General features: G+C 43.6%; 4 protein-coding genes across 9 annotated transcripts in view; 2 read left to right on the forward strand and 2 right to left on the reverse strand.

Annotated features, from left to right (window-relative positions):
* nfrkb (nuclear factor related to kappaB binding protein) overlaps positions 1–14,130 on the reverse strand; it is a 24,537-nt gene extending 10,407 nt beyond the window's left edge. The window contains exons 1-16 of the mRNA XM_080014142.1: positions 13,876–14,130; positions 13,517–13,662; positions 10,221–10,422; positions 8,884–9,011; positions 7,294–7,465; positions 6,496–6,600; positions 6,323–6,396; positions 5,651–5,735; positions 5,110–5,302; positions 3,976–4,090; positions 3,746–3,872; positions 3,557–3,634; positions 2,704–2,780; positions 2,053–2,099; positions 1,893–1,956; positions 1–92 (exon numbers count right to left, since the gene is read on the reverse strand). The exon at positions 1–92 is cut by the window's left edge and continues 83 nt beyond it. Of these exons, the coding sequence (XP_079870268.1) occupies positions 1–92; positions 1,893–1,956; positions 2,053–2,099; positions 2,704–2,780; positions 3,557–3,634; positions 3,746–3,872; positions 3,976–4,090; positions 5,110–5,302; positions 5,651–5,735; positions 6,323–6,396; positions 6,496–6,600; positions 7,294–7,465; positions 8,884–9,011; positions 10,221–10,422; positions 13,517–13,639 (1,682 nt within the window). The 5' untranslated portion in view covers positions 13,640–13,662; positions 13,876–14,130. The remainder of the gene's footprint in view (positions 93–1,892; positions 1,957–2,052; positions 2,100–2,703; positions 2,781–3,556; positions 3,635–3,745; positions 3,873–3,975; positions 4,091–5,109; positions 5,303–5,650; positions 5,736–6,322; positions 6,397–6,495; positions 6,601–7,293; positions 7,466–8,883; positions 9,012–10,220; positions 10,423–13,516; positions 13,663–13,875) is intronic.
* A 2,267-nt stretch (positions 14,131–16,397) lies between these two features.
* On the forward strand, positions 16,398–101,103 carry LOC307240158 (ryanodine receptor 1-like). Of its 6 annotated transcripts, none has more exons than XM_080013824.1 (108): positions 16,398–16,522; positions 22,847–22,966; positions 23,060–23,158; positions 23,389–23,409; positions 24,505–24,579; positions 24,692–24,770; positions 24,862–24,974; positions 25,073–25,172; positions 25,268–25,364; positions 25,459–25,533; positions 25,637–25,793; positions 25,946–26,110; positions 26,223–26,344; positions 26,574–26,760; positions 26,945–27,080; positions 27,211–27,306; positions 27,774–27,892; positions 28,005–28,138; positions 28,652–28,893; positions 30,448–30,640; positions 30,735–30,951; positions 31,038–31,142; positions 31,235–31,338; positions 31,451–31,534; positions 31,642–31,801; positions 32,026–32,173; positions 32,270–32,475; positions 32,586–32,760; positions 33,360–33,568; positions 36,779–37,137; positions 37,238–37,367; positions 37,913–38,073; positions 38,191–38,353; positions 38,443–38,529; positions 38,631–38,857; positions 38,942–39,386; positions 39,466–40,032; positions 40,291–40,491; positions 41,168–41,279; positions 41,376–41,519; positions 41,638–41,911; positions 42,016–42,130; positions 42,220–42,352; positions 43,000–43,094; positions 43,183–43,318; positions 43,431–43,617; positions 43,716–43,827; positions 44,238–44,358; positions 44,532–44,701; positions 45,019–45,239; positions 45,342–45,432; positions 45,534–45,674; positions 45,760–45,923; positions 46,013–46,091; positions 46,334–46,423; positions 46,513–46,653; positions 46,841–46,918; positions 47,008–47,083; positions 47,609–47,732; positions 48,827–48,942; positions 49,034–49,101; positions 49,211–49,332; positions 49,636–49,685; positions 49,797–49,857; positions 49,951–50,077; positions 50,174–50,285; positions 50,906–50,987; positions 52,219–52,349; positions 52,487–52,807; positions 53,249–53,489; positions 54,284–54,371; positions 54,511–54,603; positions 56,546–56,560; positions 58,926–58,940; positions 59,239–59,409; positions 59,564–59,623; positions 62,480–62,614; positions 63,046–63,158; positions 65,455–65,551; positions 65,637–65,746; positions 65,835–65,886; positions 66,437–66,526; positions 69,201–69,300; positions 79,558–79,637; positions 80,923–80,999; positions 81,093–81,166; positions 84,357–84,437; positions 84,528–84,616; positions 86,109–86,237; positions 86,317–86,421; positions 88,771–88,809; positions 90,847–90,928; positions 91,019–92,340; positions 92,463–92,545; positions 92,652–92,808; positions 92,916–93,002; positions 93,180–93,452; positions 93,890–94,020; positions 94,128–94,170; positions 94,316–94,449; positions 94,549–94,609; positions 96,043–96,189; positions 96,831–96,965; positions 98,626–98,782; positions 99,375–99,439; positions 99,546–99,646; positions 99,729–99,780; positions 99,895–101,103. In XM_080013824.1, exons 1-108 carry the CDS (start codon positions 16,475–16,477, stop codon positions 99,988–99,990), a joined length of 15,300 nt encoding a protein of 5,099 aa, XP_079869950.1. In that variant the 5' UTR covers positions 16,398–16,474; the 3' UTR covers positions 99,991–101,103. The 6 variants fall into 6 exon arrangements, with proteins under 6 accessions (XP_079869950.1, XP_079869952.1, XP_079869951.1 ...); XM_080013826.1 differs by having other exon boundaries at positions 66,437–66,508; XM_080013825.1 differs by lacking the exon at positions 56,546–56,560 and having other exon boundaries at positions 54,511–54,621; positions 58,929–58,940.
* A 1,564-nt stretch (positions 101,104–102,667) lies between these two features.
* Positions 102,668–114,678, forward strand: sms (spermine synthase). Its single transcript, XM_080013325.1, has 11 exons — positions 102,668–102,795; positions 109,478–109,598; positions 109,847–109,934; positions 110,032–110,096; positions 110,188–110,363; positions 110,817–110,971; positions 111,669–111,758; positions 111,924–112,038; positions 112,195–112,274; positions 113,779–113,894; positions 114,525–114,678. The coding sequence occupies exons 1-11, from the start codon at positions 102,750–102,752 to the stop codon at positions 114,553–114,555; spliced, it is 1,083 nt and encodes a 360-aa protein (XP_079869451.1). The 5' UTR covers positions 102,668–102,749; the 3' UTR covers positions 114,556–114,678.
* Positions 114,679–142,193: 27,515 nt separating this feature from the next.
* Positions 142,194–144,179, reverse strand: part of gabrr3a (gamma-aminobutyric acid type A receptor subunit rho3a) — a gene marked incomplete at both ends in the record, with an annotated part of 7,024 nt that continues 5,038 nt past the window's right edge. The window contains 3 exons of the mRNA XM_080013123.1: positions 142,194–142,499; positions 143,452–143,645; positions 143,742–143,894. Of these exons, the coding sequence (XP_079869249.1) occupies positions 142,194–142,499; positions 143,452–143,645; positions 143,742–143,894 (653 nt within the window). The remainder of the gene's footprint in view (positions 142,500–143,451; positions 143,646–143,741; positions 143,895–144,179) is intronic.

The following is a 144,179-nucleotide window of genomic DNA, read 5'->3' on the forward strand; positions in this document are numbered from 1 at the left end:
TCGAACACGCCCTTGACGGGCCCCACCACCGACTTGAAGCCGTGCATCCGGAACGCAAAGGCTTTGTGGGGCTGGTCGTACCGCTGCTGCTCCTAAAACAATTTAAAAACAATTTAAAAAAAAGCAGTGCTCCGATGGAAAGAAGCATGAATATATTAATGCAGAGGTGTGTGTTTACTGTTCATTTTGGGGTTTTATGTGGAGTGCCAAAAAAAAAATTCAGTTTGACCGCTTCAAACTTTCAGGTTTATTTTCCATTATCCTTCCATATCTTATTGTGTATCGATACTGTGATTTGTAGATGTATATTTCTTATTTTTCTTCATATTTCTATTCTATTGTTTGTTATTATTACAGCTCATGGTTTTGATGTGGGCTGCTGGGACGTTCACTATCCATCTATCTTCCACTTAAAACGTCGCACGTCATCAAGTCGGCCCCCGCGGGAAATTTTGCCATCGCGATAATTAATGCAAATTCGACCGACCTCCGCGTTAAAACGGAAAAAAAAACAACGGACCACTTTGACTCGATTCCCTTTATATACACTTATACACTTATTCTAGTCTATCAGTATGTTGTTGTAATAGCCAATGTTATTTTTATTGTTTATCTTCGGTTTACAGCTTATTTTTATTGTGCATTGTACACTCTCTATTTGTCAATCTTCAAGTTAATGCCTCGCTTTATTGCTCAAACGGTGCCAATTTGACAGGCGATCATTTTATTTGGTGCTTACTGGATGTTGTGTGAAAGTTTATTTTGGGAGTTATTACTGGAACACAGGCAAAAGCACCGGGGTTTCCATTCCATAACTAATAATTCGATAACTTTGAGCCCATGGTTGTGTATGCCTCGAAGAAGAGTGATAATGTATTCCCAGCTGTGTGTGTGACATTGCATGTGAAACCGTTTTGATAGAATTCAACCTTTAAATCGTTTTACTTTTACACACAGAGCCATTGTTGTGAAACGGCAAAGAAGAAAAACCCTTTGCGTCACACACCACGCACCATATTTCGGACATTAATCTGACCAGCGCGATAGAGCCAAGTCAGGGTGAGCGGCGCGTACTGGACTCCATTTTCCGCCATGATAGTCAGCTCTCCCGACAGCGACGCTGAATCTGATATTACGCCGGACTTGGAGAACATGTCAAACAGCGGGTTTCAAACTTAATGTGACGGTGAAACTGAATATTTTCCAGAACCACCGGAGAGGACCCACGACACGCCCCGTTGAGGTTGGCGACAGATTTTCAGATTTCAGATTTTCTGAGACTCCTAATATTGAAAGAGTCTACATTTTGGTGTGTTGTCCGTATTTTTAAACTCCAAAATAATTCAACTTTAATAAAACATGTATATTCTTACTGTTAAATAAAAGCTTTTTTAAAAACAAAATAAGTTGTGTGTTGTTGAGCTGTTTGTGATTGGCCCATTCAGCATTATGTTAAGTAGGCATGAGGCTTTGTTTGCCCGCCAACCCAATTTGCATTCTGGGAGCTGGCTGAACGAACCAAGTGTGGGGGGAAAACTTTGAAGGTGATTATCTCAGAAACACGTTTTGCCACAGCCTTGTCATTAAAAAGTCATAGCTTTAAAAATATTTGCTTGATTTGCAAATATTGAAGTGACACCTTGTTTGGAAGCTCTGATTCTCCAATTTCAAATGATGTGAAAAAAATAAAATAAAATCTCAAAAGCCACCAAATTACGCGGTGGGTCACATATTATTAGGAAGTGATTACATGACTTTCCCCATTGGCTGTAGCAAGCAAGAAAAAAAAATAAAAATAAAAACAATAATAATCATAATAATGATCATAATAATAATAATCATAAAAACCCAAAACGTGCAAGGGCAAATTTGCAGTAGGATAGTACACCAACCTGGATTTGAAACAAGTGTCTCTCATCCCCGGTGCTCGGTCGCACCACATAGTCGGTCCAGCTGCTGGATTTCGGAAGGGTCGAGGGGCAGGGAGTGAAACCACTGACACTTTTGACAAATGTGATATTGAATTAATGCATGATGCGCGGTGACACTTACACTCTGGGCGTGGGAGAAGTGATGTCAGAGAGATCTTCATTTTCCATCTGTGATAGAAATTCCAATTTAATTCAGTAATTGTGAATAAACCCTTAATTACAGCGTTCATTTTGGCATCCCAACATGAAATTTAAAGACTTCCAAGTACCCTTTAAGCACCACTTTTTTCATATTCAAGGACTTCACGCAAAACAAAAATGGTATTTTTAATCAATTTTCAATATCATCTTTATTCATTAAAATATAATCTTACTCTTATTGTCTATTATTTATATTTGTGTATGCAGTATATATATATTATTAATGTCATTGTCATATACTATTTTAGGTGTCTATTTCCAACCATGCTGGATAAATTTTACATTACCTTGGTCATCTATGTCGTAAAAGCAATTCTGGAAAATGTTTTATTACGTCTGGATTTGAACAACAGAACCAGGGGGAATATCACAGGTCATCAGTGTTCGTGCTTTTTTCAAGGACGTCTCAAGCACTTCAACACAAAAAGGGGCTATTTCCAAGGTATTGCAGAGCTTTAATTTCTGAGGACCAAGTTCCAAGCACTTCAAGCACCTGGAGGACCTTTTAAGAAAGAACCCTGTCATTGGATCTGAAAATGAGCGAGTGGCCACACGATTCAGCGCTAAATACCTTGACGACCAGATCTTTGGAGTCCATCCAGAGCTGACAGAGTGCACTGAGATCCTTCTCCGCATCCAGACTGAGACCTGCAACACCACAGGCGGCCTCATCACGCACGGCTGCTGTGTATGTTCCATGTGCGGTGCAGCACGTCAAGAGAAAATTCCGATATATTTTATAACCAGACAGCGGTAATCGAGCTGTGGGCTGCGGCTTATTTCATTTCAAAAACATTGGGGGAAGGTGGACTGGGAATATTGTTAGATTGGACGGGGATTGGACGATTTGTTCATATTTTAATTTATTTTCATTATTTATTTTTTATCATTATTATTATTTTTTGCCATTATCTGTGCACCTGTCTGCCCCCGTTAGCCTGCGTCAATAAGAGCCACAAATCAATGTGACCATTCAACCTCGCTTACTGTAAACTACGTTAGTTTCCATGGGACACAGTTTTTAAATAAAAACAGTTTTTAATTGTGTTTGTGATTTTTTGGGGGTGGTTTTTAGATCAATTTCACAGATGCTGATGCCAACCACTGGGGAGGTTCTCCTTTAAATGGACGAAACTGTGTATTTAGGGCATCAGAGGAGTGAAATAGTACCGCTCCAGGATTATCTGACTTGATGTTTGTACTGTGTGTGTGTGTATGCAAATAAATAAATAATACATTTTTTTATTGTACTTAATTATTTTGTTATTGAGTTTTCTCTTGATGTATATAGAATTTTCCTTTACTCGTCTCCGTTTTGCTTCGTTTATGTCTCATTATTTTAAGTGCTATAAGCGTGTATAATCCGCATCCCTTATAGATAAATGGGATTTTTTGGAAAATCCTAATGGACGGAACCCTCTTACCGATCCACTTCCAGTGCTGAGCCTGGTCGCAGAACTCCACATACGGAGAGAGTCCGGTGGGGAGGGTCATCATACCGTCTGATTTGGGGGCAAAAAACACGTTAGAGATAACAGGCAGAAGGCAAGCATGGGGAATTGAGAAAGCGGAAGAGGAGGGGGAGGAGGGGGGGTGACCATCTTGTCGCCAACCTTTAGCTTCTCCGGCCAGGAACTGCAGCGCCGGGAGCACCAGCTCGGACCAGCAGGACGCCGAGGAGAACCAGGGGTTGAGGGAGCTCGCCGGAGACGACTGCCACACCTGCACCTTCTCCTCGATCTGTGAGAGGACGGAGAGTTCACGCTGAACCAGACGCAGAACCAGAAGCAGAACCGGAACCGGGCGCGGCCGGGATCTCGGCGTAGGGGTACGGCGTTAATACCGTCGTGGTGCTGGAGAGGCTTTCCGTCCTGAAGATGCTCTCCAACAGGTTGAAGAAGCTGACGGCGATCTCCTCCACCACCACCACCGGGCTGCTCTCCGCCTCCTCGATAACCCTGCAACGACGGCGTTCCAACTCTTTACAATAGTCTGGGTGCGTTAGAGCCCCGGCCACAGGCATATGGATATTTTTTGGAAACAAAGTATTTTCTCTGAGTTTTGGCCTCCCAAACCGTGTTTTAGGTCACTGGAAACGAGGCTTTTGGAAAACACCTTCCACCACCTCTTGTTTTTCCATATTTACGCGTGGACAAAATAAAAAACGGGAGCTTTTTGAAAAAGGCCGACATCAGGACCTCTTCTCACTTGGGGAGATGGAGTTGTTCACCGTGTCTCCATTCAAAGTTGAAAAGTCTCTCCAACTTAGGAAGCACGCCCATAGACAGGGTTCAAGCTGGCGTAACAAAAGGAAATCCAAGGACTTTCATGTACTCTTTTGAAGCACTATCATTTCATTTTCGAGGACCTCACACAAAAGAAATATAATACATTTTCAATGTGATCTCTGTTATAAATCTCATTGCCATTCACTATTATAAGTGTCTATTTCCAACCATAATGGATTAAATGTACATTTCCCTGTAATAATCTATGTCGTAAAAACCGGAAAATGTTTTTATTACGTTAAGATTTCAATAACAACACCAGGGGGAATATCTAGGTTTTCATTTAACCACATTTCTTTTTCTCCAAGGACTTTTCAAGCAATAGCACAAAATGCACTATTTTGAAGGTATTCCGGTACTTAAATATGAGGACGAAATTCAAGCACCTCCAGCACCTCAAGGACCTCGTAAGATCCCTGCATACAGTATCATCTATGAATGATACGATCACGCCCCTCAAGAAGAAGCTAAATAGGAGTCCTCCTAATGTTCTTCTGTGGTGTTTGACATCAGGTTGGTTTTTTTTGGACATTATCGCCCCCTACTGGCCTGGTGTGCTTATGTGAGCGTTTTAAATTGTTTTTGCCAAAGGGAAAAAATACATTTTCAGAAACACCCGTAGCCGCGTGGACAAATGTCGCACTACGTATTTATGTAGCCGTTTTTAACGAGACCAGATGCAGACTCACTCCTCTTTGACACTGACGAGCGGCGTCGTCAGCGTTTCGGGCGGTGGAGGGGCGTGGTTCGCCACTATCGCCGGAGGGTCCAAGGGTAGGAGGAGTTCACCCGAATCCTCGGACTCCAGCTTCACCGTCCGCATTTTCTTTTTCCTCCTCTCCTCTTTCAGTTTCTTCTTGGGCATAGGCAAGTCAAAGAGAGCTGGAGGGAAGTGGAGGGCAGAGCCGTTGTCTCAGAATCAGTTTTTCGCGCCAGGTACGTTTACATGTACCCGGAATTTGTTGTGTGGGTTTTGACCATTAGCATAAAAAAAAAAAAAAACTCGGAAACTGAAATAATTTTAAATATTTTTGGGGAAATTATGAAATAAAATGTCTTAATTTAAAAAAAAAAGTTCTAATTAAAATTGGTCAAATATATACAAATATCAAAAAAATTAAATAAAATAAAAAAGCAGAAATATGTAAAATTATACAGAATATACAAAATGTGCTCCTATGCACAGGATAAATGATTGTTGTTGTCTTATACCACCTTTTGTTCACTTACTCATAGCGGAGCCCTTCCGGCCGATGTTCACCCTCGACACCATGTCTCCGAGGTGGATGTCAGAGGTGATCAGGTCTGGATGGTCCTGGGGGAGTAAAAACATGGAACACGTGAATTAAATGATCTCATATGCGAGAACCAAACCCTTCACTGTTTGCTAAATAAGTTATCGTATAGGTATTATTTTTGGACATGAGCTAGGTCTTTTAAATGTTGATCCTTTATTGTTTTTCTGTTCCATCCGTTGTTCCTCATTAGGTTTCGAGTAGATTGCCAGCTTTTTTATGTGTACATTTAACTGTTACAGGTGAACTGTATACTTTCCAATTTTTCCCCCATATAATGCCCTTTTCTTTTTCATTGTATTGCTTTATTATTATTTTGCTTACTGTTTTGATATGAGCTGTTGAGATACTCATCTCCCTCCAGGGATGTATAAAGCATTTATCCATCCATCCATCTATCATCCATCTATCCATCCAACCATCCATTTATCTATCGAATAGGTTGAATAATACACCGGCCTATTTGAGGTGACAACCGCTGCTTTTAATTTGAAGTTCTGGCCAAGTATCAAAATAAAAGCGTTGAGCTTTCTTCCAGAGGGCCTGAATCTGAATGCTAAACTATTATGTATCATCCATCCATCCCACTTCACGTGGAGCCACTTACCGGATGCCGCTTCCTCTTCTCCCTGTGGTTCTGCAGCATGGTTTTCAAGTCTTGCTCTCCAAATTCCACTTTTTCTTCAACAACAAAATCAAATACAAAAACTCTCAGCACACATGATGGAGTGTAACTTGAGTTTCAGTATGACTGAATCCCTTTTTTTTTTTTTAACCGACCGGTGGTTTTCATGTCTGGTGTGGAGAGGCTGGGGAGAACCCTAAGGGAGACGGTCGGTGTGGGGGAGGAGGGCGACCCCGGCGTCGGCGGCCAGCAGGTAGAGTCTAAAAAGAAACGGAAATGTTCCCAAAAAAATCATCAATTAAACTACACACTGTACTATGGTCCCAAATATTGTATCTTGTATGTTTTATTTGCTGTGATATTATTTTATGTTGTATTTGTGTATTCTTATCCAGTTGCTACTTGCTACTTTGTCTTTATATGATAGAAACTATCTGTGTAATTTGTTTGAGTGCTGAGGGCGTGTTTCAAAATGTTACATGCACCACTACGTTGGTGACTGTGGGTAAGTCTATGGGTGAGAATTAGAGAATTACTTGAGAATGAAGTGAATTCAAGACCAATAATTCAAAAGATCGCGAACATTTCTCGGCGAATCATGCCGAGAAATGTTCGCGATCTAAATTGATGACCCGAAATCTGAAAATGATTAGCATATTTATCTTTTTTTTTTATTATTTTTAAGCATTTTGCTTGAGATATTTTTTAATTTAATGCAATTTTGTATTGTATTTGTATTTTCAATTATTAGCTTATCCTTACCGTTTTTAATTTATTTCATTATTTTAATTATTTTATTATTCTACTTTGTAAATGTACTTTGCTTTGATTTTATTGTTACTATTTAATACATTTTTATGTAAAGTACTTTGAGTTGCATGTGATGTACAATAAAGGTCATTATTATTATTATTATTATTATTATGAGGGCCAATAGTAAAACATGGACTCACCGTCATCATCTGATGAGACGCTACTGTCCTCGCATTCGGTTTTGACTTCCCTGAGGATCCGTCCCACTCTGCTCTGGACCCTCGGTTCCTGTTTTTCGACCCGAGACTTTGCGCTCGACCTTCGTTTCTGCGGAACGTCCACGCCGTTGTGCACAGCAACCTCTAGGAGCTCCTACAACATAAAAGACACAGAGTTGGTTCAACCTGCAAACCTTATAAGAACTGGTTTGCTTTTCCACAGGAAAAACGGGCCATGAGAGCCATGTTATTCCGTTCAATTCAGACAGTTATTATCATTATTATTATCATCATCATCATCATCGCTAATGCAGACCTGCCAACCTTGGGATAATATTTGGAGTGGCACAACAGTGTAACAGAGTCTCTGTGGCGTTTGAGTTGCTGCAGCTAAATGACTCCATCAGTTATTTACACCGTAGTCGTCTCATTACGAGGCTCATCACATCGTATACTAGCTACTACAGCTATATACAGTATACAAGTATATACAGTATACTAATTCATATCATTAGGATATATCCGTTGAAATGCATCGTACCGATTGCAATTTTCTTGGCTGATTCAGATTCGTAAAAGTCTGACATTCACGATAAAACATTTGACTATTGAATATCTTTCACATTGTCTTTGGATCATTTTGAGTTTATATTTGTGATCGGAGAAATCTAATTTTCTTATTATTTGGTAAATCTGCTGAACGTCAATGACAAATACATCATGTGATCTGGTCACACTCACATGACAGGACAGCTGCACATACAGACTACGGCTGCAATTTTCACTTACCACCTTCGTGAGATTGCTGATTTTTGTGTTTATTATTGTTCATTATTCACTATGGAACAATAATAGAACATGAAACTGTCCCTGAATTCCAATAAAATAAATACAACGTGAAAACTGTCATTGAGTTCCAATAAGTTTCAGTATAATTCAACCTGTAACTCTCACTGAGTTTTAGTAGGACACAACATAACTAACATGGAAATGTCCAGTTCAAATTTCAAATCAAAGTCTCAAATATACATTTATATTATATTTATATGGTACTTGCCATTCCAAAATAAATAGCAATCGTTGCAAAAAAGATGAATAATAATAAATGACCAAGTCTTCTCACTCTGGTTCATTGGAAGTCCTCCTTCGCTCACCGTGCATTAATCAAACTGAGTCAAATCCAACAACTCGTTTTACTGAGTGACTCTTCAAGAACGGAAATTCAAAAAGACAGTCAAACCTTTCATCTGAGATGCACTAAGAGCAACCAGAGTAGACGCCTCGTTGTAGTGACAACGACAGTTATGGGTAAGTATATTAGATTATAGTCTTACGCTGGCATTTCGTACCTGCATATTTTTACCAAGAATTGCGTAGTTGGTACACAAAACGCGTGCAGGTTGGCAGGTCTGCTTATGTTTTGCGGCACCTTTTTTTTTTTTTTTTTTTTTTACTCCAGCAGTCCACTGAGCCCGGAGCTTCCTCGTGTCTAATTGTGTCGATTTCTAACAATGCTGCATTAAATGTACATTATCTAGGTTTCATTTTGTTACGATTTGAATAACAGCGTACCTTCCTGGAGACGAGGATCTGCTTCAGTAGCCTCTGGTAGTAATGCTGCAGTGAGCAGAGCCGACGCTTCCTCTGGGACTTAGCGCACAGTTGTCTGTACTTGACGACCTCGGGATTGAAATGGCCGTCTGGATTTTTTAAAAACAGCAAGAAATCCCATTGGAAACACAAAAACAACAACAACAACAACAAGAAAAAAAACTAACAAACAGTTGCACAACCACCAGAAGGTGTCTGACGATTCCTTTTATGTCTGAAACACCACAAATGCTTTTATTAGTTATCGTGTGGAAAACCAAAATACATTTCTGCTCATTACAACATGTCCTATGGTCTCCAACTCTGCAGACACTTTAAGTAAAACAAGGTCTTGCAGTTATTCAGGTAAAAAGAGATTAAAAGATGTTTCACAGCAGTCTGCCATAAATAGCTTTTAATACAATTGAAATGTGAGCTACAACTGTAGTTGTTGAAATTGGTCAGTGGGTTGGATGTGTTTGTACTGTGTTTCATTACTTCTACGTCTTACATGTATGTAAGTTCTTTGTATTTAAAAAAGTGTCTTGATCAATAACAAAATCCAACAGCAGCTCTTGGTCTCTGGTACAATGTCGGCTTACGTAAACATTTCAATTGATTGCATTCTTTACAAAAACTTTTTTTACAAAAAAAATTCTACGTAGTTTTATCTTGTGTTTCTATGGAAAAGGCTCACGTAGACATACACAGTTTGGGGTAGGAGACCCTCTCATTCAAAAACAGAGAAATGCTGCACGACTACGCACGGCTGACGTGGCCAGTGGCGCTGCAACAGTTAACGTGGATTCAACAGGAAGCGTGCACTTAGGGAACGCCGTGCCCGTACGCTGCACCAACACGCCTGGTGTTCTTCTGCCGTTATTGCCAACATTTTGATTACTGTTAAGGCTTATATTTAATGTCAGGTTAACTGCTCATCACCATTTCAATCTTAAGTTCATTTTTGGGATTCACTGTTTATTTTAGTTATTCTATATATTTGTATTTTTTTTTTTAACATGAACTTTTATTTTATTGTTTGTCTGCTTTTTTATAGGTTATATTTGTTGTTTATCATTAGGTTTAGTGTATATTGCCATATTTTTTTATTGTGATTAGGGTTAGTATCCTATATTTCCATTTTTTCCCCAAATATTGCCATTTTCATTTTTATAATTTTATGTATTATTCTGCCTACTGCGTTGTTGTGAGCTGCTGAGACAAATGCTATTTCCCTTCGGGGATGAATAAAGTATCCATCCATCTATACAGATTTGTGCATAAGGGCGGGTGTAATAGTACGCGGCGAGTAACTGTACCTCTGAACATTTTTTGCGCAAGGTGAAGGGGATTTCCGAAGCTGAAGTTCTTATTGCTGAACAGCTCGCTGACAGCAGAGTTCTGCTCGGCGACGTTGCCGACTGGAAACTGGGGCAAAAACTGGCGTAGGTGATGCCGCTGCGAATCCGACAGCACCTCAGTCCAGGTGCTTTCGCTCACCACGGAGAAGAATATTTCAGGCTGTTGGAAAAACAGATAATGTAAAACATCATTTTTTTTCCATTTATCTTCTATATATATATATATATATATATATATATATATATATATATATATATATATATATATATATATATATATATATATATATATATATATATATTTGTACGGTAAGTTGGATACAATCACATGACACACATTCTACAGTTCAGTAACAACAACGCATACACATCACATGTTATGACCCAGGCACACAGACACTAAGGGGATACGAACAGAGTTTCCGTGAGAAAAAACTGGTGCCGGTCAACGTGTCCTGGAAGATTTCCATTTCCCGGACTAATAGGGAGATAGCATCCTCAACGGAGGATGCTATCTCCACAGTGCTCCATCTAGCACTCACCCACCTGGATAGCCCCAAAACATATGTTAGAATGCTGATTATTGATTTTAGTTCTGCATTCAACACTGTGATTGCCTCCAAGCTGATCTCCAAGTCAGCCAGCTTGGCATCAGCAACTCACTCTGCAACTGGATTATGGACTTCCTTACTAACAGACCCCAGGCTGTTAAATTGGAGAGTCCCTCCTCCTCCACTATCACCCTGAACACTGGCCTGCCGCAGGGTTGTGTGTTGAGCCCTCTGCTCTACTCTCTCTTCACTCACGACTGCGCCCCTTTTTATGGCTCCATTGCCATAATAAAGTTTGCAGATGACACCACTGTGGTGGGCCTGATCAGAGATGAGGATGAAGCAGCATGTAGGGATGAGGTTCAACATCTAACTTCTGGTGTAAAAACAATAACCTGGAACTAAACACCAAGAAGACCAAGGAGATCATTGTGGACTTCAGGAGAACCAGGAGCAGGGCACACACCCCCCCTCCATATCAGCGGTGCTGAGGTGGAGCGTGTGTCTAGCTTTAAGTTCCTTGGGGTCCACATCACAGAAAATCTCTCTTGGTCCCTCAACTCCTCCAGTCTGGTGAAAAAGGCGCATCACTGCCACTCCCTACGGACCCTTAAGAAAGCACAGCTTTGTCCTAGGATTCTATCAGACTTCTACCGCTGTACCACTGAGAGCATACTTACAAACTGCATCTCTGTCTGGTACGGTAACTGCAACGTTGCCGGCCGCAAGGCACTACAAAGAGTAGTGAACTCTGCCCAGAGGACTATTGGCTGTATACTCCCACATACCATGACCGCTGCTTAAACAAAGCCAAATCCATTGTCAAGGATGACACCCACCCTAACCATGGACTTTTCACCCTTCTCCCGCACCAGCAGGCTCAAGTACAGCTTCTTTCCAGAGGCTGTAACACTGTTGAATAAACCCCCACCCCCCCTCTAGCACTGACCTTTAAATGGTTACCTGCTTACCTGTTGCATCTCACTTTCTGTAAGGTTCACCTGTTTACATTTACTGCCTTGCACTGTATAACTGTTTACACTCACTACTGCACTGTTTCATCAATTGCCCTTGCACTGCTATCACCTAAAAAACTGCACAATACTTTTTTTAACTTAACTTTTTTTTTTATATTCCATAACCTGCCCAAAACCTGCACAATATACTTAGATATACTACATGTATACTGTGTATATATAGTATTTATATAATATGTCTATTTATACTCTCTGTACATAATCCCCCTATACTCCTGACAAACCTGTATTTATAACCTTACACTGTTGTACATAATACATCTCTTTTGCCTACATAACTGCACAGAAACACTGTACTCAAATAGCACTTTGGTATTTAAATGCTTCTTTTGCACTTCTGGTTAGACGTCAACTGCATTTCATTGGTTCTGTACCTGTACTCTGCTAGTGACAATAAAGTTTAATCTTTAAAAAAAAAAAAAAAAAAATGGGAGAGATTCCGGTCAAATATTATCGGTGTTTATTGAGCTTAAAAAAATTGATAAGCAGGCTATATAGAAAATGACATCATAAAGGCATGTAGATGCCAAATTTTTTTTTATTTAATATTCAAAATAAAATAGGTCCCGTCAGTAAACACTATTTTAAAAATAAATAAATATTACGAATATTACTACTAGAAATGAAATCATTTCCGTTTGTGAACAAACAAGTACAGCCGCTTTGATTAACATTTAACTAAAATAAAATTTGGATCAAATCAAAAAGAAAATCAATATGACAAGTAGGTCTAAATAAGTAAATAAATAAGTCTGAGGTGTTCTTGTGCATCTTCATTGGGATGTTCCGTCGACATATTTTACACAATGGATATTTACCGTCTGCTTTGGGTCGGAACTTAAATATCAAAGCTATGGATGTACGTGTCCCTGTTGTCAACGACACATCATCTTTCTGTTTCTCCTCAGAGTTCTGGACGCTGCGGCTCTGTCTCCGCTCCGTGCGCGTTTACTGCGTTTACAAGCGCAGCCTGTCCACGAGGGAGGGGGCGGGGCTTAGTTCTATATCGACAAACGTGATTGGTTAGAGGTGAATGATCAGCTTTAGATCGTCCAAACTGATTGGCTTCCTGTTGCAACTTGCCGTGCACGGAAATGAACAGATCTGCACACTTTTTTGATCAAAATGATCCACCTAGAACAAATTCAAATTGTGCTTGGGGGTAATTATTTTCACCGGACATTATGACCAGAGAGATTTAAATATGTCTGACTTCAGCAGATTTTCCCAGTCAACGACTGGCAATTACTGGATAATGGAAGCGCTGGATACAAATAGTGCTGCCATGATCATGAAACTTCAGTTGCCTACGTCGATTAACGCGGAAATGGTCTTTTTTGTTGATTATCTGCTACTAACTATCACAGCACAAGCCTGGAATAGTGTAATACACATCCACCATATTAGGATGAGACTATTGAACGCTGGAACTAGAAATTTAGTGGACAGTCTGTTGAAATGAGCCAAGCCATGATTGTAGAATCTGCCGATTTTACAAAACAATCGCCGTAATAACCGTGACAGCTTTAGAGTACAAATTGGCGTGGTGCGTCGACATGACACCTTGGCACATCAGATACAACATGTGTTGTCTATATGTCTGGACTACATGCATGTCTTGCAATTCGCATCATACAAACATGGTCCAATGTTCAACACCACTCACATCCTCCAGCAGGTCCTCTGGGAGGCTCACTCTGCAGCCCCCCAGCATGCAGTCCTCAGTGATCGGCCCGCTCCCTTCCTTGGCACCCAGGGGGTTTGTGAGCATCTGGGCGACGGAATCCATCCTCCTCGGCTCTTCACCAAACTCTAGGGTGCGGAACACTGAAAAATCAGCAGAGCCTCGCCCGACGTGCTCTCATCAGTATACTATGGCGGACGCCGCCTCAACAACACCATTAATAGTTCCGGGCTGGTTGTAAAAAACAAGAAAAAGTAAAGTAAAATAAAACAAGACAAGACACAGAACAAAATGAGAAAATTACATGAGCGTTAAGTTAGCCTTTCCGTTTGGGAGCTCACCTTAGCCGAGCGCGCAGACGTTTTCCCCCTGCCAGCTAACGTTAGCGTAGCTAGCGCGACAGTCAACTTCCAGTTCCAGCGACTTTTTCTTCCCACTTCGGCGGCAAAGGTAACGGTGGAGTCGGGCACCTGGTGGGATGCATTTAATACGGTCCAGCAAAACGATCCCCGCCCCCGGGAGGGGAAAAAAAAAAACAACGATCAGGCAGCGACGTGCGCCTACATCTGTACAAGTGTAAATATTAATCCAGGCTGAACAACAACAGAGCCGGACGTCAGAGATTCGGGGGAAGGGTTTGAGGGACGGACCGCGTTTCCTCTTTCTCTCTGTTGATGTTCCCAAGCGACACGTCCTGCTGCCCCCTACAGGACGACGAAGGGTAACACAACGCATTGCTGTTTTTTTTTTTGTTTTTGTTAATTATTATTATTATTTTATTTTTAAATACTTCACTCCTGGGATTTTCGTTTACCAAACGAAGACAGAAATGTTTAGGTTTTATATATATATATATATATATATATATATATATATATATATATATATATATATATATATAGTTAACTCTATTCCCTTCTATTTTTTACCCCCACTTTGTATTATATTTTTGAGTCTTATTTAATTTTTATTTTTTATTTACTAATATCATTCTATTCGTTAACTGCATTACGTTTTAGGAATCAGTTGGTTTCAGTTAGGTTGGCTGTTATGTTCGGTTTAGTAACTAACTGCATCATCTCCGGGTGCGTTACAGAGACATTTCACTGCATATGAAGGTATGTATATGTATGTGACGAATAAACCTCTTGAATCTCTTGAATATACAGAGTGTGTGTGTGTGTGTGTGTGTGTGTGTGTGTGTGTGTGTGTGTGTGTGTGTGTGTGTATGTATGTATGTATGTATGTATGTATGTATGTGTGTGTGTGTGTGTGTGTGTGTGTATATATACACACACACACACACACACACACACACGCATAATTAAAAATAAATAAATATCTATTTATTGATATATATAATATAAATATATATAAATAAATATATATTTACATTATATATATAATGTATATGTAACATATATGTAATGTAATGTAATGTGGGAATATTTTAAATCCATGCGTGGTCCACATTACTTTGCCGGATTAATGAAAAATACAATAAACACTTATCCACAGGATTCGTTGCGGCGTTCACTGGGAAGCAATGAAATGTGTGGCTGAGTGATGAGTTACAAATCCAACAAGGCATCGGAAAACTAGAAGCCATAAAATGTTAATTACTAATAGGAATACCACAATGTTTTTCGTATTTCACTGAATAACGTAACTTACTGAAAATATAATCGAAGTAAAGTAAACCCAGCAGTTATCGTTAATCTACGTGAATACATCATAATTGATGTATAACAGTCACAACGTCATCTCCCGTCACTGACACTGCGGATGCTTTAATGCATTCAAGGTAAGATAAGAATGATAAGATATAGATGAAAATAAGAAATATAACACTTTATTTGTAATACACATCATGTAGAAACATTTTTGTAAAGCTAAACTTAACATACTTTACTGAAAAGGCAGAAAGTGTTTCTCATATTAACTAATTATTCCATAATAATTACAATTCAAAATTATTGTTGAAGTAACATAAATGTTGTCTTCATTACAATATAGACAAATTCGATATTAAACAGAATTTTCGTATTGTACATTATTAACAAAGTACAATAAAGTAGTAATTATAAATAAATGTTTTTATATATTTTTAAAATTAAATATATTTATCGTTAATGTTATGAAAAGTAATTACTGAAGTTGTTTTTGTCATCGTCACAGATGCCGAAAAAAAGCAGAAAATATAAGACAATAAAGACTCAACTATTTAAAACAGCTCAGCTATTTAGAACAATTATTTAGAACTGACTAGATTAGAACTCTGAAGGTCAGTCACGATATTCTAAAATAAACTGGACGTAACTACCCGACCTAAGTCCACAATGTTTGATGTTTGTACGTTTAGTAAGTTGTGATGCATTTCACATAACACAAATAACAGTCATACGTACCTCACACGAATAAACTGGAACCCCTGTATTGCTGCCTGCAGCTATATTTGTTATTATTATTATTATTTTATATCAATGATTGAAGAGTGTTGATTGTGTGTTGATACTGCAAACTTGGGACAAGTTGCACAGTCTACAGGGACCATGCCAGTTACTTGTTTGAAAAAAAAAAATTAAGAAATAGAGCTTAAAAAAAAATGACTTGAAAGCCCTTGAATTGAATTTTGTAATGCTAGAGCAAACCCTGCGTCTGTGTCCAGAAGGAGCCCTGCAGGATTCACAACAGCATTTTATGATTAAGCTCCGCCCCCCACCTTTTTTTTTTTTTTTTTTTTTTTTTTGCTGCCACAATGAACAGGGCTGTCACTGTCACTGTCAATCTCTGTGTTTTACAGCAGCTCAGCCAGAGATCACAGCGCTGACCTTCACTGTCTCAAGACACACCGGCCCTGGCACCGGCACAGGGACTTTTTGGAAACAATCGGCCGTCTTCCCGTCTCCAAGCAGCATTAGCCTCTGATGTTTTGGGAGGATGGCAGAAGGTGCTGATGGAGAGGAAGAGATCCAGTTTCTGCGTACAGTAAGTGATGCAACATTTTTTTTAAACTCCTTTTTTTCCATCAAAATTTATTATTATTATTATTATTATTATTGTTATTATTATTATTATTATTATTATTATTATTATTATTATTATTATTATTATTATAGTTGTCATTTTTATTATCATTTGTATTATTATTGATTCTCATAATACTATAATACTAATAATAACCTATTAACTGTTGCTGTTACTGTGTAAGTGACTTGCTTGTGCTTGACTATGGAGGACAGAGATTGACAGCGACAAGTGGCCGGTGTGTTGGCATTGTTATCTATTTTTACAATTGTCACTTGATATATTCGCTGGTTTGTCACCCAGACAAAACTGTCGCACCAAGTTGTAAATATCAGCACAAAACAGTTACACAGAGGAAACCTTTTTAAAGCTTTCAGATAAATGTATATTATTATTATTATTATTATTATTATTATAGTAGTATTAAAACAAATGTACATATGGCGGAAATAAAAAGCAGTTGAAATTCTACAGGATTGACACTGAATTTAATTCAAGCTTTTATTATTATTATTGTTATTATTATTATTATTATTATTATTATTATTATTATTATTATTATTATTATTATTATTATTATTACTTATAGTGATTAATAAAACTCAAAGTGAGGATCAAGATTACAATGGTTTTGAAGGGAAAAGGGGGTAGAGCCAGTAATCAGAGGGTCCCTGGTTCGATTCCCAGCTCCTCCTGGCAGCATGTCGAAGTGTCCTTGAGCAAGACACTGAACCCCTAACCTCTCTCATTGAGCAGGTGTGCACCTTGCACAGCTGCGGCCGCCATCAATGTACGAATGTGTGTGTGAATGGGTGAATGTGAGGCATGTATTGTAAAGTGCTTTGAGTAGTCGCAAGACTAGAAATGCTCTTTCTAAAGGAAGTCCATGCAGCATTTACCATCATTTTACAAAACGTGTGATATTTCAGTCAGCATTTCCAAACCAAAGCGCATCATAATTTCGTACTTTTTGAGTTTTTGTTCCGCTAGAAAGCGAAAAGAGGAGAGAAAACAGAAGAAAATGAAGAAGAGAAATTATTCTGTAATGTCTGCACAGATTCAGTGTAAATGTTACCCATACAACATCCAAAGCGTGGAGCAGGGAACCAGCGTCCGAGGAAAATTGATGCATAAATGTTACGAATGAAAATGAATTGGAATTGTAGTTTATTTTCTTGGGGTGTCAGTCCGGTATTACATATACACTGATTAGAAAACCCCTATTTGAAGCCTTAAATATGTGGTTACAAACTAATTTCCAGGCGTTTAAAACAGTCAAATTTCACCGAACTCACTTCTATATGTAAAGATGGATCAAGGATCTAAAATCTGAAGTGTATTTTTTTTCCGCCGCATCATTCACTATAAAGTTACAACCGCTGTTTTTGGATAAGCACCGACTCCACTGTGTGGAATGTTGTGACTCTTCACAACCGCCTATCACTGCGTCAGTAAAGGACATGGGGCTTTTAATGGACATTAGAAAAATCTCACCACTGAATTTGGATACTATATATAAAGTACATATGTGTGTGGGTGTTGTGTCATGAAAACTGACCATTCATTTTTTATTATTAGTCTGATACAGTTCACCCTTCACTTATCTTAGAGTTCTATATTTACAGTGTGCGGATTAACAGCTTCAAAGCTTGGCCCATTTCGGCACCTGCTTTCTCTGGTCCGTGTGGGAACTGCACTATAGGAGCTGACGAGAGTTGCACTGATCAGCCACAACATTAAAACCACTGACAGGTGAAGTGAATAACATTGTTCATCTCATTCCAGTGGCACCTGTCAAGGGGTGGGATATATTAGGCAGCAAGTGAACAGTCAGTTCTTGAAGTTGATGTGTTGGAGGCAAGAAAAATGGTCAAGCGTAAGGATCTGAGCCACTTTGACAAGGGCCAAATTGTGATGGCTAGATGACTGGGTCAGAGCATCTCCAAAACACCAGGTCTTTTGGGGTGTTCCAGGTATGCAGTGATTAGTACCTACCAAAAGTGCTCCAAGGAAGGACAACCGGTGAACAACAAGGACAACAAGGCTCATTGATGCACGTGGGGAGTGAAGTCCAGCCCGTCTGGTTCGATCCCACAGAAGAGCTACTGTAGCACAAATTGGTGAAAAAGTTAATGCTGCTATGATAGAAAGGTGTCAGAATACACAGTGCATCACAGCTTGCTGCGTATGGGACCAGTCAGAGTGTCCATGCTGACCCCTGTCCACCACCAAAAGCACCTACAACGGGCACGTGAGCATCAGAATTGGACCATGGAGCAAAGGTGAAGGTGTCCTGGTCTGATGAATCACGTTTTCTTCTACATCATGTGGATGGTCGGGGTTAGGGTTCGATCCGATGGAGCATTTATGGGATGAGCTGGAACAATAAGCCCGATCCATAAAGGCCCCACCTCGCAACTTCCAGGACTTAAAGGATCTGCTGCTAACGTCTTGGTGCCAGATACCACAGGACACCTTCAGAGGTCTTGTGGAGTCCATGCCTCCACGGGTCAGAGCAGTTTTGATTAAATTTTTTTAGAAGCACATATTCTTACAATTCTTAAATGTTGAGGCCGTATACAACAATAAGAATAAGATTAGTTCTGACTGGCAACTCTTTGATTTACTTTAAAGTTTAATTGTTGTTTATTTATTTAGCATCATTTGAATTTGGCATCTGGGCTCTACTGCGTTCCCACTGAAGTGTACAGCAAACATAGTGTAGACATACTTAGTGATCTAGAATTAAAGGTGTGATGAGCTCAAATACCCCCATTGGATAGAAGAGTGGAGCCCAGCAGGTGGATGCAGGGGAGGTGGAGGTAGTGCAGCATTCTGGCAAGCAAACAGGCAGAAAAGCAGGCAGCAAAGCATGTAAGGCAGGAGGGATTGGCTACTTAAATAGGCCAGAAGCGTGTGGTCGAATATTCGCATTAATCTGATTCGACTGACTATATTCTGAGTCGGGTACAGCCCTAGAATCATCATTGTTATTTTCTTTTCAATTTTCCATATAACAAAGCTTACTAATTATTATGGGAAATAGGAAACAAAGGGAATCATTTTGGTGTAACATACATTGATGAAAAATCGGCTTGTTTTATTTTTAATAGTCAGAGGTGTTTATGTTGATGTTTTTTAGTTTTTTGGGGGCTTTTAAAAGTTGTTGTGTTTACCCCACAATGTAAAATAATTTATGGTTTATATTTCTTCTACTATTTCATTTATTCAGAGACACATGCAATAGTACATACAATTCATTATGGCCTAACTAAAAATATAGGAGGCAATATTTGAACTTTAAATGAACTATGAATTTTACATATTGAATATCCCAAAAAAAAGTATATTTAAGTGTATTTATTATACATCTTATGTATATATTTATTCACAATATACTAAAGTTGTCTTCAATTGAAACGACTTGAACCTAGTGCCTTAGAAGTAGTACTCAAGATTTGCTTAAATTTCAAAAAACAATATTTTTGTTTTTTGGTTACTTTTGACGAGCAAAATAACAAGTAGCAAGTACTTTTAACCAAGTATACTAAAGTGCAGTTTAAGTGAGGTTAATGTTTGAATATTAGTGTAGTGTACTTACAACACTACACTAATATTCTGTTGTACTACTCTTACAACATATTAATCACTGTACAAAAGCTCTACTTTAATGTCATTTATGTTATTTACATTAAGTAAATAAAAAGTACCAAAAAGTCCACTTAATGTATACTCACAACAAATATACTTTTAACACATTTTATATATTAAAAATATACTTTCAGAATGGAAAAATACTTTTTTTTTTTTTTCCCCACTTGGGCTTCTAACTGTGTCCTACCCTGAAGTTGAAGTTTTTCTCCCTTTGTGAGAATTTGTCACTTAAAGGCGCGCACCTTTAATCGGCCACGGACGAGCCGAAAGCACTCCCGACAAAATCGCTGACACCGGATATGAATTCTCGAGATGAGATTAAGAAAGTGACCCGGGGTGAAAATCTGGGATAAATCCCTTTCCTCCGCGGGGCTACCAATTATGTTATTAAAGCTGTTGAGCGCGGAGCAGTGGCGCTGAGCAATGTGCTCTCAGATATCTGGTGCTTTCCAGGGGAGAATGTGTGGAGAGCAGGTGGAGGGGCTCGAAATAGAGGATGGAGGAGTGGCCGCTGAGCCGGGCAGCCGCAGAGCTTAGTGCGGCCACAGAGCAACAACAAGGGGGGGGATATAAGTTAAATATAAGTTGAGGCAGTGGTGTTCAAACTTCCAAAGATTTCAAGGACTTGGCGCGAAGGACAAATAAAATGTACAAATAAAACAAACGTGTCATGACGCAAACTGACGTAGTTTATGGTGGAGGAGGTCGAGCGGTCACATTCCTTTTTGGCTTTCATTCCCTATTCGCACAGGTTGACGGGGGCTGGAAGGTGTCCGTGAGGAAAATGAGATCATGTCAAATGAATAAACTATTGCCCTATTCGATTTTGAAACCTCGAATTAACATATTTCGTGAAATGTAACCATGTAACATAATTAGTCGTGTCAGATTAATGCTTTAAAATATTTCCGAAAGGCCGCTTTCATTTGATCACGCCCCCCTGCAATTCCTCCACGCCCCATTGGACCCCCAGAGTTTGAATACCACGAGTTAAAGTTAGGACAAAGAGCTGGTTAAAAATAAATAAATAAATAAATAAAAGGATGAGCAGCTGTTTCTTCTGGTTCATTCTACGACATTCCTTTTCTCCGTTATTCCCAATTTTTACAACATGCCTTCCCCAACCACCGTCTGGAACCCAAGGTCGAAAACACACATTTTTTTGATAATGAAATTGAAATTGAGCACGGCGACAAATAAGTTTACACTTATTTACAGCTAAATTCAAACCTCTGGTCTTTTTTTTGTTAACTACTGTTATTTCTGGAAACCAGATCTCTCTAATATAGCTGTATGCTTTAACGCCAACCCTGACAAACATTATAAGCTTGAACTGTCAAAAGTTATTATTATATAGTTAGAGGCACAAGCTCATTAAGTGTAATTATTATTGTGATCCGTATGTGATGCCTAGGGATTAAAGTTAAACATGTGTAAAAGAGTGCAATTTTCCCTTTTTGAAAGAGAAATGACAAATAATAACTTGACAAATAATAACTTGAATACATTTTTTTGTAACTCATTATTAAAGAAAACCCCAATAATAATTATTGTCGTGAGTAGGCAAGGTGGAACTAGCCCGGACCAGATGGACAACATGTCATGACAAGGCCTCTTCTCCTATGTGTGTGTGTGTGGGGGGGGGATGGGGTTAATACCATTACCTTAAGGAGCAACAGGCGTACAGCCACACTGATCCTGGGCCCAGTTCGAAGACGGGTGTGTCTGCTTAAACCTCACCACCCCCACACCACATATATATATAAATTAAGATGAAAGAATATTTTATTGTCTGTCTCAACCAAGCGGTAGAGGTGACTTTAAGTATGAAAATAATGTATTTAATGTAATACAAAAATCACTCATCTAAGAATGGGCCATTAAACAGAAAAAGTGTGTCCAAAAAGTTATTTTAACAGAAGAGATATTAATAATAATAACCAAAAACTGTAAAATGGTTGAAACTTAAGTGCCACTTTGTGCAAAACATAACTGTGACCGTGGAGTTGATATGTACAAAAATGAAAATAAATTACCCCTAAAAATAAAGATATACTGAAAACTTGATGAGAACCTGTTCAAGGGTCAATGGAGGTTTAATATCAAATTTATAGGTAATGTCAGTAGTGTAGGGGCTTTGGAAAAACAAATAAGTCACTCAAATGACGTTAATATAGGTAAAAAAAACAAAACGATTTTCTGCCCAGTTAATTAATTATATATCAACATCATAATCGGACTCCTCAACATCATATGTTGAGGAGTCCGATTTTTCGAATGGATGGGAATGAAACATGGAAAAGTCAATTAACATCAAAATCTACAAACATTTTTTTTATTGTTATTTAGTCACTGGCGATGAGTAACCAATGACAATTTCTTTTCGCGTTGCTCTTTCATGGAGTGTACTTCAAAAGTGACTTTTTACTGACCCTCAGATGAATGCAAGAAAGGTTTTCATCCACATTACACCTAACGTTACACCTCCTTTTTTTCTTTTTTGTTTTGGCTTCTGATGATTTAAGTTTTAAGAGTCTTGAGTCACCAGAATGCCAGAAACAGGAAAAGAAAAACGATTGTGACTATCGATCGAGAAAGTCCCTCACCTGTGATTTACTTCCGCGCTCATAGGATGACCAGGTAGTACTGCAGTGCACGGCCTCCATCCTCAAGGAACAGATCAAGCTGTGTTTGTCCTGCGAAGGCTTCGGGAACCGCCTCTGTTTCTTGGAGACCACCTCAAACGCTCAGGTAACGTGATGCCGCCGACCCGTATGTATGCTGGACGTGTCGCCTCCGCTCTGAAGTGGGCCGGTTGTTGAAGGGTTTGTGTTTGTGCCTCAGAATGTCCCTCCCGACCTGGCGATCTGCTGCTTCATTTTGGAGCAGTCGCTGTCCGTGCGGGCGTTGCAGGAGATGCTGTCCAACACGTCTCTGGACGAGGTACGGAGGGTGGCGAGAACCAAGGACATTTACGGGAAAATCCGTTGTGTTTGATGCTGGATGTGCACAGTATATTATCGTCGTGTTAAAACAAATCCATTCTGTGCTTTATTATAATGGTAGAGATTGTTGTTATCTTAAAACGTGTCATGTACATTTAGCAACTGAACTTTGTCTCTTTCCGACTCTACACCCCATGCGCCTTTCACTCTCCCACCTGCCAACCATAGGCAGTCGATTTGGACAAATGGGTATGTTCGCTCATTCTTCCGCTCCTTGAGATCTCCCCTCTCTCACCCCCCTTCCGATTCCGAGAGTCCTCAACTTATCCTCAATCTCACCGCCCCCTTGTCTGTCTGATGAGGCTAACTCTAACCACGCCTTCTGACGTGAACGCAGGGACTGCTAAGACTCCTTCTTCTAGAGTCGAGTGTTGGCTGCGGACCTCGGCGTCCACGGCCATATCTCAACCCTCTCCTACCAAATGATGCCCAGAGAAAGCTCTTCGGCAGCAATAGGCCTCGCTCTTATATTTGAATGAAGGAAAAACAAACAATCAACAAAAAAGTTCCAGGTCCCTAGGGCTCAGTTTCGCTGACACAGATCAGGCAGAATCTTGGACTAAACACACTGAACACTAAATCCGGACTAACTGAAACTTTCTCAGTCATGGTTAGTAGTCGATAGACTCAGACCTGCCCTTGTCTTTATTTTTTATTGTTTTAAAATTATTAATTTAAAGTTTAATTAAACTTGACCAGAGGCAGGTTAATCTTTGGATTAATGGGCATGGGGCCTCTTATCTTATCCTATAAGCCAAGTTCATCAGGCATAATGTGTTTATCATTATGTACTTTCATGTTTAATCTACCTGCTGTAATCTGGAAGGTCTTAATCTCATTCTAGATATCTTTATTGTGTTTAACCCTAATATTCTTGCTAACACACGCATACACTCAGATTAGTACAGAAGAGTTGTTCAGTTAATCAGACATCTTGTCCCGTGTTCTGTTGCTTGCTTAACCCAGTTATTTTGCCGTGGAATCTCAATATTCCCAAGAAGTTAATATGTCGGTAAAAGTCTTGTCTTTGGATGTGATCCCACTAATCATAACAACATGAAATAACAGTTATTTTCAATGTTAGTCTGAGCACTTCTTCTTCCCACTGACTGTATAATGGCTTTAGAAGATCCAGTAATAGATTAAATCTTTAGGAGCCAACTAGTCTGACCGCGTGTTTTAATGAAGGGAAGTTTCGACTTTCCAAATTCTCAGCATTCGCCCTCAAAAAGGGGCTCGGTGTGGTTCCCCCAAAGTAACTCTCCGATTCTCCTCCCTCGCCAGTCGTCCCAGGGAGGAGGCCACCGCACACTGCTGTACGGCCACGCCATCCTCCTGAAACACACGCACTCCAGCATGGTGAGGACAGTGGCTCTGCACTTCCTGTCTGTGTGAATTTTGCAACGCAGTCGGGCATTTCCCCCTTCGGGAGGGAGCAATCGATATTTTGTGATCCCACCTCTTCTCGCAGTACCTCTGCTGCCTGACGACGTCGCGCTCGTTGACGGACAAGCTGGCTTTCGACGTGGGCTTGCAGGAGGACTCTACGGGTAGTTATTGGGCTGTAGCCGAATTATGTTTAGTTTTTTTTAACACAGTGGACCGGAGCTGCCGCGTCGCTCAAACGTTGTCTTCCTACAGGAGAAGCCTGCTGGTGGACCATCCATCCAGCCTCCAAGCAAAGGTCGGAAGGGGAGAAGGTCCGTGTTGGAGATGACCTCATCCTTGTCAGTGTGTCCTCAGAGAGATACCTGGTGAGCATCATCTTTTCTTGACTTAGCACGGCATATTTGCCGTTTGCCCTTTCTTTGATTCAACTCACCGAGCGTCCCACCTCCTCCTCCATCGTCAGCACCTCTCCTACGCCAGTGGAGACCTGATGGTAGACGCTTCCTTCATGCAGACACTGTGGACCATGACGCCGGTGATGTCAGGATGTGAGCTGGCCGAAGGTAGAGATCTCCTTATTTTGGCCGTGAAATTATTTTTAATGAACTTCATCTTCAGTTCCCCAGTCCTTCTTACCAGCGGGACTTTTCTGCGCTAGGGTTCTTGACGGGAGGCTACGTGCTCAGGCTGTTCCACGGCCACATGGATGAGTGTCTGGCTATTCCAACGGCCGATCAAGGCGACGACCAGCGCAGGTGGCCATCTCGTTGTAGTCTTGGAAAGTTTCATGTGTTTGCTGTGGTTCTCGCCATGGCGGGCCCATCACTGACTCAGTTCCATTTTGTCCAGAGTCGCTCACTATGAGGGAGGCGCCGTCTGTAGCCACGCCCGATCTCTGTGGAGACTTGAACCGCTTCGTATCGGGTGGGTTTACCTAGTTTATTTTGTCGATCAGTTTAAGACATGTTAACATTTGGCAATTGAACTTGATCTGGTAATTTGTTTGGGAACTGCTTTTTTTTCGCAGTTGGAGTGGCAGCCACATCAAATGGGGCCAGTCGTTCCGCATACGACACATAACGACAGGCAGATACCTTTATCTGGACGAAGAGAAAGGTCTCCTGGTGGTGGACCCTGAAAAGGCTAACTCCAAGATGTCCGCCTTCTGCTTCAGAATTTCAAAGGCCAGTGCCAAAACCTACCCGAAATGAGTTTACCATAAAAAAAAAACAGATGCCAGCAAATACACAATTTGCAGTATTTGGAAAATTCTCACCACCATTGAGAAGGTGTGCATTTTCATGGAAGCCTTTTTGGGTATTCTTCCAAACTGCAGGATAAGATCGAGGTGGCTCAGAAGCGAGATGTGGAGGGCATGGGCACGCCTGAGATCAAGTATGGGGAGTCCATGTGTTTTGTGCAACACATTTCAACTGGTCTTTGGCTGACTTATGCTGCTGTGGATGCCAAATCGGCCCGTTTGGGGCCTCTCAAAAGAAAGGTATGGTGGAATGCAGTAGCCTCTAGATGGACGGCTGCTATGAAGGCAGGCTTGCACTATGATTTATGCTTGCATTGATGCAGTTTTAAGAGCCGTCTTTTGCGCTTCTCAGGCTATTCTCCACAAAGAAGGCCACATGGACGATGCCCTCACAGTAGCTCGCTCCCAGACAGAAGAGTCACAGGCGGCCAGAATGATCTACAGCACAACAGGCCTCTTCCATCAGTTCATCAAGTAGTGCTACTTTCTCATTGTATTTCTTTCTCAAATGTATTCCAAACTATTTTAAGGGATAGGTTTGCCATAGCACACCCTCGCTCAACGCTTCGCTTCGCGCTTCGATTGAGAAACTTGAAGTGCTAAACTGCCAAACGACTTGGAATGAAGCTCATTTCGGTCTAGATACATAGCTACGGCATCATATATTTATAGCATGGACTGCGTCTGCTCTGTGTGCCTCCAGAGGTCTAGATGCTCTGAGCGGGAAGAACAAGTCTTCCGGCCCGCATACCCTACCGATGGACTCCGTCATCCTCTCCCTGCAAGATCTCATTTTCTACTTCCGACCCCCCGAGGAGGAGCTGGAACACGAGGAGAAACAGACTAAACTCCGCTCCCTCAAGAACAGACAGAACCTCTTCCAAGAGGAGGTGAGCCACCTAGCAGTTCTCATGTTACCGGCGACTTTGCCATTATCGATTTCTATTTTAAATCACCAGATTGATTGAGTTCACTCTACATTTAATTGCAGGCGTTCATTCGATATAGCTATCAATTCTACACAATTCTTCCACATTTAAATTTTTTTTATTTTTTTTTATCATTGGCCCTCAGGGTATGATCACACTTGTCCTGGACTGTGTCGATCGCCTCAACGTCTACAACACGGCCGCCCATTTCTCAGAATTTGCCGGGGAGGAGGCAGCAGAATCGTGGAAGGAAATAGTTAATTTATTGTATGAATTGCTAGGTATGATACATCTACTTCTTTCTCCTGGTCGACTTCTTGATATGAGCCCCCATGTTTAACGATTGTTGGTGTCTGTGTTTTATTTCTCGATATGGCGCGTGGGCAACTGTCTCAATCTTCTTGTGTGAAGCTTCTTTGATCAGAGGTAACCGTGCAAACTGCGCCCTCTTCTGCGATAACCTGGATTGGCTGGTCAGTAAACTGGACCGCCTGGAAGCATCCTCAGGTATGGATTTTGTTCCCTATGGCCTCAGAAGATTAAGTTGTTGTGTATTCTCCACTATATGTGAGTAAATAAGAGCGATAAAAAAATGGTAAATGTTGTGATCCAGGATGCTGCTCCCTAAATCAGTATTTCTCAATTGGGGGTACTCATACCCCTTGGGGTACCACAGGGGGTACTCCGAAAAAAAAAAAAAAGTGAAAAAATATTGGTTATAATTAATATTATATATATAAAAAATAGATAAATACAACGCACATACAGTACATAATTTATGTTTATTTTCTTTTTTTCTCCCAATGCCAGTAACGGGGGTACTCAGCTGAAAAAAGATTTTAGATGGGGTATACTACTAAAAAATAGTTTGAGAGCCACTGCTCTAAATTATGTACACTATTGATTTGTGCTGTCGAGCTATTGAGCTTCCTTAAACCTCTGTTTTACTGCACCGCACTCTTACTGTACAACAGGGATCCTGGAGGTGCTGTATTGTGTCCTGATTGAGAGTCCAGAGGTACTCAACATCATCCAGGAGAATCACATCAAATCGATCATCTCTCTTCTGGACAAGCACGGACGCAATCACAAGGTCGGTCTCGAAGTTGAAAAATTGTGAAAAAAGAGCTAACTTTTTGTTCTAATATTTTCACAAGTTGATCCGTTGAAGATGTTAAAATGGCCTTTGTTTGTGTGGCCTGAAGGTGCTGGATGTGCTCTGCTCCCTCTGCGTTTGTAACGGCGTCGCTGTCAGGTCCAACCAGAATCTCATCACAGAGAATCTGCTTCCGGGTCGTGACCTACTTCTTCAGACCAGCATCATCAATTATGTTACGAGGTAGTATTTTGAAGTAGATAGAGACTTGATAGATAGATAACTGAAATGGTCAGTCATGGTTATATAGTCTCAGACTTGCACTAGTATTGGTTTAAAAAAATCTGATTTCCAGAAGGAAGATTAGAGCTAATCAGGGTCTAAGTGAAGGTTTCAATGAAACCTGACCAGAGGCAGGTTTAGCTTTGGATTAATGGACGTGGGGCCTCCAGGTCGACCTTGACAGTACAGGAAATGGATCATCAGGACTAAGACCAGCACCAAGAGCAGACAGAATTAGCTGACTAGTCTTCATCACCTTAGTCTAGGACGTCCTAGTCTACAACTAACTCATCTGAAATGAAGCAACGCCTCAGAAAGGCATTTTAAAATTCTGGATTCATTTAAGTAGGATGAGCTTAGTCCTGATTTCGATTAAACTCCTTCTGCGAAACTGCCCCCATATGTGGTAATTCCATGGCGACTGTTTCTGACTGTTGAGTTTGAGATCTCTTTTACTTTATTTTTTCACCATAGCATGAGACCCAACATCTTCCTGGGAACATGCGAAGGCTCCACCCAGTACAAGAAGTGGTATTTTGAGGTGATGGTGGACCAGGTGGAGCCCTTCCTCACCGCTCAGCCATTCCACCTGCGTGTGGGCTGGGCTCTGACGGAGGGCTACAGCCCGTACCCTGGAGGGGGCGAAGGCTGGGGCGCCAATGGAGTCGGGGACGACCTCTACTCCTATGGCTTCGACGGACTCCATCTCTGGTCAGGTAAGTGCTGTAAAGACGGTTTATTTATTTATACCTTTGAACGAGTCCACCCGTTTTTGTCCGCTAACACGTTTTAGTGAATTGAAACAAATCTGTGAATTTCATCCAGTGGTGGCGTTAGGGGTGGGCATCTGGGGGCTTCAGCCCCGAATGTTTTATCAATGGCCCCTAAAATAGCCCAAATTTTTAGTTAGTTGCGTTAGTCAGGAATTACAGTTTTCTCCCCATGGAACACAGCATAACTTCCTACCAACACGAGTTACAATTTTTGGAGTTCCGATGGAGCGCATCATCGGAGGGAAACGACAACCATGTTAGAAGCGAACAGAATATGTTTATTTACAAAAAATGGCAAGAGTATAAAAACGAAAAGCTGGGTGTTGTGTCAGGTTGTGTCGACTCAGTGCAACGCCTGCGTCAAGCAACCACCGCAGACCGAGGGAGTCTTCACTGCCCGCTTCGCCTCATGCAGAATCCCCCCCAGAGCCACAATGTGCACATATACGTCAAATGGGATGATGATGTCACAAAGCGCCCACCCCCGGTCCAACAGGCCTCGGTCCAAATCCCAGTCCACCACTGGGCCGGAAGTTGTAGAACGTTGGCGTATGGGCGATGCTGGAATGTTCTGCAACTTCCGGTAGTTTTGCCACGGTTTCTCACTAATTCCTGCTCCAAATGTAGGTGGATGTGGCTCAAACTTGTACCACAAGATGTCTGAAACACCGCAGATCCAACAACACCTCATTCATGTCCACGGGTTAGGCGGTTGCTGTGGGCCAGATACTTTTAGCCAGAAAAATTCTGAGGAGAAAAATAATAACACAAATGGCAACAAAAACAAAATCTGAATGAAAACAATAGACCCCTCATAATAATAATAATAATAATCCTCTTCTTCTTCTTCTTCTTCTTCTTCTTCTTCTTCTTTCGGCTGCTCCTGTTAGGGGTCGCCACAGCGGATCATCTGCGGATCATTTGCCTCCAATACCTTCTGTTCTGCACATCTTACTCCCTTACATAATAATAATAATAATAATAATAATATTAATAACAATAAATATAGCTAGAGGCAGCAATACGCGGGTTCCAGGGTAGTCGGCCGTAAGGTTCAATGGACGAGGGCTTTGGCTCTCTGTTCCGTTTAATCCAATTGTCTTCCGGTAATACTTTAACTAAAACATTTTGAAATATAATAAAGGTAAATCTTAATAAAATAATACCTGTCACTTTTCAACTTTGTATGGTTAAGAGTTTGTATCTTATACTCCTTTAGTTAAAGTCCAATCGCGACTCTAATGTATCTGTCACATCCCAATTTCTATAGCGCTTTACCAACATTTAAAATTTTAGGAGAATGAATAAATAAATAAATACAATTAATTAGGAAAACTGCATTGCGGTTGGTGTGGCCGCATCAGTTCGCCTCCAAATTATTAGCAATTTTGTGTCGTTTATTCGCATCATTCTTGGTGTGTAAAAGGCCGTTCATAGTCAAGTGTTATGGAGACGGAACACCAAAAAAAAAGGCTGATTTCCGCGTTGTGTCCACAGGACGCGTCCCACGTCACGTCGCCACGCCCAATGAGCACATTCTGACGGCGGAGGACGTGGTCAGCTGCTGTCTGGACCTGAGCGTTCCCAGCATTTCCTTCCGCATCAACGGGCACCCCGTGCAGGGCATGTTCGAGAACTTCAACCTGGACGGCCTCTTCTTTCCCGTCGTCAGCTTCTCCGCCGGCGTGAGGTGGGAACATTTCAACACAAATCTTCGCGAGATGTAACGGAATGTTAAACAGGCACTCGACACTCACGTAACCTTTATATCCTCCCGTCGCCAGGGTTCGCTTTCTCCTCGGAGGACGTCACGGGGACTTTAAGTTCCTGCCGCCGCCGGGTTATGCGCCGTGCTACGAAGCCGTGCTGCCGAGGGACCGCCTGCGGATCGAACCCATCAAAGAGTACAAGCACGATTTCGAGGCCGTTCGGAACCTCCTGGGCCCGACGCACTCCCTGTCGCACACCGCCTTCACTCCCTGTCCCGTGGACACCGTGCAGGTGAGACCCGGACTCCTGAGACACGCTGACAGCTTGAAACGAGGCGATATCTCGCCGGCCGCCCTCACGTCGTTTTCCCTTCGCAGATTGTGCTCCCTCCTCATTTGGAGCGCATCAGGGAGAAGCTGGCAGAGAACAGCCACGAGCTGTGGGCCGTGACCCGCATCGAACAAGGATGGACCTATGGACCTGTGAGTGTGTTATATATTTTATTTTTTTTATGAGATCCACTCAGATTACATTTTTTTTCATACAACTCTCCTTATCGTCATGTCCCTGTCAGTTCCGGGACGACAACAAGAAGTTGCACCCCTGCCTGGTGGATTTCCAGAGTCTCCCTGAACCTGAGAAGAACTACAACTTGGCAATGTCGGGGGAGACGCTCAAGTGAGTCAAGACTTTATATCGAAATCGATTTTTTTTTAACAGCTGCATTTTAGACAAAAACCCATTTCCCCTGTGTGTATTTCACAATAGTCTTTTTGTGGTTTGTGTTAAGGACGCTGTTGGCACTGGGCTGCCATGTCGGAATGGGAGACGAGAAAGCGGAGGAAAACCTGAAAAAGATCAAGCTCCCAAAAACGTGAGCCGCCGGGCAACATTTTTAATGTGACCTTTTTTAATCGTGTGATCAATAACTCTGTTTTTTTCCGGGCCTTGACACCCCCCCCCCCCTCCCCACACGCACAGCTACATCCAGAGCAGCGGCTACAAGCCGGCTCCCTTGGATCTCAACCACGTGAAGCTGACCCCCAATCAGAACACTCTGGTAGAGAGGCTGGCGGAAAACGGACACAACGTGTGGGCAAGAGATCGCGTTCGACAGGGATGGACGTACAGCATTGTGCAGGTCGTTCTCACCCCATATCTGCAGTTTCCGCCCAGTGTGTTCTCAGTGGGATTTTAGCTCCCGCTTTCCGCAGGCCGTGCTACATTTGTACACATTCCGCAAAATACGGTATATGCTCGACGGGCTGAGAAAAGGCGGCATGAGATTGCTCTGACTCAATTGAGACTTGACAGAGTAGAATGTCGATGTCTCTAAAAAGTAGTGACGTTCATGTTTTAATGCAGGACATAATGAACAAGCGCAATCCTCGTCTGGTGCCATACAACCTGCTGGATGAAAAAACCAAAAAGACAAACAGAGACACTGTCTGCGCTGCTGTGCGTACTCTCATCGGGTACGGTTACAACATAGAGCCGCCCGACCAGGAAAGCAGTAAGTGTGCATCGCTTACCGCCAAAAATATTCCGTCTGAAAATTGTCCTAAACCAGAGTGTTTTATTTATTTATTCATTTTATTTTGCGCTCAAGGCGGCCCGGGGACCGGCAGCACCCGTGGAGACAAGATCCGAGTATTTAGGGCAGAGAAGTCCTACGTCATCACCCAGGGCAAGTGGTACTTTGAGTTTGAAGCTGTGACAGTGGGAGAGATGAGAGTTGGGTGGGCGAGACCCAGCGTCCGCGCCGACACCGAGCTGGGTGCCGACGAACTGGCTTACGTCTTCAACGGGTTTAAGGTAAAAACCTAAAGCCCGGTTTGAAGGCTCGTGGAAGTTGCTGAGTGTGGCTCTTTCTTTCTGGTTGCAATCTAAAATATATATATATTTTTTTCTCTTTTTTTTTCAAGGCTCAACGTTGGCACGTCGGCACCGAGCCGTTCGGCCGCCAGTGGCTGTCTGGCGACGTGGTGGGATGCATGATCGATCTGACCGAAATGAACATCATGTTTACCCTCAACGGAGAGATGCTGATCAGCGACTCGGGCTCGGAAATGGCGTTCAAGGACATAGAGATAGGAGAGGGTGAGTAATCGCAACTGTACGTGGATCCTAAAATCAGTGACATTGGTTTGAAACCTCAAATTCAAACTGTAAAATTTGTTCTAACAAGTATGAAAAAAATATACGTGTATAGGAAAGGAATTTTCACAGTACACACTTTGTGTTAATACCTGTTGTTTAGAGGAGGCTTAAATACCTTGTTGGCAGTTGTGGCAGCCTTCTCTTGAAGACGTGGCTGACAAGTGGTAATTAATTTAGACAACTGAGTCCATCGCTTGCTTGAGAGACCACGGGAACCTGAAATATGTTGACTTGCCACTCCTGCCCAGACAGGTTTGGATTTCTCAGTTTTTTCCACCTGGAAGACCCTGTCCCACTCAGACTCGTGATCTCCCCCAAAGAAGGCTGTAAATAAACACTTGTTTGAAGGTATTTAACTCTTCTCTAGTCTTCAGGCCTGTTTGGACAGCAGAAAAAGTCAATACAACTACGGAACGTTCCTGGATTTCCCTCCGTGCGTGATTGTGTTACCTCGGGCGATCTTGTCTTTTAATTGCGGAAACGAGTCGATTGTGTTTTTCGATTGATTGGTTTTGATTGGTTTCCCTGCCGTTCCGCAGGTTTCATCCCCGTGTGCAGCCTCGGCTTGTCTCAGGTCGGCAGGATCAACCTAGGACAGAATGTCAGCAGCCTTCGGTTCTTCACCATCTGCGGCCTGCAGGAAGGATTTGAACCCTTTGCCATCAACATGAAGAGAGACATTACCATGTGGTTCAGCAAAAGCCTGCCTCAGTACATCCCCGTGCCCACCGACCATCCCCACGTTGAGGTACAATATACTTACTTCATTACAGTACATTAAATGTCTGTGTATTGAATTAGCGATGGACCAATGCCAGGCTAAAATAGGGTATCAGTGAATATCCCGGATCCAAAGTCATGAACCTCATATGGATCCCAGCTGCCTGGGATGGTAAGGCAAGGAAGCACCTGTATATCTTTGGAGGAAGGAAGGAATGGGTAAGGCTTTATTTACATAACACCTTTTAAACAGAGGTTACAAAGTGGTTTAGATCAACATTGACACAGAAAAGAAAAAGAGAACACAAGGCCACACGGAGAAAGAACTCAAAAGCACATTCAACAACAAACACAGAGCCTCACTGAACGCTCATCATAGCCTTCTATGTTGCGAGTAGCGGAAAAGCCATCCTAAAAAAGTGTGGTTTAAATGTTGTTTAAAACAGTCGACGGGCTCAGCTGAACCAATGGGAGGGGGGAGATTGTTCCAAAGTCTGGGCGCCAGGGCCGCAAAAGTGCAGTCGTCTTTGGTTTTTTGGTTGGTACAGGTTTTGGTTGCGTGACCTAAGTGACCGCCCAGTAGTGTAAGCGGGAGTGTTGGAGAAATTCTCCCTGTGTGGTCGGTGAGGTCAATCTGCCGCTACAGGAAAACAAAACTGAGATTATTAAATATATTTATTCTGCAGAGTAAAGCAAAAGATCCAGAGCTGCTCCAAAGTGGTGTTCTGATCGGTCTGCCCCTGTTGCTGATGAAGAGGGCTTTCTACCAAAGAGAGGTTGTGTGCCATTGGTCAGGTGTCATTCACAACACTGTGCCCCTCAACCATCTCCCCGGATGTTTCCCTCAAACCGTGGTTCAACGGTCAAACCCCACAGACACAATGCTACTAAGCCATAAAACAAACACACAACGCTCTTTAAAGCCCCCCTTGGGCTTATTCTGATCTTCACACAAGGTTGGTTGAGGAGGGAATGTGGTCTGGTTCTTCAATACTGCAATTGTCATTGTCGAGAAAGAACAGTTTCTTTACATAACTCTGGGAGGCTCCTTAAAAACCCAGAGGCAATGTTTTACAACCACGTGACATACAAACGGCTGTTGTCCTATATAAAACATGTAAAGCATCATTCAAATAACTGATCTTTATGCATTTTTCTCTCACGGGAGCTAAGCCGTCTTGTTCCTTATAAGTGACTAAAAGAATCTGAGAATCGACCCTGAACTTCCCTCGTAGCCTGTGCAGTGAGGCTAATGGCGGAGGAATGCGGGACCTACGGCCCGTCTAATAGCCGAGCTGCTGCATTTTGAACAAGCTGAAGACGTGTCAGGGCAGCTTGACTAAAGCAGGTGAAAAGGGCATATACTGTACAACCAAAACGGCTGATTATGTGGCCCAAGGGGAGCATATACAGAAAAATATAATTTGAGGATTGATCCCCTGGGCCACCCAGAAACCGAAAAACTTCTATTTGACAATTATGACATAAACCAATCTAGAGCATTCCCTGAGAGATTCCCGAATTGAAATTTATCAAAGTTATGATTCCCTTCCACAACTTGAAGAAGCTGCTCAGCGACACGTTTTTCCTGTACTTTGGAAATGAAAGGTAGTTTTGAGATGGGTCTAAAATTGTTCAAAACAGAGGGATCGAGACCGGGGTTTTTTGGGGGTTTTTTTAGAGGCTGGTTGTACAAGCTGATTGATTGTGCTAAACAGAGCTGTGGGATTGTGTTTATTAGTCATAATTAAGTCTGAAAAACACGATGTTCTTGCGTCCTTGATTTTTTTTGATTGAGCAAGGTCAAAGGGTCTTTCATGTGTAGAAAGTGAACATTGAGTTTTGTCTTTTTCCGTGTTCGCTCAGCCCTCCTGCAGTCCTGCTTGCAGCTACAGGGTGGGAGATTGAAATACCGCAGTCAGGTTTATGACAGTTGACTTTGAAAATGAGCATCTCAAAGCTCTGAAAGCTATCAGCAGTGATAGGTTTACAGTGAAAATGGTTGTTGTCGGCAACAGCAAGGCCCTCACCACGACCAGTGCACCTGGGGGAGTTAAACTAACTAAAGTCGGGCGGGCAGAGTTAGATTAAATAGCAGCAGTCCCTGGACTTCACCCAGGTCTCCGTCAAGATCAGAAAATCCAAATCATGACACACGCAAACGAGGGGAAAAGACAAAAACACACCAACTCCAAGCAGACAGGACCTCAAACCTGATTCAACCTATTGTCTTTAACCAAAGACCTCAGCCAACACATGCTTTGTGTCTTTTTTGGAAACATAAAAAGCATGTTAGATGTCTGTGGAGAAAACATATCCCAGATCACCCAATGGCCAGTGTGCCCCTGTCCTGTTTTATGTACATACTTCTATGTAAACATGTTTCTCAGATTTTGCTTGATTACTGTTGTTCTGTCAGTACAATGAGTCATTGAGGACCAGAGTTAAATGTCTTGTATGTGTAAGCGTATTTAGTACGTGAAGGCAGATTATACACCAATCAGCGACAACATTAAAACCACCACTAATAACCACTAATATTGTGTAGCTCCCCCTCATGACGCCAAAACAGCCCTGACCCGTGGAGGCATGGACTCCACAAGACCTCTGAAGGTGTCCTGTGGTATCTGGCACCAAGACTTTAGCAGCTGATCCTTTAAGTCCTGGAAGTTGTGAGGTGGGGCCCCCATGGATCGGGCTTGTTGTTCCAGCACATCCCACAGATGCTCGATCAGATCAGACACAAACCCCGCCCATCCACATGATGTAGAAGAAAACGTGATTTATCAGACCAGGACACCTTCTTCCATTGCGCCATGGTCCAGTTCCGACGCTCACGTGCCCATTGTCCTTGTCAAAGTCACTCAGATCCTTACGCTTGCCCATCTTTCCTGCTTCCAACACATGAACTTCAAGAACTGACTGTTCACTTGCTGCATAATACACCCCACCCCTTGACGGGCGGCATTGGAGCGAAATGATCCATCTTATTCACTTCACTTGTCAGTTGTTTTAATGTTGTGGCTGATCTGCGTATGTCCATCACTATTCTCTAATGACCTCAAATCAACAGTCCAAGTCTAGACAAAGTAATATGAATATAAAAGCAATATGTGGAAAAATATAGTATTTGGTACTCTGGAATCATTAGAATTCAGAATGTCCATCTGTCTTTCGCAAATTGAAAAGAATCAAAAGCTTCCTCAGTCTCCGACCTCCCGTTTTCCTTGCACTGCAGATTTCTCGTGTGGATGGGACCGTGGAGAGTGCGCCGTGTCTCAAAGTCACTCACAAGACCTTTGGCTCTCAGAATGCCAACACGGCCCTGCTGTTCTTCCGTCTCAGCATGCCCGTGGAGTTCCACGAGACCTTCAAGGTCCGTGCGGGCACCACCCCGCTCACCCGCACCCTCACCATCCCCGAGGATGAGGTGGTGGAGGTGGATCCCGACTCTGACTATGAGGTGCTCAAGAAGTCGGCCTCCCGAAAAGAGCAGGAGGAGGAGAAGAAAGAGTTGTCGGTGCCCAAAGAGATCCCCGCCCTCAAAAACGGAGAAAACGAGAAGGACGCCTCGACGGAGAAGAGCAGGAAGAAAGGGTTCGTTGGGATTGATATGGAGAAGGGTATTATGGGATTGAGGCATGCCATCCGTACCGTTTAGCGTACAGTCTTTAGTCATTCTCCCTGTGATCAACAGGTTCCTTTTCAAAGCTAAGAAGGCAGCGTTGATAAGTCCCCCGCCAGTGGTTCCCACCGTACCGCGCCTAAGGGAGGACGTGGTGCCAGATGACCGGGATGATGTCGACATTATCCTCAACACCACGACAGTACGACTGCCACTGTTTGATGTCCTTTTTTTAATTCAGTTTATTATATCTGGAATCTAATTGTTTGCCATGATTGTCCTTAGTTTGGACTGTTTTCATCCATTGCCAGTTGTATTTAGGAGGCGGCGCTGGTTCTGTCAGACAACTTGATGGCGCCACAGGCTTCCACGCCCTTATGGGCCGGCCCTTGTAATCAGTCAATCCCTCTTGCCCTACCTGCTTTGCTGCCTGCTTGCTTGCTGCATTGCTGCGCTCCCTCCATCTCCCCTGCATTCACCTGTTGGGCTCTACTTTTCCATCCTATGGGTGGGATTCAAGCTCATCCCTCCTATATTTCTAGCTCACTAATTATGCCTATGTTTGCTGTACACCTTGCCGGGAGCGATGAGCAGTAGAGCCCAGACGCCCAAACTCAACTCAAACTGAAATGATGCAATATAAATAAATATTTTATTTTTCTGACAGTTGTCCATCAGAATGATGGTTTATCTCATTTCAGAGAATGACTGATAGTGAGGTTTGTTTTTTTTGTCGTTTTTTTTAAGTACTATTACTCTGTGCGGGTCTTTGCTGGCCAAGAGCCTGCTGGTGTGTGGGTGGGCTGGATCACACCGGACTACCACCAATACGACCCTTACTTTGACCTGAGCAAAGTGAGAAGCGTGACTGTCACTGTAGGCGACGACAAAGGAAACATTCACGACAGGTAAGATACTACATGGGGTCTTTGCTCTTTCATTTGAAAACATTCTGTAGTTGCATTTATACTCACATCAAAGGTAATGCCAAATTGTTAAATATTGTTAACCACTGCTCCTCCCAGTATAAAACGCAGTAACTGCTACATGGTGTCAGGAGGGGAGTTTGGCAGCTCCCAGCAGACTCGAGTCAGCCAGGAGGATTTTGTGATTGGCTGCCTCATTGACCTGGACACAGGCCTCATGACTTTCACCGCAAACGGAAAAGAGATCAACACGTTCTTCCAGGTCCAGAAAGATCCAAATCAATATAGGACATTTTGCATGCAACATACAACACAAATAATGTATTTAATAATGAAAAAATGATTCTCAAGGTGGAGCCAAACACCAAACTGTTCCCGGCTGTCTTTGTCCTGCCCTCCAGTCAGAACATGATTCAAGTAGATCTCGGCAAACTCAAGGTCAGACAAACTGTTTCTCTGCCTGACTGTTTCTCCTTATTTAACCCCATAAATAAGCAGACATTACTCACTTATATATTTTTACTTTATGTTCTTGCCAGAATATCATGCCAATCTCAGCAGCCATGTTCCGGAGCGAGCGCAAGAACCCTGTGCCCCAGTGCCCCCCTCGGCTAGACGTCCAGATGTTGACCCCAGTCATCTGGAGCCGCATGCCCAACCACTTCCTGGGACCAGAGACGAGGCGAGTGAGTGAACGGCTAGGCTGGATGGTGGAGTGTAGGGAGCCGCTCACCATGATGGCCCTGCACATCCCGGAGGAGAGCAGGTAAGAAACCTTTCCTGGAACAAGGATAACACTTGGAATATTGGAATGTCCAGTTTTACAAATGGCGTCCATTTCACTGTCTAGGTGCATCGACATCCTGGAGCTCTCCGAACGTATGGACCTGCTCAAGTTCCACTACCACACTCTGAAGTTGTACGGCTCAGTATGTGCGTTGGGAAACAATCGCGTGGCTCACGCACTGTGCAGCCACGTGGACGAGTCTCAGCTCTTCTACTCTATAGAAAACACATACCTACCCGGACCAATGAGGAGCGGCTTCTACGACCTGCTCATCAGCATGCATCTGGAATCTGCTCGGAGGAACCGCCTGGGGACCAACAAGGAGTTCATCGTGCCCATGACAGACGAGACGCGAGCAATCACACTCTACTCCGATCATGACAAATCTCACGCTTTGCCTGGGGTGGGCCTCACCACCTGTCTGCGACCCAAACTCCATTTCTCGCCGACCGGGTTCGTGGGTACAAACCTGGACATCTACACTCTGAGTCCAGTCATTCCATTGGAGGTGAGATGAAACTTGTGTCCATGAGGAAGTAAACTTGAGCGTCCCTGGATGATATTCATGCGTTTATTTGTCCTTTCAGGTGTTGAAGACCAAGGCCCTGAACATGCTGACTGAGGCTGTCCAGGATGGTGGCCAGGCCATGAGAGACCCCGTAGGAGGAAGTGTTGAGTTCCATTTTGTTCCGATCCTCAAGCTCATTAGCACCCTCCTCATCATGGGTGTTTTCCATGACGAAGATGTCAAGCATATCCTGAAGATGATCGAGCCGACGGTCTTCAGTGACGAGGAGTCAGGGGTCCCTGAAGAAAGCAAAGAAGCAAAGCTAGAGAGCGAAACCAAACTCGCCATAAAAGCAGGGGGACCAAAAGAAGACGAGGAAAGAGCAATGGAAGATGAATACGAGGAGGAATTCGGGGACGAGGGCATGGGAGAGGATGAGGAATTTGAAGGAGAGGAAGACATGGATGAGACCGGATCCTTGGGGCCGGTTGAAGAAACGATCGACGAGACGGAACAAGTCAATGGAGAGAAGGGAGCTGAGGAGACTGAAAAAGAGGCTAAACCTGTAGAGACAGGGGGGGAGGCGAAGGAAGTTCTCGAGCAAGGACTCTTCCAGATGAAGTTACCGGAGTCCGTCAAACTGCAGGTATGAGTGCCTTGTTCTCTACATAGAATGGAATTAAATTACTTTCACGCTTTCTAAATCAATCCTTCCTCTGTTGTAATCTGTATTTACAAAAGTATAAGTGGTGTTGATTAAAGTTATTATCACAAGTTTATTTAATACGGCTATATATAGTAAAGATATATACATTGTATTTATATAGTACATCCAGTATCACTGCCATTCAAAACATGTTTTATTTCCATTACATACATTTTTTTATTGCTTTAAATCCATCAGATGTGCACCCTCCTGCAATACTTCTGCGACTGCGAGCTCCGCCACAGAGTCGAGGCCATCATAGCGTTTTCAGACCAGTTTGTCGGCCAGATTCAGTCCAACCAGAGGCAGCGCTACAATGAACTCATGCTGGCGTTCACGATGACCGCTGCTGAAACCGCTCGCAAGACCCGCGAATTCCGCTCGCCACCACAAGAACAGGTACATACGGATCAGCGCACATGAATAACAACTGCTATGAGATCTTGATAATATCTAGAAACAGGGTTCTTAGGAGAGCTGTCCCCCGAAAATCGACGAGTCGAATCATCAGTTAGAGACCGATGATGCACTGTTGCTAAATATTTTGCCGCCCCCCTCACTCATCTCTCTATATCTCTGGCAATGGAGCAAGAGAGAGAGAGCGAGGAGAGATTTGTCTCTTCTGATAAAAGAGAAAATGCTTCTTAGACAGTATCTTAATCTTATTGCAAATTAGAAACGGGTAATATAGCTGAGATAAATAGAAAATACATTTTCTTAATTTCTCCAGTAGCGTTAACAGTACCCATAACATCGGAGCTTATCGATATTACGGTCTTTAATCATTTAACCGCGGCGCCCACTTAATACCAGGCCTTGGTCGCACGTGCCCCGTTCCTCTGTGTTTTCAACTCTTATAGAGTTCAAAACTATGTCAAGGGATTACAATTTATGTTTCTCCGCCAGAATAAGCATTTAGCAACACCAAGATCTAAAGATCGCAAAATATCATGTAGTTACACAGCTTTCTGCTTTCAAGGTAGATTTTAGTATTTTCCTTTCACTTATACTCAAATCATTTTTTTTGCATATTTTTTGGTTTTAAGTTCATAAGCTCTTCTCTATCATCATGTAGGTCAACATGCTCATGAACTTCAAGAACTGTGCTGAGGACGAGGAGTGCCCTATTCCCGATGAGGTCCGAGATTCTCTTCTGGTTTTTCATAACGACCTTCTGGCACACTGTGGTAAGGCCTCATCCATCAAAGGCAGGGACTCTGCACTCAGTGTCCCACAACTGGTGTTCGGATAAAGACTGATCTCTCTGAACACCTCATCACCAGGAGTACATATTGAGGAGGAAGAGCAGGGGGAAGAGGTGGACAACTCTGTCCGAGGACGGCTTTTTCGCATGTTGGAAAAGGTGAAGAATTTCCGGGAGAAGAAGGTGGAGGTCGAACCAGAACCGGAGGAAGAGAAAAAACCCGGTGAGGCTCACAGAAGTAGATATACAGTATATTAAAGAAATATTACTGAATAAATACTGTATCTAACGTTATCTATCAATAAAGTACAATCTTATCTTATCCTGTCTTATCTTGTCAGCAACCTTACAGGAGCTTGTTTCCCATACTATGATTCACTGGGCCCAGGAGTCGTTTATCCAGAACCCTGAGCTGGTGCGTATGATGTTCAGCCTACTGCACAGGCAGTATGATGGCCTGGGGGAGCTCATTCGGGCCCTACCCAAAGCCTACACCATCAATGCAGTGTCCATTAAGGACACTATGGACCTGCTGGAGTGTTTGGGCCAAATCCGCTCACTGCTCATTGTCCAAATGGGCCCAGAAGAGGAAAGGCTCATGATTCAAAGCATCGGGTCAGTATAAAAAGGAAGTAGACATATTTTGCCTTGAATTTAAATTGTGACTGATTAACTCTCACAGAAGCGATGTCAACATCCTTTAAACTTGTCCTCGATAGAAACATCATGAGTAACAAGGTGTTCTACCAACACCCTAACTTGATGCGAGCCCTGGGCATGCATGAAACCGTCATGGAGGTCATGGTCAATGTGCTGGGTGGTGGTGACTCAAAGGTGAAGCTAGATCCAGTGTAATCCATTTTTAGAATGTTAGCACGTCCATGGATAATATTCATTGTGTTATTTTTTTAAATTATTTATAGGAAATCCGATTCCCTAGAATGGTGACAAACTGCTGTCGTTTCCTGTGCTACTTCTGTCGCATCAGCCGGCAGAATCAGCGATCCATGTTTGACCACCTCAGCTACCTTCTGCAGAACAGTGGCATTGGCCTTGGTGAGTGTAACGACTTAGGGAAAGACATGTAGGAGGACTCAATAGCACGACGCGGAAACAGGAACTTTGACAAAAGAAAACAGTCTTTACTTGAACAGGATCGGTACACAGGCAGACAGTCAGCGGAGAAAACAATCCGACAGGGAGTAGACAAGGCGACGTGGTTCGGTACACAGGTGGTCAGTAGATAGGGCAAACAATCTGGCAAGGAGTAGACAAGGCGAGGTGGTTCAGTACAGCCGCGAGGCAGTTGTTGGTCAGTAGATGGGGCAAACAATCCGGCGAGGAGAAGGCAAAGGCAGGGTCCAGGAAAAAGAGCAGGGAAACAAAAATACCAGGAGACCGAGAAACTAGGGAATAACGCTGGAATGCTTGACACGTGGTACAAAGATGAACTGGCACAGAGAGAGGGGAACAGACTAAATACACTACGGAGGCATGGTTAACGAGGAACAGGTCAAACTAATCAGGGCAGGGTAGACAATCACACAGGTGGGAAACACACAAAGACAGGATATGAAGTCGCTAGGAAGCAGGGTGGGAAATCACAGTGAGAGGTTTTAAAAGCCTTTATTTGGCAGACGGTGGATTAAACTTGTGTTTATTTTACAGTACCATGTTGACATTGCGTGGGTTTTCTTCATCAGGGATGCGAGGATCCACCCCCCTGGATGTGGCTGCAGCTTCTTGCATTGACAACAATGAGTTGGCATTGGCTCTGCAAGAGCAGGACCTCGAAATGGTAAGATCCTTTCCCTCTTGCCTCCCCTTATTGAGCAAGTTCCTCACAAAGTTGTTCACTGCTCATCTCTTTGTTGATGTCTCTCTAGGTAGTGAAGTATTTGGCTGGGTGTGGACTCCAGAGTTGTCCAATGCTATTGTCCAAGGGCTACCCTGACATAGGCTGGAATCCTTGTGGTGGAGAAAAATACCTTGACTTCCTCCGTTTCGCTGTGTTTGTGAATGGTCTGTGTCTTCTCTGCTACACCATGGACTTTTTAATACTCACCCCCGGATAACTTTTTAAAACTTTTTTGCTCACAAATAAATAACAAAGCTTTGCTTCTTCTTTCCATAGGAGAGAGCGTAGAGGAGAATGCAAACGTGGTTGTACGCCTGCTCATTCGTAGACCTGAGTGCTTTGGACCAGCTCTGAGAGGGGAGGGTGGTAATGGTCTACTTGCTGCCATAGAGGAGGCCATCAAAATATCAGAAGATCCTGCAAGGGATGGCCCCACTGTCAAAAAAGACCGGCGATTTCCTATGTGAGAACTTTTCAGATCTGGCGGTTTTCTATGGAGAGAGGCTGCCTTTGCCACTCTTTACCTTGAAGTATTTAAATGAAACAATATGTTCCTCTTAGGTTTGGAGGAGAGGAGCAGCATGAGGAGAATAGGGTGCACCTGGGAAATGCTGTCATGTCTTTCTATTCTGCACTTATTGACTTGCTTGGGCGCTGTGCTCCAGAGATGCATGTAAGTGACATAACAGCTTATTGCCATTGCCACTCATTGGAAAGATCATTGGTCTCTCAAACTCTGATTACCTGAACTGGTTTAAGCCCTACTTCTCAGGTATCAGTATCTCTTGTTAGTATATTGTAGATACCAGATGACCTTATCACCTTTGGTGTCTCACAACGTTCAGTTAATCTCCCTCTTGTTAACTCTCTGCACACTCCCTCAATTATATCATCAGTAGATGAAGGTTATTACCTTGGTTTGCTGTTCAAATCCCAATGTCCACATGTATCTCATTTGACGACAGGGACATCCCTGACACTCAGATCAACCCTTACCCAATGTTTGACAGCAGTATAAATATTCCCAAGGTCGGACTACTGCAAAGCTACCAAAAATCTAGAGTGGCTGTTTTCCTTTTACAGTTGATCCAGGCCGGCAAGGGTGAGGCTCTGAGGATCAGAGCCATCCTGAGATCTCTAGTGCCCATTGAGGATCTGGTTGGGGTCATCAGCCTTCCTGTGCAGATTCCCTCTTTTGGAAAAGGTTTATACAAGACATTAGTCACATGCCATCCATATATTTGGCAAAGCAGAACATTTAACACATTATTCTAGTATGATGGGGTTTGTTTAAATTTGTTCGACAATAATAAAGAAAATATATACATGAATTAATCATGCTGTGGTTTTCTAATCCTACTTTTGCGTAATGACTAGACAACAGCATCATCGAACCAAAGATGTCGGCCAGTTTTGTGCCAGATCACAAGGCTCCAATGGTGCTGTTCCTGGACAGAGTGTACGGTATTGACAACCAAGATTTCCTGCTTCATGTTCTGGAGGTTGGATTTTTGCCAGACATGAGGGCTGCTGCATCCCTGGACACAGTGAGTCTTGAGGAACTTCTGATGCATTTGGCAAAGTCCACTAAAGAGAAACAGTCTTTTGGAAGAAATGCAGAACAATTTAAAATTGGAACCACAGCTAATGATAAGACCATTATGGTGGCATTTTGTGGAGTGACTTTTTTAATAAGAGTCATTGCAGTAATTTAATTATTATTTAATTAGTTTAATTTAATTAGTATAATAATAATTTTAATTGACATTGTAGGAAACATCCCCATTTTGTGTATTAATAGTTTCATAAATTAATGGTTTTCTAAAACATTGAGTTCACATCTATAATTTCTGTGTCTCGACAGGTTGCCTTCAGCACCACAGAGATGGCCCTTGCTCTAAATCGCTACCTGTGCTCCGCTGTGTTGCCACTCATAACAAAGTGCGCCCCCCTCTTCGCCGGCAGTGACCACCGCGCCATCATGATCGACTCCATGTTGCATACCATCTACCGGCTGTCCCGTGGACGAGCTTTCACCAAAGCCCAAAGAGACATCATTGAAGAGTGCCTCATGGCCTTGTGCAAGTAATTATGGTTAAAAAAACAGATGTTTCACTGTCCTGCAGACAGCCGAAATATAAGGTTAAATTGGTTTTGTTTTGTTTTTTTTGTCTTTAATTTTCTCAGACATCTACGTCCATCCATGCTCCAACATCTGCTTAGACGCCTGGTATTTGATGTGCCCATACTCAACGAGTATGCAAAAATGCCATTGAAGGTAGATATAGAATCTCCTTTATTAGGACAATGGCATGAAGATTGTCTTTTATTACCTTTTTCTGTATTTGCTTCTACAATTTAATTCCTTGTGTGCTGCAGCTTTTGACCAATCACTATGAGCGCTGTTGGAAGTATTATTGCTTACCTAACGGCTGGGCCAACTTTGGAGTCTCATCGGAAGAAGAACTCCATCTTACTCGTAAACTTTTCTGGGGAATCTTTGAATCGTTGGCACACAAGGTAAAGCTCCTGCTATATTAAACTTTTGTTCTGACGTCAGGTACTCCCTCAGCATGTCCTAATTTATGCCTGTTTTCAAATTTAGAAATTTGATGCTGAGATTTTCAAAATCGCCATGCCGTGCATCTGCGCCATTGCTGGCGCCATCCCCCCTGACTACGTGGATGCAAGCTACTCCTCCAAAACAGAGAAAAAGGCCTCAGTGGACGCAGAGGGAAACTTTGATCCTAAACCAGTGGAGACCACAAAGTAAGAACATAGTGTCCTTGAAGTACATGAAAGTGGAGATTGGCTCTCGTCGGCTCTCAAATGTATTCTAATTACTGCTATTATTGCAGCACTATCATTCCTGAGAGGCTGGATCCCCTTATCAATAAATATGCTGAGTACACACACGATAAGTGGGCTTTTGAAAAGGTATGTGTTTGGTATTGAAGGATATATTTGAATGGTTAGCTGTGTGATAAGAAATACAAGGCCACATAGTGTTTTCTTTCATATGCACTTTAAAAACGTATGCAAACTAGTTAGATAAAGACATAAATCAATATTTAGCATTTTAATAACCGCAGTAAATGCAGCTTCAGTTTTTTTAATATTCCTAGCAAACAGAAATGATTATGCCTCTAAGGGATTTGTGTATGTATATCTCCTTTCAGATTCAGAATAACTGGTCATACGGGGAAGTTCTGGATGAAAATGCGAAAACCCATCCGATGCTTAGACCATACAAGACCTTTTCAGAGAAAGTAAACAACACGACACACAGTGAATGTGTCCTTTTATGTACGCTCATCTTTACCTGTATCTCATCTTAGTGGCTTTGCTAATCCGGTAGGACAAAGAGATCTACCGTTGGCCCATCAAGGAATCCATCAAAGCCATGCTCGCCTGGGAGTGGACCATGGATAAGGCCAGAGAGGAAGAGGAGTCAGAGAAGAAGAAGGCAGTCTCTCGAAAGATCTCTCAAACTGCGCAGGTATAGTGGAAGGATGAATGCATCGGCAGTCTCCTAGTAGTCATTACAATAGTGTCACTTTTGTGCAGGGGCGAAAATCAGAAATCAACCATAAGGGCACCTAGAGGGTTGCGGTTGCTGCCCCCACCCTGTTCACGCCACTGCTTTTTTGGGTGAATAATGAACTGTATGGTTCTTTGTGTTTTAGGCAACCTATGACCCAAGCCATGGTTACAGCCCCCAACCCATTGAAATCACTCACATGGCTCTTTCAAGAGACCTGCAGGTTTGGCAGTAAATGCTGGGACTCTCCTCCACATACAGACCTGAATTCGTAAAGTCTTATCTCATATTTTGATTTGTCTCTATTTCCAGTCTATGGGAGAACAACTGGCAGAAAACTATCACAACACCTGGGGGCGGAAGAAGAAAATGGATTTGCAATCAAAAGGTGGTTCATGGTGGTTCATGGTGGTTACCAGAATACAGCTTAAACTTGTATAAAATAATCTTAATCTTAACCAGAGATCTAGTCATATAATGGAATCAGTGAAACACATTAAATTGAGGATAATCAAACTTCCTCTCACAATTTTCTCTGTTTTGAGAATCTCCTGGACACAAATGATATAAAATGCCACTTCACCGGTGCCAGATAACCATATTTATACAAGGCTCGGTCAATGAAAATGAGCCAAAATATTTCACACCCTTTGCAAATTACATTACCATTTCATTTAGCAGACGCTTTTATCCAAAGCGACTTACAATTGTTCAAACACCAACGGACGCAGCCTTCAGGAGCAATTAGGGGTTACGTGTCTTGCTCAAGGACACTACAGCATGCTAGCAGGAGGAGCCTGGGATCGAACCAGCAACCTTTGGATCACTAGACCACCAGCTCTACCTCCTGAGCTACCATCCCCTGTTGGCAAATAATTTACCCGGTGACAAGGACTTTCCTTCTTTTGTGCAGGAGGTGGAACACATCCTCTGCTTGTGCCCTATGACACACTGACAGCAAAAGAAAAGGCACGAGACCGGGAGAAAGCTCATGAGATTCTCAAATTTCTCCAACTCAATGGATATGCAGTGACAAGGTAACGGTAAAGACGTGGAGTCACATTTTATTCACAATTAAAACTTCCAAAGATACATTTACATTTACATTTATTCATTTAGCAGACGCTTTTATCCAAAGCGACTTACAAGGGAGAATAACATTCAAGCTACATTGCGACAGAGATTAGTGTAACAACAACAACATTAGTGTAACAATAAATACTGCAAGGTGGTGCTAAATAATTGTAGGTTAGGACAGGAGGTACTCACTGAAGAGCTGGGTCTTCAAGTGCTTCTTAAAGACAGAGAGGGAGGTCCCCGCTCTGGTCATTTTTGGCAGCTCGTTCCACCAACGTGGAACTACAATGTGATACAATGTGATTGCATAAAATGACATCCCTACTGATAAAGTGGATCTGAAATCAGCTAATGCGGCTGTTGTAGACTCACATATGCGTAATTCATGATGTCTTCCTTTGACAAGACAGCGGAAACTACACATTAAATAAATCGTTAAAAGAGGACGATCCAAGTATCTGTAGTAACATAGCGACACCGGCCAGGCTAGATGTCTCTAGATGTGACCACTGTCAAGGGCACGCGTACATGACATTATTTTGCATATTTTCTCCTTATCTAAGTAAAAGTCTTAGAATACACCATGATCATTATTTATTTTGCATCATTGGGGTTTGGGCATCTGGGTTCTACTACTCACCTCTCCTGGAGAGGTTTACAGAAAACAGAGTCATACTTAGTGATCTAGAAATAAAGGAGTGATGGGCTTGGATCACACCGTTGGATAGAAGAGTAGAGTCCAACAGGTGGATGCAGGGGAGACGGAGCAGCAAGCAAACAGGAAGCAAAGCAGGTAGAGCAGGAGGGACTGGCTGCTTAAAAAGGCCGGCCCATAAGGGCATGGAAGCGTGTGGCGCCGTCAAGTTGTCTGACAGAATTAGCTCCGGAGGCTACGCCTCATTAGTTCTGATCTACTTTATATTGTCTGATCAAATTCTCAAATCATTTGTCAAGTCTATGATGATCTGTCATGCAAGCGACAGTGCAACTTCAATAGAGTGGTGTTTTGTTTAACTAATCAGTAGTAATTCATTTGACTTCCCTTTCCCTCCAGGGGCCTGAAAGATATGGAGTGTGACATCTCATCGATTGAGAAACGTTTTGCTTACGGCTTCCTGCAGAAGCTGTTGAAATGGATGGAAATTGCCCAGGAGTTTATCGCTCATCTTGGTACAGAGAGGCCCGGCGGTTGGACAGATAACATCCAAGAGAGGATGACATCTATTAGAACATATCACCATTTTCAATGTGTCTGTTTCAGAGGCTGTAGTGAGCAGTGGACGGGTGGAGAAGTCCCCACATGAGCAGGAAATCAAATTCTTTGCCAAGGTGGGAGTATTTAATTTTCTCTGTATCCGACTTTTAGGGTTTCCATGGCCGAACATATTGGGAGCTCTTCTTATTATTTATATATACAAATAATTGTGTATTCTCTTAGATCCTGCTGCCTCTGGTCAACCAATACTTTAAAAACCACTGTCTCTACTTCCTGTCTACTCCGGCCAAAGTTTTGGGCAGCGGCGGACACTCGTCTAATAAAGAAAAGGAGATGATTGCGAGGTAATATCAACCCTCCACTTTGATACAACACAGGTGAATCCAAATGGAACTCCAATTCAGCTGTTTCTCAACCTTTCCTTTCCCTGTGATTTATGGTTGGTGTACACAGACTAGAGATAAAGTAAAAAATAAATAATAATAATAATAAAAAAGCTGGTTGACAGTTTCTGTTTGTTAATTGTATTTACTCGTGAACTTGTTTAAACAATATACTTTTCCTTTTCCTCACTGTTTCGTTTACATGTTCCTTTCTTCTCACCTCTTCTGTCCCATTCCTTCCCGATTCATTTCCTCCCTTTATAGTATATTCTGTAAAATGTCCGCTCTTGTGAGACACAGAGTTTCTCTTTTTGGTAAGACGTCCCTTTCACTCCATTCCGTTTGTGTGCTGGATATCCTTACTCGGTGGTTAGACCATCCCATAAAAACCCTCTGAACAACCGCGCTATTGTCCGTGTTTGTAGGAACCGACGCTTCGGCCATGGTTAACTGTCTCCATATTCTGGCGCGTTCTCTGGATGCGAGGTACAATCATTTTTTGTTCGCAGTCGTTGTTTTGAACACCACATGTTTCCCGCGGTCCTCACTCCTCGCCCCGCCGCCGACCTCTATTCCCAGGACGGTGATGAAGTCCGGGCCGGAGATCGTCAAAGCCGGGCTGCGCTCGTTCTTCGAGAGCGCCGCCGACGATATCGAGAAAATGGTGGAGAACCTAAAACTCGGAAAGGTGTCCAAAGGCAACCAGGTGAGATCGGACGAGGAGTCGAACGATTCCCCAATTCCCTGAGGTCAATTTCTTCTTCTTTTTTTTTTTTTTTTTAATGTCTTCCCTCTTTTCCAGCAAGTGAAAGGCGTGTCTCAGAACATTAACTACACCACCATCGCCCTGCTGCCGGTACTCACTTCCCTGTTTGACCACGTCGCCCAGCACCAGTTTGGGGACGATGTCATGCGTGAGTCCAGTCAGCACGTTTTTAAAGCCTGTTTCAATGAGGTTTTGGAACCACTAAGTGTGGTTTCACTGGTCACCACTTCTGGAAATGCTTTCCTGTGTGGTTTCGTCCCATCTGTTTGAATGAAATTCTGGTATTCGCAGTATAATCCACCCGGGACAGACGGTTGTATAAATTTCAACTATAATGTACATTGTCCTGTACCCTTGACTTTATTGTTGTTGTTACGTGTTTTAATTAACTGCAGCTTCCAGATTCATAAATATCATTAGGTTTATTGTACATAACCAGTTTTTACTTTTTATTTTTTACATTTTTTTCTCATCCTAGGTCCAGCTTTCTAGTTCACGGCTAACTTTATTTCATTACTCAATGACCAAATTTTTCCGGGTCGCCTCTATTTATTTATTTATTTATTGTTTTTCCTGTTATTCTTTAGGTAAAATGTTGTTGTTAATCATTCAGTTAAGTGTATATTGTGATATTTTATTGTGCACAGTCAACCATTAGTTTTTATTGTATATTTTCAAATCTAATTGCCATTTTATTTTTTATATTGAAATTTTTAATCTGTCTCCTGACTTTTCTCACAAATTCTGTTGGATATTGTTTCCATGCAGTGGATGATCTACAAATGTCGTGCTATCGAATCATGTGCAGCATATACTCCCTGGGCACCGTCAAGAATCCACATGTTGAGAGGTGATCTGAATGAGAATAACACACATGTTGGAGACCAACAAAAAAACTATTATAACAAGAAAGACTAACAAATGATGATTCCAAGTATGAAGTGTGACTGGTCATTAGCTCACCTACGCTCTGACTAGTTTTAATAGTTAATTTATAGTTAGTTTAATAATAGTTTTAATTTTAAACTAAAAATACTGCCTGGCTAATAATCTTTACATGTGGTTGAGTGGTGGGCAGGATGCCACTGTTTATTAGAGCTTTAACAATTATTAGATAATTGCCTGAATGCAATTATTGGAGCAGATCAATCAATTTGGTAAATCGCCAGAGTCCAAAGTCATAGGTTTCCATCCAAATCTTTGGGGGAATTTAGGAATGACACAATAAATTAAATTGGAATTAGGCGAGGAAAGGTAAATCAAAGAAAAAATGACCCCTAAATTGCCACCTAGATGGCTCTTCTGCAATAGTGTATTATTACACTGTTATATGCTTTTACTATGGTGGTGGCATAAAATGAACAAAAGACTAAATTAAATGAATTCAAAGATTAAATTGTTAATCACAATTATTTGAATGACAGTTAATTGGCAACAAATGTCATGATCCTGACAGTCCAAACGGTCTATGCCGACATTAATTTCCAGTGTTTTCCTTGCCTGTCACAAGCAGGTATTAGTGATAGTACTCTTTAAGGTGCTGTTTTCACAATTATAAAAATAAATTTAGCTGCAGGCAGCAATACACGGGCACCAGTTTAGTCGTGTTATGTACGTATTCCTGAGTTTCTGTAATGCCGGGATCAGACTACACAAATTCAGCCCAAATTCATCCGACATGGTGACCATGGTGAAAGACAAAAATATTAATATTGTGTTGTCGAATTCTGGCATAAAACGCACTATCATTTTGTATCGACGGTTCCGTGGGGTTCTGTGACACGCAGCACGAGTTCCAATTTTTCTGAGTTTGCATTGAACGCGGCATCGGCTCCTCCGGTCTGTCGTCAAGAACAAGCGTAAATACTTATTCCGGCTGTGTACATCGATACTCATCAAACTTGAACCACGACATGTCTGAAACGTCCCGCTTCCAATGAGACCTCAACCATGTCTGTGCGTACTGTGGTTGCCGTGTTTCAGATACTTTTAGTCCGAAAAAATGCCAAGAAGATAAAAAATAATGATAAAAATCAGGGCAAAAACCATACAGTATGGTAATATTGATCTGGCCTGAACAGGCAGAGGCCAGCTCTCGGGGAGTGCCTGGCCCACCTCGCTGCTGCGATGCCGGTCGCCTACATGGAGCCGCATCTGAACGAATACAACACCTTCTCTGTGTACACCACCAAGACTCCCAGGGAGAGAGCCAGTAAGCACCCAGCTCATCCTTCACTCCGTCTCATTTCTGGAACCCGCTGCTGCATTTTCTTCCCTTTTTCTTTGTGCCTCATTCATCTTCTGCACGTCTCTCATTTGTTCTTCCTTTCCCCATTTGACTCCCCAAAGTCTTGGGTCTGCCCAATGAGGTCCAGGAGTTATGCCCAGATATCCCGGAGCTGGACTTTCTGCTGAAGGACATCGGGGAGCTGGCGGAATCGGGGGCCCGGTACACGGAGATGCCGCACGTGATCGAAATCACTCTGCCGATGTTGTGCAACTACCTCCCCCGATGGTGGGAGCGAGGGAGCGAGAACTTCCCCGAGCTGGAGGGCCAGCTCTGCACCGACGTCACCTCCGAGCACCTCAACCAGCTGCTCGGCAGCATCATGAAGATCGTCGTCAACAACCTGGGCATCGATGAGGCCTCCTGGATGAAGAGGCTGGCTGGTGAGGGCTGCCACTGACAATACGGGGCGGTTTCGCAGACGGGGTTTCATCTAAATCAGGGCTAAGCTCATCGTGCTTAAATTGATGCAGGATTTAAAAATGCCTTTCTGAGACGTTTAGTTAGTTCAAGATTAGGAAGTCCTAGACGAAGGTCATTAAGGACTAGTCAGCTACTTCTGTCTGGTCTTGGAGCCCATTTAAGCCTTCACTTAGACCTAGACGAGCTCTGATCTTCCATCGGGAAAGGAGATTTTTTTTTAAACCAAGACTATTTCAAACCACGACTGAGAAGGGCCGTTTCACTTAGTCAAGATTAAAAGTTCGGTCGAAGATTAGGGCCTGATCTGTGTCGGCGAAACCGCCTCCGTATCACTTTTTTATTGTGAGGTGCGTCTGAGCGACCGCGCAGCGAACCCGGCCCTTGTCCCCGCCTCTCCCCAGTCTTCTCCCAGCCCATCGTGAGCAGGGCCAAGCCGGAGATGCTCAAGTCCCACTTCATCCCGACCATGGAGAAGCTGAAGAAGCGCACGGGAAAGGTGGTGGCCGAGGAAGATCACCTGCGCATGGAGGGCAAATCGGAGGGGGACGAGGAGGACGGCACCATTCGGGATGAGTTTGCCGTGCTCTGCCGGGACCTGTACGCCCTCTACCCTCTGCTGATCCGCTACGTCGACAACAACAGGTGACCGGGAACGGGAACGTTAGTACAGTGAAAGTGCACAGATGTCCAAATCCAAAGGTAACAGAAACAACGTTATAGATTCTCATTTTATGAACCAGAATCTTTATTTTTTTTTATTTTGATTTTTTTCAATTCAATTAATCAAATGATGAATAAGATAAGAGAAGAAAAAAAGTCATTATACTATACTCCTTGTATATCGATACAGTATGTACTTGGCCTCATAAACTGATTCTGATAGTTACAACAGGGTTCATGTCCCACGTCCTTGAAGTGCTTGAATTTCACCCTCAGAATTTTTAAGTGCTGGAATACCTTGAGAATAGTCCCTTTTTGTGCTGAAGTGCTTGAAAAGTCCTTGAAAAAAAACACGCAGTCATTGAAAACCTGTGATATCCCCCAGGTTTTCTTTTTCAAATCATAATGTAACAAAATGTTCCAGAAGGGTTTTAATGACAGGGAAATGTACATTTTCACTTATAATAGTAGATGACAATTAAATTAATAATAGATATATAGATATACTCTATATGTTATACATATATTAATATACACAATCAGAATAAGATTATATTTTAATTAATAAAGATCACATTGAAAACTGATTTTATTTACTTTGTGTAAAGTCCTTGAAAATGAAAAAATAGTGCTTGAAAAAGCACTTGAAAGTCCTTGAATTTCATGAGATCCAGAATGAACCCCGTCACAATATACATTCAAAAAAATTATAATTCGGAAATATTTATGTTGCTCTTTAGTAAAACAACCAACTGGACTTGGTCTCCCCCCCACAGGGCGAGGTGGTTGACATGCCCGGACCCCGACGCAGAGGAGCTGTTCAGGATGATTGGAGAGGTCTTCATATTCTGGTCCAAATCCCACGTGAGTCTGCTCGCTCAGCCCCGCGGCATCGTTTCTTTGGGACTTTTTAGTTCTATTTTTATTTATTTATTTATTTATTTTTGGTGTCACGCGATCATCTCGACTGCAAATCCTGTCTTTGGGTTTCTTTCAAATGCAGAATTTCAAGCGGGAGGAGCAGAACTTTGTGGTGATGAATGAGATCAATAACATGTCATTCCTCACCGCTGACAGCAAGAGTAAAATGAGCAAGGTGAGTCCATCGTGCAGCGTTTTCACCAGGGAGCCGTTGCTGCGTCCACCTCAACCTGTTATCGTTTATACTGTGTATATAGTAAAGAGCCCTCCTATATCCAACATGAATAATTTAAAGCCTCATGATAAAATGTATAGGGGCGGTTTCGCAGACGGGGTTTAATCTAAATCAGGACTAAGCTAATTGTACTTCAATTAATCCAAATTTTGAAAAAGCCTTTCTGAGACGTTGCTTAATTTAAAGTCCCTGTGAAGTCAATTCCGAGATTTGTTTTTCGAAACACATTATATGTGTTAGAAAGTTATTGCCGAAATCATGTGAAGAGACCGTGAGCGATGTAGAACTGAATGTGGATTTAGACCGTTAAACCGTTTCTCACCATGTGCTCCAGATCTTTTTTGGGCAGGCCTAAATCATGACTCGATGACGTCGAGCGGTCATACTTGGCATGGCCCCGCCCCTAGCACTCTGTAAGAGTAGAGCGCAATAGTGTCAGTGGTTCTGGATGCCAGAATGTACGTAACAGCTCGGCCTACTTTTTTACACTTCCGTTTCCGAGCGTGCTGGCTCCCCCCAGCTCCGTGCGGCCCCGGACAGCGCGGTGCTGTCCAGGCTCTGAGCGGGCCAGGGGAGCGGGGCTCTGAGCGGGCCTCTGAGCGGGCCTCTCCCCGGGCCCACAAGTAACCTGTACAGGGCCCCGATCCCCAGGAGCGCACGGAGCTGGGGGAGCCACCACGCTCCCCGCAACAAATATCCCATTTTCTCATGTTCTGTTTTTTTAACTTCAGAACAAAATCAAGACAATGAAAAACAGCCCCTTATTGGTTTTCTGATTTTGGATTTGTATATGTACTGTATGTATTGGATTAGTGGTATTTGACACTTGAGAGAGGCTGCACCTCTCCCTTGATTGGCAGTGGTTTCAGCGTCTTCAGCAGAAACAGAGGGAGCAGAGGGAACTGCCTTTTTTTCATGATTTTGAAACCTAATTTTATATACTTTATTTTTTTATTTTATTTTTTAATAATTTCAATATAGTTTGGTGGTCAATAACACATTGTTCTCTGGTGTGACAATTCGGAACACATTTATTGTGGCTTAACAGGGACTTTAAGATCAATGAGTCTTAGACTAGGAAGTCCTAGACTAAGGTGATGAAGGACTAGTCAGCTCCTTCTGTCTGCTCTTGGTGCTGGTCTTAGTCCAGATGATCCATTTCCTCTGTTGTCAAGGTCGACCTGGAGGCCCCACGCCCATTAATCCAAAGATAAACCTGCCTCCGGTCGGGTTTAATTTAAGACTTCACTTAGACGTAGATAAACTCTAATCTTCCTTCTGGAAATCAGTAAACCAACACTAGAGCTAGTCTGAGACCATTTTAAACCATGACTGAGAAAGGCCGTTTCCAGTCCAGATTAAAAGTGGGATTTGGTCTCAGATTAGGCCTGATCTGCGTCCACCAAACCGCCCCGTAACGTTTCAAACCATTTCAATCTTACAAAATGAATTACCGATTGAATTACCTTTGTGATGACCTTTAGACCGCCGTTACAAACTTGAGAGCTAATGTTAGCGTTGCATAAACTCCTAATGTTTGCCGCAAATTATCAACATCCAAGTAATCCCAGACAGAAAGGCACTGAGGTACCATCTCTGCCAGGTACAGTGTTTGAGCGCTAGTTATTTCTCTGTCCTTAGGTCTCACCTGTTTGATCGCTTTAATTCACTTTTCCTCTCGACACATTTTGCCTCTGGTCTTACGTAAGGACGGCTTATGATTTCCGTAATGATTTGTCGGAGGTCTGTTTTTTTGTTTTGTTTTGTTTTTTTCCCATCAGTACCCCTGAGAATAATAGCAGTTGTTTCTATTAGTGTTAATAATAATTTCTCTTTGGCTGTCCTTTGTCCTCTTCTTTTTGGGTTGACGCTGGGTTTCCAGGGCGGAGACTCAGAGGTTAGACTTTGTTTCTGCACGACTGCTGTGCTGATCGCATGGCACCTCACCTTGGGGGGGGGGGGGGGGGGGCTTTTCATCAACCTCCTCGACACACTGGCACACACCAGATCCGAGCGTGCACGCACACACACACACACACACACACACACACACACTGGCACATGGCACCTAGAGAGACATGACTTGAGCAAATCCAAATGCAGCGTCGGCGACACACACCTGTGTCTACACGGCTGTGTCTACCTGTGTATCAGTACCGTGCAATCCTTTGGCAGTGGAAAAATAAGTAGTTTCACCGCTATAAATACACACTCATTAGTCCGACCGTTTGGATCCGCTTACCCTGCCTGGCATTATACGCAAGGCTTTGGCTCCCAATTTTAAATTGAAGGATTTTTACTTACAAGGCCGAGCTCACGTCCACTCAATCCACACAAAGAGAGAAAACAGAGAGGGACGACAACACAGGGATCCATTCCAAATTACCCAGCGAGGGATCAGCGGACCAAGGGGGGGCCGAGCCCCTGCTCTTGCCAGTGTGTGAGGGGGGGAGTCTGGAGGCGTTTGATGAAAGTACTCTGCTCTAGAGTCGGGCTCATGGCGCCGGGCTTTACACCGATTCCAAGTCGGCGGTGGGAGCTCGGCGCCATCATCCCGTTGTTGAGTTTGCTCCTAGTTGTTCATTGCTGGTTCTGGAGCCTTCCTTCAATGTGTTTTGATTCTGTTTTTTTGTTGTTGTTCTTTTTTGTATCCTCGTTTAAGGTTTGTTGGTCCGTAGCGTTCGTACCGTAATGAACCTCGTGCCAAGTCGGGGACGGCGTCGCTCCTCCTCTCTGTGCTCCGTCTTCATTCTGCCCGCCGCACACTGCGATTTAGGGTCCCATTACATTTCCCCCCCCGATTCACTCCTAACACACGCTCTCATATTCAACGTTAACAGGTTCACCCTTAAAGTCAACCTCCCTAAAATCTCCCCTAAAACGCTTTGCATCCTCGTTCCTCTAAACTGGCCCTTTTCGTAACATGGACTGCACTTGGAGCTGAGTTACAGAGGTGGCTTGTCCTGCCGGAGACTTCCGGAAATGATCTGCCAACTGCATCACATTTGCTCAAAGCCAGAAAACAGGCGTCATTTTACCAATAATAATTCAGCTACACCGTTATGATATTGCAACGGGCTCCTCTAGGGTGCCATATATGCAAATGGAGTTTGGCCGAAGGGGTTCCAAGTCCGGCAGCGGTGCCAGCTGCGGCGGCACGCGCATAACGTCCAGCAGTTGCGTACGTGGAGACGTGTTGATAGTCCAGACAAATGATGAGTCTCGTCATCCATGCTGTCGTAATATCAATAGCGACTGGATTAGGAAATCACTCCATAATTAAAGAGCAATAAGGGATCTATAGTATAACCTCCACCCGTGTCACATTTACATTGGGTTGTAAAAACGTCAACAGTTGGTGTCCCAAAGTAGACCCCCAGTCTGTACCTTTGGATATAGTTGCAATTTAACTCACATGAACTTCAAATTTTGCATTTTCCCTCCCTTTGTTACCTCCCACCTCCGCCGTGCACGGAAATCTTTATTTCCACCGACAACACGTTATCCGCGACCTCGGACGGATGGCGATGCGACGCCACAGACAGAGGGTGGGGAGGGCGGGGAGGGCGGGGTGGGGACCCGTCCCGCCCAACAAAATAAAAGCCCCCGTTGTGTGATTTGCACGTCTTTGTGACTAAGAGCTGTCGTCCGCCATCCATGTGATAAGCATTAAGACGCGTTGTGTGTATTCCATTTGAGTGTTGCGCCGCCTTGCTACCGTCATACGTAACCATGTAATCAGCGACTCCTTCATGGGTACCGTCAACCATTGCTGCATGTCCTAAACCTCAAATGCAGCGGAGATGGAATGTCGCTGTATGTGTTTTTATCAGCATGTTTTTATCACTGCAATTTCACTGAATTCCTCTCCCACAGCTGTGATTCACTTCCTCCAACTTCCCTTTCCCCAAGCTGTCGATCTCCCCTTTTGTCCCCCTGTCATTTCCACATTACTGCCTCGCCAGCGCCCAGGAGCTCAGAGAGAGAAAAAAAAAAATGCAGGACGAGTAAATTAAGCTTTTTAGCGGCGACGTCCTCCGTCACACGCAGAAGGGAGAGTTAGAGTTAAATCTGGCCCCGTAAGCAGAATTTCCACGGGTGGTTCCTGACGTTACAGTGTTCCGCTACAAGGAGATGAACACGCTCTACATTTTTACAGGGATATTCAAGAATATATAACAAGAAAATCTGCTTGATTCTTAAATTGATGATTTAATCTCATTTCTTGCTCTTCATTTTTTTATTTTATTTTTTTTATACAGAAGTCAGACGGACAGGTATTTTCACGTATTTCTCTATCCAATATTACCTTGTGTGATGTAGCGTATAGAACCAGCCGCACTACCGCTGCCATGCTGACGCTTGTCGTAGCGCTAAGGAACATATGGTTTATTGTTTAGGGCTGCAGACGATGAAAGTGACTTTTGCCTGGCATTGAATCAGGGCTGTCATGTGTTCAATGCAAAGCCGTGTTTAATTCGTTTTTGGTACCACAACCAAAAATTTGGTTTCTGTGCTTTCTTGGAATTTCACGAGAGACCGCAAATACTTTTCGGCCCCTTCTGACTTTCTCAGGGCGGGGGCTCGGACGCCGAACGCAGCAAGAAGCAGAAGCGGGGGGATCGCTACTCCGTGCAGACGTCGCTCATCGTGGCCGCCTTGAAAAAGATGCTTCCCATCGGGCTCAACATGTGCTCCCCCGCCGACCAGGAGCTCATCAACCTGGCCAAGATCCGATACTCTTTGGTATTTGAACTCTGGAATGAACTCTGAGAGTGTCATTTATACTATTAAGTGGGTCGGAATTATATATATATATTTTTTTTCACTATGTATAACTGTGATGGTTAGTGTGTATGAAATGATGGTGATTACTAACCGTGCTTTGGTTTTCACCCAGAGAGACACTGACGAGGAAGTTCGGGAGTTTCTGCAGAACAACCTTCATCTTCAGGGAAAGGTAACCGCTTGGTTAGGGCGGGGATCTCACTTTGGGTGACGATATAGTTAGCGTTAAGTGATGGAGTATATACAGTATAGTATAATACTGAAGAGTTCGATTACATATCGGATTAGATTTGAGAAATGTGTTGTGACGACTGTCAGGACTTTTCCCTAAATATCTTTATTTTAGTAATTTATATACTAATCAGAAAAAAATGTGTTATTCTAACATTGTGTGTGTGTGTGTATGTATGTATGTATGTATGTATTTATGTATGTATGTATGTATGTATGTATGTATGTATGTATGTGTGTATGTGTGTGTATGTATATATATATATATATAAACTTGGTGGTGTTATTATTATTTTTTGGCCTGGCGGGGGTTCTTGTTAGCGGCCAGGCCTGTAAAATTGTAGGGGAAACACTGCATACAGTGTATATATACAATATACACATATATGCATGTATGTATATGTGGCAGTTTGGCAACCCAAGTGGGGATTTCAGGGCCCTCCGGCACAGAGACACAGACGACGGGGAGTTGTAAACACCGGTTTATTGTAGAGAGTGGGCTAGCTGGAATTCACCCAGGAGCGGATAGAACATGTCATGACACGGGCTCCTCGCCTGAGTGAGTGTGGGGATGGGGGTTTTACCTCTTCCTTAGACGGACCAACCAACGAGCAACGGGTATGCAGCTACTCTGACCCAATCACCTAGATCCAGGTCGGGTCTGGCTGCTCACTACACCATCCCCAAACCACAGTATACTAATCACTAAAATTGCAATATTTGATATACATATTGTATATACAGTAGTTGTGTATATACATATTTGTGTATACATACATATATAATATGCATATAGTATATACATACAAGCATATATGTATTCATGTATACTTATTACTAAAATAGCATTATTTGAGTAGTTAGTATACAAATTACTAAAATAATGAAATTCAAGGAATATTCCATCCTACATTTGATTTGTATATATTTAGTATATGTTTTCTTTACACACAATATATATTTATATATCTATCATACAGTGACATGCGGAGAGGTGAATGACTGGGGACGCACTGGCTAGTATCAGAGCCAGATTTACACACATGTGAACCCGTTAGAGGGAGCTTAAATTCACCATTCAATTGTCAGGTTGCACAGTGATGATGGTTCATATTTCATATCAGAATTCTTTACAACATACCCATACAGGTAAGTTACGCCTATTTTAGGGGTGTCACGATTCGAAATCCGAAAATCAATCTAAATGATCATTCGATTTCGAACTTCGAAATCACAACCAGATTTGGGATTCTCCCCAAATTTTTGTGGGTAATATTGTCCGACAGAGTCGACTGACAGATTCTCCGGAGTCGATTGCGGCTCGCTGGCTCCGAACCGACTTGAGTTGGGAGAGCTGCGGTTGGCTGTCGAGGGGTCGGCTGCACCGCGTCCCTCAACGCACACTGCACCACCCCACCGGCCACTAGGGCTGCAGGAACGAAATTCCAATACGTTTCAGCTATTACCAAAAAAATTATAAAGTTCAATATAAGTTTATCCAGTTTGTTGCATAGTGAACGCACATTAGAGAAAAATATTCCCGGTAAAGGTGTGCATCGTCCGTGTCGACGAAGACACACAAGCGCAATGCCCGCCCCCCTCCCCTCTGGCGTTTCACTGTGTGTACAAGAGAGAGTGTTCATGAAAGTGGGAAATAAACAGGACCGTCACCAAGGGATTCTCCCCTAGTGCAGAGGTAATCACCGGGTATTTGCCACCGGACAGTGAGAACACGGGCGGGATTTTTTTCAGGAGCGATCTGCGATCTGCTCCACAGCAGAGCAGGAAACGGAGTAAATTATGCAACTAGAGTTTTTTTACGAGAATCATGACACCTATAAGATATTGCATGGTATTACCTTTACTTGTAAATGAAGTCCATTCGCATATCTTCCTGGACAAAGATATCAGCAACTTTGTTGTAGAAGTCCTCTGTATTTTCTTTTGGTTTTAAAAGTAGTCTAGTCAACTAACGTGGAGGGAGAGCGAGCATCAATTACGTGGGCTCACGACACTCCCCCCTCAACGAGGCAGGTGTGATAGCTGCCTCCCCTGGTGCTTTTGTATTGCAGTTTTATGACGCGACCAGTGAGCGTAAATATCTAAAAGCGATGTGAAAGTCATTAAACACGAGAGCAAGGACGCTAACTTCCTGACTCGCACGTCATTATTGAATGAAGTTTGGCTGGCTGTCAATCTACGTTGCACTACTCACAAACATGTAGGGAGGACAGTTACATACACATACTGTACGTGAAATAAATTACCTGGACTATGGAAGGGGAGGACTTGTAATGAAGGGGTCTACAAACATTACATTAGTGACATACAGAGGGATAGTAACCGGCACACACTTATTGCCTGCGCTCCATCCAGTTTCTGAGGGGCAGATCGTGAGCTCGTCGCTGCCTCACCTCTTGTCTGCCCCTGTATCTGCAGTGGAGCTCCACAAATTTGGCGATTTTGACTATAATAAAAAAGAATTGGAATCATACAGAAATTACATGTTCAGCAAATCAGTGGAAAAAAAATATTTTTTATTTTTTGTGAGGTGAGACTCTGCCTCCCCTGACCTCCCCCTGCTATCATATGTTTTCTTTAGTAATTAAAATACATACTGTGTATACAAAATATGTACAAATTAAAATAATGCAATTTTAGGAAAAAAAATGATTTTTAATTTAGGCCTTTAATTTCATACAGTAAAAAAACTTCCCCGAACAATCTAATTCTCTTCTCTAAGTCTTATTTTTAAGGTACTTTGCAATTTCCGATTTACTGTAATGTCTCTCTATAGGTGGACAACCCGTCCATGCGCTGGCAAATGGCGCTGTACAAGGAGATGGCGGGAAAGGTGGAGGACGCAGATGCCGCCGAAAAGGTCGTAAAGAGGGTTCAAGAAGTTTCTGCTGTTCTCTATCATCTTGAAGTGGTGAGCAGTGCACGTACACTTTCACATAAAATACACAAATTTGAAAATTGTTTGAGGCTGAAACACTGTCTGGGTGAGCTCAATTTACATATGGGTAAATTACAAATAATGTTTTTAAAGGGGAGTAAAACTAAAATATCGAGATAAGCATTTTTACATTTATGGATTTATAAGTATTTTGTTTATTCACAGAGGTTGAAAGACTTAGTTTGTTAGATTGTGATGTCATTTGTGTTACAACCATAAATCAAGCCTCATTTTTAGACTTTTAAGCCCGAAAGCTCCCAAAATGGAATGAGCTAAAAAAAAAAAAAAGTGTATATATATTTTTTATCTACTTTACACACATGTATATCTAGTTCATTTTAATGATAATGGATTCAACAACCAAACAGCAGCACGTCATCACCCGTACACGTCATGCTTTTCAGACTGAGCATCCGTTCAAGTCCAAGAAGATGGTGTGGCACAAGCTGCTGTCCAAGCAGAGACGCAGAGCCGTGGTGGCATGCTTCAGGATGACACCGCTCTACAACCTCCCCAGGTACTGTTGGGCTGCACGATATATCGTGTCAGCATCATCATTGCGATGTGCGCATGCACAATTGTCACATTGCAGGAGATGCAATGTCATGTAAGGCAAACTAACTCAAACACATCATGCTACAACTTTTTTTGCTGCTTGATACAAAATGAAAACTCACACGGTTCTCATTTTCCATGACTTCTACAAGAGATGTCTGTCTGATGTAACATCATTTACTCAGATTGAAGGGTTCTTGGTAGGTTTGGGTGGGTATCAATAATTGCATTTCAATTCTGCTTTTTGGTTCCTAACTTTTGCATATTTTATTCGCGCCCACGACTCGCTCAACTTATGTTGTCGCGGTATGGTAGCAGATGGGCAAACGTTTTAATAATCCATCCAATGAGTTATTTCCCGAAGCGCCATGTTCCCCCATATTTGTTAACACTCGCTCCCACGTGCGGATAATGTAGAGCACCGTGGTCCATGGCATAAAATATTTCTGAAAAGCAGTTCTTTCGCTGATTTGAGACTCAATTTTTATATTTTGTTACCTCATGTTTTTTAACAAACTATATTTTTTATTTAAATAGTTTTGGTTTGGAATTGTTTTTGTTAATCATTCCTTATAAGAAAGAGTAATATTATTTTTTTATTAATGAAGGGAAAAAGAAACCTTCCTGTCACATTTGGAAGTTTACTCATTATAGTGTAGCGTGAGGAGGACCTATAATTAATAGTTTAGTTGAGCGCCACCAATTTTATAATAAAAACTCAAAAATAGAGGTTCTTTCTTTTTAGGATTGTGTTTTCTCAATTCACAATAGTCACACTGAATATCAGATACATTTCCACCTACTTCTTAATCAAACTATGAATGTTTATTTATACTAAAATAATTTGATAATATGGTAAGAATGTTGAGGGAGCAAAATTAATTAAAGCAAGTTAAACACCAACACACAAAGTGAAGTGAAGAGGTTGTTCTGCTGAGTAGGGAGTATTAACTATAGATTGAATTGGAGGTATTGCAATTGAATGCACACAAAGGACATCGCCATGGCAACACCACATCACTTTGCCAGGCACTTACTGGAGCTTACTGGACCGCAGTTCCCTGGGTGACTGTTCGTTCAGATCCCCATGAGTGTAATCTCGCCTAGGGCCCCGCATACTATCAGGTGTGGGACGGCAAGATGCAGCAATGGTTGATCGGCTGGGGTTCTCCGGAGTCAGCAGCTTTGGAGAGTCCTGCACGCTCGTTTGAACGCATGGTTGGTGGTAGTGGTTACAGACGCTAATAGCGGCGTGAATTATGCATCCGATTAGATTAGAAGATATTGCGCTACTGATATGCCAGCACAAACACACCCATAAAGTTTTGCTGCTGAGTGCAATTTGCCCTTGTTTTGCGGCATCTGATCGCCATTATAAATGTGGCAAAGTAAATAAGAGCAATTGTCCGCAGTGCCTCTATCTGCTCTGCTGCACGATCAATAAGCCGGACCATTTCCATTATTTTCACATTCCAATGTTTAACTTGACAGGTTCTCGTAACCGATTGGCACCACTGCCTTTATTCTTGTCCGCGCATTTACCACCAGGTCTCTACAGGTGGTAGTAGTGTCACTCTAACTGCGTGTGGCTATTAGCACTGGTGTTTGTGAATTGGACGCTATTTGCAACGACGCTCATTTGCACCAAGACACTATTTGCCTGACAGCGGAGTTAGCGGTGCATGTCACCGTTTGTGGGTGCTTTGTGAATTAGACGCTTGCTTTTTCTGTTACTTGCGCCAGTTTAGCAGCCGCAGAAAGACGCAAAATCCTTTTGTGAATTCGCCCCAGAGTGTCAGAATGTGAGTGTTCTTGTTAAAAAACCGCCCACAGTCAATCAGCCGGCCATTTGCGGATTCTGGCTGTTCTGCAACAGCGGGGTGTCTGGACACAAAGAAAAGAGTTGATTGCGTCTGCTCCTACCTTTTCTCTGCGTCGTCTGATAAATGCCTTGATCTTTGACATCTGTTTTATATATACGTCCGATGTTACTTTTGTTTTCTATTCAGATGCACTCCCCTACAATCACCCCAATCATTCTAGAATGAGTAACTCTCTCCGAATAGAGCTATTCAAGTCATCTGGTGAAATTTTTCATATCGCAATATATATCGCAGAAAAACTTTTTTGCAATGTCAGTTTTTTACAACATCGTGCAGCCCTAGTACCAGGGGACAGACTTGACTCTTGACTCCTCTGAGATACGTCCTCTGAGAGCGGCGCGATCGCGCTCACTGCGTCCGTTGTTTCCACCGCAGGCACCGAGCTTCAAACATGTTCCTGGAGGGATACAAGCGCAACTGGGTCCAGACTGAGGGCTACTCCTTTGAAGACAGGATGATCGACGACCTCTCCGTGAGTGTTTTGCTTTGTTCATCCATGAACGATTGTCTCCGATCTGCCGCTCGTATGGTCCCTTGCTCTCCACTCCGTCCCCCAGAAAGCCATGGAGCAGGTGGAGGGGGACGAGGAGGAGGAGACGGAAACCAAGCCGGATCCCCTGCACCAGCTCATTCTCCACTTCAGCCGAACCGCTCTTACAGAAAAGAGGTTTGGGTTTGTTCAGAGTGCTTTTGGGTGAAGAGGAACTTGCCCTCTTATCACGTCTGTGGCTTTGTTTCTGCTCTCTCATTTACAGTAAACTCGATACAGATCACCTCTATATGGCATACGCTGATATTATGGCAAAGGTAAGTGATGCCGCTCTTCCTGCTTAAAAGACCATGCAGGTGTCAAAATCAGTTTTAGGCCATTTACTAGCCACACGCATTTGTTACGGTACCCCTGAGCATTTTCCTTATGATCAAATTTTAGGTTTCGAATATTCTAAAATTCGAACGATTCGCTGAACACCGACCTGAAAATGATCACCTAGAACCTCTTGGTTGCAGCACGACAGCACTAAATTTTTTAGTCAAAGTTACTTAATATTACAGTATTTTGTATTTGCTGATTCCACCTAAGGAGGCAAAACGCCGTTGCTTTATCAAATACAAAATACAGCAAAATTCTCCAATTTTGACGAACATACAGTTATACTGACCGTGATTGTTGTAAAAGCAAGAGATAAACCTGAAAATAGGGACAGATTTGACAGATGTGGTCCTTTAAATCACAGCTGGTTCTGTTTCTTTAACCACCAGCTTCCTCCTGACGTGTTTAAAAACGAGCTTATAAATGTATATCTATTTTGTTTTTCTTTCCCGTGTGTGTGTGTGTGTGTGTGTGTGTGTTTTTTAGAGTTGCCATATTGGTGAGGAAGACGAAGGGGGAGAGGAGGTGGAAAGTGCTGAGGATGAGATGTCCTTTGAGGTGCGACAGTCAGAACTGGTAATGGGCGGCCGGGGGCTTGGGACCGGGAACACAATGGAGCGGTAGCTCTCGACGCATCGAGTGGCCTCATTATCCACGTCACATCACCCCACATCCGCATTCCCTCCTCCTGTTTCCCTCCATTACCTCCATCGTCTGTTCCGTCCGCACTTTGTCTCTTCCCTGTGTTTGGTGTTTATCGTGCTTCGTCGCCGCGTCTCGTTTGAATAACACCTGCGCTAGGTACATCCCTAATCTACATTTTTAATCAACTGGTCAACAAATATTTGGCTATACTGTTATTTTTGGCAACAAAATATTTCTTATCTTTTTTTATATATACGTGATATTAATTTCATTTTATATTACCACATGCTTCATTTATTGAAGATTAAGCAGGTGGTTGAAAAGAAGATAATGAATTCTACTGATAACACATTTAAGAACTTTTCATAGAATAAATTACAATAAATTACATTTCATACTTGTCTTCTTTTGGCTATTGAAGGAATTTATATATATATATATATATATATATATATATTTGCTATTCAAAACGAAACTTTTTGGAATATATTTTAATGATTTGGATAATGAGGTTGATTCAGAACTCAAATATATATTGAAATACACAAATGATATAGCCATATACCACAATTTGATCTGAATGCATTTTGATCCTGTTGGCTTTTTTGATTAAAAAATGAAATCAAATTATGAAACAAAAATGTTGAATAAATTCGAATAAATCTGCTGAAAGACCGAGTGTCAGTTGGTAGCCGCTTGTACAAAATGACTGGAAAACCTCACTCGACTCCTTTAAAATCCCTTAACACGACTAATCCCCAACGGAACTCACAGCACTGACTCACTGACCTTCCCAGGCACCTTCCGTCTGTATATCTGTGTTCTGCCATCTTTCTTTCTTTCTATCTCCTTCCCTGACACGACATCTTTACCACTCTCGTAACGTCCTCATTTTGACTCACCGGATGCCACTAATCGATGTCTCCCCCCTCCCCCCGACTCACTTAGCTTACTGACAGACTACAGTGAAAGCCAGTGCATAAAGAAAATCAAATCATACGCATAAACATCACAAACGACAAAATACATATATTTATTTGATAAAAAAAAAATTGCACAGACTCCATGTGAAGTCCTGTGGTTTCATAATAAATGGCTGAATCCCTGCGAGGTCCTGCTGCACTACACATAGCGGGTAGACAAAAGCGGCAGGCATACGTGGGTGGTGCGGGTGGTGCTTGGGGTGGGTGCGGGAGGGTGTAGCGTTTGGGGGAGGGGAGGGGGGGGGCTGGCCGATTATGGTCTGTATGCCGTAGAAGAATATCTCCGCGCTCTGGATATTTGTTCCCTAACCGTTGCTCTTTTGTTGTGTTTGCGAGATCACGTTTGTATTCCCAAGCAGCTTACTCGCTTGTATATTTAAGTATATGTGATTCATCTGTTCCAAAATACATGGAGGCTTTTTTCCCTAATGCAGAGGTTTATTTTTTAAATTTTTTATTTATTTATTTTATTTGTTTTGGTAAGCTGCGCGGTTGCTTAGAGCCACCGGGGCTGTTTGCTGTAGTCTAACGCTTGCTCCGCCCAGCAAACGTGAAACAGTAGAACCAATCCATAACTAATTAACTTGACTGAGAGGATGGATGAGAGAGACGGATGAATCACATGCAAATCAAAAACAAAATGACCATTATTTAGAGTAGACGTGCGGAGAAAAAAAAAAAAAAAGCAACCATTTGTAGTTGTATGCATATTTGAATGGTAAGTGTGTAAAAATAAATTAATACATAAAAAAAACGAAATAAAAAAAAACCCACAAAATCTGCGGTGAATGAATGGAGTGTGAAAGTGGGGCGGGATCACAGAATGTGAATGGATAGAAAAGACATTCCTAATTAGAGACAGTCAATCACAATCTGCTGATTTTCTCATCATTTGGACATTTTCCGAAGGACAATTTACATTGAAATAATACGTTGAGGTGCGTTTGTATTCAGTGTTTCCCACACATAGACTTTACTTGGACAGGCTGTCCGGCTACATTAAGTATATTTGGCGACCCATTTTAGATTTTTAACATATTTTTATTGTTTTATCCGTCGAACGACGCCATCCACGATCGATTAACTAGTGGACTCGTTCTCTGGTATCACGTTAGAAGACGTGGACACGGCTCTCTGGCTCAGGTGGATTAGAAAGCGCTCCGAGTTTGTATCGGGCGGAGAGACAGCAGGAAGTGATGCTGCATTCCACGGAAACTTGGAAAACTGTAATCAGTGCCGGAAGAGATGCTGCGTTTACAGGAACTTGAAGAACCGTAATTTGTGTCGGAAGTGATTCTGCGTTCTTCGGGAACTTGGAAAACTATAAATCATGTCGGTAACCCCACCCCCCACCACCACAAGTATACTTTAAACCTGCGGGAAACACTGGTATTCATCCAAAAACTCAACCTCATTATTATTCGTATCATTCTTAATCTAGAAGAGAAAATAAATAGTTTATATATTTTTTTATGTTCTTTTACCCCTTTTTTTTTTTTTTTGTTTTTTTTTTTGTTTTTTGTTTTTTGGAATTGTCCATCCTATCTATTCAGATTCCACGGTAATGAAAAACAGACAAAATCTTGGATCGTCCCTGGTCATCATACTTGTGTCTGTCACAGGAAAAGGAGATGGAGAAGCAAAGACTTCTGTACCAACAGTCCAGACTTCATAACCGTGGCGCTGCAGAGATGGTCCTGCAGATGATCAGCGCCTGCAAAGGTAGCCCTCTTTACCTCGTTATTTATTATTATTAATTGTTATTATTATTATTATTATTATTCCTATTGTTATTGCTCAGATATTTTACTTTTAATCTTCTTGGCTTGGTTTTTTCGGGTATTCCTGAACCTCGGAGACCTGTAATATGTACCTGACATGACTAAACTGGACCCTGTGTATTGCCGCCTGCAGCTATATTTATTTTTATTATTATTAGTTTATTTATTATTGTTGTTTGTTGTTGTTGTTGTTATTATTATTATTATTATTATTATTATTATTATTATTATTATTATTAATAATAATAATAATAATAATAATAATAATAATAATAATGATAATGATAATAATAATAGGGTTTAGTTTCTATTGTAGTTGTAGTTAGTTAATAGTTTCTATTGTTTTTGCTCAGATTATTATTTTATCCCTGGCATTTTTCGGGCTAAAAGTGTCTGGCCCACCAAAACCACTAAGCCCACGGATATGGTTGAGCTCTCAATAGAACCAGGACGTCTCAGACATCTCGTGGTTCAAGTTTGATCCATATTGATCTACATTTGGAGCAGGAATTAGTGAAAAAAACGATGCAAAATTTACCGCAAGTAGCAGGATGTTCGCATCGCCGATGCGTCAGCATTCTCCAAATTCCAGTCGGGTGGTGGAGCCAGTTGAGTTTGTGGAGCGGGGCGCTTTGGGATGTCATCAATCAATTCAATCAAGGTGTGGCTCTGGGGGCGGCATTGTCATTGTGCGAAGGCGGGTGGTGTAGACTCCATCAGTCTGCAGTGGTTGCTATCTGCGCTGGGTAGAGACAACCTGACACAACACCCAGCTTTTGGTTTGATCATTTATCTCTTTGTACGGAGCCCCCCATGGCCCGTAGGCAGGAAAAAAAAGAAAAAGTTCGGAAACCGGGAGCACTTGTTTATAAACCGCATTCACAGGTTACTAAACCGTACGAATGTGCGCGGGTTTGCAAACCCGCGCACATTCATGGCATCGACGATGGATGAAGACGCAGCATCGAGGTTGTATTGTCGCTGTATTGTTGTGTGTTGGACGTTTCATGTCTTGCTTCTGTTGTGCTTCTCGCTCGAAAACCAAGGTTTCCGATGCCAGAGGGGAAAGCTGGGCGACCCCGTCGCGCCATCGGTTGTTGGGCCGGTGACGGGGAAAAAAGAGTAAATATGAAAATAATGAATACAACCTATTTTCTCGTTATAATGTGAACGTTGTCGAGTTATAAAAGGACATTCGTTCAGAACTCACAAGGGAGAGCGGCTGAGAGCGTCCCTGGGATGAGTAGCTGCTTCAAGGACAGCGGCAGCTGTCGGCAAACGTAAAAAGAAGGGTTGAGGTTTGGCACGAGATGGTTGCCGGATTTTCTGTAGCAGTTTTTCACCGAACAAGACTTCCAAGCCGTCTTTTTATGTAAAAAATGCGGATGGACATTCACGGTCAAGTGCCAATGCGGCGGCTTTCTCCGACAATGTGACGTCGGCTTCACGTTTGCTATTGCAACAACACTGCACCAAATAAAAACAAACCATCAGTTTCACAAACTATACGTTAAGGACCTTAGGCAAGAGTTTGTCACCTCTTCCATACCTAAAGCAAGTAAATAGAAGCTTAGAAACCTGGGACCAGCATTAGCATAACAATGTATGTACAACAATTAATTGCTTAACATGGAGCAAGTGATTTGAAATAATCATCAGCACGTTGTCCATTTCTTAGAAAGACCACAAACAACTAGTGGAATAAATGGATTTGAAACCTGGTGCTTCCACTCAATGGTATTTAGTAATGTAGTGTCTGATGGTGCAGTATTTTGAGACTAGTCTACCAAGTCACTTTAGGTTTTCAATTAAAGTTTTTTTTTTTTTTATGACAATAACGGTTTTTCGAGCCCCAATACTTGTATAATAACTACATATATTTTTATTTTATAGCGGAATTCAATGTCAATCTTGACCCAAATCAGTTTCAGTCAGTCAAAACTTTTAAATAATAAATTTAAAAATAATATTTTCTGGTGCCGCTGTTCTGTCATATTTGCTGCATTTTGCCATATATTCTGCAGAGGGTTGACATTGTGAAGATGGGTTGGGAATCACATGGGACCTCACAACATCAATTTGATTATGGCTATTAATACTATAATTAAATTTGGGAAGCAGTTTTTCCATTAAGATTCCATTCAAGACGTGACTTGTACCGCCAAGTAGGCTATTGCTGTTACATGCCATGGTTAAAATCACAGTCAATAGGGTTTAAATGATCAGACTGCCAGAAAACTGGAACTCTGTCTGGAATGCACACAGGTCAGACGAAGTACGTCAATTAAACAGTTGGAAACAGCGCTGGCAAGAACAACATTTCCCCAGAGTGTGGGGGTAAAAAAAAATAAACGGCAAAGACACCTTTTCTCATGAACCAATAAGAAACTTGCGCTAGTATTCTTGCATCCTGAACATTTCTTAAGCCCCCAACAAGAATATTTCGATAAAACATAAGAAGAACATCAGCTCAGATTTTGAAGTGAGGTGATTGTGGTCGCCACGTTACTTTAGTCGGACTTCATTTGAACCTCAAATGCTTCGTTGTCCCCACTACGCGCCACGCTGACGATGTCCTTCAGAGGTCACGGACGGTCAAGCGTGACACCGCCGAGAGAAGAGAAACATAACACGGATATGAGCACACGTGCAATCATTGCTGTAAGAAGATAAGCATCATAATCAGCTCTGGAACAACAATATTATTTAAGGAAGCTCCTTCGGCAGGATTCCATTCAGTGGCATGGGTACAATAACCCCTTTGTGAAATGAGAATTTCCTTGTTTGGACAGCCTTACAAAATAAATGTAAATCAAGGAAACCACAGTAGATTACTTCAAAGAAACATACAAACGTACTATCAAATGATAGGCAAAGATCCCAAATAACCAAATCTGAGAAATCTCCTCAGCCAAACCCGGCCCCAGCTCCCGATGAACTTTTTGACTTGCCAGTCAGTTGCTCAGTCAAGAATCTGATCTTTTGTCTTGTTGAAAGTTTCATGTTGTAGTGCGACTAACACCCTCCTGGGTGTAGGGCTGAGGCTGGCCATCGCTTCTCCCAATCCCCCTGAGAGCAGTCTCAGGCTTTTCATAACACTGCTCCAGCATGCGGCTGCGTACGCTGCATCCTGCGTAAGTTCTTTCCGCACCACTTCAGGCAACGTTTTCCGTACATTCTCCTCCGTGACCAGAAGTTTCACGTCACGGGCCCCCAAGAAATCAAACCATTCATCTCTTACAGGGATGGCTTTCAAATCTATCATAGCTTTTTCGGTGATTTCCTTTTCCTCAGTGGGAACGCTTTCCAAGAACGAAGAAACGGGTCATCCGTGATCTCCAGTCCGAGGCGGTAGGAGAGGAAGTGCATCACCAACGGCACAGGAAAGAACTTCACTGTGTACTTTAGCCCAAGACCAACACTTTGGCTACGTTTTCCCAATTTTCTTTCATGTCATGCCTGGTCATAGGTATATGTAGTACGTTTCCACCAGTGCATTTCATTACAAATACTCCCAATACTCATTCAGAGCGTCGCGTCACGTCTGCCATTGTCTTCTACCTTTTCGCTTGCACCATTGGGTAGGATTATCTCAATCCCTGAGGGGGTCATTGACAGACACATGACGGTTCTCAAAGGTAGTATTTAATCAGTGGAAAACATTTCCCCTGCGAAGCCTTAGCTTGGTGATCTTTAGTGGTCGAGCTTCCTGGACTGTAAACACGCTTTCCTCCTCATGCATCGGGTTGTCCGGGTGTCGTGGGAGGTATCAAAATGTCGTCTCACACAGGGCAACTTCGTCGCCATCTTCGAGGAAACCATGTCCGATTTGAAACTCGTCATCAACAATGGGCCTGTGTGTTGTTCCAGCCATTACAATCTCCTTTTCAACAAACATGCCTTCAAGACATGAAAATGGTGTATCGAAGATATACTGTGTCCTGTTCTCTGACATTGCAGTTTTACTTGTGGTAGCCGTTGGAGCACTTGGGGGTTCCAGTGCTGGAAGCAGTTGCAGAGGGTGAGTCACTTGTAAGGGCAGTTACGTTGTGTGATTCCAACGAGGCGAGCCAGGCGAGCCAGGAGCATTTAGTGCTTCATATGCATCATTTATTTTGTATTACTTTTCTCTTCTCAAAATGCTGACATAGTGTTGTCAATGGATAGAGCTCCTCTTCCAAAAAATCTTGCGTGGTGAACTTGGATTGATGAACACTGCCAAGCTTACTTTTTCGTTTGGAAAGATTTGTTCCTTGCCAATGTCTAACAGCTGCGCCATTGTGGCAGTCTCCAATGCCGTGAAGTACCTGGTGCCACTTACAGGTGGAGAAAAGAGCCCAGAACTTCTTCAAATAACCCCTTTTGATAGGTGCGCCCCATTTTTAGAGCATTTGTGTTCCCCTTAAGTTTTTCAGAACCATCCCTATGTTTTCCTTTGGAGGCTTTTGCTTTATTTTTGCCATCAGGGATTCTGTAGCTTTAGAGACAGTGGTTCCTTCCAGCCGAGTCATTTCTTTCTGGCAGTACTGGCGAATGGAAACCCGGTCTCCTATTTTGGGCACATATTGAGTTAGCTGCTCATCCGTCATTTCTTGGACAGCATAGCAGTCAATCTGGGAAGAGAAAAAAAAACCCAAAATAAACAGTTTGGGATATTTCATTCCCATTTTTAATAGCATAGCCTGAAGGATCACGGCCGTCTAGAACAGTGTTTGTCTGTGTCCCCACAAAAGACCAATCAGAGCAGAGGTTGTTAAAACAAGTGTTTGACGTAGTCGTTCTTGCCTTGAAACCAGAAATTGGTCGAACTATATGTTATTTTTTTGCCAATTTCTTATTACAATGTTAAACCAATTTAGTGCGCGAAAGCTGCATGCTGCCTGTTACGTTGCTCCAACTTTTGAGTCTGCTTCTTAACTTTCTTAACTTTTATTCTCTTTTGTTCGTTCTTGTTCTTTTCCACTCCAACGCTGTAAAGTCCTGCTCTCTCTAACAAAGTTTTTTTTGAGAGTTTTCGTGTTTTGTTTTGTTTTTTCGTGTTTTTATTATGCCGCGTCCACCGGGACACGCTGCCTTTGTTTACTCTAGAGAACAGCTGATCGCGCTAATGCCGGCCGGCATGGTGGCCAGACCAGCTGATATACCATCTGAACTCTGGAAGAAAACACACCGAGGGATGCAGAGGAGGGAAGCAACGTCGGGGGATGAGTAGAGGGTCGAGACGGGATGGGCTTATGGAGAGGAGAAGATTCAAGCCGTGTCTCCCCTCTGTTGTTATGGGAAAGGTACGGTCTCTTAGCAACAAAATGGACGAGCTAACGGCGCTAACGCGGAGCCACGCAGAGTACCGGGAGTGCAGTCTGATGTGTTTCACTGAGACATGGCTGCACAGCGACATTACGGACCAGAATGTCTCTGTCGATGGCTTCCACACTGTCCGGGCGGACCGGGATTGTACCGAGAGCGGTAAGCGGAAAAGCCGGGGGGCTTGCCGTTCTAGTTAACAGCAGATGGTGTAATCCTGGTCACATCACCATTAGAGAAGAGCTCTGTAGCCCAGATGCTGAACTTCTGGCCATTGGACTCTGTCCATACTATCTGCCTAGAGAGATCCCGCATGTCATCATCGTTGTCCTGTACATCCCTCCCTCTGCAAACCCAACATCTTCCTGCAGCATCATACACACCACCATCTCCAAACTTCAAACTCAACACCCCAGTGCCCTCATCATCATGTCGGGAGACTTTAACCATGTCACCATGAACAGAGTTCTGCCGACTTTCAAACAGTACGTGAACTGTCCTACCAGAGAGGAGAGGACCTTGGACCTGATGTATGCTAACATTAAGGATGCATACATCTCCTCTTCTCCCCTCTGGGCAGGTCAGATCACAACCTGGTTCACCTCAAACCCTGCTATGTGCCTCTGGTGAAGAGGAAGCCTACGACCACAAGGACTGTGAGGAGGTGGTCGGAGGAGGCTTATGAGGCACTGCAGGACTGCTTTGAAGTGACTGACTGGCCTGCACTCTGTGAGCCCCACAGGGAGGACATTGATGGGCTCACGGGGTGCATCACGGACTATATCAACTTCTGTGTGGACTGCAATGTCCATGCTTGGACTGTAACCTGTTACGCCAACAATAAACCATGGATCACTGAGGACATTAAGGCCATCCTGAATGAAAAGAAGAGGGCGTTCAGAGATGCCAACCGTGATGAGGTGAGGAGAGTGCAGGGGGTACTCAAACTTACAATCAAGGAGGTAAAAGACAGTTATAGGAGAAAGCTGGAGAAAAAACTCCAGCAAAACAACATGAGGGATGTGTGGCATGGGGTATCAAACCTGGGCCACAGTATCAAACCTATTTTTCAATAGGTTTGATACTGTGGCCCATCCCCCACAAGTCTCTGCTGCTGGCTGCCCAATAAGTACTGCCACTCTATCTCCTCCTCCTCCTCCTCCTAACAGACCCCTTGTCTGCTCCTCATTCGCACCCACCTACTCCACCCCTCCCCCCTGCTCTACACCATGTCCTTCACAACCTGAGGACCCCACCCCTCCCCCAACTGTCACCTCTACAGTGTCCTTCACACCTGACCTGGTGAGAAGACAGCTGACGAGACTCCACTCCGGCAAAGCTGCAGGCCCCGACTGTGATTTTCCCAGGGTGCTTAAAGCCTGTCTCCCCCAGCTGTGTGGAGTACTCAGCCAAGTCTTCAGCCCAAGCCTGCACCTCCAGAGGGTCCCTGTGCTGTGGAAGACGTCCTGCCTTGTTCCTGTGCCGAAGACGCCGCGTCCCAGCGGCCCTCAGGACTACAGACCGTTGGCTCTGACGTCCCACATCATGAAGACCTTCGAGAGGCTCGTCCTGGAGCAGCTAAGTCCTATGGTCAGGCCTTTCACTGATCCACTACAGTTTGCCTACCAGGCCCGCCTGGGAATTGAGGACAGCATCATCTACCTGCTGAACAGAGTCTACACTCATCTGGACGAGCCGGCGAGTACTGTGAGAGTCATGTTCTTTGATTTCTCCAGTGCTTTCAACACCATCCGTCCGGCTCTACTGGGTGAGAAGATGGCTGCAATGCAGGTGGAGGCCCCCATCGTGTCCTGGATTGTTGATTACCTGATGGGCAGACCACAGTATGTACGCCTATAGAACTTTGTGTCTGACAGGGTAGTCAGCAACACAGGGGCCCCACAGGGGACCGTCCTCTCTCCCTTCCTCTTCACCTCAGACTTCAACTATTGCACTGAGTCCTGCCACCTTCAGAAGTTTTCCGATGACTCAGCAATAGTTGGTTGTATTAAAAAGGGTGATGAGAGTGAATACAGGACTGTTGTGGGCAACTTTGTCACCTGGAGTGAGCTGAACCATCTGCAGCTCAATGTGACTAAGACAAAGGAGGTCATAATGGATCTGAGGAGGGCAAAAACACCTGTGACCCCTGTTTCCATCCAGGGGGTCCCTGTGGACACTGTGGAGGAGTACAAGTACCTGGGGGTGTACTTCAATAACAAGTTGGACTGGAACTAGAAACACCGAGGCAGTCTACAAAAAGGGCCAAAGCCGACTCTATTTCCTAAGGAGGCTGAGGTCCTTTAACATCTGCCGGACGATGCTGAGGATGTTCTATGAGTCTGTTGTGGCCAGTACGATCTTCTTCCCTGTCACATGCTGGGGCAGTGGGTTGAGGGTCGCAGACAACAACAGACTAAACAAACTAATCAGGAGGGCCGTGATGTAATAGGAGAGGAGCTGGACACCCTGACGACTGTGGCAGAGAGGAGGATGCTGGCCAGGCTTCAGTCTATCTTGGACAATGTCTCACACCCTCTCTACGACACACTGGCCCAGCAGAGGAGCACCTTCAGCAGACTCCTCTTACCCAGATGCACCACAGTGCGACACAGGAAATCATTCCTGCCTGTGGCCATCAATCTCTACAACGCCTCCCTCAGAGAGTCAGACACCCCCTCTCTGTAATCTGACCTCAAAACACAAACTTCCACTTCTCAACCTTCTTCTTTTTGCACATTTTTAACTGTACATTTTACACTCTATATAGAAATGTTTATAACATATAGATATGTTTATATATATATATTTATATATAAATATGTTTCTTAATAATTATTATATGTTGTATGTAAAAATGTTGTATGTAAATATGTTGTATGTAGATTTGGAGCTGTAACAAAAGTAATTTCCCCCTGGGATTATTAAAGTATTTCTGATTCTGATTCTGAAAACAATATATCTCAAGAATCAAACACCAAAGAAGTATTTTAGAATAACAGTAAAATTCTCTCCAATGTGCCAGCTACAAACATACATACATACATACATACATACATACATACATACATACATACATACATACATACATACATACATACATACATACATACATACATACATGTAGTGTTTTATGTTTTATATAGGCGATATAATCTCCCCAAATGCAATTCATGATCACGCCACTCGGTCAGCTTTGTGCAATGAAAACAGGCAACAACTAGAACACCCCCCACCCTCCCCACACCATGTATCATCTGTAATTGGCAGCCTAAAAAGGATATTTTCGGGATCTTGGAAAATTCCCAATTTGTTATGCTTCCTCAAGTCAGACAACAGTGAGACTATTTTTCATGTCTATGGGTTCATGAGAACATCAGATCTGGTACGATTGTTAAGAGCATTAACATAGTGACTGGAGTTATCCAGACAGCCAGCTTAGCACCACTCACTGAACACTTTATTAGGAAGACCTGTACACCTGCTTATTCATGCAATTATCTAATCAGCCAATCGTGTGGCAACAGTGCAATGCATAAAATCGTGCAGATACGGGTCAGCAGCTTCAGTTAATGTCAATCTAGATCTAAAGTAATATAATCTATATCAACCATCGGAATGGGGAAAATGTTTGATCATGGCATGTTGGTGCCAGACGGGCTGGTTTGAGTATTTCTGTAACTGCTGATCTCCTGGTATTTTCACACACGAGAGTCTCCAGAGTTTACTCAGAATGGTGCAAAAAAAACATCCAGTAAGCGGCAGTTTACTTTGGTATCTTGGGAAAAGACTGCATTAAGAAATTAAATAACAACTTTATTTCGGCTTTTAATAAGCCGTTAGAAGTTATTGTATCTCTCGCACACACACACACACACGCTATTAGGACTGCATTACGCTCACATCTGACCAATGAATCAATATTATTTGGACTTAGTGGGTAGATGCGGTCCTCGTTGCTGCGTCTTCATCCATCGTCAATGCCATGAATGTGCGAAACCCGCGCACAGGGGGTTGCAAATCCGTGGGATGCGTTTAGTAATCCGTGGGTACGGTTTATGAACAGTGCTCACGGATTACTAACATTTTTATTAATTTTTTTCACCATGGACCGTGGGGGGCTCCGTACTTTTTACTTTTTTTGTATGTAAAGACTGAAACACGATGAAAATGAAAAAACATTTTATTTACACGTGCCATGCAGAGTAAGATGGTGTCATTTAAATGTTGACATTCCTTACTCACCCCCAAGTCACTCAAAAACATATTCCGTGTTCGTGTCTTCACACATGGAGTTGGCTTGCAGCTCCAGTGGAACAGGTCCGAATCGTGTGCGTTTTATTTTAATCCCAAAAGTTAAAAAAAGTTGATGAAATGTCTGAGGAACATGCAGTGTTTAATCTGTTTGAATGGAACCGTGTTTTTGGGAACTTCCACATGGAATGATTTCCTTCCACAGAGACACTGTGAGGCAGGACTCTGTAGACTACAGGTGGTAGATATCATGTAGTAGATATAACACACAATAAGTGTATTGGCTTGTAGTTGTAATTGTACGTGTCACCAGTACTCTGAAAACTCACGTCATCACGTCTCAGCCGATGCTGTGTTCAATGCAAACTTGGAAAATTGTAATTTGTTTTAGTAGTAATGCTGATGTTAAGACAAGCGACAGCACAAACTGATGCTACCTTACATGGGAAGAATTGTAGTTGTAGGTGTCGATACGAAGTGGTGGTGTGTTTTACGAGAACTCTGAAAACTATCATTGTTATCTAACAGCTGCCTGTAGCTATATTTATTATTTTTTTTATTAATATTATCATTTACATTATTGATTGATTATTGACATTATTATTTACATTGTAATTTTTTCGTTTTTCACTTTTTCCAGGTGAGACCGGCCACATGGTGTCCTCGACCCTTAAATTAGGCATCTCAATACTCAACGGGGGCAACTGTGAGGTCCAGCAGGTGACTTTTGTTTCAACAAGGGCCTTTTTAGGATGGCGTTATGTTCAATTTGAAGTTATAAACAATTTAAAGACATTATATTACATTTGAAGTAAAATTTTATGCCCCCCAAGCCTCACAGTACAAGAAGAAGAACAAGATTAAAACTTTACGGGGTGGTTTCGTGGACACACATCAGGCCTAATTTTAGACTTTTTTAATCTTGACCAACTGAAATTGTCTCTCAGTCACTGATTGAAATAGTCTCAGACTTGCCATAGTCTTGGTTTAAAAAATCTAATTTCCAGGAAGATTAGAACTAATTTTGGTCTGAGTGTGGGGTGCCACTGTGAAGGTTTAAATGAAACGTGACCAGAGGCAGGTTTATCTTTGGATTAATGGATGTGGGGCATCCAGGTCGACCTTGACAATAGAGGAAATGGATTAAGACCGGCACCAAGACCAGACAAAAGGTGCTGACTAGTCCTCCATCACCTTAGTCTAGGACTTCCTAGACTTTCTAGACCTAATTCATCTTAAATTAAACGTCTCAGAAAGGCATTTATAAATTCTGTATTAATTTAGCTAGGATTAGCTTAGTCCTGATTTAGATTAAAGCCCATCTGTAAAACGGCCCCTAAAATAAGCTTTAACTTGGACCATTTCTATTTTGAGGATATAATAAACTCTGCAAAGTTAAGCCTCCATAGGGATCATGTCCAAACCAGTTATCACCAAGGGCCTCATTACGCTTTTAGTTTATTGATCAGGATTTTTAGGGTTGTAGTGGTGAAGCTTTACCGATGTCACCTAAGTTATAAATAACCATACGGAATCATTTTCAGTCTGTGTCACCCTGTAAATTGGCCCTCCGGCATTCAACCTGCAGTCAGAATTTTTGAGAAGGTTATAAAATGTGGATAGTTGACCCCAAATGCTCAGGAAATTTAGAGTGGTTCTCTCTATGACAGGCAAAACCATGGTTTCACAAATTCCCTTCTCAGAGGAGCCCTCATTTGTGAAAACATGAAGCTCCTTAACTAGGGATTTCTAGGGATCTCGTACCTGTTAACCAGCCAGATTAACCAAAGGATTCTTCATTTCTTTATTGAGCTTTTTAACATGAGCAGCGTGAAGATAGGTATGGGGAGACAATCCTGCCGCAGCAGTGTGTTCAGCACCAGCCATTATATCTATCTTTATTTTACTATTAATGTCAGCAGTGAACTAAGTAAACTAAAACTTGGAAGTAATTTGAAAAGTTCAGTGACTCATCTTTCCCCCCCCCCCCCCATTGTTTTTGCAGAAAATGCTAGAATACCTGAAGGACAAGAAGGATGTAGGCTTCTTCCTGAGCATTCAGGCACTGATGCAGACATGCAGGTCAGTTTTGTGTCTTAAAATACTCTTCTCAAAGTCGCCTGTGGGGACAATAAAGTAGACAAATGTATAAAAAAAACCTCCTGTGCGTTGCAGTGTTCTGGATCTAAACGCCTTCGAGAGGCAGAACAAGGCGGAGGGGTTGGGCATGGTTTCAGAGGAAGGCACCAGTAAGTACCACGGGATCTGTAACACGACACGATTCAACTTGCAGAAAAGTCTGCAAGTTGAATCATCCATACATTTTTGTCAAATAGTTCAGAAAAACAACACAGGATGCACTTTAACTTCTCCACCCAGCACAACATTGACAACAACATTCCTCATGACCACCATCACACTTGCCTTCCATGGCTCTAAGGAGGCGTGTCGGTATTTTCCTGATTGTGCACTTTGCAATGCATACAAATTGAAAAGAACAACAACCAACCAAGGAGACAAGTGGACTAAGGTAGTGTGGCACCCACAGCTGTGATTGGTTCTTTTGAAATTGGACGCTAAAGTCGTCAGAGAGTGTTCAGTTTAAACAACGATCGATTTGTTTTGCTTTTGCCAAATTGTGTTTTGCCAAATCCGCAATGAAATCCGCTGACTTTCGTAGCAGATTTTGTCCAAAGCAGCTACACCCCTGGATGGATCCAGCCGCGACTCGCCTATCTCTCCCAGTGCCAAAACTCATACTCAGCACATACACCACACAATAGACCGAGGGTTTGCGGGATGGGCGGGGTGCAGGCTATGTTATCTTGCCTGTCACGCTCCTGCCTCAGCGTGCTTCTCGTCCGTCCCAAAATTGTAATCCCACTCACATTAGCTTAGAACACATACACTCGCACACCTATCCTACTCCGAACAACACTCCACCGGACCAGTGTCTGATCCGGGTTCGACTTGCCTGAAGGACTCGCACCCCCAACCCCGCAATTTTAACTGCAATTACCAACAAGACACATTGAGCAATGGGGTTTTGTTTTGTTTTTTCTGGGATGGCCGGTCGCTGGAGGGTCAGTGTAGGGGCGTGGTTGGCCGGGGGGCGGCCGGGTGGGGCCCCCCCTCCCGGCCTGGCTGGAGTCCTGACAGCTTGCGCCTGGTGGCTTGGGATGTGCTGCGACCTGGCGGGGCTGTGGAGAGCGCCCCAGGGTGCCTTCCGGGGCCCCTGGGGGGACTGTTTGCCGTTGTGGGTGTGGGTTGGGGTGTGAGGGGTGGCTGTTGGCCTTTTGCTTCTGCGGCGGGCCCGGCCCTCTGTTCAACTTGTCAATCCGCAGGCTGAAAGGGAGAGAAAGGTAAGGTGTACACAGAACTGGCTTCCCAGATCTGATTTTACTTCATCAAACTTCATAAAACGTGCGCTGGCACTTCTCCGTCCACTGAAACGGATCTGACGCACAAGTTAAATCAGACAAAGGGCTGGTTAGCTTGGAAATGCCGGCTACACACCTCCTCTAGTAACCTGCCAACCCTGGTGTATGTCACGTGCGGATGCAGGACCTGGCCATGAGTCTCTGAAATGTGGCTGGGGCCCAAAACAACCCAAACAGAAAGTTTACAAATTGGTACAACCCCTGCGGAGTGGAGGAAGCCGATCTTTCTGGTGACAAGGGAATTGCACGATGGGACTACACCAGTCACTTGTAGACTCTTATCACCCCCGTGTCCAGTATGGCCTCCAGTTCTGCCTGCACGGCTTTGTGTTTATGTTGGGCAGGCGGTACGGCTGGGAGCATACATTTACCCCCGGGGTCGTCTCCACATGATGGTGAATGAGGGACGTGCAGCCTGGCAGGGGCTGAATAAAACTGCTGTTGTAACGCCACATCCGCACTCTGGCTGGACGAAAGAGATGGTTATTGGAAAGAGAAAAAAGGTGGAATCGATCATTTTTGAAACTTCCGGCCCCAACTCATCCCCCTCGATCACCCCAGTGGCCAGAGACACGGACACCCACTCCTTTAGGAGGTTACACAGGTGATATATCTGAGTCAACCCGCCCCTGTATGACTGCTCCACCTTAAAATCAACCTCCCCAACCCGCCATGGGACCTTGAAGGGCCCTTGCCTCTTGGCTTGTAATTTACAGCTAGAAGTAGGGAGCAACACTTACACCTTGTCTCCCGTTGCAAATTGCCTGAGTCCAGCCCCCCTGTTGTATAACCAGCGCTGGAGCAAATTCTCCTGTGACAAGCTCCTCAGCGTGTTTATCTTTGCTTGCGGGTCCATAAGATACTGAACTTCATTCTTGCTGGTGCAGGCCCTTCCTCCCAATTTTTCTTAATTAAGTCCAGCACCGCCCGGGGTGTCCTTTCAAAGAGGAGTTCAAAGGGAGAAAATCCCACGATAGGCCTGAGGCATCTCTGCATCACAAACAACAGAGTCCAACCATTTAACATGCTGGTCCAATTTGAGTGGACACCCAACAGCTCATAAAGTTCTGGAAGTGAACGTGACATAAAAGCAGTGCCCTGATCAGTCAGGGTCAGGATGCTTTTTTCTCTTGTAATGAATTTTAAGCCTCACCATGGGAATATCACCATGCATACACCAAATCTCTACCAGTGATGCCTCCACATCTTCTCGTCTGAGAACAACCTGAGTCCAGAAAAAAACTGATGTCCACCCCCTTGTACTCTTCCCAGAACGTAGTAGGTCCCTTCACGACTAGGGGAGGGGTCTGGTGGACCAGCAATGGAGCTCACACTGGGCTTTGTGAGCTGGAGGATGGTGCTCGTCCTCCAGCTCGGCGAGGCGCTTCCACAGCCAGCGGATCAGCTCCAGGGCGCTTTTCATCCGGCGCACTTCCCCTCCCAAGTCTCTGTTCCCGCGCCATGGCGTGAATCTTTATTCATTATTCCAGACAGAAAGGCTCACAAGCCAAAACGGGAACATAAAATAAGCGTATTAATCAGGGTCCGGTTTCTCCTTGGTCGCAGTCTGGTCCGCAGGCTTCCAGCGTCCTGCACAACGGGATCCCCACTGCAAGACGAACAACACATAAGAAAGCTCTATCAGCCGGGTCCAACCAAACAATACTAATGAGGCTGAATAGACGGACATGGTACAGTGCGGGAAGAAGCCATCATGGTCACCTGAAGACCGTGGCTTGACCACGCCCCATCGTCTGCCACACCGGATGGAAAAAAAAATAAATACGTTGCAATCTGAAATAGAATTCTGGGACTTGCCGTGTAACCCACCCAACATAGACACTTTCATACATTTCCGCTTAAAGCTCATCATTCTCAATCCAAGACGACAAAAAAAGCTTATAATTCATTTTTTATCATATTTTTACCTATACACTTTTCCCTGCAACATTGTCTCTGCATCTAAGTAATTTCTTTCTTTCTTCTTTGTATTATTTAGGTGAAAAGGTCATGGCGGATGATGAGTTCACATGCGACCTCTTCCGTTTCTTGCAACTGCTCTGTGAAGGTCACAACAACGGTGAGGACGAGCAGATCTCCGGGGTATTTTAATCGACTTTTTCTGAATTGCACGACAAACTGTTTGAACGGATCTTTGTTTTTGCCGCAGATTTTCAGAACTACTTGCGCACGCAAACAGGCAGCACCACGACCATCAACATCATCATCTGCACCGTGGACTATCTCCTCCGACTGCAGGTCCATCCACACATTCCTCATCCTTCTTGTCCTGTTTGGTTTCGTTCTTCTGTTATCTGACTTCCGCCGCTGGCCTTTGACAACGGCCAGGAGGGTTTTTCCTATTGTATCTAACCGCTTAAGTGTCTTATAAATTCCACTGTGTAGTCAGTGAGATAAACCCTTGCTATCGGGAACAAACTGAGACCCTCGTTGGCTAGAACCTGCTTTATTTTGCAAAATAGGAGAAAGATGAAGTGATGCACTTCGTAATCAGTGACACAGCAGTTTCTCTCTGTACCTTTTCTCCGGGGGAGGGTTAATTATACTTTCTAAAAGTTGTTCTTCATACAATAATGAGCTGTTATAGTCCGAGCGCTTTCAGGTGCGTTCGCAGTTCACCATCTTATCGTGCACAAGTTTGATCAAATACATTTCTTTCTCTTCTACGTTGGTAATTAATCGCTGTTGCCTCTTGAACAACAGGACAATCGCCCATAAGTAAAACATAGAATCATTTAAACCATCATCATCATTATCAATAACAAAACAATAATATTAGAGTAAAACACATATATTAAAATCATCAGAAGACTGCATGTGGGGTAGATACTGTATTATGGGCATCGATGAAAAATTGTCATTACTTACAGGCTGGTACATGAAAGTACCCATTTTGCCAGGCGATACGTCCAAACCCGCCATCTGAGGTCTGCGAATTGAGAATGAGTTCTCAATCCAGACTCTTCTTCCCCGCGGTGCCCCAGTGGTGGAAGAAGCTACTCAGTTCGTTACGCTCTGCTGAGACTCTCACAAACTTCAAGAAACACCAGAACACCTGAATACCTGATCCTATCTTAGCTATGACCCACTTTTCTTGTTTTTGTTGATGTTGACTAGTTGTTGTAGTGACATAATGCACTTACAACATATGATTACTTATCATATTGCACTTACTACTGCACTAACATACTGGATTTTTGAAACAAATTTTTTTTACTAATAATAGAACTTTTATTCAGATTTCTTACAGCTGCAGGTATCTTGCACTTGTATCTGGTTTAATTTATAAACAAGTGCTCAGGCATTCCAATTTGAGGTTGCTCAAATAGTCAATGTATGCGTTGATTGTTTCTAGCCGCTCGTGTTTTGGACAAACACGCCTGCTAAATGGTCAGTTTTGCTCTTAAGGTGGCAACAAACCTTGCAGACGACACTTAATTTACAGCTTTGCCTCTTGGATTAACCATTTTCTACGATTGTAAAATCACAGTGTATTACAGTAATAACCATACAGTATATGCACCGTAACATTTCCCTCGCACTACACCAGTTCATCAAAATTGTGTGGGTCGCGATGAAGACATAACAGTCATGATTGGCATTCTTGGTCAATCATGAAGAACTTAGGCCAAAAGGTGCTGCTGTGACCAAATCAAGGCCTACTGAGACATACAGTATGTTGTACAGCAAATACATCAAGACTATTTGGCTCTTTCTTTCCTCTCTGAAGGAGTCGATCAGTGACTTCTACTGGTATTACTCCGGCAAGGAGATCATAGACGAGCCGGGGAAGAAGAACTTCTCAAAAGCCATGACAGTGGCCAAGCAGATCTTCAACAGTCTGACTGAGTATATCCAGGTATACTCGCTTTGAACACTGCAGATATTTCAAGTCTTTTTTTGTGTTTGTGTCCTAACTCTTCAATTCTGCTCTGCAGGGTCCCTGCACAGGCAACCAGCAGTCCTTGGCCCACAGCAGACTTTGGGACGCCGTCGTTGGCTTCCTCCACGTCTTCGCCCACATGATGATGAAGCTGGCACAGGTACACACTAAGGCTGTTTTTAGCAGGCTCTAATTCAATTGGCCGAAATCTAAAAAAAAAATTGCAGACAAGGAATCATTAGAGAGGCAATCAATATTTAAGAAACAATATGTCTATAATGCATTGATGTGATGTATATACAGTATATGTGACCCACCGCATACTTTAGGGTCATTCAACCTTTTTCTTCACATCATTTGAAAGTGGAGAATCAGAGCTTCCAAACAAGGTGTCACTTGTGCAAATCAAGCAAGAGACTTGGCTTCATTCACTTAGCTCCCAGAATGCAAATGGGGTAGCCAAAGCCACATGGCTAATTAACATTCTGCGGAATGGGCCAATCACTGCTTTGTGCTTGTGTTTTGAGGGAACATTGAACGTATTTATGTTTTGAAAACAGCTTTTATTTAACAGCAAGAATATACATGTTTTATAACAGTGGAATTTATTTTCCGGTGGTTCTTGAAAATATTCCGTTTCATAGTCACATTCAGGTTGAAATACGCTGTTTGAAATGTTCTCCAAGTCCGGAGTAATATCAGATTCAGCGACACTGTCGGAGAACTGACTATCATCGCGGAAAATGAAGTCCAGTGCGCGCTGCTTAAACTGACTTGGATCTATCGCACTGGTCAGATTAAGGTCCGCGATATGATTTAAATCTTTCTCCACCCGCTTCTCCTAATCAACCGGAGTTTTGACAGACAAGTGAAACCCGAGCCTCGTCTTGTTAACAGAAGTGATGGTGAGGTCAGTGACACGCCCCGTCCACATCGTTGTCTCCGTGTGTGTATAAAACACGTAATATTTAAAGGCTGAACTCTATCAAAACGGTTTCACATTGTGACTTCACATCACATGGAATATGGATGAATGATCTTCACCTGGACGGTCGCTTTAAAGGAAACGATCAATCTGCGTCACTCAGCGTTGTTTAGCATCTCGGTAAGTGAACTGCGTTTCCTGATGTCATCTAACAGGAATATTTAACTCCACGGTTTAACATTTTTTTACAATTTATTAATCAACCTCGGTTTTGAAAATACATTGAGAGGTAAAAAAAACAAAAACACAAAGGAACACGAATCTGGAAAAATCGAATTTTCCTTCAAGAAAGATTTTTCAACTTATTTGGCTGCTCCTGGCGATTTTAGAAATGGCGACTTTTGCTGTGGTGGGTCACATATTTTATATATTTTTTGTATTGATGTGTATTGTTGCTAATGAGCCGTTTAAGGACGATAATGCCTATATTACAGCAATTACTAGAATAAATTAGGAAAATCTATTAAAAAAGTAGAAAATTGAATTTGAAGAGAAATAATTATGGATTCATTGATTCCATATCAATAGTAAGGGATTTATCAATAGCTAGCCCAGGCCGATTCAAATTATACTTGGAGATTTGGAGAAACAACTTGTAGGCACAATTTAATAATAAACAGATAACAATTCTATCCGACAGCACATATAGCACAAAATACCCAGCTGCCTGCAAATTCAGTTTATCTATAGAACAAAGTCACATGGTTTCATTGGTTTAGTAAACTTTTTAACTTAAATAAATGGTTTGGGCTTGGTAACTTTCAGGAATGATGTTTTTTTTTGTTGTTGTTTTTTACCGCTTCCTTATTCAATTTCGAATTTTAAAAGATGAAATTGAAAGTCCTTTCCTGGGAAATTCTGTGACTTTTATTTTGCTCTATAGATTATTTTGTGCATATTTTCATAGAAAATTTTGCAAAATTCTTTGTGCTACCATTGTGGGGACACTTATTTGCAGTAAACATGTCATATTGAGTATTTTGAGTAAATATGACACAGTGAATCTTAAATAAAGAAGTCATCCGCGGAATCTGAATTGGGAACGATAGGACAACATTTTATTTTGATGCTTGAAAACTTGTTTCGAAGCGCCCTCACCTCGGAGAAGGAGAGGGGCAGATGTCACCCGCTTTGTTGGCACAAATTTTGCAAGAATAACCTTTGCTACGGTAGAGACAAGGAAACGTGTGTCATCAATAACTTTCCCGCTCAGCACACGTTCCTATGCACTTGCTGATTTCTACGCAGTTTTCTGTGTTGCACGCATAGCTTCTCAAATAATTGATTACATCACTAAACGACAATTAATTTAAATGTGCAATCGAGGTCAAATACATATTCGTACAGTACATACAATTATTTGATTATACCGCGTGTTTTTACTTGTCACAAACTGTATGCTATATTGATGATTTAAACTGTCTTTCACATGGTCAATGCAGGGTAAAGTATGTATCCATTTTATTTATCTGTTGATGTGACATTGTGTTTACTGTACATTGATCAACTTCAATTCCTTCTCAGTCTGTCTCGAAATCTCCTGCTGTCAATGTGGAAACAAAGGTTCGGTTGCTCAATTCGGGGGGAGGGGGGGGGCATGTTGAAATGACATGAACTGACATTATTAGGAAGTCCAAGCATCTCACAAGCCTCCATCCAATGCATCCTCACACAGCAGACTGGTCTATAAACCCCCAAGGAATCACATTCTCTAGTTGCTAGAAAGTTGTCACTGGCCTTATCAATTTCATATGAAAACAGCACCATAACCAGCGTCCTGGATCGAAAAACTGGCATGAAGTGGAACCGCTGCAAGGGAAGCAGTGTGTGTTGCACGTTCTTTTTTATTAATAACAGGAAGAGAGGGGATCTGTGGCAGCCAACCCACTTTACGCTGCTGCAGCTGTAAAAAAAACAAACGACAAATAAAAAACATTTAAACGGTCGGCTGAAGTCTGAGAAGGATAACAAGCTGCTTTCAAAATCACAGATATTTCTTGGGTTAAGGTTTTGGCCGATGGGAGGAGTTGAGCGATCGTTAAAAATACATTGTTTTGCTGAACTGCGTGGGAACTGAAGGAAACTCAAAAGCAGTACAGCGCTGAACTCAGAATAGGTGCCACAATTCTCTCATAATATATGTAATTCATCCTTTGGAACGGGACATATTCTAAAATTTGATGCCTCATGACTCATATCTAAGGAAATTTGATACAGACACCCAAACTGTTCACGACACACAATGCAATACTAAGTATTTCACCATCTTTAAGATCGGAAATAGCTTTCACATCTCGATTTTTAAACCTCATTCCAAACGGGTTAATGTAGAGGCATTTTAATTGCAAAAGCAGGTGATTCAAAGACTTTCTGAGAAAAGGAACACCCCTTTAACATCTGCTGTTTATGTCTGTACCTACATATACCTTTTAATGACACCTGCCCTGTGTTGAAGTATACACTTAAAGGGAAATTCGAACCGTAAAGCAACATTGAGCTCATTTAGAACCCAGTGGAATAACTGATCAAGCCTCCCTTTTGGCTGGGAATTAATAGAGGTACTGTATACTTTATTTTGCAGTATTAGTGAGGTAGAAGTATTACTCTATTACCTTGGCAGCTTGCTGTCTAGCTAGATTTCTAACAGAGGAGACCAGGAGTGGAATTTCCCTTTAATCGAAAAATCATTTGCACACAAGTAACAGGCATTACATCTGTTGACTGTGATGTGCTCTAAAAAAAGACTAACCCAGAGTTATGTTGTTTTTTGTTTTGTTTTTTTCATTTTGTGGTGTGCTGCTTTCTGACTAACTCTACTGTTTGCACAAACGTAAGTATATTTTTCACTAAATGTATGACAATTTTAAGTTGCAATAGACCTTAATTCCAATGAAACTGCTGGTGTCCGGATCTACTTATATCCTTGGTATAACCAATCCAGGCAAGTCGGGCGTCATTAGAGACACCCACGGCAGTAACACATACGACACCGATGAAGGCATCTCTTTTAAGGGTTAATCTTACCTATTTCCTATTACTTTAGCCACAAAAAATGCTTGTGGTTTACTATAAAAGTAACAACTCAAGGCGACAAGCAATAATTGAGCGAACTCACGGAGATTCTTTTCTGTGACTCAAAACTTACGTAAGGGCCTGACCCCGGTTAAATCAAAGTAATTTGGCTGCAAACCATGAAAGCTTCACCAAGAGACGACAGTAAAACCAGTCCAGCAGAATAACAGTGAGAGCCTAAGAGTATCGCTGTTAAAGTTAAACTAAAGGCCCTGGCCTGTCGAGGCAGCAGAAGGAAAGGTGACAGGTTTAAATGTTCACGTTGAATTATTCTTATACTCAGCTGGGAAACCAGTAAAAAGTCATACTATCGTGATCAGGTAACTTTATGTTTAAGTATTTCTCCGTGTGATAACAATGGAATGATGTCTCTTTGACCTTGTCACCTGAACGTGGCTCTTGATTAACATCACAACAGTTGTCATTGCATCCCTAATGACGACGTGAACCCTGAATGACTTTAACAGATTTACAGAGTTTGAAACCGTGCATATTATTGTAAGCGTCTGTTTCTTCATATTGTTGTAGGACTCCAGCCAGATTGGCCTGCTAAAGGAGCTTCTTGACCTTCAGAAAGATATGGTTGTTATGCTGCTTTCCTTGTTGGAGGGTAAAGAACATTTCCAGGCCTTGAGTTCTCTTCCATTTTAGCTTTCCTTTTCTTTCCCCTTTTGTATTAATTGCTGTGCATCTCATTTAGGGAATATTGTGAATGGCACCATTGCCCGCCAGATGGTGGATATGCTGGTTGAGTCCTCCAGCAATGTTGAGATGATCCTCAAGTTTTTCGACATGTTCCTCAAACTGAAGGACATCGTGGCTTCGGACGCGTTCCGCGATTATGTCACTGACCCCCGGGGACTCATCTCCAAAAAGGATTTCCAGAAGGCGATGGACAGTCAGAAGCAGTATTCCCCCTCGGAGATCCAGTTTCTCTTGTCTTGCTCCGAGGCGGACGAGAACGACATGATCAACTATGATGAGTTCGCCAACCGCTTCCAGGAGCCCGCCAAGGACATCGGCTTCAACATCGCCGTTCTGCTCACCAACCTTTCTGAGCACGTGCCCCACGACACCCGGCTGAAAAACTTCCTGGAACAGGCAGAGAGCATCCTCAACTATTTCCGCCCGTTCCTGGGCCGTATTGAAATAATGGGTGCCAGTAGAAAAATCGAGCGCATCTACTTTGAGATCAGCGAGGTGAACCGGAGACAGTGGGAGATGCCCCAGGTCCGAGAGTCCAAACGACAGTTCATTTTCGATGTGGTCAACGAGGGCGGGGAGTCTGAGAAGATGGAGATGTTTGTCAACTTCTGCGAGGACACCATCTTTGAGATGAACATAGCGTCGCAGATCTCGGAGCAGGAAGAGGAGGAAAAGGAAGAAGAGGATGACCAGGTGCTGGAAGTTGGAGGAGAGGGGGGACCGGAAGGGGGAGTGGGTGGAGGAGGAGACGAGGAAGGCAATGGCGAGGAGGGCCAACCTGAATCAAGCTCTGCCTTCGCAGACTTCATAAACAGCATGTTGGGTTTCCTTGGCATTTTTACTTTCCGTAACCTCCGCAGGCAATACCGCAGGGTGAGAAAGATGACCATCAAGGAGATTGTTGTGGCTTTGTCCACTTTCTTTTGGACCATTTTAATGAACATACTGCACTTCATCTACAGCGTGTGCAAAGGCTTTTTCATGCTTGTGTGGCAAACCCTGTTTGGGGGTGGTCTGGTGGAGGGAGCTAAAAACATCACGGTGACGGAGATTCTGGCCAGCATGCCGGACCCCACGCAGGACGACGTACATGCGGATCTGCCAGGGGAACCCGGGACGGGGGAAGAGCAGGACCCTGGAGGGGTGACGGACACTGGGGAAAGTGGAGCTGGAGATGAGGAGGAGGAGGATACCCAAGAAAAAGAGGGAGGGAGGATACCCGGTATTGATGCACCGGGTGGACTGGGTGACATGGGTGTGGAGGCCACTGTTGAGCCTCCGACACCCGAAGGGACCCCCATAACTAAGAGAAAACAGGTGAGGCTGTCATCTCAAAGGCTGAGTTTTTAATGCCCACGAATCCAGTTTAGAAATGTGGCTCTTCCCCTTGTTTGCAGCGTACCGTGCATTTGTTCATCTCAGTGTGCTTTTGTCTGCAGCCACCGGAAGAGGCTGATTCCAGCCAAAAACCTCCCGAACCCCCAACCATTGAGGAACCTCCTCCAGAGCCTGAGAAGGCTGAGTAAGTGTCTATATTTCCTTGCCACACTTCATTGTTTTTAGGATTTCTCATTTTGCCTCTAATGAAAACTAAATGAGTCAACCTAACCGTAGTGTTTGTTTTCTAGTGCGGAAAATGGAGAGAAAGTGGAGAGAGAAGCTGAAACTAAAGACACGGAGAAACCAGTCGGACTAAAGAAAGCGGCAGCCAAGAAGGAAAAGAAACCCACAAAGGGCGGTTTTCAAATATGGACGGAGCTGGATATTCAGAGGAACAAATTCATGGTGACACACGTTTATCCGTCTTCAATCTTTTATCCCACACGATTTGTTTACGCACACCTCGACGCCCAGCCGTCGCTCCCTAACAGCGACACGTGTTCCCCTCATAGAACTACCTCTCCAGGAACTTCTACAATCTCCGTTTTCTGGCGTTGTTCCTCGCGTTCGCCCTGAACTTCATCCTGCTCTTCTACAGGGTGAGGAAATGTTTTCTCGCTTGTTTGGACAGTTTAACTGTATATTGTTTTGGATTGTGTTGATGCCCCGGTAGCGATGGGTCGGGCCGGTCTTTGGTGAGTCTACGGTTTTACCGTCGTCGTCAAGGCGACCGTAATGAGCCTTTGCCCCGTGCCCGTGTTTGCGCTTCGCCGCAGGTGTCCGACAGCCCGCCGGAGGGAGACGAGGCAGACGTCTCGGAGCTGTTCGAGGGGAGCGGCATGGCGGAAGCGTCCGGGCTGTTTGAAAGCTCGGGAGAGGAGGCAGAGGGATCCGGAGCGGATGAGGGAGGGGACGAGGATGAGGAATACACGCCAGTTTATTTCTTTTTGGAAGAGAGCACTGGCTACATGCAGCCCACCATGTCATTCCTCTCCGTCCTTCACACAATCATTTCATTCATCTGCATCATCGGATACAACTGCCTCAAGGTACGAGAAGCATGCACCATAATTCACTGAGTTTAACAATTAGCTCATTCACGTAATGCTTTTGTCGAAGAGTTGGAGAAAAAAAAAAAAAAGAAAAACCCCCGCAGCCCAACTGGGACGCTGCGTCCCCTGCCGCTCGCCCCTTTCTCAGTCTGGCTCACTCCGTTGACACGGCCCTCGCCTTGGCAGTACTTCACAAGAATGAACAAAATTGAGGGTTAGTCAGCAGCGCAGGATCCTAAGGGGAAGTTTGAGACATGGGCACCGACCCGCCAAACAAGGGAAGGGAATGTGGATTCTCAGACCAGAACACTTGTCGTCAAGACGGGGAAAGGATATAAGCCATGAGGGGACACAACGTCATATGCGTCTGCAATAATCAAAGCAAAATGCGTTGCAGCTATTGCTCAGAATGCCTAATTGCTTTTTATTTGCAGATCCCACTCGTAATATTTAAGAGGGAGAAGGAACTTGCCAGAAAGCTGGAGTTTGATGGTCTTTACATCACCGAACAACCAGAGGATGACGACATAAAGGGCCAATGGGATCGTCTCGTCCTTAATACACCGTACGTTTTTAAGGGTCTTAAACTCATGCTATAAAAGCATGAGCACTCCATCGAATACGCCAAGTGAACTCACCAATAATTTATTTTTATTTCCTTTTCTTTCACAGATCTTTTCCAAACAATTATTGGGACAAATTTGTCAAACGAAAGGTGAGCCGTGGTTTTTTTTAATATTTATTTATTTATTTTTCTTCTTCTTCTTATTATTATTATTATTATTGTTTTTTTGCTATCGTGTTATTTACGGTTGTTTTAAAATTCAAAATGGAGCATAAGCATGGCTTTCTGTATTCAGGTTCTGGATAAGTATGGCGATATTTACGGCCGGGAGAGGATTGCCGAGCTGCTTGGCGTGGATCTGGCCTCGCTCGACGTGAGTCAGCAGCACGAGAGGAAGCAGAAGGAGCCGGACAACTCCATGTTCACATGGTATCAGTACAAAGTCCCTGCTCTGCTCGGAAATGCATAGAATGCTGTTTACATGATACTGTTTGCTGAAAGAAATACCCCCCTCTTGTATCTTTTCAGGGCCACTTCCATCGACATCAAGTACCAGATCTGGAAATTTGGTGTTGTGTTTACTGACGGCGTAAGCATGAACACACACACACACACATACACAAGCATGTATGTCAAAGTCAAACAAACAAGCGGATACCATTTTACCAAAGTGCAATGATTAGTAAAGGAACGCGTGCAATTTACTTAGGTTAGTTTCTCTAAGAATCACAATGAGAGAAAAATACAAATTATGGGGTAAATCATGTGTAAAGAATGTTAAAATGTCCCCCTCACCCCGCAAAACTCCACCCTCAGTCCTGCTCTGTTCGCTTGTTGACATGGTGTGCTGTAGAAATTGTCTCCAGAAAATCAGAAACAACTGTTGCATTCCACCGCTGTCAAAGGAAAAAAAGAAAACTCAGCACCACTGACTTCCCCGCCACAGATTTCCGGCCTCTTCCTTCCTTTATCCAGTACTGTTTTTCAGGCCTCCCCAATCAAGTTAGGCCAGACATCAATGCATTCACATTGAGACGGGAGAGATAGTGATCCCCTGGTTAAGTGAATTCCGCACCTACCGAAGTGTATATCAATACAAACTTCAAATGACTACACGCTTCCACAGACATTTATGGAGGCAAATGTAAAAAAGTTTGTTTTATATTTTCCAGCCCAAATGGGTTAATTTGCAGTTCGGAACAGAATAGCAGCCCCCCCCCCCCCCCCCGAGTCTATTGAAGGATTGCCGGTTCGATCCCCGGCTCCCCCTGGTAGCGCGCTTATGTGTCCTTGAGCAAGACACTTGATCTAACGTTGTCTCGTCTGTTCAAGTCAGCAGCTTCAAATACGAGTCGTAAATGCAGCAAGAAGACTTGTTTCAACAAGCATGGTGAATGTAAAGCGAAGACACGTTAAAAAAATAAATAAATAAATAAATAAATAAAACTGCAATGTTTCGCTTCCTTCGACTTGACTGTGTTTATTGCCATAGGTGCTTGCATTTGCATACCAACGACTTGAGTTTCACTTCTCACCATGAATTAGAACAAGTCAGCAAACCTAGCACTTTACCATTTGGTGTTGCTGTAAGTTGCGGTCGTTTTTTGTCGAAAAATGCACGAGGTTAAAACTAACCTCTCTTATGTACAGTAGGATGCAAAATATAAAAGTGCACAGAAGCTGACCTGGCCACTAAACCGTTAAAAGGCAAACATGTCACCTTTCTTCAAAATTTGAACCAAGGTTATTTTTTGACATTTTCTAAATCATTTTCAAAATAAAAGGAAAAAGGTCCTATGCACATTTTTTATATTTGTTTATATTTGTTTACTTTATATGGATTTGAGGTCAGCTTCCCTTCACTATTCATTGTATTTTGACCTGGGAAGCCCAAATGTTTGCATTCCCCCGCACAGTACATCATATCACTTGCGGTGGCACATTTTGGTTTTGAGCGTCTTGTTTCCGTCTTGCCTCTGCCGAATTGATTTTCAATCACTATTTTCTGTCTTCTCTTTGCAGACTTTCCTTTATCTCTGCTGGTACCTGATAATGTCTTTGCTCGGCCATTACAACAATTTCTTCTTTGCCTGTCACTTGTTGGATATTGCCATGGGCGTCAAGACTTTGCGCACGATCCTGTCCTCAGTCACACACAATGGGAAACAGGTAAAGGGTGTCTTTTTTTTTTTTTTTTTTTTTTTGTCCGATTCTTCAAATTGCTAATCAATGGCAAGGTCCAATTCTTTGCGGGGTGGGAGGTGGATGAGAACTAATCCGGGTCGAGTCGAGTCCAAGACTTTGTCACCCATTGAACTTATGACCAATTGGCCTGATTGAACAACTGACCAACGGCAGAACAGTGTGAGTCAAAATTAATGCCATGACTGTAATGTGTACCCTTTTAATTGGCAGCACTTTATTTGTTTGATTGAAAAGTAAGTATTCCACGGCTGGGGTTTATCCCGAGCAGTCAGGAAAATTATTCATATTCAAAGCGAATTTACTCAAACTCCATTATCCAAACATTTGTCATTGTTGCAAAATTACTGAAAAGTTGTGCACAAGGCCATTGTTTGTTTGTTTGGGGTTTTTTTTCAGAAATTAAACTAAAATAATAGACAATTTCGATGAGCTTGACCTTGAAATGATACAGTCTAATATAGTCTGCACCGTTGGAGACCGAGTCGATAAACTGTCAAGTCAGAGAGGGGACGAGCCTTTTGAAACGTGCACTCGTGAGAGGGAGTCCAGACGCGAGTTCTACACCTGGGATGTGCACTCAACATGCTCCAACCTGTGTCTGGCAGCTGATGATGACCGTAGGCCTCTTGGCGGTGGTGGTGTACCTCTACACGGTAGTCGCCTTCAACTTCTTCCGCAAGTTTTACAACAAGGGTGAGGATGAGGATACGCCGGACATGAAGTGTGACGACATGATGACGGTAAGTACCTGTTCCTCTGACGCGTGTGGTGGTTCCACGCGTTTTAGTCGAAAAGAAAATCTTTAGAGGAGTGATTTCTTTGTGTTTTTTTGGTTTTTTTTAACAACACTGTACGGCCGCGCTGACAACTTGAATGCACATCAGCCAATCAGGATGAGCTCGCCGATGCCATTCGCATAAGGCGGCACAGTTTATTGTTTGGCCGCCAATTTTTCTGGTGCACCTTTTTGAAGAGCAGATCGTCAGCCGCAACTTTCCTGTTGCCTTGCGGTCATCCGCTCGGCAGACCTTCACAGGAGCTTCGGAGTGGAAGCGGCGTGACGTGTTTTCCATCGCATGGAAATGGTGGGGGGGCCCGATTATTAAGCCCAAACATTAAACTTGCCTTGGTGGACAAGATGGAGTTACGGGTGCAACGCTTCTCATCTCCTTGGCTGTGCTTAAATGAAGTTGAAGTTCAAGAGGTTATTTCTCACATACATATGCATATGGTCATACATATATGCAGTGAAATGTCATGACACCCGGTGATTACGCACAAGAAGCTCTATAAACTTTAAAAATAAATTAAAAAAAATTATAATAATATAAAAAAAAATTACGAAAATGTGCGTAACCGACACAAGTGTGATGATGAATCAACTCTGTCAAGCATTCGTCGCCGTGGACAACAAGTGTTTATTACTGTGATCACGCCCCCCCAGGACGGTCAGGCGTCACGCAAGTGGTCGCTGTCATATGAGATATGCCACTGGCCTGTTGTCCTTGCACTCTGCTCGTTTCCTACCAATTTCCCTGTCACAAACACCGGTCATACCAGGACCACACCCGGCGGCGGGAGCTTCCACTTGTGTTGGGTGCTCTGTCCACTCCACCTTTTTGATCCACTGATCCGAGAGATCGCACTCAGTCGGCCGTCGATCAAGACTGCGCTGCCGACTGCTGTGACTGTGGCCGAACGAGTCTCTAATCTGTCTGCCCTCTGTCCGCCCCTCCCAGTCGTCTTGACCATAAATGGGGGCTCGATATTACGCGGCGCTTCAATCCGATCGGTCGTTCGGGCCGAGCCACATTGGAGGATCTCCGTGTTGAAGAAGCAGCGGGCTGGAAGCTTTTCCTCCCCCTCCTCGTAAGAAGGACACCGGTGCCGAAGGCGCATCGCTGGCTGAGCGACAGGTTGAGCCCTCAAGGCATCCCTCATTTTTTGGGAGATGGGATCAGTGCGCTCATCCTGTTTGGCTGGTTTCTGAAGTCACAGCTGCAAAGTCAATGCCCATGCCTCGGGGCATATCTGCTACTTCGAGGGAAATTTTTCCACGATACATAAAGTACCTTAAAATCTTAATCCTACAAATAAAGCAATTGAAATACCATCACATTTAAATAATTATACTGTAAAATGCCTTTTCAAAGTCATTCCTTTCTCTTTTTTCCTTCTATATATATAACAACAATATAACGAAACCATCGGAACAAAATTGAGTTTCAAGTAGTTTTGGTTGATTTAAGGTAAACATAGTCGAGTACAAAACATAAGCGGTGTTGAATTTTTCGAACCTCGGTTTCCACAATAGCAGAACTTATTTAGCCGCACTATAACGCACAGAGAACCTCTTTACTCTGATCCACATTTTCATGGTTTTCCCGTCCGTCTCCGCAGTGTTACCTATTCCACATGTACGTGGGTGTACGCGCTGGGGGCGGCATCGGCGACGAGATCGAGGACCCCGCGGGGGACGAGTACGAGCTCTATCGAGTGGTCTTTGACATAACTTTCTTCTTTTTTGTCATCGTCATCCTGTTGGCCATCATTCAAGGTGAGGGAACTGGGCAGATTATCAAACAGACTGGGATAGTGCCAATATAGAGCTGGTGTAATTCCTGGCGCACGAACAAAGTGGATTTCGATACTGGAGTTGTTTGTCACACCCACACACCCTGCTCTCACACACCACACAAATTTTCTTCTTCTTGGGCAATAATGGTATATGCTAACATTTCAGAAATGCACCTCAAGGAAGGGTGGTTGTTAAAAAAAAGATTAAGACTTATGAGTTTGTTATGACTGATATATGTTTGTGATTCTTCCGCCACTTTTTCGTGTATTCTTGTTTTTATGCATTTTACTGTATGGAATAATTTTGTTTTATGTGATCTACGTAGAGTGTCTGAGTACTCTGAGAAGCACTATACAAACAAGAATCATTATATTATTATTATTATTATTAATAATAATAATAATAATAATAATAATAATATTTTTATTATTGTTATTAGTAGTAGTAATAGTAGTATTAATATTATTATTTTTATTATTGTTATTAGTAGTAGTAATAGTAGTATTAATATTATTATTTTCAGTGCTAAGTTGAACATTAACAATTGCTCTGAACACAATGCCCTGTACAGGTCTCATCATCGATGCCTTTGGAGAGCTCAGGGATCAACAAGAGCAAGTCAAAGAAGACATGGAGGTATAACTCAAATGATCAGTTGTTTAGCAGGGAAAACCCGTATTTTTCACACAGACGTAAACATCCCGGGGTCCGACTCCTCTGAATTCGCCCTGGTTTTGTGCAGACAAAGTGCTTCATATGCGGCATCGGAAGCGATTACTTTGACACGACGCCGCACGGTTTCGAGACCCACACGCTGGACGAGCACAACCTGGCCAATTACATGTGCGTATTTTCACGTCTGCGCGTTCTCTCTGCGAATCTGCTCCCGTCAGGGCACCGTTCATAACCTGCGTCTCCTCTCCAGGTTCTTCTTGATGTATCTGATCAACAAGGATGAGACGGAGCACACTGGCCAGGTGGGTCTGTGTTTGGTTGTTGCATTATACAAATGATTAATTCGCCGACAGCACCATGCTGTTTATTCCCAGTTCATTCTTTTCAGTCCTCTCATTGCTGTTGTCTCGTCTAAGGAGTCGTACGTGTGGAAGATGTACCAGGAGAGGTCCTGGGACTTCTTCCCTGCAGGAGATTGCTTCCGGAAGCAATATGAGGATCAGCTCTCGTAGTCCACGCACCACAAAAACGATAAGGGGACAAAAGGTTACAGCCAGTGATCGCAACCATGTATTCCTCAGGAAATGACCGTTCATTTGGGTGGAGGTTGGGTAAAGCAAAAACATTTACAGCATCAATAATTAAAGGCGTAATCGTTATAGCCATGTAACCTGGAATTACGGCAGTAAAACTGTAGTCAGGCAGTAAAACTCTTAATTTGTCCTTGAAATCATCCTTGATGTGTTGACATAGGGTGTTTTATAATCATACATTTAAAAGAAAAAAAAGATCAATCCTGACTCGTCAATCCTGAAAATCAGCAACTGGAAAATACTGGAAAATACTGGTAAATACTGGAAAATACCAGCAACAGGATATGTGCAATGATGACGTTGTTCGCTCCATAATTCTTGAGTTTAACGTCTTTTAGAAATAAAGAATTTCAAATTAAAAGCCTCCGAAACAACTCAATGGCGTCAAGATACGTAGTGCAATGTGGAGGTGAGTCAACAGTGTATAAATACATAAGAAACACGCGTGATTGTTTTTTTTAAACACTGGGACTAGGGTATTTATTTAGCTCGACATTCGTTTTTGTCATGTCATTATTTAATTTTACCTGATGTGCTTCAATGCAAATTAAGTATGTGTGCACCATTACTAAAATGCTATTTATTCTTGATGGAAATAAACCTCAACGCATAAGAAGTTGTTTCTTTAAACTTGCGTGAATCACCATGTCATTTCGATGTAACTATCAGTATAAAGGATCATGACTGCGATGGATCTTTGGTGTATAGTATTCAAGCAGGGGAATAAGGTGTTTTATTTGATCAAAGTGCTTATTTTCCACGCTTCCAGTGTACGAGCATACAGTATGTACGATGAAAATTTATAGTTAAAATTTGGACAAACAAGCGAGGCGGCCAGAATTTTTTTTTAAGTTAAATAAGTACTGATTACAGAACTTCACAGCTCTCCTGTAGAAACGCTGTTATTTCTGAGTCGTTGCGTGCGTTCTACACATGGCGATGGTTGGTGTGACGAGCAGCTGACATTTCAAGCAGCTGAACGTACGGACGTGGGTTACGCTTCTTTTTGAAGAAATAAAACCTTGAACCAGTTCCGCTCGAAGCTGCGTCTTTTTGTCCACCTCTTTGAGCTAGTTTAGGAGACACGTATATATGTCATGAGAGCCTCGTGGAACCCGCCGAAGGTCTGTTTCTTTTGAATTGAGCGCTATTTTAAATAGTTTTGTATTTCTGCCACGAAATTATGCTCTGTTGCAAAATTTTAACCCTTTTTTTTTTTTTTTTTTTTTACGAATGCATTACATTTCATTTGAACTTGCGTTCCCAGAAGTAGAAGAGCATCAAGATATACTTATGTGAATCCGTATGAAAAGGCATTTTTTGTTGGCTGAAGAAAGCCAAATAATAGTGTAGTTATCTGTGATTTGGGTTTTCCGCTCTCTCAAGAAGCTGGTCACCACCCTCACGATACTGCCAATTACTTTGTTTTACAGTAAGTTTTACAAATGCATTCTATTAGACATCCAGGTGAGCTTGTGTTCAACGGGTAATGCACGACTTGGTCACAGAGGGCCTTTTGTTCTGAGTGTCGTCTTGCTGCTGATTTAAAACACTTGAACTGACACTTGTACACTTGAATTGACACGTTTTCAAATGGCTTACAAAAACAATCAGAACGTCTGCAAGCGAAGAAGAAAACCGAAATAATTCTCACTCCCGTTCCGGGGAGCGGCTCCAAAACCAGATTTCTCTGGCGTGAGGGCGGGGCCCGAGGGAGTGTGCGACTTGACTCAGAAGGGTTACGGTTAAGGGTCAAGGGTTTGAATGTGACTCAGTGTTCTTGTAATGTGGTGGGTTTGCATCTGTTTTTATTTTTTGAAACGGTCCAGATATGATGGAACTTAAAAAAACTCAAATTATATAAGTGTCTGTCTGTCTGCTTGTCTCAAGGTTTCAATCACTAATGCACCATGAGAGCTCGCCAGGCGTGCCGTTAAATCATTCCTAATTCCACTTTAAAACTCCTGTAGAGCCGCCCCGGTTGTAACATCACAACATTCTCTGTGTACATTTTACTTCATATTGTATTTATATTTACATTCCCAATGGGTCTCAACTGTTTATTCGAGCAATCCCACACATGATGGATAATGTGTTCATAGATCTTAGGAATTCGGTCCTGAGCTCACTTTCTTCATTTGGGCTTTACGGGGTTAAAAATAAATAAATAAATAAAAAGGAATGGAAACGCGCTTGTGTGTTGCAAGCTCAAAATTGCAAGGCTGCATGAATTGATGTAATCCACCAGCTCCAACCATGACAGTCGGAGATAATACCAAGTCAAACTGACGTGTTTGGGTGGTTTGATCGTTGAAAAACAAACAAAAAACCTAAAAGAACCGCTGCGGCGCACCCGGAGAGCCCGTCTCTCCGCTGCCTGGCCGTCGAGGGGGGTTAGCCGTCGCGCCTGCGCAGTAGCTGCACCCTTAACGTCCGTCCAGCCCGCCGATTGGCCCCCGGTGACGGCCAACCAGACCGGGGGATTCCTCCCACACTTCCTCGTTGCTCCGCGGTGCGGCTTCCGACCCGCTCCCCCTCGGCCAGACACTCTCCACGGCGACGGGAACCCGAGGGGACGCTTGCCTCTCCCCCCGCCCCCCTCCCCTCCCCCGCACAGTAACCAGTTTTTCGTCGGGCCGCCTGGACCCAGGCATGGCTGATGGTTGTTGTGAGCAAACATGGCTCTGCGACATCACACTCTCGACTTCACCCTCTCCGCCCCAGGTAAGACGCGGGTACTAGCGCCCGGCGACGGGGCACCGCCGCGGAGCCCGGCGCGTTAGCTTAGCGCGTTAGCGCTAGCGCCCGTCAACGCCGGAGGCGGTGGATGGGAGTCGCGCGGCGCCCTTGTCGCTCACACGGGCGCCGGGGGAACGAAGTAACGCGAAGCGGAGGGAGCGGAAAGGTGGGGAAACCCCGCGTTGGAAATGAGGTTTTGCGTGGAACGGTCCCACGCCGCCGGTGACCTTTTCGCTCCAGTCACCCCTGCGGGGGAGCGGGGCTTGCTAGGGCGGCTAGCGTCATGCTCCGAGCGTCGCCCCCCCCCCCCCCCCCCCCCCCCCCAGTGCGCGGTGTCACCCTCTGAAAGAAATCAAGCTGAATGTCGGTGTTTCGGTCGTTAAAACCACTTGAGGCGGCGTCGCGTACGGGAACGAAGCGGCGACCGCACGTGCTGCGCTAACCCCGTGGGTCCCGCGCCGCTTGGCTGGCGACACGCGATAAGAGGCGAGCGACGCCGTCGGGGATGTCGCGACATGGGTGAATGTTGCGTTCGAGGCTGCATCACAGAGCGCAACGCGGCTTCCTGTACCCCGCGGGGCGGTGCTGGCTGTTTTTTTTTTTTTTTAATCCGCGCCTCCTGGTCGCCCACATGGCAAGGCACGTTCATCTCTACGGCCCGTTCCACACACGAGGGCAGCGCCAAGTGCGTTGCAGAAGTCCGAAAACACGTTATGTTAACGAAATGAACGACAACAGCGTGGAAACGAATCAATAAGTACAATTCAAAACAGATCGAATACAGCATAAAATCACAGAGATGACAGGCGAAACTGTGAATTCAAGCCGGCTTACACACTTAAACAGGGCAGGACTCAAACCTCGTGGTATTTGGTACGTTGGTACGGAGGCGCAGTGCGTTCACAAAAAGACAATAAAAAATGACACCTGATCTCAGAGAGGAGTTAAGGACCCCCAAACCACGATGCACATGTGCTTATGCGCGCACCATGTGTTCAACAGCAAGGGGACAATTATTTCAGCAGTTATTTTTATTATCATCATTGTTAATGTGACATATTTATGTCCCTTTGTTATAGAGTGACTCTGATCACTCTGGGTCCCTCGACAAATGGCATTTTTCCATTGGACTTTGGATTATTGCAGAAAAACAATTTCTGTGGCGATCAGAAGTTTATGATAATTACACGTTGTGTTCGTCAAGATAAATCTTCAGAGAAGAGCGCCACTTCTGTGATTTTTGAAGCCTAAATGCAATCGCCTGAAGTGAAAAGCTGACGTCGGGCTATAAACAAACTGCACCACGGTCGCATGGCTTGTCACCACCACAAAACCTCCATTCCGACTTGTGACTTGATTTTGAGCGCTTACCTCTTTTACAAATGCCTGGGAAGATTGAGTTATACCGTTTTCGCACCTAAATGAGCGGGTTGAAAGGGAAAAGGGGCGTGTCATGGTTCCAGCTGGTTTGGAAACAAACGTCTTGGGCCGACGCTGGAGCTCCCGGCAGGGATCGTGGGGATTCTCCGCTGTGCTCCCCCCACACTCACAACATTTGACGGCCCCCCATTTTGGGGGGGGGGGTCAATAACTTCTGATTTTGGCTTCTAAATGGGGTATAGAACGATACACGGATACTCCTGTCTATTTATGCGCCAGCGTCCGGAATTTCCACTCCTGTCACATCACGCAGTTAAAGGCGCCAAAATTAGCCGGTCGACCCGAATGTCCTGTTTGCATCAGCAGATCGGAGGTGGAGCCGATTAAAATCTGTATCTATTGCGGGATCATTTTACCTGGGACTGAGACCCGGGTTTTACCTTTCCAACTGATGACAAATGTCGAACGTAAGTGTGTGTGTTACTGGGTTTTCAGTGCAGTGGGAAAAGTGGTATTAGAATAGTTTGCAAGAGTGCGAGTATAAACGCAACTTAAGGCAGGAAAGGCCAACTAGTGACTAGATAATTTCTGTGTTCGGCCTGATGAGGTTTAACGTCCCCAGACAACCTCTGTCGTCTCATTTAGCCACTTGTTAGCAACCGACACTTTTAAAGCTTCAAACTTCACAAGTGGGGTATTGACTGAAGTATTTTATGTGGTAGAACAAAATGTGGAAAAACTCTCCCGCTTGAGTTAACCGCAGGCCTTATTTCAGGCATCCAACCAAAAGCCCATTCAAAAATCCCATTGACTTTGATGAGGGTTTTAGGACTCATTCTTGCAGCACTCTATTTTGCTTTCATCAGGTTTGTCCTGCCGGTAGGGGCGGGGTTGGACTACTCGGGTGACGTGAGCAGTGTTGTGTTCTGGGAGAGGAAGACAAAAGAGAAAATAAAGTGGTGTTGATACCAAACTTCATCCCTTGATTGTATCTGATTATTCCCATCATTTATCCATCAGGCTGGACCTCTAATAATAACATTATATTCAATACATACAATACATATATATTGTTATAATGTTACTATTGTTGTGATTCAGACTTTTTATTTATTTGTTTATTTATTATCTTGGCGTTTTTCAGGCTAAAAGTATCTGAAACACAACAACAGCAGTATGCAGCGCAATGGTTGAGGTCACGTTAGAACCGGGACTTTCAGACATCCTGTCGTTGGGGTTTGATCAATATTGGTCTAAATTTGGAGCAGAAATTTGTGAAAAACTGTCGTGATTTGATTAGTTTCAGGAGCGGGCCGCTTTGTGACATCAAGTCCATGCTTGGTCTCTTGGAACTCACACGCCTTCAGCCATTTCGAGTGCGACACCTAGACAGACAGCCTGAGCCGATGCTGCGTTTAAAGGAATCTCGGAAAACTAACTTGAGCGGAGTTTTACAAAACTCCCAAAACGAATGGTTCAAAGAAGACATTCTAAGGGTCTGCTCCTCAGAGAACGTTTGAAGAACAGACCCTTTCTTTTCTGTCCACACTGCATGATCCAGGAGCAATTTTAATTGTTAAAAAAAACGTTCAAGAGGGACATTTAAACTGAACAACAGAAGACGAACATTCAGTGACGTAAGTGCACGTTGATTGGTTCAGACGTGAGCATGAGAAATACTCCTTTGGAAAAACACATGTAAAATTTGATACTTTATTTAAAGTAAACATGTCTTTATTCATCCATAGTTTATTTCAAAAACTTTATGTACGTATAAAGGGAAAAAAACGGCGTCCATCCACTCCGACCTCGGAGTGGACACGGCGCACTGGGAGCGAACGGCCCAGAGCGAAAGGAGAACGCAGTGGATACCAGGTACAGCACTTTTCAGACCTTGTATCACAGTCCGGAAAATCGACGCTGAGACTTGTATACCTCTGAGAGTTCGGCTGTGTTAACACAAGCGTCACGGTGAGTTATAACAATGACAAACCCTGGTTTGCAGCCTCACGCAGACGGCTTATTTTTGTGACTTTTGCTGTTGCTTCTGTTTCACAGAAACCAACTGTTTTTGTTCCGATATTTATTATCATTATCCTTGGCATTTTTTGGGGCTAAACGTGTCAACAAACAACCACCAGACCCACAGACACGTTTGAGCGTCTCGTCAGAACCGGGGAGCCTCAGACTTCTTTCGGTTCAAATTTCATCCATATTGATCTACATTCAGAGCAGAAATGAATGAGAAACCGATAAAATTTGGAAGTAGTCGGACGTTCGTGAATCACCAATACGCCAAGATTCTTAAAAACTCAGACGGGGTGGCGGAGAGAGATGAGTTTGTTGAGTGGGACGCTTTGTGACATCATCATCCAATGCGTTACATATGTGCTAGGCATGTCACCCCTCTCCAAATCCACGATTCAATCTGACTTTTTATTTTAAGGTCACGATTTGAAGCCACAATAGACACCCATAGCCACAAATGACATCAGGGTGTCCTGTACCATGCGCACTCTACTCAACTCTTCACCTCGCCTTTGCGCAGGGGCCCCGCCACCTCTGGGGGGGTGTCGGTCTGTTGGCATGGGACCTGGCTCCGGGCCTGTGGTCCATGCGTCCGTGGCCCGGGTTCTGTGCTTGCGGGTGCGTCTTGTGCCTACACGTTGGGGTGGGTTGAATGTGTGAACCCGTGGCCCGGGTTCTGTGCTTGCGGGTGCGTCTTGTGCCTACACGTTGGGGTGGGTTGAATGTGTGCGCCTCAGGGTCTGCTCCACGGGCTACCAACTTCTCTGGGGTCTGGGGGGTCTTCTGTGGCTGCAGGGCAGCTGTGGGGTGTCTGTACGGCTCTGGGACTCGGGTGGCTTCGGGGCCTTTCCCGCTGCTTGGAGGCGCCACAACATAATTCCAACCTTATACACCAGAACCAATTGGGATAAGTCCTGTACACTCACCTGTGGATACACACACACACACACACACACACACAGGCGGTCTCATCACAGGCTCACACATACCACCAACACCTGCTTTGAACACAATCCAACACCCTCCCGGTTACACCCCTCTCCTTTTTCTTCCTCATTTACTGCCATAACTTTGACAGGAAGAGGCCACGTGCCCAATTGCTGTTTTAGTTTTCCTGGACTTAATTAATTCTGTTTTTCTGTGTACTTGTTGTTTGGTTCTATGTTTATGCTTTTCCATGTACATTTTGTTGTTTGGTTCTGTTTATTTGTCTCACCCATGGTAATTCTCCCCGTCTTGGAGTAGTGATTAGGTGTTTATAGACCAAAACATGGGAAGATAGTTCCCCAAAGAGGGGGATTGGTGGCAGTTGTGTACAACAAACTGTGCTCTGGTCGTCCACAGGACAGAGTTATTGCAGCAGTTCTGGATGCTTAAAGAATGAATAAAGAGTGGCATTGCAGGTTGAGAACTTGAACTCCACTTGCAGACTCTCTGTCCTAGATGCAATAGCATACAAATACTCAGTTTTTTAATGCCCAGCATGCTGACAGCACAGGTAAAAGAAAAAGAAAATCGTGCTGAGTTTCAGGGTACCGTACGTACATAATACGTACCAAACACGACTAAACTGGAGCCCGTGAATTGCTGCCTGCAGCTATATTTATTATTGTTATTTTCATCGTGCGAGACAAAAAATGTACTCTTGCAGTTTTTCACGAAGAAAAGAGTAAGCCCTTTTTAGATTTTTTTAGAAAAGATAGTCTTTCTCTTCAGTATGACTACTAACTGTTAGTGTACTGACAGATTCTGTCAGAGCCAAAATATCGCTCAGCCCTAACTTTTATAAGTTAACTATTATTATTATTACTACTATAATGATGGGGCTTGGTGCTGATAAAGTTTACAAAAGCTTCCTCTTTTGTTTCCTCCTTTCTTTCTTTTTATTCTGTAAACCTATGTCTATAAAGCTGCCCAATTTAGGAAAAGTCTCAGAAGTCCAAGGCATCTGAAAGTGTCTTGGAAATTTTGAAAAGTAATATCTCTAAATAAAGTTAAGTAGCAAGTCCTGTTTCTGGTGACAAATTGAGGTTGAAATTGATTAAGTAAACAAAAACATCTAACTGAAAACTAACATAAGTATATAATTTGTCTCTAGGGATGGTTCTGCAATCCTTGAGGCTTGTGCAAATTAACTTTTCTTTGATCCCTTGGACAAGACTGCATGGCTCATACTGCCATTATCATCTTGTCTGTTGCAATCTTGTTTGTCTGGGTCTGGGCTGCATGGAGTCCTTGTCCGGTTAAAGCAGAGATGTGCTTCAACCCACCCCCTGGTATGAAACTCTGTGCAAATTATCTGGAGAGTCACAAGAGAACAACTTGGAAGAAATAAAATCAACAAATGCAGGAAACAAATTCAGAAGAAACATCACATGGTCCACAAACTTGCATCCAGCGATCAGCAAATTAGGAAGATACATTTACATGTACAGAATGTGGATGGAAGTTCTTTTGGAAGAATTTTGTCAACCAGGCGAGCAGGGATTGTGCAAAAACGGGGACATACACTCAAAGTATCCTATTTATGACATACCTTTACCACCAAAAACCTTTTCCAAAGCTTACTGATGGCCGAATTTAATGGAGGAATCACAGGGTCCTTACCGGGTCCTTGAAGTGCTTTGATTTCGTCCTCAGAAGTTTAGTACTGGAATACCTTGAAAATGGGCCTTTTGTGCTGAAGTGCTTGAAAGGTCTTTGGGGTGGGGAAAAAAACCTGATAATTGAAAACCTGTGATATTCCCCCTGGTATGCTTATTCAAATCGTAACTTAATAATGTTCCAGAATCTCTTTTTTGAAGACACCAGGGAAATGTAAATTTAATCCAGCATGGTGACTGTTACATATTTGGGTTATTTCTAAACAGTCTTAGATAATAATAATGGAATTTTAATTGATTTATTATGATAGTAATGTACATGAATAAAGCTTAGATCTATGAACATTTAAGCTTTTATGGAACTATGCTTGATGACAATGAAGTATTGAACGTGTTGTTGTGGTACATGCAAAGTTTCGGTTTGAATTTCAAAGTAAAACTGTCTGCTGTTGCAGCTAAAGTGTATTGTTTCTGCCCGTTTGTGTTTTCTGTGAATAGTTCTGATGTACAATCTGCCCTCTAGTGTTGGAGGATTGCACATTATAACTTGTAAGATTCTTTCTAAATAGTGAACAGGAAGACATCGCTCTTTATAAAATACCTAAATGAATCGAACCGCGTTCCCCCGTTTAACCCTGTCCTTGTCGTTTCCTTAGCTGACACCACCTCGACAGTCCGCGGTCTACAATCCATATTTCAGGAGCAGGAAATGACAGAGACTGTTCACGACACGGAGGGACATGGATACCTTGCAACATACGTAGGCAAAAAGGGCAGGTCAGCGGATTCCTTTGTTTTTGGTTGCGCATGCTGTTGAAAACTGAAGTCATGTTTTCATATCGTGTGTTTTCTTTGCTGCCAAACGTTTCAATTCTGACCTAATTAAATATTTGACATGAGGGATGAGACTTGTGTGCAAAAGTACTTATCCTTAAAATAAGGCTTCTGTGTGGTGATGCCTGGTATGCTACTAGATCCAAAAAATAAAAAATAAAAAAATTCCCCCTCTCTCCCGCGATGCTCAGGTTTGTTATCCTGCGTCTGCACTCGCATGGACTGGTCACTGTGGATCTGCAGTGTTACGAAGAGGACAACGTCGCCCAAGTAGACAATGTAGGTGACGGAGGCACCACTATCGACGGGTGTGTTGTTTATTCATGATGTTTTGTTAAACTGACTTATATTTTCTCCGTTTCTTTGTATTCCGTAGCTTTTACAAGCACTGGAAAACAAACTAGAAAGTCTTCTGAAAGGAACCATCACGAGAATCAAGAGGCAAGTATCGGTCGGGGCAGCCCGAGCGGCTCTCGCCTCAGCTTCCGTTCCTGGTGGACACACGCGCTGACGTCTCTGTTCCCCTTCAAAGGCTTCCGGCTATTTCCCGAGGGGCCACCGTGGACAGATACTGGCCCACGGTCGACGGGCGAATAATAGAATATGACATCGACCGGGTGGTGTACGACAAAGACTCTCCCTACCAGAATATCAAGATTTTACACTCTCAGCAATTTGGGAATATCCTGGTCCTTAACGGAGACATCAGTAAGTACAGAAGAGGCATTTCAAAAGGGTTTGTTTGTTTCCAAAAAGTAAGTAGTAAGCCAACAGACAAATAATGTGACTGCAATTTTTCCATAAATATCAATAACCAAATCGAGTTTAAACCTAGAACCTAGTTTAACCAGGCTCCTGTAGTAAATAACACTCAATAATAATAAGTCTGCTAGGGCTGCCCCCTGAACGTCAAACAAGTTGGCGTTCAGTCAGTTTGCAGGTGCGGAGGAACGAGAGAGAGAGAGAGAGAGAGAGAGATGTTTAAAAGTCAGCGTTGAGCCCAGTTACGTCATCTCGTCGGTTTGATAACTTGCTGTTATTCTATCGCTTCGTCGACATTGATCCCATTATTTTAACATTGGGGTACCGCCAACTGCGCGACATTAGGAATCCCTCGCCGGTCCTTCCCGGTGGGTAATGTAATGTGCGTTCACCCAACAGACCTGGGGGAGAGTGACCTGGCGTACACCCAGGCCATCATGGGCAGTGGACAGGAAAACTACGCTGGGAAGGATGTTCTGATCCTGGGAGGCGGCGACGGAGGGATCCTGGCTGAGGCTGTCAAACTTAAGCCAAAGATGATCACCATGTTGGAGATATCCTTCCTACAGCTCTTTTTCATGCATTTGGTGCAGTGTTTTTCAACCGCCGTGCCGACATTTTTCAAATTCCACATTTAAAAAAAAAAGGGGGGGGGGGGGGGGGAATTTGCTTTTTTTTGTGTTGCAAGATCAAAATTGCAACATCCCGCTAATTAATCAGATCCAGACCGAATTGCAGCTCCAGTTGAATACGTTTCACTCTGAACGTGAGGACTGCTCGTAGTGTTGAAAGGCTCTTTTTTTTTTTTAAGTCTGTTCTTGATGTCACTCAGTAAAAGAATCGTTTGGTTTTTCTGACTGTTTGTTCATTTGATTCAGTTTGTTTAATGCACAGTGATCGATGAAAGAGAGTTGATTATTTTCAGTGTGTGAATTGAAAATGTACTCCCTAGCCCACTTTTTTTTTTTTTTGTCTTCGTGCCTCCCGAGGCGTTCAAAAGATTGGATTGCTGTGAACGGATCGTTTGGGTCTCGGATGTGGGCCACAATAATCAGCGCAGTTCTGCATGTTTCTTGCGTTTTTAGCAGTTTACAGAACAGTGGTGTCACCGTGGGTTTATTTCATTGTTAAAAAGTACGCCGCTCGGGGAAACGCTGATCTAAGTCGAACATTTTTTCCCAAAGCATCATCCAATTTATTTGTTGATATCTCGTATGTTCCCACGCTGTTGTGCCTTGACCCACTCTTCACATCGACCAAATGGTGATTGACGCGTGCAGGACGCACATGAGGAAGACGTGCGGCAACGTCCTCGACAACCTGCAGGGAGACTGTCACCAGGTGAGCCAGATGTCTACAAGCTGATTTGGGAGTGTTTGACCTTCAGGCTGTTATTGGGGTATCAGCACCCTGTGCCGAGTAAAGGGACGTGTCTCACTGCCTGGATCAAAACCCCTGTGTTTGAACGCCGCGGGCCGTTTAGAAACAGTTTCTGTCGCCGCCCAGGTGCTGGTGGAAGACTGTGTTCCTGTCCTCAAGAAATACGTTCAGGAAGGGCGGATGTTTGACTACGTCATTAATGACCTCACTGCTGTCCCAATATCCACAGCACCGGAAGAAGGTTTGTACGAGATTTTGTCTGACTTCACTTTTGAATTGCTGATTTATCTGTGGTTTCTATGTTTCATTTACTCTAGAACAAACGTATAGCTTTTTTTCATGCTGTCAATTTTATTCTGTCTTCAGTTTTAAAATTGTCCTCTTTCTTTTGCCCTAGATTCTACGTGGGAGTTCCTGCGTCTTATTTTAGACTTGTCTATCAAAGTTCTGCGTCCCAGTGGGAAGTATTTCACACAGGCAAGTAGTGGGAATTGTCTGCTTGCTTACAGTAAATGTGCTAGACAGGCTGAGGTCTGGCTGCTGTAAACATTTTCAAACCGGCTCGATATGTAGTGAAACACCGGACCGGCATGTCGAATTTTACCACAAGGTGTCGCACTTGACTCAGCAGCCGCACCCGAGTAGGAGGCGCAGGGCCTGTCGGACACTAGTAGCACCGTCACGCCATCTGCACAAGTTGTTGATGTAGGCTACTTTTTAATCTGCCAGAACATCTCAAAAGGACAAATGCTGGTTTGGTTCAGTTTGTAATAAATCCAACCAGTTTACGCTTGTCAAAACCGGAAAACCGCCCCAATAATAGAAAACGCACCCGTTTATTGTAGGGAGTGGGCTAGGGCTAGGAACAAGGTGTGTGTGTGTGTGTGTGTGTGTGTGTGTGTGTGTGTGTGTGTGTGTGTGTGTGTGTGTGTGTGTGTGTGTGTGTGTGTGTGTGTGTGTGTGTGTGTGTGTGTGTGTGTGTGTGTGTGTGTGTGTGTGTGTGTGTGTGTGTGTGTGCGCGCGCGCGCGCGCGCGCGTTTACCTGTTGCTCGTTAGACCAACCAACAGGCGTACAGCCACCCTGGGCCCAATTACCTAGACCCAGGTCAGGTTTGGCTGCTCAAACCACACCACTGTGGAATTACAAATCTGTGGCTACCAAAATGCTCTTAAAAGTTGGTGAAGGCCCTTTCAAGGGTACAGACAAAAAGACTATTTTTTTTATATATATGTATATATATATTTTGTTTTAATATATAAAAAAAAATATGTTTTGTGTAGTTGCTATCCTACAGATGGTGTATATCGTTCTACTAATATTTTTAGTACAGTGGTACCTCGACTTAGGACTGTAATTCGTTCTATAAGAAGGGTCGTATGTTAAAAGTCGTATGTCGAAGCAATTTCCCATATAAATTATGAAATCATGAAGGGTGAAAATAAACAAAATACACAGTACAAACACAGTAAATATGAAAAAATATATATCTATCGTGCACACACGATGTAGGTCGCCTGGTGACTGGCTGCCTACCCGCCAACTGCAAATTTCCATGGTCGTATCTTGGAGCAGTCGGTCGCAAGTCGATACAAATTATCGCTACTATCGCTACTGGTATCTTGGATTAGTCGTAGGTAGATGCGGTCGTAAGTGGAGGTACCACTGTATAGGAATCGTGTGTGAGACATTGTGGTTGACGTCATGTGTAAATGACAACTGTACATCACTCATGTGCCGTGATTGTGGAAATGCACGTAGTCAAGTTGGAGTCGGTACATTTTGAATATTTTTTTTCATTATTGGTTAATTGGTAGAGGTTAACTGGCTTATATTCATGAGTATGATGTTCTTCTATCATGAGCACTGTCTGGAAACCAGCCACGACGTACTAAACCATGGATGTTTAATGTGGAGCCCGGGAGGCTCGTGATTAATTCCTGTGTTTGTCCTTTCTCTTCTGGTCCTGGTTGCGAACTTCAGGGAAACGGTGCAAACCTAACTGAAGCACTGAGCCTTTATGAGGAGCAGCTGGGGAAGCTCTCCTGTCCAGTGGATTTCTCCAAGGAGGTGGTGTGTGTGCCCTCCTATCTGGAGCTGTATCCTTCCGCTCAGTCCAAACGCTCCTACTTTTCGGGGTAAATTATTCCCGCACGGGGTCGAATCGGCTTTTACGTGTCGGCCAGATGGAGGCGTCTCTCTCAAAGCTCAGTCAGATATGATGTGTGTGTTGATGTGCGACTGTGATGGGGTGTTTCAGATGCTCCCAGACAACTGACGCGCAGCTCTAAAAACTACGTTTGCGATTTTTTCGACCCGGTTCTTCGGTTCGGAGCACAGCTTCCCCGAACGGTTTATCGAGGAACTGCTGCAGCTCCTCACCGTGCTTGGATGCAGTCCAGTCGGGCAAATGAAGCTTTCGTTAACAAAAAATGGGAAGCTCAAAACTTTCAGACTATAAACTATAAAATCCTGGGAACAAAAACTGATAACATACACAATTTCCCTTTTGCACTTCTGCAAATCAGCTCATGCCGACATGAGACTAGAAACAGGAAGTGAGACGGTAAACAATGATGGGGGCCAACATTTTAATGAGGCGCGGGGGTCGAAAAATAGCGAGCGATGTCCTTTAGCAATGGGGGTAGAAAGGAAAGGCCGTCAGCGTTAGGCAGGATGTGCTGAGCCGCTGAGTGCTTTGACTGGCGCTCCTTGACGCTGCGCATCAGATGGGTTTTCTACACCGTGTGGAAGAAGTAAACGCTGGTCCTCTGCTTCGGTCCCTACCTGCTGGAATGTGAAGATCCTTCCCTCGAACCGCCATAGCGATGGGGGGACAGACTGCACTGTTTTTATTATGCTTCCATGTCAGTGATTATTCCTACCACCCTATTATTGTTTTAGATGTTGGTTTTTACTATATATATATATATATATATATATATATATATATATATATATATATATATATATATATATATATATATATATATATATAGAGGTTTTTTTTGGCTTCCAAGATTTCCAGATTCTTTCTCCCACCAGGTTTGTTGGTCTGCGTGTGCTCTTCAGCGAGGGTAACGACGATTTACAATCACCGAATTCAATACACTGAAGTTAAGACTGACGCTTGTTTAACTCTTACCACTCTATTCTCGGCATTAGTTGTGTTGTTTTTTCTTTTTTAATCTTTTTTTTCTCTTAATTCAAATTTGAGCACATTCTCAGCCCAGTTCAAGCAGTTTTGCCCGCATGGTCTCCCTTCGCATGGTTTTCTGTTTGATTCTCCATCCTTTTTTCTGGGCGAAGCGCTTATGTCCAAATATGTTTTTAAAAGGGAAAAGGTGTCTTCTGTACGACAATACAGAGCTTGTGTTGGTTTTACGGGATATTTTTGTAAATGATTGATTGTTAGTTCTGCTGGACTTTTTTTTTTTTTTTCGTTTTATTATTTTATTTTATTTTTTTTCGTTTTTTTGGTTTTGTTTTTTTATTTCGGGACTGACTTTTCTAAACCTGTCATAGGTGCATGTCAGGGGGTGGCAGGGGGAGGTGAATGTTGCTTGCATTTATATGGACCACCTTCATCATGCTGTATTGTTACATTTATTTATTCAACATCATTGTTTTATCCCATTTGAGAAAAGTTAGTTTTGTTGACCGATGGCCAACTGCACCTAAAATGTAAAATGACATGTCTTGACTGCTTTTGTTCAAAAATACATGGAAATAAATGCCCAGGATACCCAGTATTTCCTATTTGCAAAATGTATACCATGAATCCAGAGGTTTACTTTAGCCTGTAGATTCCAGAGATTTTCTTTTTTCCATTTTCTTACAGTATATATATTCAAGTCCAACAAATTAACAAACTATCTTGTCAGCACCCACGTTCTAGAAATAGGCAAAAGTTTCTCAGCGCAACAAATTTTATTTCAAAACTCTGTATTCTGAACTGAATATCTGAAGATGTACCCGGAACAGATGTAATGAAGCGGTTTCCAAAAATTCTGGCAGACGATTGCATGTTTGCATCGAGGAGATTATTGTTTTTACTTCAGTTTTATATGAAACAATCAAGCCTTAGGCAACATTTTAGGAAAGTTTTTTTTTTTTTCGCTTTTCCTTGTCGGCAGAACTGCTATGCAGATAAAAATAAATTGTTGAGCAAATATGTTACTCGTGAGTTTTTATTTTGAAAGTGAAATATGGGAGTGAAATATTTTTTCAAATCAAAAACGTATCGATTACCACTTTAACCTTCATTTAAAAAGCAAGTAAGTTTAATACGTTTTGACTATGGTCCTAATATCACCAGGAGGATTTGTGAAAATTCCCTTTTTTTTTTTTTTTTTTTTTCTTTGTGGTAAAATATTAAATTGTTATTATTGGAAGTGGCTTTAGCTAATACATAAGTTAACATCACCAAAGATCTGGTGGAAGACTAAAGGACTAATATAATTTCAACTCTCCACAGGAAAATGCTCTCACAAAACAATATTTAGCAGTGTGCTGCTGGACGCCTTTTAACTCTTTGACCGTGGGACATCGCCATGGTAACTTACGCCGCACGCTTAATCTGCTCTTGGGCGGAGATTAAAGTGATGATTAGAGATCTGATGCAGCTCTGGTGCCGGTCAGCTGCCATAAGTCATTTAGCCCCAGACACACCAGGAGACATTGATATAATACATTTTCAGTGCATAGTCCGGAAGTACTCTCAAGGGAAGCTGATATAAATCAGATTGTCATCTTAATTTGTATTAAAACAATTGATAATATCATTTTACTTGGGGCTTATTATGGAATACAATATACAGTAATCCAATATGTTTGCAATATATTGCGGAATATACCAATTAATATTAGAATATACCAATTCATTAACAATATAGAAGAGAATCAAAATAAGGGATGTTGAAGGGAAATGATATGGTGCCACGTGTTGCATACATTCAGATGTAAATTACAAAACTGGCTTTGTGACCAATGCAACTGCAATTGGGCATAGGTGGTCCAATTCTGCTTGGTGTGTCTTTGAAAACTGAATTTTCCTCTTTAATGCTACTACAGTAGCTGGCCCCGTGTGCTTCATATGAGCCGCCCTGTAGCTGCCTTCCTGTTTATTTACTTGCTTCAAAGTATTTTTTTTGGGTCGTCAAATCCCTGTGGATGGTACGTCACCGCTTTCTAATTCCAACTGGAATTCTGACACGTGACACTAATTTAAAGTCACACTACTTTATATTGTGATGTCACACTCCATTAGGATATTGCATTGCATACATTCTATTTGAAGATATGCTGTGATATTCATAGGACATAAGATATTATAAGATACATAAAGATATTCTATTGTCTCTGGTTCAACGGTTGTCCTTCCTTGGACCACAGTCCTCCACAGTTCCTCTGACCCAGTCGTCTAGCCATCACAATTTGGCCCTTGTCAAAGTGGCTCAGATCCTTACGCTTACCCATTTTTCCTGCTTCCAACACATCAACTTCAAGAACTGACGGTTCACTTGCTGCCTCATACATATCCCACCCCTTGACAGGTGCCATTGTGTGCAAACACGCATCCCACGAATCCGAACACGCATCTCACAGTCGGACTTGCTGCCTAGTGGCTGTCGGATGAACTGCGTCTGGGTTTTGCATCACAAAATGTCAGGAAAAATGGCGGAGGTAGTTTTTTTCGTGTGTGTGTGTGTGCGTTTATATATAGATACACACACCTTTACTTGATTGAATATTGTCCGATTTTCTGCATGTGGACTGTACAACTGTTTTGTTTTTTCATGTCAAAATTGCACAATTCATAAATAGTACAGTGGTACCTCGACTTACGACTGTAATTCGTTCTATAAGAACGGTCGTATGTTAAAACAGTCGTATGGCGAAGCAATTTTTCCCATATACACCACGCTCATATTTTTCTATGATTTCCTTCTTGGTTTCAATGGGAGTCATTGCCCTTTTCTTTTCCCCATCATCCTTCTTGGGACTCATCATGAGGGATGAGAATAAATGAAATACACAGCACAAACACAGTAAATATGAAGAAAATATGGATAAGCCACGAACTACGCGCACACACGACATAGGTCGCCCGTTGACTGACTGCTGACTGACTGCAAATTTCCACGTTCGTATCTTGGAGCAGTCGGTCACAAGTCAATACAAATTTTCGTGACTATGGCCACTCGTATCTTGGATTTGTCGTTAGTATATGCAGTCGTAAGTCGCGGTACCACTGTATACTCTTAGGCTGGCTTCACACCAAATTCAAACACGCGTCCAACGGTCGAACTTGCTGCCGAGTGGCTGTCGGATGAACTGCGTCTGGGTTTCGCATCACAAAATGTCAGGGCAAATGGGAGAGCTTGGTTTTTCCCAGTAAAACAGCGAGTTGTTTGCTCAGCTGTTATTACCATTTTCCATGAATAAGTGTTTACTGTGTGTATATAGTGTTAGCAACGTGCAAACAAATTTACTTTGCTTTACTCCTAAATGGCCAAGTCGCTATTGTTTAAATACCAGTCTGACCTTCAGATCTTTGCCTTAACCCTTAGTACCATAACACTATGGTATACCAGAACACTACCTTTACAGAATATTTGCATATGGGCATAATCTGCATTAAAACAGAAGAGCATATGCAACAGCTCAATTTTTATGGGTTATTTTTGGAGTGCAAAAAAGCAGCATATATACACATACAGTATATGTATAGGTGTTTTTATATTCCAAGTTTGTTAGACTGGTGCGACCTTCATGCCTCATGTTCTCATGGTCAGTGTCATGACTCTTATGTGGCAACTGAAATTAGTGCATAAATGATCTATTATCATGATAAACAACGGCACATGTTATCAGAACCAACTTTTAATAATAGAATTTAATGATATAAAAGACGACGCAATCAAACAAAATTAAAAACTGTACAGTAACAAGGAGGTTCCCATGAATCATTTTGTGGTCTGCTGCACACAGCCAGCCTATTCTTGTCTATGAGTCTTGCTGAGTCCTGTATTGCCAGTTGAGCTGGTTGAGGACCACGTCTGTGCCGTGCTCTTCGTCGGCGGTGATGGCTCTGTCTTCAAACGGACTCCCTGGAACCAGAACCACAGGGTCAACTACAGGGACCCACAAGAAATCAAATCCTATGGAGGAAGGAATCTGTCTGCATGTATGTATGTATGTATGTATGCATATACTGTATGCATGCATATACTGTACATATGTACAGTATATACTGTATATGTATATACTGTATGTCTGTCTGTCTTTTGATTATCTCTACAACCGTTCATCCGTCTACTTCACACTTGGCAGGTGTATCGCTACGCACTCAAGGACGTGTGGAGTTGAATTTGGGGCAATTTGGAAACGCGGCACGTGTAATATGAATAAACTTTCAATAAACAGCGAACGGCGAGGGGCGGGGCTTCAGGGCTCTGCGACTGAGTCACAAAGAGCGTCTTTCCCCGGTGTGTGACTTAAACTGGCGGTTCCATCTTGCGCTGTTGAACACGGGACTGATGCCTTGACATTCCGTCAAACGGTGTCATTGAAATGTCTTAGGAGGTCTTCGATTTTGAGCGGGCATGCCCTGTTGTCTTTTAATTCATGGCCAAAGAAATTCCGTTCCATAAAAACGGGGAAACGGTACGGCCCCAGGAGAATTTGTAGGTCTGTGTACTACAATATCAGAATGTCAGTGGTGTAGAAGTTCCAACTCCAAAAATACAATAAGATAAAAGGTCTTGAATGGAGAAGCAGGATTTGTGCTATAATCAATGACGGAAATTAGCTTCTGATTTGCGAGATCCAAATTGCAAGGTTGCACTAATTCATGGGTTCCGACCGGAACGGCAGCTCCAGCAGATCGGGTTTTAATCTGAAAATGAGGACTTTTCGTTGTGATGAAAGGTTTGACTCTTTATTTATTTATATCTTTTTTTGAGATTCTGTTTGACTTCCGCCGGCAGTTTAAAAGGGATTTGATGGGAAAAAAAAAAAAAAGGGTTTGGTCTCATCCGATCGATAAGAAAGAAATCCCAGCCAGCTGCCTCGCCGACGGTACCGAAAAATATAAGTTGCGGCAGGTCGCCTCTTCTTACCGATTCCGTTCCGCTCGGAGGGGGCGCCAACGAGGTACGAGGAGGAGTTGGACGAAGCGTTGGACTGGCAAGAGTGCAGGGACGTCAACCTGGTCACCGAGGAATTCTTCCGCGTCTTCTGCGTCGCCGTACGACTCCATTCTGCGGGGGAAAGACGGTGAAGAAGGGAGGGGGGGGGCGACGGGGCGCGGACGCCGCGCGTCGCACGCGCCTCCGTGCCGCCGCCGGGGCAATCTGTACGTTCACGACGCGCGCTCACCCGAGTTCTCCGCCAGTCTCAGTTTGCCGCAGCACAGGTAGGTCCTCCATTGTCTCCTCACGTTGTCCTTCACCGCACAGTGGAACACAAAGATGAAGAACCCTGGGAAAACAGAGACGCCCGTTTCAACAAAGCTTTCTCCCCCCCTGGCTGTGGTGTTAGATGATACCAAAGGGATGGCAAACTCATGGGCTGCAGGGTTGGGAGGCCAGCGCCGTATTTTCACGTCCACTATTTCTTAATCCAGGCCTTATTGAAATGCTGTTTCCCCGTCATTTGTGACTATGACCCGGCTGAGCCGCTCGCTATTGGGAAACGTGCCACCCAGGGCTTGAATGCAGTGGGTAGAGTTTGGAGCCTTAAAAAAAGTTGAATCTCCTTTTCCAAAAATGGGAAAGGACTTCGGTCGTTTTTAGGAGGCTGAATCGTTTGCCCCATTGGAATGTGTTAAAGCTCTCCAAAACACGTGTCAAACAATGTTTTGTCTGGGAATCGGTGGCAATAAACCAAACCTGCCCTTCGATTTCACATTTTATTTGCAATTTGAATTTCCTATTTTGGATAAATGTGTGTGGCGACAGTCCAAAAGCGTGTCTCTCCCCCCGCGTGTCCCGTGAAAGACAAGTGAGGAGCCCCGTCGCTCGCCTTGCGACGAGTTGAAGATGGTGAAGAGGTACATGAAGGCCAGGTTGACGGGCCCCCAGGCGAAGAAGGCAAAGCCCCAGGTGAGGCCCAGCAGGATGGTGATGCCCGCCACGCTGCGCATGTCCTGCAGCGTGCTGCGGTGCTGCGCGCTGTGCGGGTTCTGCCTCTTGATCCGACACAGCTGCACCATCACCGCCGCAAACATGACGAGGTTGAACAGGAAGATGACGCAGAAATAGGCCACCACGGCCACGTAGAAGGCGATGTCGTTTCTCAGCCAGCAGCTGTGGGGGAAAAGGGTGAGGAAGAATCAAGGCTCCGAAATGTCATCCTGTTGTGTTTTTTTTGGGGGGGGGGTTTCAGTGGTGTGGCTCAGTGTTTCCCGACCTTTATTCTGCCGCGGCAAACTTTTTATTCTTTAACAATGAAACCATACCGCTATCCCGTTAACCACTCACAAACGTCAGAAACATTATAGAGAACGTTTTATATCGACTTGACTTAAAAGGTGAAAGTGAAATCAGACCACAGGCCCTGGGAAAGCACACCCGTAAAATATATGTCTTTAAGAGGGATTTAAGAGAGGATAAGGAGGTGGCCAGTCAGATCTCCTCAGGGAGGTTGTTCCAGAGAGTGGGGGCGTCTGGCAGAAAAGGCTCGGTCACCCCTGGCCCTCGGCCAAGATTGTGGGAGAGCCTTGGCAGAGGACCTCAGGTTGCTAAGGGGCACGTATGGTGTCAGAAGTTCCGAGATGTACTTGTCTTAAAAGAACGGGTCTAGAAAATCACCCAATAATATCTTAAAATCAATTCTCAAATTTACCGGCTGCCAATAAAGAGAAGCTCAAATAGTTGTAATGTTCTCTCTCTTTTGGTTTTGGTGAGTGAGTCTGGCAGCTACATTTTGGACAAGCAGTAATTTACATTGACTCTTTTGGCTCAGACATGTGGAGAGAGAGTTACAGCAGTCCAAACAAGGGGAAATAAAAGCGCGCACGACAGTCTCTTGATTTCGCCTCGATTAAACTGGTCCTGACCCTGCAGAAAGTTCTGGGCCATCCAGCTTTTGAGGTCAAGGATGCAGTCGTTGAGCGTATTCATTTGATAGAAAATGCGAAGTACAACTTAAAGGGTACAACTGGGTGTCATCTGCATAAGAATGGAAGCTCACATTATGCCTGCGGATGACATGCCCCAGGGGTAACATGTAGAGAGAGAGGACGAGTGGTCCCAGGACCGGCCCCTGAGGTGCCCCGCAGGTCATCTTCACGGACGATGACCGTGACTTGCCATTTGCTACGCTTAAAAAAAACATTTATCTTGCAATTAAGAGTGAAACCATTTTAGAGCTGAACCGGAGACGCCGACCCAGTGTTGGAGATGCTCCAAAAAAACAGAATGATCAACAGTGTCGAATCGATCCAGCAGAACTAAAACTGAAGATTTTCCAGCATCAGCCGCAACCAGCGGATCATTCATCACTGTAAGGCGTGCAGTCTCCGTGCTGTGGCTTGCCCTAAAATCCGACTGGAATGAGTGTCCGTTACCATTTTAAAAAGCAGTAAATTGTTCACCAACAACTTTTTCTAAAACCTTGGAAGGAAAGGGCAGTTTGGAAATTGGCCTTACGTTATCCAGGGAGGTAAGGGTTTTTCTCAGAAAGGGTTGAACAATTGCATTCTTAAAATGAGCAGGATCATAACCAGACAGGGGAGACATGTTAATTCTGGAGCGAATAAATGGGCTGACGGATCCATATACTAGAAAATCTCACAAGCAGGATGTCAAGAGCACACCGAGAGGGCTTCATTTTATTAATTCCCTTAGTGAAGGTGTCAATAGATATAATATCAAAGGACTCAAAGAGGACAGTAGCTTCAAAGTAGATGGCTGTGTCCTGAGCAGGAAGGGGAACGTTCCATCTGATGCTAGAGACTATGTTGACAAAGAAGGGTTTATGTGCACATTTCTCAGGGGAGGAGTCCATATTGACACTAGGAGGAGCCTCTGTGACAGCGTTAATTAAACTCCTGGAGTTGTGTCTGTTCTCTTTGGTAAGGTCCAAAAAATTCCGTGCTCTTTTTAGCCTCTATGTTAAGATTTGTTTTTCCACTTTGGCTCTGCCCTACGACAGTTCCTTTTTAGGTCAAGTGTGCTGTCAGTTATCCATGGCAGGGAAACTTTAGAGGTGTTTTTTTTTCTCTGCTTAAGTGGTGCCATTTGGTCCAAGATCTGGGCACAAGTACGATTAAAATGATTTAGGACTGTATCAACATCTTGACTCGAGCCAATGTCAACTGAGGAAGATAGGAGAGCACCTGTGAATTTGGCCGCCGAGGAAGTATTCAAAATGCCGGCGCATACAGGGTTTGGCTTCTTACTGGACAGAATATTTGTATATTGCCCATTGTAATACTATGTGAAAGGACAAGATGAAGGGTTTGGCCCTTGTTGTGAGTAGGCCCTGTGACAGTTCTACTTAAGTTAAAAGATTCAACAATGGTTAAAAACTCTATGGCTAAAGATTGTCAGAATTCTGTCATAGTTTGGCATTAAAATAGAGAGGAGTAGAGAAAACTGTTCAAGAAAGCCAGACACAGATTTAGGGGGTCTGTACATTAAAATGCAGAGTTGTAAGGTTCCCTCTAATAGAGTCACACAGTGACTCAAAGGATGAAAAAAAAAGTCACCCAAGAGATGAGTGAGCACTTGAAGTTGTTATTAAAAACCAGGGAAAGTCCCCCTCTACCAGACAACCTGGGACAGTTGTAAATGGAGAAGTTTTGGGGTGAGCGTTCTATCATTCGGACAGTCACCAATATTTCGCCAGGTCTCTGATATCATACAAAAAACTCAATTATGTTAGAGATGATAAAATCCCGGCAAATAAAGGATTTGTTGTAAGACTTTCGAACGATTTGTTTGTAGCGAACAACTTTTTGAAACGACTGGGGAGTCGCGAGCCCCTCCGACAAAAGAGGGGGCGAGCGAGAGACTCTTCAATTCACAAACTGAAAATAATTCTCGTTGCATCGTCCAGGAAGTCCTCCCTCGCTCACAGTGCGTTAAACCAACTAAATTTAATGAACAAAGAGTCGGAAAATCGGACGACCCTTTTTACTGACTGACTCGTCTGAGTGACTCGAATTAAAAAAAGAAAAAGAGTCAAAACCTTTCATCACTCCCTATAGTCCCCACTTTCAGAGCGAAACTTGTTCTGCCGGAGCTGCTATTCCGTGTGGGACCGATGAATTAGATGAACCCGTGCAGCCTTGAAAATTTGATCTTGCAACACAAAAGCAAATTTCCATTAGTTGTGGAATTTGAAAAAAAAAAAAAAAAAAAAAAGGTGACGGCACAACTGGCGAGCTCTCACGGCGTGACTGTAGATCTGAAAACGAAAAAAAAGGAAAAAACTCACAAGTCATCCGTGGTGCCATCCGTGAACCTCCCGTAGGTGATGAGACCGTAGTTGTTCTTGTCGACCGCGATGACAACAGTGACCACGACGAGCGGGACGCCCCAGCCCACCAGCGAGAACTTGAGCATGTAGCGCGATACGTAGGTGTTGAACACCTTGACCAGGGCCAGGTACATGTGCACGGCCTCCAGCCCCATCCAGGTGAACGAGGCCAGCAGGAAGTAGTGCAGGAACCAGGCGGTGGAGATGCAGAGGCCCACCACGTCCGGGTAGAGGGCCAGCCACGCGTCCACCAGGAACACCAGGTTGAGCAGGAGCAGGGCCAGGCACAGCTGGATCAGGATTTTGGATGGGATGTCCTTACGGAGCTTCCTACAGCGTTCAAAGTGGAGACGATCGGTCGCTACGCAAGGCATTTTCAAGTCGGGACGGAGCAGAATGCCTGTTCGCCGTGATTCCTCAATGATGACTTTCTTATACTTTGTCCAACATGCATTTTTATGCATTCACTTCCGGATGGATTTTGGTTCTTTGTTACTCACCCAAACGACAAGTATGTGAGGAGAGTGACAGACAGGAAGATGGAAGAGATGCCACATCCAATGTATGTGATATAGGTTAGGATGTTTGCCTGCAGGCGGCTTGTAATTGGCTGTCTGGAGAGGTCCTATAAAGAGAACAAAGTGTGGTTTTGGAGACTAATGCTATTTATTATTTCAGTATGATTTCAGCATTGTACTGAATCTCCAGTAAGATTTGGCAGCTGAACCTGCAATTTAACTTTCTTGTAAAAGGAGGGATAGAACTAATCAAAGTCTAGTGTTCTGTGGATGAATGATGAATAATATTCATAATAGTAACAGTAATGTTCTCCACTTACCAGCAGTATAGCGAAGCTGGTTAAATGGTTACAGCTACAGATGGTTTCCCTGTCTGTGCTGTTACGGACAATGCAGCCGTTTGGATTCCAACCGCCCGATCCATCTACCAACACAGAAAGTACAGCAGATTCATTCTGAAAGGCAACTCTTAGATTTGCTATTAAATGATCTGTACTAATTTTGCATCGTTTGAGTTTGGCGTCTGTACAGCAAACAAAGGCATGCTTTAGTGTGCTGCTTTAAAGCAGGCGGCAAAGCAAGTAGGGTAGGAGGGCCTGGCCGCTTGAATAGGCCGACCCATGAGGGCATGGAGGGGTGTGGCGCAGTCAAGTTGTCCGACACAACTAGCTCTGCGAGCTACGCATTATTTATATTTTCATACCCCACCCAAATACATACTTTGCTTAGACCTCACAGACAGTATGCGAGAACTTACCATTCAATGCAAAGTCCCAGAAAACACATGAAGCCACAAAGTTCCCCTGAGACAGAGAATACAAAACAATGGTATCAATTTAAAACGGAATACTCTTTCCGTTATTTTCTTTCCATTGTAACCGAAGGCCACTGAAAACATGGCTAACTACTTGGGGTCGGGTTGGGTGTTGGGTTATTATTAGGGTTGTCAAGATTCGATTTTAAGGTCACGATTCGCTTTGATATTTGATTTAAACATTTTTTTTCAGCACTGACAGCTATGCCATGGTTCCACTATCGAGTCTCGATTTGTGAAGAAAAACACTTGTTTCCTTTTACTTTTATATAAAAAATCTAAAATTATAAATAATAACAAAAATATGAAACTATTTTCATATTTTCACACCTAAACAGTTCAGAGCTTTAGAATAATAAACAATAAGTTACTTATTACACTACATTTAAATTACTCTCCAAAATAAGCACAGAAAAACAGATGCTATTTTTGCCAGAGGGGAACACTGGTAGTAAAAGGCAAATTACTACCTGCTGCTCCAATCAGAGCCGTCTTTTCTCCAAACAAAGGAAATTAAAACTCTATTTTTATTTTATTTACTCCGTTTCCTGCAGCTGCTTTGCTGTGGAGCAGATCCGTTACCGGGAACATTTCTCTCTGACGTGTGTTGATTGTACAACAAACTGGATGAACTTATACTGAACTTGTTTTTTTTTTTTTTGTAAAAATTGAAATTCTATTTGAACTTCGTTCCTGCAGCCCTAGTGTCAGGTGGGAGGGTGCAGCGTGCGTCGAGGGATGCGGCGCAGCGGACCCCTCAAGAGCCGACTGCAGCTCTCCCAACTTCGAACCAAACTTCATGAAAGTCGGTTCGGAGCTGACACCCCCCCCAGGCACGCTGCATTTGTTTACCGGCGGATGATCTTGACATTGACAAATACTGAATGTTAAATTAAAGATAGATTCATATTGGCGGCTGAGTTCTCTGTGGCGATGGTCATTACTGTAAGTTACTGATGCGGTTTTCCAGGGACCCACATTTTAAGTGTGGTTGTTTGGGTTTTCAGAGTAATGTTATATTTATGACAGTTTTTAAGAACCACATACATAAAAAAAAAAAAAAAAAATCAGTCTTCTAAAATGATCAAGAGCATTAGACAAAGTTTAAATCGATGGACTCACTGGAATGGGCTCTGTGTTCCTGAGCTGAATCACCACATCGTCTTGCAGTCCAGAGATGGACAGGTTCGCCACACTGGCCCCGAGGATCCCACTGATCAGCCTGCGATTCCCCAGTGCTTTGTCCTAGAATAGCGGGGAGACAAATAATCCACTTTTCAAAAAAAGGAATATTTTCATTGAGACATTGAGAAAATGTATCGAATAAAGGCCTTCGGAAAAAGATTTCACTCAACGCTAAGAGGAAAACTGATGTGATAGTAAGCGGAAGTAGAAGTAGAAGTAAATGAGGCATGAGAAGGATAATATTATAACAATTAATATATTCACTTTATTAATAATAATAATAATAATGAAGATAATGATAATGATAATAATAGTAATTATTATTATTATTATTATGATTATGGGCCCAATTACCCCGATTGTTACTGTAAGGATTTTTATTATTATTTTCCTTGGCAGTCTTCGGGCAAAAAGTGTCTGGAGCCCGACAACCACTGGACCCACGAACACAGTTGAGGTCTCGTTAGAACCGGTCGTAGAACTTCTGGCCAGGTGGCGGTGCGAGACGAGTTTGTGAAGTAAGTCCATTCGCATCATGTGAGCTGCGTAGTGTAGGCTCCATTACTCTGTAGTCGTTACAACCTACGCGTGTGTAAATGTCTGAGTATCGTCCCACCTGCTTGACGTGGGCGGGGCTTTTGGATTGATATTTTACCTTTTTTGCCCTTTTTTTAAATAAAGGCATTCTGTTCACATCTAACACTGTTACATGCAGCGTTGTGTCCTTCCTTACTTTGCAGGATTCGAGCAAGTCACAACATACAAACTGCACGAGCCCATAATGCATTTCATGGTCTCAGACATCGGAAAACCAGTACCCGGAAAATTACAAATAATCACATAAAGACGTCACCACTTTCCGAGCTTCATGGAATCGTGACTCAGAATCAGGTCAGAATCAGGCTGAAATAGTGATGAGAAAGTGTTCCTATTACGCACGGTTGCGCACAGCGTTTTTTTTTTTGGTTTCATTCAATTACAATAAATACATCTACAATAAAAACACTCTGTATTTTTTTTCTTTGGTATTGTTGGTATGGTTTCTGTGATATTTTGATACTGTCAAATATCGCATATGGTGGCAAATATTGCCATATCCCAAACCCAGATCCCAGATTACGGAAAATCTGCATAATGTAATACATACCTAACACAACTAAAATGGACCCTGTGTATGCCTGCAGCTATATTCATTATTATTATTATTATTATTAGTAGTAGTAGTAGTAGTAGTAGTAGTAGTAGTATTCTAATAATAATAATAATAATAATAATAATAATAATAATAATAATAATTATTATTATTATTATTATTATTATTATTAATATTATTATTTTCAGACTGTTAAGAGAGAATCAATGTAGAGAATCGCACCAATCATGACCCTGATAAATTCCTTGTTTATAAAAAATGTACTCCATTCTGATTCGGATTCTCATTCTGAACATAGTGTGTGTTTGCCTGGAACACGGTGCTCTTCTGGTAGAAGTTGAACTGGACCCTGGATGCCTGCTGCTGCTGCTGGAAGGTCAAGTCCTGTGTGAGCGTGGGAGGTAACTTGATGGCTCCCTGAGGGACATTTCTGTCCCGTCTCACACTCCGCTTGGTTCTGGAATCACCGCGAACCTGCAACACACAACAAAAGGTACAGACACAGATTGAGAATTGAAAGATTTGTTTTAGACTAAAACGCCTGACTGAAAGTATTGCCCTAAGCACAGTGGGAATGTTGTTTCTATTTACTAAGGCATCAAATTCAAGCACATAATGGTGGATGCTCACTTTCATATGTATGTACAGTGAACTGTATATATATATATATTAGGGCTGTCAATGTATTAAAATATTTAATCGCGATTAATCGTATGATTATCCATAGTTAATCGCAATTAATCGCAAAATAATCACACATTTTTTATTTGTTCAGAATTTACCTTAAAAGGATATTTTAAAGGATACAGTGCATATATATATTCACGTCAGTCATTATATACATTACAGTGCAAAGATTCATCATACCTCTACATGCTTAGGGTCTGAAATGGAGAAAAACGTCTCCTGAAAATTGGTGCCATCCACAGTTTTCACAGAGAGAGCGAGAGCCTCCGTCAGGACGTTCTCTGCTTCTTCTGCAATGACCAGCTTCAGCCCCACCGTGTCAACGACCCCTATAATCCTGGTGATAAAAGAATCAATCATTTCATTTGCGAGTCAATTCCTGATGAAACTGTCAAGTGTGCTGGACCCATGTCAAATGCATGTCAAAATGGCACATTTCCCGTAGGAAACCTCTGGCTCCAAAATCTTATGCTTAAAGTGGAATATTTTGTAAATTACTGGACAGCCACCAAGTTAGAGCCAAAGTTAGAGCCCACCTGTCGTTTTAATCAATGTGCATACGTGAATGTGGTTTGAAAACTTTGGGAGGAGTAGCATGCTCAATTTTGGCTTTCATAATAAAAAGATTTGCGATAATCGTGATCTTCCATAAAAATGTGGCTCTGTGGATTTGAACGGCACTGACCTGTCAGAGGAGGAGGCCAGCGTGTCGGCGGAGGCCCCCAGCAGGTTGCTGACGATCCGGACGGAGATGTTGGCGAGAGCCAGGCTGACCGTGGGCCCCTCCAGAAGGCCCTCCAGCTGGGACACCAGCTGGTCCACCTGGCTGGAGTTGAGCTGGGACACATCTCTGGTAAGACCCAGCAAGGCCTCGGCCTGCTCCTCATCGCCCCCTGCCGTGGTTGATGCTGCGGCCGCTCCTGAAAGGGAGAAATAAAAACAGCCATAAAGTGAGCATAGAAACATTGCTGTCATCTTCAGACCCAACCCTGTCCTCCAGCTAATGATGAGATGGCAAACCTGTCGTACTGGTTTCCGGGACGGATCCGTTTCCAGTTGTTACTGTTGTGATTTGGGTCACTGTTGCCGTGACGTTAGAGAGGGACAGGGTGGCGTTGGGTGCAGTTGGCGCCGCCGTGGCGTTAGAGAGGGACAGGGTGGCGTTGGGTGCAGTTGGCGCCGCCGTGGCGTTAGAGAGGGACAGGGTGGCGTTGGGTGCAGTTGGCGCCGCCGTGGCGTTAGAGAGGGACAGGGTGGCGTTGGGTGCAGTTGGTGCCGCCGTCGCGTTGGGCGGTGACGACGTGGTGTTTGCCGGAAGGGAGGTGGTGTTTTGTGGTACGGGGGTTGAAAGAGTCGTTGTTGCGTTGGGGCCGGATGTGGTCGAGGGAAGGATGCGGCTATTGCACTGCTGATTGAGGAGGACACGCACACTTCCTTTTTGACTGGGAAAGTAGAAGGACAAATTGCCAAATGAATTGAATATAATGGCGGAATTTAAGTCGCGTATTCAGTGCGTACAGTGCAGCTCATGAACATAAAACATAAAATGTGTACAAACCAGCTGAGGATATCAGCCATGCCCGGTAGACAGAACTCCGACTGCGGCACGTTTAGAGTGTACAAGGTGAAGTTCGACTTCAGTGGATCTTCATCGATGCCTGACTTCCCGCAAATTGCTATGAAGCAAAACGACAAAATTTGATTTTTCACAAACGTTAATCCCTGATATTCAAAAGTTGACGGGGGAACTCAAACATTTAGCGTTTACCTGCTCGAGTTACCTGCCCGTCAAAACGGAGGTTTTGCCGACCGCTGAACACGTTGAGCAAGGCAGCAGAGACCGCGCACGCAGGCACCTCCCGCTTAAAGATCACAGTCATGCTGCAGATTTTAAGACTGGAAATACAGTTTGAAATAAAATGTTATTAAAATCGAATTAAATATTATTATAATGAATAAACAAATACATCAATAGATAATATAATTATTTAAATATTATAAGATAAATATTATGAGATAATACTTGTGATTAATAATATATTAATTATTATTATTATTATTATTATTATTATTATTATTATTATTATTATTATTATTATTAATAATAACAACAACAATAATCATAATAATAATCATAATCATAATTAATAGTATAATAAATATATCATCTTATGAATCATTTTAATTATTTTGATTTTTTTATATAACATGGTAGATTGCGCTGACTCACTTTGGTGTGTTCATCCCACATTCCACATTGGCATCCTGCATGTAAATGAAATACAGTCTGAACAATGATGTTAAATCAATACATTAAACAGGTTGTACCGGTGTTACATTTTAGTCGTAGTCCGTTAAATATCAAGCACACACATTTGACATTATTACCCCTGATCATCTTACTGATGACTCACATTTTTTGATTTTTATTGTCTCTAGGTGATTTGTATTGTCTCTAGGTGATTTTTGGGTAGCTCACAAGGGCCAAATGTTGTCGATTGGAACTTGTTTTCTTCCATTTTAACTTTTAAGTTGTTATTCAGATATCACCACATGGACAAACATGCACGGGACTGCCATAGTGACTCTTATTCAACATCAGTCAATCACACCCAACCAACACTAATGCGTATTTGACAATTACTATTCATTACTCAGAGCACCCTAATTCAAATAAAGATCTGACATTTATTTCTATTTTTTTTTTAACAATTTCTACGGTTTCAAATGTTTTAGTTAGACATGAAATGTGTAGATGAAGGTTTGATCCAGATTTACACTGAATCCAACAAACGATAAAAATAAACCGGAAGTCCATTCATTTCTATGGAATGAATATGCGGTGCCAGATTTCCGCGTCCGATCGAGGCTCCGGGACGCGATTGCATATTTCTACTGTTTCAACAGTATGACCGGAAGCTGCCGTTGCGTTGTTGGAACCTTCTTTAAACTGCAAGTTGCATATATACGCTTAATATGTGCATATATTGTTAACATTGGAAGCGTCCATATTTCCCATTAATAAACCTGCATCTATGAATTAATTTTGTGTACAGAAGAAAATATTTTTTATGAGAAAAGATAAAAGAGCAATCTTAATAACGTTTCAATGAAAATGGCAACAGGCAAGTGGAAAAACTGAAAAATGAAAGAAGAACAGATAAGAGCAGAACAGATACAGCAGATCACCCATAACATTAAAACCACCACTAATAACACTAATATTGTGTAGCTCCCCCTCATGCTGCCAAAACACCTATGACACGTGGAGCCATGGACTCCACAAGACCTCTGAAGGTGTCCTGTGGTATCTGGCACCAAGACGTTAGCAGCAGATCCTTTAAGTCCTGGAAGTTGTGAGGTGGGCTCCCATGGATCGGGCTTGTTGTTCCAGCACATCCCACAGATGCTCCATGGGATCGAACCCTAACCCCGCCCATCCACATGATGTAGAAGAAAACGTGATTCATCAGACCAGGCCTCCTTCTTCCATTGCTCCATGGTCCAGTTCTGATGCTCACGTGTCCATTGTAGGTGGTTGACAGGGGTCAGCATGGACACTCTGACTGGTCTGCAGCTACACAGCCCCATACGCAGCAAGCTGTGATGCACTGTGTGTTCTGACACCTTTCTATCATAGCAGCATTAACTTTTTCACCAATTTGTGCTACAGTAGCTCTTCTGTGGGATCGGACCAGACGGGCCAGACTTCACTCCCCACGTGCATCAATGAGCCTTGGGCCCCATGACTCTGTCGCCGGTTCACCGGTCGTCCTTCCCTGGACCACTTTTGGTAGGTACTAAGCACTGCATACCGGGAACACCCCAAAAGACCTGGTGTTTTGGAGATGCTCTGACCCAGTCGTCTAGCCATCACAATTTGGTCCTTGTCAAAGTGGCTCAGATCCTTACACTTGACCATTTTTCCTGCTTCAAACACATCAACTTCAACAACTGACTGTTCACTTGCTGCCTCATATATCCCACCCCTTGACAGGTGCCACTGGAACCAGATGAGCAATGTTATTCACTTCACCTGTCAGTGGTTTTAATGTTGTGGCTGATCGGTGTGTTGTATAGTGCTGTGGAAGAGCGGACAGGAAAGAGCGCCGCTAGGGGGAAGATCAGACTGTTGGATGCGTTTTTGGAGTCAGTGTAAGCCACGCTTTAGGTTGAGGGAATTTCGGAGCAACAGTTACCTCATATGCAGACGCAACAGAAGACGGGCATGAGATGCTGTCAAAGAGCAGGATTAGAATGTCATTCGTGTTTTCCATGAAAACATTCACTCGGAAAGAGTTATATTATACACGCTGTATATATATGCCTGAAAAATCACAGAACATACCCGGTCTGATTTTGACAGGGCGGCGGCGTTTTCAGCAGAGAAATCTGTAAGAATAAAGACATTTTTGACCCATTGATGTTATCAAAACTGTTTAATAGTAGCATGGGTGCACCCACACACACACACACACACACACACACACACACACACACACACACACACACACACACACACACACACACACATGCATTGTAACTCACCAGCGAGGAGATGAATGAAGAGTTCATCGTGCTGCCTTGGCTCGAAATTTGAGAAACATAGTACGTCGCTACACATACACAAGAAAATTAATTTCATTCACAGCATAATCAGAAACATCAGTTGAAATAATAATTTGCCCTTTTCATCCACTGACTTGTTCCGTTGCAGTAAGAAGAGCAGTCGCAAGTCACTGAAAACAAAGCATGTTCGGGGGTCGTCAAAACAAAGACCATGAAGTTATGCAATGGAAAAACTTTTACTGAAGTGTCTGGTGATTTCAAATCAAGCTGGGCTGTCAGCGCTCGGTCGCACGCGACCTTTTGTTTTACCTGGGGGAAGACGGCAGCCCGCCGAGCCATTCTCAGCGGGGACGTACACGGTCCCCACGTCGCTGCTGTCGTGAGGAAACGTATTCAAACAGATTCACGATAAAGGAGCGGGGGGTAGCGTTCACCTTTGGCGAAGAATTGTGCATTTTTGGATGGCAAAAAAGAAATACCTTTTTCAGAATTTAAAATCGGAACGAGGAGCGAAAACACAACGGGACATTATGCAACGTTTTGTTACCAATAGAAAAGGGGTGCATTACATACGTCTTTCGAGTTGAAAATGAACCAAATCATTCCATAAGGAGAAAGAAATACGCAGTTTTTCCATTATACGACTATATCACATCCAGGAAAAAACGCCCAACGGGGCCGCGTAATGCCCACCAGAGGGGCAGCAAACGGGCCCGCGGGCCAGAGGTTGCCCGCCCCGGGTCTGAACCTAATGGTTGTGTGACTCGACTGGGGAAAATATCTCACAGTATTCACAATACAATTCCCTTCCGTGGTGCGCGCGTGCTATTTCCCATGATTTCAATGAACAAACAAAATCTCACATCTCAGCTCACCATGACCGGTTGGGTGCGGCGGCGGCGGCGGCGGCACACACTCTGGGATGTTGGGCGGGGCTGTCGCACTGCGCAGCGTCCTTTCGTCCAGGAAGTCTCCCTGCACCCGTACGACACCTTTGTTAGAATGAAGTGGGGCTGAACACACGCTGTCAATCAGTCAGCCGGTGTTTTGACAACCGCCGTGACGCCAGCTCTGCGCGGGAATTCCCGCAAGAATCATTGAATTCTTTCAAAATGATAAATTTTGGTTGGAATGCAAAGAGAAAATCAGTCACATTCGATATGGATTGTGGTTAATGCCTTGGTCCTTTATTTATTTATTTTTCTTCCTTGGACTTTAATTTTGTCCTCTTCATGACCATTATTTTCAGTTTGTGAGTCAAAGTTCACTCCCTGACGAGTGACTCCAGACTCCCAGGTCTTTTAAACGATTTGTTCGCCACGAACGAGTCGTTCCCGGGTCTTGCATCACAACGACCATAAAAGTAATAGTAAGCGCAGTTTGAAGGCACGGTTTCTGCCATTTTTGGCGGTCAACAGGACAGGGGCGCCGCAGAGAGGCGGTTGGGAAACACACATTTCGGGGGCGTCCGGCTCACCCACTCTCTCCACCCTGCGGCCCACCACAGCGATGGAGCTGTTCCCGGCCGCACACAGAGAGCGGAGGATGCAGCAGGGATGGAGGGGACGCTGCAGCTTCAGCAGTGCGGTGCAGTTTGTCTTCCTGAGGGGTTTGTGAGGAGAAAGGGTCGTTCCAGGCAGGTTGAGGTTTTGAATCAAAATCTGAGGTATGGCCAGAATGATTATCTCAATGTTTTGGCAGGTAGAAGATAATCAACCGTTATTCCAATACGGGGAAAAAAACAATTCCTCCATTGTACTGACCTTATTCCTGTTTTGTTTGAACACGATAGCTCCAAACCCTGTTGACACGCAATCTATTTTAACCAACACAGCCTTTTAATTGAAATTAACGAAACAAAAGACAGACATTCGCTCTTTGAGATGTTGCTTACCTGAAATGTGTTGTTGCGGCTCTCACTCCTTTCACTGCAGCAAAGAAAATATTACTTATTATTAAAAGACAGAATAAGCAGTTCCAGCAGAGCAAGTTTTCCTCTGTGTAACTGAAGACTATTCGTAGTGAGGAAAAGTTCGACTCTTTTTGAGAATCCGTTTTTGACAAATCGCTCGGTGAAACGAGTCGTTCCATTTCACGACTCCCCGGTCGTTTCATTCGGTGAGTTGCACAGTGATCGAGGAGGGGCGTCCAGTGAACGGAAGGGGAACGCTTTGGGAAAGAGTGCTCCAAATTCACAGAGATGCTCTACCTGGTCGGGTGGTGCATCCAGCTCGATGTTGTCCCGCCACCGTCCCCTCCGTCAGACGTGGTGTCCTCACCCAATGCTGGGATGTCGCGCGGAGCGGCGCTGACATCCGCCGTGGTGTCACCCGGCGGGGCGGCCGGGCTGCGGCCCGCGGTGAAATCCGGCTCGTTGCCGGGGAACGACGCCGTCCTGGTGGCCTCCGCTGGGGGATACGACGGGCCGGAGGACGTGGTTTCCCCCGGCCAGCCGCTGCCGCTTTGTTGTGTACAGTGTGAAGGCGCGCAGCTGCCCAACCGACGACGGAAGAGCTGCGAGAGCTGAGAAGCAAAACAGTAAACATCAAAAACGGGGATTAAATGTTCGTGTCACCTGTCAAACGTCCCCCAATTCTCGCCCAAACAGTTATTCTGGAGCAGACACCACTAATTTTACTATGGTAAATATAGTAGTATAGTATACTGTATAATGATCGTACTAGTTCCTATAACCTATTTAACTACCTTATCTATTAATCGATCAAAAATCCGCATTTGAGTCTTGGAGACGTCCGTGCGTGCGTGGCAAGTGACCCGGCGTGGGGCCGCGAGCCCAAGGTTGATCACTCCCGCCTCATAAGGTACGTACCCAGGTGCAAATCTCCGATTCACTTTTCTCGTCCCCGGTCACGTCCACAGCAACCTCCATGCAGTAGTACGCCGCTGCTCGGAGACAAGAGCGAAAAGGAAATAAAAAACACACCTTTAAGTCCATTAGCCCTTCAATCTGATGTCAACACCGTGCTCTTGGCATTTTTTGGGAGTGAGACTATTGATTCACCTGTGCTCGTGTAATCCAGATTCTGATTAGATAAGACATTATTAGATAATGTCATTCAAAGCAGCGTGGGAAACACATAAGTATAACGTGTACAACGTGTGTAGGTAATGTGTAATAATGTGCAGGTCTTTATCGCAAATGAACGCTCAATAGATGTCAGATGATTTCATAACTGGTATGTCTGGTTTTATAACTGGTATTAATATGAGTGTTGGCAGAACAAGTTTCACTCCGAAACTCTGAGGACTATCCGTCGTGATGAAAGGTTCAACCCTTTTTTTTTTTTTTTTTTTTTCTTTGTTGCGATGGGGTTCCTCGCGAGCCACTCGGTTAAAAAGGTTCCGCTCAATCTTGCGACTCTGTGCGTCTTGGTTCAGCTGGTGTAAAGCGCGGCGGGGCGAGGGAGGGCTTTCCGGTGAACGACGAACGAGGGTCGGAGGAGCCGGCTCAGTTCCGAGTTGCGAACTGAATTCTCGCGGGAAGCGTCGAATTCTGTCGGGCTGTTTATTTTGGTCGACTGCGAAGAGCAAAATCAGTCACATTCAAGTTTGAAATATGCATAATGCGTTGGACTTGAATTTAGAAATCATTAATTCCCTCGCCCAACTTGTAGCCATTGTCCGTAGTCCACAACGATGTTGCAAAGTACTCGCCCTACAAAAAACATACCTAACCTATCTGCTGCTATTTATGTGAAAATTGGACACATCGACCCCTTGTTGCCACTATCGACCAATCAGAATCAAGTATTTCACAGAGCCGCGTCGTAAAAAGCCGGGCATGATGTGGGAGGTATTTTTGGTTAGGTTGGCGCCGTGATTCAGGCTTGTGCAGAGACGTTAAGAGGGGCAGGTGCTCAAAAAAGAAAAAAGGAAGAGGCACATGGACCCCCAGCTCCTTTTTTTTTTTAGGCAAAACTTTGCCTAAAAACTTTTATGCCTCATGAATATGGATATCTTGCAAAGGACAAAAAAAACAACCCTGATAAATAAAAAGGCACCGTGGGACAAAGGGGCACGTGGCCCTTGTCGCTGGTTCTGGTTTGGTACCTGAACTATGTGATCTGTTGACGGGCGGCACGGGGGACGTGACGGCAGGTGAAGTCTTGGCGGATGTTGCCGGGGGTGTTCCTGTGGCTGTTGCTTGGGGTGTTGCTTGGGGTGTTCCTGTGGCTGTTGCTTGGGGTGTTGCTTGGGGTGTTCCTGTGGCTGTTGCTTGGGGTGTTGCTGCGGATGTTGCTGTCCATGTTGCTGTGGGTGCTATGGGTGTTGCTGTGGGTGTTGCTGTGGGTGTTGCTGTGGGCGTTGCTGTGGGTGTTGGTGGGGGTGTTGCTATGGGTGTTGGTGGGGGTGTTGCGACGGATGTTGGTGGGGGTGTTGCGACGGGTGTTGGTGCAGGTAGTGCAGAGGGTGTTACTATGGGTGCTATGGGTGTTGCTGCGGGTGTTGCTGTGGGTGTTGCTGTGAGTGTTGGTGGGGGTGTTGGTGGGGGTGTTGGTGGGTGTGTTGCTATGGGTGTTGGTGGAGGTGTTGCTATGGGTGTTGGTGCGGGTAGTGCAGTGAGTGTTACTGTGGGTGCTATGGGTGTTGCTGTAGGTTTTGCTGTGGGTGTTGCTGTAGGTGTTGCTGTGGGTGTTACTGTGGTTGTTGGTGGGGGTGTTGCTACGGGTGTGGGTGGGGGTGTTGATGGGGGTGTTGATGGAGGTGTTGCTATGGGTGCTGGTGCGGGTAGCGCAGCGGGTGTTACTGTGGGTGCTATGGGTGTTGCTGCGGGGGTTGCTGTGGGTGTCGGGGTTATGTGGTCAGGTGGCTCCACCACGCTGGCTGGAGGTTCCGAGGTAGATGTGGTGGCATTGATAATTGAAACAAGCCCTGAACAGAGAAACAGAGAAATAGTTTTCATATTGTATTGTGTTCAAACCTTTTGTTTCCCACCTTGTTACACACAGTCTATGTACAGGTTGGCCCGTCTGTTTGTCTCTCTGTCTGTCTATCTGTCTCTCTGTCTGTCTGTCTCTCTGTCTGTGGGTCTGTCTGTCTGTCTGTCTATCTATCTATAGCAATATTAAAATGGAACTGGTCAACAGATTAAATGTTTTTGGGAATAACAACATCACCAGTAAAACCACGTGTTGTGAAAATCAAGCCTTAGAGGTGTTTACATTTTCGTTTTCTTCACAGTGTTGTAAAGTGACCTGCTGCTCTATTGCAGCCATCAGTCAAACTAGACAAGCAGGTTGGCCGTATTTATCGTGTCTTTGTGTGAGCGGCATGACGGACATGTCAGTCACTCCCGAGGCTTCGGCCTGTGAGACGTCAGACGTTCGGTGGTGGAGGTTGAGATCTGAGATAAGAAACAGACGCTCGGTGCGTCGGGGGAAAACCTCCAAACACTCTGACGAGGACACGGACGGTGCGAGCGCCCCGACGGCCCGGGCCGCACCTGTCGCCAGCAGCAGGAGCAGGATCTGGAACCGGCGTCGGCCTCCGTGGCTCCTCCTTTTCCTGCCGTGGGAAAGCAAGGCCGATGGGGTCAAAGGTGATCGCACGACACCTCGAGATAAATGAATCGCTGTGCAAACATCTCGGCCCGTGGCTATGGGGGGCACGCCTTTGTTAAAAACCACGTCCCGACAAAATGAACGGCAAACAAAAGCGTTGCACATTGGCACGTTGGTATGCCGGCGTCTTCCTTGTCGTAATGGAGTCAGAATATAAAGTCAGGTTTTCAGTGGGATTTCTCTTAAATTGATTCCTGATTTGTCATCTTTTAGGGTTCTTTTCCCCCCTCCCCCGGCAGGAAGGGAACGCGACAGCAACGGGCTTTGGAAGAACAGTGGCGTGGTCCTACCTGGTGGGATGGGGGGGGCGTCCCCTGTCCGGAGCGCTCGCCGCCGCCTCCTCGTGCCCGGACGGCGGGGGACACGGGGAGGGCGACTCACCGCCGGCGACGGCGTGCGAATCCAGATTTAGCTCCCGACAAAAAAAAAAAAAAGGTCGTGCCCGGTTGAGCGACCGAACCGCAGCGAGAGGGAAACTGACTGAGATCTCCCTCGGAGCGTGCGGCGCGACTTCACAACTGGTCGGCTTACATACTGTCGGACTGTGGCGGCTCTGACACGCCCTCTGGAACGTCACGCTCATTCTTGCGGGGGATGGGAGTGACGCACACTGCTCCTTGCTCAACTATTGTTGGAAATACTCCTAAGTACAGCCCCGATTCCACCTGCCGGGCCATTGGGAACCGCTGATCGTATCGGGATCACCAAATAAGGGGCCTAGAAAGCTTTGAACCCTCTTGTGGGAACAACAACCCTGATCATAACTGTGATATGGTGACAGAGCTAAGGTGCCTTTAAGGCTGCGGTACAGTCAATTGGTGTAAAGCGAACAGATTTCTGAACTGCATAGACTGTTCTCGCTGCTCGGTCCATCTACATCCGCTCCTCCCCAGATGTTTTGCTCATCGAGGTGTTTGTCCAAAATGTTGACAACTACCTGTTGATTGAGTTCGTCCATGTCACCCCAGCCCCTCGGCTGTGGCCTGGCATTAAAAAGGTGGCGCTTAAGACTGTGCCTCGAAACCCCGGGTGCATTGTATGTTGTTACAGTGTGTTGTCAGAAAAGGTCATTCAGTTCAGTTAAACACATCTATCTATCTATCTATCTATCTATCTATCTATCTATCTGTCTGTCTGTCTGTCTGTCTGTCTGTCTGTCTGTCTGTCTGTCTATCTACCTACTATATCTATTAATCTAATGCCAGTGTCATCCCCGTCACACTGTGTACCTCATACATACCTTGTACTGTGTACCCAGGGCTCATTTTCACACCCGACACGCCTCCTGTTTGACATCACTCATTGTTCTACCTCTCGAGCTGAGAATGTCGCTTGGAGGAGCAATACGCCCGCAACATGGGAATATAGTTGCACGGCAAAAGAGAGAAGCCAGCCACAGACGAAACAACAGGTCGACTACGGCACAGTCGTCCGCACCAGCGCCCACCAGGGTTTATGTCGGCAGGTGGGTGTTAACGCATGGACCCAGGGGATGTGACGGAGGCAGCTGATTGGACCAGTGTTGTTCAACCAGGGCCCGCGAGAGAGCTCGCCAGGTGTGGCGCCACAGCGTAAAAAAATAAATAAGGGAAATAAACCTTTTGTGTTGTGAGATCCAAATCGCAAGGCTGCACTAATTCATGTACTTCATCAGCTCCAGACAGAACCCCCGCTGCAGCGGAACGAGCTTCCACCTTGACAGCGAGGACTGTGGCTAGCGATGAAGGGTTCGACCGAACAAAGAGTTGAATCGAGCGACTCTATTCAGGGAGTGATTCGTCAACATCAAGAAACGCATTCGTTCGTTTTTTTCCAACTCTTTGCTCATTTGATTCGGTTGGTTTAATGCACGGTGAGCGAGGGAGGACTGCCACCGGGCGATGAATGACAGTTCGTTCTTTTCAGCTTGTGAATGAAAGATCCACTCGCTCCCTCGACGTCCGGGTCATTTCAAAGAGTTGTTCGCCACGAATGAATCTTTTGCGAGTCATGCATCGCTATTAGTCATAATTATTCACAGCTCTTCATAACTGAGCAGAACAGGACGAGGCCCCTCAGGTGATAAACATTCTGCATGACGTGCTGCTGAGAAATGTCTAGCCCTGGGTCTGCACACGTGCTTACACACTGATCTCAACCTTTAAAAGAGTTCCTATGAACAAGTTTGTTCGAGGAAATATTTTTATTTATAAAGACATTATATTTTTTTACATTAGTTACCTTTGTATTTTGTAAATAATAACAATATGCTGTCCGTGTACCGGTGTACAGGTGAACAGTTGTCAAACTGTCAACAGTTTTGGCGTGCTTCCCTCAGGAGACTGTTGACAACGGCTTCAACTCCTCATTTCGTAACATATTGCGGACACCAGATGAACCTGTTTGAGCTATGTCAGTGAAATAATATCTTGAATAATGTGACTGTATTGTTTGGTTAAGACTGGTTTGGTCTGGGCACACACACACACACACATACACACACACACACACACACACACACACACAGGAGCACGCACACACACACACACACACACACACACACAAAAGCGCACAAACACGCACACATGCACACACGTTCACACACACACACACACACACACAGAAGCATGCACACACACACACACACACACACACACACAAGCGCACACACACACACATGCACACACAGAAGCATGCAAACACACACACATGCACATACACACAGAAGCACACACACACAGACGCGCACACACACACACTGGCACACGCACACCCGCACGCACACCCGCACGCACGCACACACACACACACACACACACACACACTCACACGCACACACAGAAGCACGCACACACACAGAAGCGCACACACACACACACACACACACAAGCACACACGCACACACAAACACACACATGCACACACACTCACACACACACACACACAAACAGCCAAAGCACACAATAATTAAGCTTTTGAAACCGTGTTATGCAGTACTTTCGACTAGTCTATTGGTAATGCACAGTGGTAGACACTGCCAAAAATAGAAATATATTTTTTACACTGTAAAAAAAAACAACAACAACATTGTCGCTTGAGCTGAAAGGGAAGAAAAAAAAAAGTGACAGAGCTGCCATCAAATTTTAAGGCAGATCAGCTAAAAATAGCAAGTTGTCTCCCCGCCCAACTTAGCATTCTTAGTTTTAGAACTTAAAAGTTTAAGGTCGCACTGTCACTCATGGTATTCGAAGGGGACGGATGATTATTTACAGCGTAAGACAGAGAAGTATCGTGAGTTTTACAGAGGGCGACGGCGCTTTTTCGGGAGCTTTCTTTTGTCGAGAAAAAAAAAAAAGAACAAAAGATCAACGGGTCAAAAAGCGTCGGCGCATGCACGCCGCGAATCACAAAGGAGCGGCCCTCTAGGCGTACAGGCTCCAGTAGATGACGTTGAACAGCAGGTAGGCCATGGGGAACGCCATCCTGGAGTACGTGTCGATCATGTAGCTGTTGCTCATGATGAAGGAGACGTTCTGCACGAAGGTGTTCCGGCGCCGCAGCCGCGTGCCCTCGGTGGGCGCCGACTCCGCCGTGGAGTTCCGCGAGTGGGTGGCCCGCTCCGTGTTGGGCGTGCTGGCCGCCTCCGGGATGGAGGCCAGGTCCATCTCGTTGTCGTGGAAACAGCCGTCGAAGGCCATGGCCTGACTGGGATCGAAGGAGGCGGGGACCTGCCGGCGGGAGGGGGGAGAGGGAGGGGCGGATTTAAACGGAGGGACCTCCAAGTGACGATTCTTTAAAAGCAGCACCGTGTGAGATTCTCTAGAGGAGCTAAGGGGAGATGAACCCCCTGTTGTTGCAAGATCAAAACTGCAGGGCGGCACTTATTCATCCAATTCATCAGATCCAGGCAGAGAGGCGGCTCCAACAGAACACGTTTCACTCTGAAGGTATTCTACCACTAATTGTCGCGATGAAAAGTTCAACTCTGTTCCCTCTGAAAGCTCAACGAGAGTCAGTTCTTTTCAGTTGTATTGCAGATTCATTATATATAGCGTTAGCCTTTTGTTTAATCAGTTAGAATTCTACTTCTGCACTGGCAGCGCTTGCATTTGAGTGCTGACAACAAGGGAAGATAAATTGAGAAATCTTTTGTGATCTAAGGTTGTTTACTTACCCTGTAAACAAACTAGAGAATCTTGCACGGTGCGGCATTTTCCATACGCTGTATTAGAGCGGTCATGTAATTTGAATGTGGTTTAAAGTGGTAATCCATAAAATCATCTGCGTCGGGTGGTACTACAAGTGCCAGAACTCCTACCTCTCATCAGCTGATTTGCTTCTTGTTTTTCTGGATCAATTGAGGTTGGTGGGGACATTTTATTATCCAGCTGTGCGGTCATTTCTTGTGAACGTTCATCCATATCAACAGTTTCCTGATCAGATCCACGTGCCTGATCAGTGCATTTTTGGCGGGAAAGGCGGACCTCGCCACCGTATGTGCATATGCATACGCAAATATACTGTATATGTATAGCATAAAGCGCATGCATAACTTGAATATGTTGAATGACTGTTTATTGTAAAGTGCCGCATACGGGATTTATTTCAAAGAAAACAATCTCGCGGATTACCACTTTAAATAACACGTCGGGGCACTGAAAAGGACTCAGCGTGAATCACCTTCGCCCTTTTTAGCTTCTTCATCTCCTCCACGGTGGTAAAATAGTTGACGGCGGCGTACTCGATGACGGTCAGGAAGACAAAGAGGAAGCTGGCCCACAGGTAGATGTCTACGGCCTTGACGTACGACACCTGAGGCATGGAGGCTGACACTCCCGTGATGATGGTGGACATGGTCAGAACCGTGGTGATACCTGGATGGAGGCAAAAGCCGGCGCGCGTCAGGGACAGGGCCGAGCTTGAGTAATTATACCGGCGCCTTCGTAGGGAGAAGTGGAACAGCAGCCTACCCAGGGACACTCGGGCGGGCACGGCCCTCCTGTCTATCCAGAAGGACACCCAGGATAGCATCACCATCAGCATGGTGGGGAAATAGGTCTGAAGCATGAAGAAGAAGATGTGCCTCCTGAGGATGAAGTTGATGTAGAGCCGATTGTACCACCCTAAAAGAGGAACGAAATGAAATAGAAACACAGCACAATGACACAATTAGAATAGCCTCTCATCTAAAATGTGCTTTCAGTCGGCGTCCGACAAATATTTGATGTACAACCGCAGTGCAAAATGTTTGGGAAGCGAGACTTAATGAAAAACATAATGAATAGTTGTCATAATATCCCTTCAAAGTGTTTCCTCGAAAATGGCAAAATTCGAAGGTTCCAGGTTCAGAAAGTTAAAAGCCCCCCCTCCGGCCGTGCACCGATCCAGCTGTTTAGCAGACTGTTTAG

This window comes from Zeus faber (assembly GCF_960531495.2).
Source record: "Zeus faber genome assembly, chromosome: 14".
Taxonomy (NCBI): Eukaryota; Metazoa; Chordata; class Actinopteri; order Zeiformes; family Zeidae; genus Zeus; species Zeus faber.

What these genes read in the sequence shown, in the direction of transcription:
- LOC307240158 (XM_080013825.1), top strand. Translation starts at nt 16,475, where the DNA reads ATGGCAGAAGGTGCTGATGGAGAGGAAGAGATCCAGTTTCTGCGTACA. An exon ending in CTTGAACCGCTTCGTATCGG is followed by an intron (nt 25,534 to 25,636) that starts GTGGGTTTACCT and finishes TTTTTTTCGCAG; the next exon opens with TTGGAGTGGCAGCCACATCA. An exon ending in GACTCCCAGGGAGAGAGCCA is followed by an intron (nt 52,350 to 52,486) that starts GTAAGCACCCAG and finishes GACTCCCCAAAG; the next exon opens with TCTTGGGTCTGCCCAATGAG.
- sms (XM_080013325.1), top strand. Translation starts at nt 102,750, where the DNA reads ATGGCTCTGCGACATCACACTCTCGACTTCACCCTCTCCGCCCCAG. An exon ending in TACGTAGGCAAAAAGGGCAG is followed by an intron (nt 109,599 to 109,846) that starts GTCAGCGGATTC and finishes CGCGATGCTCAG; the next exon opens with GTTTGTTATCCTGCGTCTGC. An exon ending in GTGCCCTCCTATCTGGAGCT is followed by an intron (nt 113,895 to 114,524) that starts GTATCCTTCCGC and finishes GCTGCGCATCAG; the next exon opens with ATGGGTTTTCTACACCGTGT.